This window comes from Rhinolophus ferrumequinum, chromosome 6 (genome assembly GCF_004115265.2).
Source record: "Rhinolophus ferrumequinum isolate MPI-CBG mRhiFer1 chromosome 6, mRhiFer1_v1.p, whole genome shotgun sequence".
In the NCBI taxonomy this organism is placed as follows: domain Eukaryota; kingdom Metazoa; phylum Chordata; class Mammalia; order Chiroptera; family Rhinolophidae; genus Rhinolophus; species Rhinolophus ferrumequinum.
In genome coordinates this window covers 50590579-50696123 of record NC_046289.1, presented here as the reverse complement: position 1 = coordinate 50696123, position 105545 = coordinate 50590579, and the positions used below count along the sequence as shown (strand labels likewise).

The following is a 105545-nucleotide window of genomic DNA, read 5'->3' as shown; positions in this document are numbered from 1 at the left end:
CATGGCCACTAGCTGTCTCGGGAAAACATGCCTTCATTCCCAAAGAGGCATAGTTTGTTCTAGGGCTGCCCCACTCACTGAAGAACAGGGCAACTTTCCCCTCACTGGCTTCAGTTTGTCATCCTCTCCGGTGGACCTGATGACTCAACACAAAAACCATCACTGAATAAGGGAGTTAGTTTATAAGTACTTATTACCATTCTCATGCACTGTACGTGCTAGTGGGAATATAAAATGGTACAGCTGCGCTGGAAAAGTTTGGCAATTTATCAACAAATGAAACATACATAGCACATGATTTTTTCTTCTTACTGAGAAGGTCTTTTTAATAGTAGGGATATTAACCTTTTGTTTTTGACATACTTGTAGCATTCACACTCCTGGGCATTTGTCCCAGAGAAATGACTTAAGTCCACAACAATCCAGGCCCAAAATGGAGTCACTTGTGCTAATGTCCATGACACCAAACCTAGACTCAATACCTGACCTAATTACAGTTTCAAACTTTTCCAGGAATGTAACCTTAATTGGTTACCCTGGAATTTTCTGGTCAGTACCAATGAGTAATCTCACATGAGGTAATCTGTGATGTGGGCCTTCTCAATCTTTCACAGGAAGTTGAGGCTATCTGCCTGATAATTTTCTTGTCCCACCTGTTTCTACCTCTGAAATTCTCCCATTTGTACAGTTTCTCAGAGCACCTCTCTGGATAGGATGCTGCCAGATTCCTGATTACTCAAAACCAATTAGTTCTTCAGATTTATTCGATTGATTTTTTTTTCTTTAACTCTTTTATGATATTACTTTTTTGAAGAATCCAGAGCAGTTATTTTGTAGAATGTCCTACAATGGGACTTGGCCTGATAGTTTGTTCATGAGATTCAGGTTGAACATTCTTGGTATTTTGGCAGATGATGTGTTCTTTTCAAGTACATCACATCAGAAGGCACAGGTCTCCATTTTAACATAACTCCATTATTAGATTATTTATTAGACAAAGAAAAACTCATTCACTTTAAGTATAACATTAGCTTTTGGTAATATAACCCTTCTTTATAAGTGTCCACAGAAGGTGGGAGCAGGTGGCTGAGTGGGAAAGACACTGGAATGAGATCTGAGCTTTAGTGACCATTTGGCCAATAATTAGTTGTGAGTCCCTAGATAAATTTCTTCTTTTTTTTTAATTAAAGTTTATTGGGAAGACAATTGTTAATAAAGTTACATAGATTTCAGGTGTACAATTCTGTCATACGTCATTTATATATCTCATTGTGTGTTCACTACCCAGAGTCAGATCTCTTTCCATCACCATATATTGGATTCCCTCTACCCTCATCTACCACCCCGCCCAATAAATTTCTTAAAATCTTCATATATTTAAAAAAAAAGGTGGGGGGAGGATTGCCCCAGAAGATTTCTAAAGATCCTTTGAATTCTAAAATTCTATGATTGTGAATCAAGTTGTAGTAAAGACAGAGCTAGATTTGGAATAAAGGCTGGATTTGGAATCAGGAGACCCAGATTTGAGCACCAGTTCAGTCACATACCAGCTGATATTCATATACCACCTGAATTAAAAACAAGCCATTTAATCACTCTAAGCCTCAGAGATTTCCCTCTCAGAGTCCAGAGGGATTAAGTGGGTTGTTGCATGTCAAAGTGCACTATCAACCACAAAGAATGACCTGAATGTCAGGTATTTCTTTATAATGTCCAGGTTTTTTTTCCTTTTGATCAAATTAGTCAATCTGAAAAAGCAACCGAAAGTGAGACAGACCTCATCAACCAGGAAAATTCCAGTATAGTTGATTTTGAGTCATACTCAGTTTATGGAATTTATAGTTTTATTCCATAAATGCTTATGCTTTGATGATTAATAATACTGGCTAAGGTACGAATAGGTACTTACTTGCACAGGCCAGTAGGATGTAAGATGGTCATTGTTCTTGGGATCCCAAATTTTCGGGAGGGCAAAACCAGTGTTTGAGTATTGTCACTTTTTAAAATTTCACCTGTTTTAATAGGTATGTAGTGATGTCTCATCGAAAATTGGGGTTTTTAATAACTGAAGTGAATCCATTTCTAACATCAGGATAAATTCCAAATGTATTAGGTATTTAAATATAAGAGATGAAATCATACAAGTTCTGGAAGAGAACATTGGTGAATTCCCAGTTCCTGGCAACCATTGATAATGATTTCTGTCACCATAATTTTGCTTTTTACAGTTTGTCATATAAATGGGATCATATAGTGTGAAGCCTTTTGTTTTTGGCTTATTTTAAGTAGGTTGAGACTGTTGAGATACATCCATATTCTTGCATATACTATTACTTTCTTCTGTTCAATACTGTTCTCTTTTGAGCAGTATTTCATTATATGGTTGTACCACAATTTATCGATTAACCAGTTGATGGGCATTTGAGTTGTTTTTAATATTATGAATAAAACTGCTATAAACATTAACATACAGGTATTTGTGTAGACATATGTTTTCATTTTTCCTCTAGGTAGATACCTAGAAGTGGTTAGTAATTATATATTTAACTTCTGGAGAAATTGCCCAGCTATTTTACAGATAGGCCATTGTGCATTCCCACCAGCAACATCTGAGGGTTTCAGTTGCTCTAAATCCTTATTAGCACTTAGTATGGTCAGTCTTTATACATTTTAACTGTTTTAGTAAATATATGTTATTTTTGTCATTTTAATTTGCGTTTCTGTAATGATTAATAACTTTGGATATGTTTTCATGTGCTTACTTGCCATCTGCATATGTGGTGAGGTGTCCAAATCGTTTGCTCATTTTAAAAATTGGATTGTGTTATTGAGTTTTAAGGTTTTTTTTAATAGTATGCATATAAGTCCTTTTTTACACACATGACTTTCAAATATTTTCTCTTGGTCTCTAGCTTGTACCATCATTTTGGTATTAGCAGTACTTTGAAAGAGCAGGGCTTTTAAACTTTGAGCAAGTCTAGTCTATCATTTTTTTCATGATTCATGCTTTTTGCATCTTATCTAAATGTTTGCCTAACCCAAGGTCACAAAGATTTCCTCTGATGTTTTCTTCTAAAAGTATTATAGTTTTAACTCTTAAGCCTCTGATCCATTTTGAGTTAATTTTTGTATATCGTATGGGGTAACAATAAAAAAATTCATTTTATTGCATGTGGATGTATAATTGTCTCATCACCATTTATTGAAAACACCATTCTGTCCCCCATTGAATTACTTTGGCAACATTAAGTCAATTGAACATGAAAATCAATTGAACATATATGTTTTGCTCTATTGTGTTCTGTTGTGCTATGTATCTGTCATTACAGGATTGCCATACTGTCTTGATTATTGTACCCTTATAATAAGTCTTGAAATTAGATCTGTGAGTTCCCAAATTTGTTCTCCTTTTTGAGAATTGTCTTGCTATTCAAGGTCCTTTACATTTCCATATAAATTTGAGAATCAGTTTTTCAATTTGTACAAAGTCTTCTGGGATTTTAGTTGGGATTAGATTGAATCTACAGATATATTAATTCAGAGAGAATTGGCAACTTAATATCAAGACTTCCCAATCATGTATGTCCCAATCATGGTATATCTCTCCATTTAGTTTGACATTCTTTGCTATCTCTCAGCAATCAATGGTTTATAGCTTTAACATACAAATTTTGTATATTTTGTTAAATATAGTCACAAGAATTTAATGTTTTTTGATGCTATTGTAAATTGTATGGTTTTCTTCATTTCATTTTTCAATTGTTATCAGTATACAAAATGTAATTGATTATGGTATATTGACGTTGGGTCCTGATACCTTTCTAAACGTACTTAAAATTATAAAAAGTTTTTTTGTAGATTCTGTTTTTTTCTTGATAGACGATAATCTTTTCTGATCCATATGTTTTTCATTTCTTTACCTTCCCTTATTTCAGCAATGTATGAGGATATATTGGGCCTGAGAGCAATGATAAATACAAGTGGTGAGAGCACATATGAGTATGCTTGCATTGTTCCAGATTTTAAGAAAGCATTTGGTCTTTCAACATAAGTATGAGATTAGCAAAAAAAAATAATAATAATAATAATAAAAGAGATTAGCTACACATTTTTTATAGATGTCCTTTATCAAGTTGAAGAATTTGATATTTCTAGTTTACTGTGAATTCTTGTGATTGATGTTGAATTTTGTTAAATAATGTTTCAGTATATTTTGAGATGATCATGTGGAGTTTATTTAATCTTTAATATGGTAAATTATATTGATTGATTTTGGAATGTTGAGCTAACTTTGCATTCTTGTTATAAACTCCAATTGAAAACTTAAATTTTTTTTGTATTCCATAAGTTATGTATTATCCTTTTGAATATAACGGAATTATACTAGTTAACCTTATGTTAGAGATTTTTTCATCTATGTTTATGGGGTATGAAGTTTTCTTTTCTTGTAATATCTTTATCTGCTTTTGGCATCAAGTTAGTGCTGGCCCCATAAAATTATTTGGGAAGGGTTTTTTTCTCTTCTGTTTTTTTTAAAGTGTATATAGAATGAATATCATTTTTTTTCTTACATGTTATACAGAGTTCTTCATTGAAGCACTCTAAATCTAAAATTTTCCTACTGGGAAGTTTAAGTACAAAATCAATTCTTCACTAGATATATGGCTCTTCAAGAAACTTTTAATACTGGGGCCGGCCCCGTGGCTCAGGCGGTTGGAGCTCCGTGGTCCTAACTCCAAAGGCTGCGGGTTCGATTCCCACATGGGCCAGTGGGCTCTCAACCACAACGTTGCCAGTTCAATTCCTCGACTCCCGCAAGGGATAGTGGACTGCGACCCCTGCAACTAGCAACGGCAACTGGACCTGGAGCTGAGCTGCGCCCTCCACAACTAAGATTGAAAGGACAACAACTTGACTTGGAAAAAAGGCCTGCAAGTACACACTGTTCCCCAGTAAAGTTCTGTTCCCCTTCCCCAATAAAATCTAAAAAAAAAGAAAAAAAGAAACTGTTCATACTAGTTCCTTCGTTGAGATATAATTTTATCTTAGTCTGTTCTGGCTGCTATAACAAAACAACATAGACTGACTGGCTTATAAACAACAGAATTTATTTCTCACGGTTCTGGAGGCTCAGAAGTCCAAGATCAAGGCACCAGCAGATTTGGTGTCTGGTGAGAGCAGAAGGGACAGGGAGCTCTCAGGAGCTTCTTTTCTAAGGGCACTAACCCATTCATGAGGGTTCTGCTCTCATAAGCTAATCACTAGGCCCCACCTCCAAATACCATCACATTCAGGGTTAGGTTTCAACATACGAATTTTAGGAGGACACAATCTATAGCAAATTTATATAACATTTAAAATGTGTGATTCAGTGAATTTTAGTAAATTTACAAAGTTGTGCAACCATCTTCATAATCCAGTTTTAGTACATTTCTGTTACACCAAAATGATCCCTTATGCCCATTTGTGATCAACCTTTGTTCCCACGTCCAGCCTTTGGCAATCACTAATGTACTTTATGTTTTTATAGCTTTATCTTTTTTGGACATTTCATATAAATGGAATTACATAATATGTGTTATGTATCTGGCTTCTTTGAGGGTCATTTATTTTGTAGCCTATATCAGTTGTCTGTTTCTTTATGTTGCTGACAGTGTTCCATTATATAGATACACCACATTGTGTTTATCTCTCCACTAGTTGATAGACATTTGGATTGTTACTTTTTGGCTATTATAAAAATGCTGCTATGAACATTTGTGTACAAGTCTGTGTGTGTGGACATGTGTTTTCATTTTCTTGGATAGATATCTAGGAGTGGAATTGCTGGGTTTCGTTGTAAATTTATGTTTAATTTTTAAGAAACTGCCAGCATTTTCCAAAGTAGCTACACCATGTACATACCCATCAACAATGTACCCTTTACATACCTATTAGCAATGTATGGGAGTTCCATTTCTCCACATCTTTTCCAACACTTGTTATTGTCTGTCTTTTTGATTATAGCCATACTAGTGGGTGTGAATTGTATCTTATGATTGTTTTAATTTCTTTAATGACTACTGCTGTTGAGCATCTTTCCATGTGCTTATTCCAGCCATTCTTTTGTAAAATAACTATTCAAATCTTTGCCCATTTATAATTGGGTTGTTTTGGGGTTTGTTATTACTACTTTTGTATTTCTGGAACTTCTGATTGGTACTTTCATATCCATCTACTCTTGTTTTATTTCTGTTTTATAATTTGTTTTATAATTTTTTAAAAAAATATTTTATTGGGGAAGGCGAACAGGACTTTATTGGGAAACAGTGTGTACTTCCAGGATTTTCTCCAAGTCAAGTTGTTGTCCTTTCAGTCTTAGTTGTGGAGGGCGCAGGTCAGCTCCAGGTCCAGTTGCTGTTGCTAGTTGCAGGGGGCGCAGCCCACCATCCCTTGCAGGACTCTAGGAATCGAACTGGCAACTTTCTGATTGGGAGCCCGTGCTCCAACCAACTGAGCCATCCGGGAGGCAGCTCAGCTCAAGGTGCCGTGTTCAATCTTAGTTGCAGGGGGCGGAGCCCACCATCTCTTGCGGGACTTGAGGAGTTAAACCGGCAACCTGAAGTTGAGAGCCCACTGGCCCATGTGGGAATAGAACCAGCAGCCTTTGGCATTAAGAGCTCAGAGCTCCAACCGCCTGAGCCACCGGTCCAGCCCCTATAATTTCTTGTTATTAAGAAAAATTTCTCGTTTATAAATGTTATTTCTTCATCTCTTTGAAGATCTTCAGCACAATTATATTTTCTTAGTTTTGTATTATAAAAAATGTCAAACATAGACAAAAGTTGAAAAAGAATGTAGTAAACATTCATGAATTCATCACACAGCCTAATATTCTCTCCCATTTCTTTTAAGACTGATGCTTTAAAAAACCTTGTCCTAGGTTACTCAAGACATACCTATCGAAATCCTTCCCACACCTAACACATTTCCTCGTATAGGTGGTACTGTTGGAGTACTCGTGCTTGTTTATGTCGTGCACCAACTGTCCCTTTATGACTAGTAGAAGAGTCATAAAGAGTCATGGATTCTAAAATCCATGGTCTTTGTCTTACCTAGCTTTTGGATTTCCGATGAACTATAGGTACCAGGCAGACAGGAGGAAATGGTATGCAGGAGATTTTCCCTATAGAAGAATCCTCCGGCAAAGCCCTGGTCTTGACTTAGTGAAAAAGTAGATGGCCCTAAACCTCCTAGAAGGTGTTTTTGTATGATGAGATTATGAGAGGGTTTATGATCAGACTCACACTTTGGCTACTATATCACCCTCCCTCTCATGTGTTTACTTTTAGTTGGGCTCACCTCCTGTCTTAAAACGTTACAGAAGGATCTCCCCGTGGTATAGTCTCCTTGGCTTCCTTCCCTTCATGGAACTCACCATGATAATTATTATAGGGATGTTGTTAAGAACGTTGTTTGCTGTTGCACATTATCCTTTTAGTGATAATATTTCTTTCAGGTGTCAATGTAAGGAAAATTTCTGCTGCTTCTGGCACATACTACCTTATTGTCAGTTGTGAATCTTGAAACTGGTTGCATTTCCCTATTGGCTTTAGTGGAAAGAAATCCAAAGCTAAATTTGTGGCTCAGGTCTAGAAATTGTTGAGGATTCTATGGTATGTATTTGTGTGTTGTAATTACCTCTGACCTTTTGCTATTCTCACTTATTTTCAATTTTTTTAAAGTCTTAATCCATTTAGGTTTCTACCCTAATATTATATGTGTTCATGTAAGCTGTCACAAACACTATTAAAGAATGACGTTGGAAGTGCTTGCACATGTAAGTAAATACAATAAAAGATGGTTCACTTAAAGTGGCTCTTGTGGCAAGGAATTGGTGAATATTTTACATTTTAAAACATGCTCATAGTTTCAGGCTTTTAGATTATATCTCTAAGCTCATTTTCTCATTGTTAAGACTTAGGTTTTTACTGCACAAACCAAAAGTGAAGCAGTAAAAAATAATCTTCCTCCAACAACAAAAATATTTTTAATGTGGAACTTCTTCTCTTTGTGTATTCTTTGCTTTAACACTTGATATTGACCATGGACAAGTATATTTAAACTTTCTCAGCTATAATGGTCTCATTTATAATGTGAATAAAGCCTACTTCATTTCATAATCAGTTCCAGGAAACAGTTCCTCTTAGATGAAAAGACACAGTTGATTGTTACTACTAACTAACTTGCTATGCGGTATTAGACAAGTTACTTGAACTCTCTGGAGTTTCCTCTAGTAGAAAATAGGATGGCTGAACTAGGTGATTCTTAAGACCCTATAGAACTCTTAATTGAGTTATTCAATAAATATTCATACAAAAATGAGTAAAGCAAAGGACTTATCTTTTAGAAGGTCACCGTAGAATAAGAGACAGAGAAAGGTAAATGGATGAATTAAATAAAATGTGATAAATGCTCAAATAGAGGTTATAACATAATTTTATTGATACATAGGAGGAAAACATGGACTCTGACTGCAAAGCCAGAGGAAGATTCAGAGGCCTATGACATTGTTTTTCTTTGTTCCTTGTTTTAAAGGAAAAGGCTTTAGTCTTTCACTATTAAGTATGATGTTAGCTGTAGGTTTTTTATAGATTCTGTTTTTAGACTGAGGAAGATTTGTTTGTTTTTTTCCATTCTTAGTCTACTGTGAGTTATCATGAGTGAATGTTGAATTTTTTTTCTCTTTTTTTTTTTATTTTATTTTTTATATTCACCATACATTTGATCCCCCTCACCCTCATCCCCCACCCCCCAACCCCCTTACCCTCTGGTAACCACCAAATTACGTTCCCCAGATTAATTTTCAAACCCGTGGCCATCCTGTGGTCACCAACTGCCCTCCAATCCCCTCACCCTCCCCCCCACCCCCCACCCCTCCCGCCCATCTAGCAACCCTCAGTTTTTCCTCTTTGTCTCCAAAACTGTTTCTGATTAGTTCATTCACTTATTCTTGAATTTTGTCAAATGATTTTTTTCTGAATCTATTGAGATAATCATATAGTTTTTCTTTTTTTAGTGTAATTATACGGTGAATTACATTGACTGCTTTTTATTATTAACTCGGTCATGTATTCCTGTGATAAAATACACCTGGTCACAATGTATTACCATTTTTATATATCACTGGATTTGATTTACTAAAATTTTGTTACGGATTGTTGTGTCTATGTTCATGAAGGATATTGGTTCATATTTTCTTTTAATTTCTTTGGTTTGGTTTTAGGGTAATGCTGGCCCCATAGAATGAATTGCGATGTATTCATTCTTCTATTTTCTACAAGAGTTTGTGTAGAATTGATATTATTTCTTCCTCAAATAGCTTATAGAATTCACCAGTGACGTCATCTGGACCTCAATCTTTCTTTAAAGTTTTCATTTACATTCCCACCAACAATGCACAAGGGTTCCCTTTACTCCACATCCTTGTCAGCACTTGCTATTTCTTGTCTTTTTGATAATAGCCATTCTAACAGGTGTGAGATGTTGTCTCGTTGTACTTTTTTAACTTGAATCTCCCTAATAACTGGTGACGTTGAACATCTTTTCATATGCCTGTTGTCCATCTGTATGTCTTTCTTGGAAAAATGTCTATTCAGATCTTCTGCCCATTTTTTAATTGGCTTGTTTGTGTTTTTGCTATTGAGTTGTAGGAGTTCTTTATATATTTTGGATATTAACTCCTTATGAGATACATGATTTGCAAATACTTTCTTTCATTCAATAGGTTGCCTTTTTATTTTGTTGATGTTTCCTTTGCTGTGCAGAAGCATTTTAGTTTGATATAGTCCCATTTGTTTATTTTTTGCTTTTGTTTCTTTTACTTTTGGTATCAGATTCAAAAAATCATCGCTCAGACCTATGTCAAGGAGCTTAATGCTTGTATTTTCTTCTAGGAGTTTTATAGTTTCAGAAATTATGTTCAAGGCTTAAATCCATTTTGAATTGATTTTTGTGTGGTGTAAGATAGTGGTCCACTTTCATTCTTTTGCATGTGCTGCCCAGTTTTCCCAACGCCACTTATTAGGGACTGTCCTTTCCCCATTGTATTATTTTTTTTTAGCTGACAACTTTTCCTTCCATTGCTGCTGTTTCCACCACGTAAACATTAAGTGTTGCCGCTGTTTGATTTTAATTTATGAAACTTGGAAGCCAGGAGGAAAAGCTGCCTCTCCTCAGAGATTGCAACCTCCTGAATTCTTCAGTCTCAGCTTTGGGTTTCAGGCTTTTCTTTCTGCTGCCACTGCTCTTAGCCCTTCTGGCCTTCTCCATGGTGTTTGCTCCTTTGCGTCTGTCAATAAAAGTCTTCTTAATATTATGAAACAGCTAATAATTTAGTGATAAAATACAAGACAAGCTATTAGGACTGGGGCCCACAAAGGTGAGCCATTTAGGAACACTTTTTTTAAAAAATTGAGGTATAATTGACATATACCATTATATTAGTTTTAGGAACACTTTTGTCCTCGGTATGTATACCAGTCCTAAGAACGCAAATGAGAGACTAAGCTGCACTTTTAGAAGCCTTGCTTGGCTGGAGGAATGAGGATCGGTAGATAGTACTAAGGATGGTGACTCAGCCCCGCCTTTGGTCTAAGGCCATCATTATCTATTGTCTGAGACAAAGGAGATGGATTGTGGTCTTCATATTATATGGTGGTGCAGCAAATCATATGCCTTCGTCCTTCACTGCTGACCACCTTGAACACCTAAAAAAAAAAAAAAAAAAAAAAAAAGCAACACAACTCTTTGTGGAGGAAGTTAACATCATAACACATCTTAGGTGATTTCTATAAATAAAATTTCAAGCACAATGTCTTGAAAACAGCTAAATATAGAGGCACACAAAGAGAGGAGGTGCCATGAGTTAGGACCAGCAAGAAAAATAAATAGCAGAAAAAGATACACGGAGACTCCAGAAATTGAACTTATCAGGCACAGACTTTGTAAAACAACTACGGTATGATTTGATTACAGTCAAAATCAAGCTTGAAAATTTTAGCAGGGAACTATACACTATATAAAAAAGTAACATAGCAGATGTAGGAAAAAGTGAAAATTACAAAAGTGAAAATATAATACCAAATTTTTAAAAAATGGTTTAGTGGATTAGTCACATTGAAGAGAGAATTAAGTACTGGAATGAATTTAAGAAGAAAGTATCCAGAATGAAGCAAGATGTAATTAAAATATATGTAATACAGTATAAAGGACAAGAGACATATCAGATACAGTGAGAGGATCTAACATGTTTAATCGAAGTACCAGAAGAAAAAGAGAAAGGATGGATCTGAGACCATATTTTGAAAAGATGATTTCTGATAATCCATTAATTCAAGAAACCCTACAAAACCCAAGCAGAATAAATAAAACAAATCCTCAACAGTACATATAATAATGAAATTTTAGGGGGCGCTGGATGGCCCAGTTGGTTAGAGCATGAGCTCTCAACAACAAAGTTGCCGGTTCAATTCCTCCATGGGATGGTGGGCAAACTGCCTGCAACCAAAGACTGAGAATGGCAACTGGACTTGGAGCTGAGCTGCTCCCTCCACAACTAGATTGAAGGACAACGACTTGGAACTGATGGGCCCTGGAGAAACACACTGTTCCCCAATATTCCCCAATAAAAATTTTTTTAAAAAATGAAACTTTAGTAAGTCAAGACAAAGAGAAAAATCTTAAAATAGCCAGAAAAAAGATAGATTAACTTTGAAGAAGCTATTGTTAAACTCACCACTGATGTCTCAAAGACAGAGCTTCAGAAGACAGTGAAATGCTATCTTCAAGGTGCTGTGAGCACCACGTTAGAAATACTTCAATAATGATGGCAAAATAAACACATTTTCAATAAAAATAAAAATTATTGTTAACAGATAAGAATTAAGGAATATTCTAGAAGTGTTCATCATGCAGAAGGAAGTAATCTTGCATGAAAGATCAGATGCAGAAAGTGATGGAGACCAGAGAAAATAATTATCAGGATAAACCTAAATCACATTGACTGTGAAAGTAGTGGGTGTGAAAAAAAATGTCTTGTAGCATTTAAATGATATAGAATTATAGTACACGACAATTATAATACGCGTGCACGTGTGGATGTGTGGTAGATTTTAATCCATTTGTAGATTCTTCCCCAGGAGGATAATAAAGGTAACAATATTAGATTTTGTTAATTAAGGATGACTGGGGTAATTCCTAAAGTAACCACTAAGAAAATAAAACAGTGTGACCACAATGAGATGCCACTTTACACCCACTAGGATGACTGTAATCAAAAAGGCAGATAATATGTGTTGGCAAGGACATGGAGAAATTGCAACCCTCATATATTGCTGATAGGAATGTAAAATTGTGCAGCCACTGTGGAAAACACCTTTGGTGGTTCCTCAAAAAGCTACTCAGAATTGCTGTATGAGCTAGCAATTCCACTGTTAGATATACTATATCCAAAATAATCGAAAACGGACTCAAACAGACACTTGTATATGAATGCTCGTAACAGCGTTATTCACAGTAGCCAAAAGATGGAAAGAATTTGAGTGTCCATCAAGAGATGAATGAATAAACAATTTTAGAATTTTAGGAATCTTCTTTGCTTCTGGGAATTTATTTCTTTCATAATTTCTCTTCCCTGTATCCTTTGTTCTCCTTTTCTGGAAATTCTATTAGACATTTTACCTCTAGGATTGGCCCTCTATAACTCCTACCTGTTCTCTCATATATATTTTTTTTCTTTTTGTCCTACATCCTGGAAGATATTCTTGCCTTTATCTTTCAATCTTTCGATTGAATTTTAATTTAAGAAATCATCATTTTAATTTCTAAGCAATCTTTGCTTTCTTCATAGCATCCTTTCCCTCTTACAAGGATGCAGTATCCTATTTAATTTCTGAGGATATTAGGGGTTTAAAATATTTTCCTCCTTCTGTTTGTCAAATTATCTTTATTCTCTATAGTCATTTTTTAAAAATGTTCATCTTGGTCTCCTTCATGTTACAGGTTTTCCTCAAATATCTGATATGTCTTAATTGTCAATAAATGTTTTTAAATGATATAGTATAAAACTAAATATGAAGTCTGTGTAAAAAGGTGATGCGTACTGCCAGGCAGGTATAGGCAGGTGAAACCTACAAGTATAAGTGTTCAAAGGTGAAGTATTCAGTGTGGGTTGTCACACCAGCTCCTCTAGTCTCCTCAACCAGTTCAATCGATTTCTTTTCACAACTCCCTGCGCTTGTTTTTAGCATAGGACTTCAAAGCCTAGATGCCATATATTCTTTACATGGTGAAGAGGGGCGAGCAGAGGTTTGACCATGCCACATATAGACTTAGAATTACAGAACCGCTTCCTTTTTCATTTCTCCATTTTTCTTTTTTCTTGGCCTCCCTTGTCTTTGGTCCGAGTCTCTTGGATTCTGCAGGGCATATCAACTTCCTCACTGGTGCAGCCCCTCTGGTCGTATTTTATGGGGTAGCTTTTGTTCACTCTGAAACAACAGTCACTAGTTCTATATCTGATTTCAATTTTCAGACTTTTGGTGTAATAACTCACTTGCTGATGACCTACTGCCATTTTCTTATTGTTTTGGGTTTGTAACTTTTTGATTATGTTATTGTTTGTTGGGGGGGACGTTGGGGATGAAACACATGTGGCTAAGTCTGTTATCTTCTACTGGAATATTTAGTTGAACAATTTTTTAAAGAATACTTTCTGTATGAAGATCCTCTTAAATGTACATCTTTGAGAAAAAAATGCTAGAACTTTAGATGTTCTAAAACATGAACTCAATGTTGAGATGTTTAAGTAATTTTGATTCAGTAGGTGGCACTCTTTCCTAGTTTAACTCAATCCTAAATTAGTGTTTGACTACTTCAGAGTAGAAAGATTGTTTATCCTTATACAAATAAATAAGGTTTCAGAGTTTGGTCACTACCAATTTTGACCAATTTATCTTTTCAGATCTTAAAAAATTTGAACAAATTTAAAAATAAAGCCACTAAGCTAAAATCTCGAAATAATCTTTCCAAATTTCTGAAACAGCTGTGTAATAGTGATTTATGCTCTATCAAAAGTTAAAAAATAATTAAAATATTACCAGAAGCCCTGAGTATGAAAAGCATTCAGTCAAGTTGTCAAATACATATATATATATATATGTATTTTTCCCCCTTTCTTCCGTCTCCCTCTTCCACTCCAGTTTAAGCCGTTGTTTCTTAGTCTAGCTGTGTATGGCCTATGCTGGTATTATGAGCCTTGCGCTCACCCTGGCTGAGGCAGTTGGTCACCAGCTCACAGCAGCTCTCAGTGGCATCACACGTAGCCCACAGCATCACACAGCAGCCCACGCCAACCTCCGGCTGCTCACGGCAGCCCAGCTCCAGGGAGAGCTGTTGTTCACAATCTTAACTGTAGAGGGCGCAGCTCACTGGCCTATGTGGGAATTGAACCGGCAACCTCGGCTTAGGAGCATAGTGCTCCAACCACCTGAGCCACCTATCCGGCACTCAAATATTTTTAAAATCTCCTTTTATTACATGGGCAGTTTCATTTCATTCTCTTCTTTCTTCATCTATATCCTCACTTCTAAATATTCCCCAAACATATCAATATTAGTTTATAATCTATACACTAAGTAAAATACAGTCTCTGTTTGCAACTGTGTAACTCAAAATCATAGTCAATATTCACGTTAAGCAATTAAATACTAATATAGTGTAGGGAAACATTTAATGTTTTCGAAAACTTTACATGACCTACAAGCAGGTACATGGAAACGTCTTTACTTCCCATTCTGAATTTGCAGATAATTTACCAGTATGTAAATCACACTTGAAATTTTAATAGTCACAGTGTTTCCATATAAATCTTATTAGGTCTGAAGCAAACCATGACATGTTAGAGCTCTAAGGGACTTTGAGGATTACATAGCCTAACTTTTTAATGATCAAAAACTTGTGAATTTTTTATTGCTAACCTTTTAGAAATTATGTATATTAAAAACGGCATTGAAAAAGCATTCCAAAAAGAGTTAAAACAACTTACTGTAAAAGTTCAGTGTTAAACCTATGACCAACTTTGACCAACTATGTAAAAATACTGGTAATTAACAGACTAAAGTATTTTTGAGAATAATTGTTAGTCTCTGGATCCCTCATTTGTGACATTAGGCTTTCATTAACATGGTGGTTTACTCTTTAATTTTTCTACAGTTTTATTTTAAAAATATACTTTCACAGACCAGATGGCCTCAAACATGCCCAGAATTTGGCCAGATAGCCAGAAGTATTTCAGGATACTTGAAGTTGCAAATGCTTGTCTACAAAATTCAAGGCATTCTTGTTAGTTTATAATTTGTTACCTCCATTTTTTGTAAACCGAGCCATAGAGATAATATTAGTGCTTGATGATTCAAATATATCTTGAAGGTTGCATTCCAAAGACAATCAGAGAAACATTAAAATTTATAAGTATTCATAAAAATTGTACAGCCTTTTGAGATTATTGTCTCACCAAATAGCTCCTCAATTTTTCAAAATCTATGATTCCATTGACTTCAAAACAGTTTAATAGTAGGAAATAAGTGCTGTGTCTAATGTCTCTTTACTCTTTCTATTTCTTTGTTTTTCTGTCTCTGTGTATGTGTTATAATAAAGATGATGACTTTTCAAACTAAATACAAAAGTCTATTTGCAATCTTGTAACCTGAAATCAAATTTTATATATATATAAATAATGAGGACCTGTACTGTCTCATTTAATCAGCGCTGTTGTGAAATCTATAACATTTTCCTTTCAGTTTCAAGTTCCCGTGATATCTTGATACATTAAATAAGAAAGTAAAATGTTGAGAATCATTCAGCGTTTTGACTAGTGTATCTCGTACATCCCAAAAATTTAATTCATCCCAAAGATTTTCATCTGAGGAAATAGTTTAGTAAATATTTTCAACAAGTTCCCATGATCTTCCTCTATCATTGCATTAAATCTCCAAACTGCTTCATTTTCTTCCAAAGAGCCCACAAAGCTGACCACATATTCAGTTACTCTCACTAGCAAATTTTATACAGTTGTGAAGTATGCAATGGATGGTGGGCAGACCAGTCTTTTCCTCTGACCTTGGTAATTTGGAGACATTTTCCTTTTTCCCATTTATTGCAGGTGACCCCTTAATTCCACTCAGTATTTGCATGTTTACAGCAAGCTCCTCAAATTCCTGCCTGCCAGCTAGCTGGGCACTGCTGACCCATGTTGCAGGCTAATTTGGTAAACATTTTACTGCAGTTTCAGGAAGGCAGAATTTGGTTTGAAATATATGTTGGATAACCCTGATCTTCCCACAGGTGAGTAAAATTAATTTTTGGAAGAGTTCAAGTGATTTGATTAAGATCAAGGATTTATGGTTTCTCAGTGGCAAAACTGAGAGTAGAACCCCAATATCCTTATTCAATCAGTTCAATAAATATTTATTGAGTGACATTTTTCTACTAAAGAGAGAAGGACATTATATAGTATTTTTTTGACGTTAGTTTTCTGAAAAAGACAGGTATGTATTTAAATAATTATAATACTTATAATAAAAGTATATACAAAGATTGAAGAGGGTATAAAAGTGGGAGTGATTATTAGCTCTATCGTGGGAGTGGGGGAGAGAGGTAAGGAAATGCTCCACGGAGGAGGGCTTTGAGGACTAGATAAGAGTTTGCTAAGCAGATAAAGCAGGGGTGAGGGATGAGGAGGAGAGGGGGAGGGTATTTTGAGACAGAAGGAATAGTAGGTGAAAAAGCAGAGAGATATTGGAACAGCACATTGTTTTCTGGAGAACTATAAGAAATTTGAGAAGTCTAAGTGCGGGGGCAGGGAACAGGGTGTGAAGGGGTGGTATGAAATAGCACTGCAGAATCTGAATTTTGAAGAGCTTTATTTGCCAAGCTAAGGACTTAGGTCTTTATGCTGATGGTGATGGAGAGTCCTTGAAGGATTTTAAGCAACTTAGTGTCCCAAGCAGTTTCTGCCATATTCTGATAGTGGTTTAAGGTTAAATCGGGAGTGGTATGGTGATAGTGGTGGGAGCTGCAGCATAGAAATCAAGAAATTATTGTATGTAATTCAGGTGAGAGAGATCTCCCACCCCAATAATCTACCATTATTCCCCTAAATACAACCTCATTTCACCTGTTTTCTCAGTCTCACGCCTTTTCTGCTCTGGGCTTCCCGCCTTTGATTTGTTGCCCATCTAATAACCGCCCTGCCGTCATGTTAGTGACTATTCTGATTTTTAAAATCTCTCTCTTCTAATTACTCTCCACCCCGCCATTTCAAAAACCTGTTATCTTAGCAGATGGCCTTACCTCACATTTCACAGAGAAATCAAGGTCATTCAATGAGCCAAGTCCTCAATGTTCCCCCTGAAGCTAACACACTTAATTCATTTGTACAATCACTTCCTCCTCCTCCTCACCTGTTTCAATGAAAGGACTCTCCTTTCTTCTATCCAAGGCTAGTTCTTCCATCTGAGCTTTGAATCCCATTTCCTGTGCCTCCATGGAGCATCCCTTTATTTTCATTATCTTTCATCTCTCTTTCTATGCTGACGTGTTTCCCTTCATTTCTATCCTTCTAGATATGTGTCCTATCTTTTTCCATTTACTACCAATTTCATGAAAAGTACTGGTCATTGTCTAACTACACTGCTCAGTCCTTTCTAAACCAGGGTTTCTCAACTTAATATTGGCATTTTGGACCAGATCAATCTTTGTTGTGAGGGGCTGTTCTGTGCATTGCAGGATGTTTAGCAGCATCCCTGACCTATATTCACTAGATGCTAGTAGCGTCTTTCCAAAATATCTGTGGACATTGTTAAATAACCCCTGTGGGTCAAAATCACCCCAGCTGAAATCCCGTTCTAAAATATAGGACAGTTGCTGAAGCTGCTCTTGTTTACAGATATCCTTATTGCCAAATTAATGGACAGTTCATATTGTCGATAACACACTTTGATACTGAAACTCTTTTTCTTACTTGGCCTATTTCCTACTTCTCTTGGTTTTTCTCCCTTTGCTCTGGCCTATCCATATACTTCTGGAACTTCTTTTCATTCTTCGACTCTTAAAATATCAGACTTCCCCAGATATCTGTCTCTTCTCACTTATACTCTGGGTGACTTCATTCAAAAATTTCGATTCAGCTATCACATAGAAGTTAGAGTCCAAATCTCTGTCTTCAGTCCAGACCTCTTTTTTGAGCTCCAGACCCATATATCCAATAGCTTACTGGAATCTTTACTTTGAGTAAATATTAGATACCTCAAACTCAACTTGCCCAATAAAGGAGTAGTTGTTTTCTTTCTCTGAACCTTTTTCCTCATGCTGACCCCAACCAAAAGTCCCAAACCCAAAAAGTTGGGTTTTGCAAGCCTGTGTTTCTTTATTAAATGGCACTACCACCCCATATATCCAATTAGTTATTAAGTCTTCTTATCTCTTGAATCTGTGCCTTTTCATTCTCATTTCCACCACCCTCCTCACTTTTACCTGCCATTCCAACTGGTCTTCACTCCTTTACTCTTGCTCCTCTCCAATCCACCCTCTATTTGGTTTATAAATGGGATCTCTAATAGTCAAATCTATTATTGCTCTGATTGATTTCCTTTAATGGCTCCCAGTATTTTAAGTATAAAATTGTTCTAATACCTTATCCTAGCAAACACAATCTTACTTAAGTTAGTCCATTTCTATCTACTTTTTTTTCTCGCAACTCTTGATAATTTCCCCAAGATACATTCAGTAGCTCCTAGTAGAGAATTTGCTTCATGCTGTTTCAGGTACAGGATTCTGTACCTTAGCATGTGCTGATCTTTCTGCCTCGAATGCCCTTTAGTTGTTTTATTTAACTATTTTTATTAATGTTGCAAAATTTAGTTTAAACATCACTGTAGTTTAAATATCCTGCTGGTTTGACTACTGTGTTCTACCTTTGTATTCTCAGAGCACTATTACACCATCCTATCCCTTCCACATGACAGTGTAAATAATAGATTTGCTTTCTGGGTCTCATAAAACACTGCAAGTAAGGCAGTGATTATTTATTTAGTACTCACAGTGCCCAGCACAATGTCTAGCACATTCTAAGTACTTGATAAATGTTTGTTAAACAGAATACTAAAGACCTAGACTAGTGCAGAGTATGGAGAGGAATGGGTTGATTTTTGATATTTGAGATATTTGAGAGGCACACATGGAAGGACTTATATAATAGATTGATTAGAGGTAGAGAGTGAGGAAGAGGGAGTAATCAAAGATGACCTTGGGGTTTCTAGTTAGATAACTTGGTCCTGTTGACTGAGGCAAGAAAGGCTGAGATGGATCTGGTGTAAATACAATATACCTCCATTTATTTATTTGTTTGTTTATTTATTTATTATTTTTGACATGATGTGTTAGAGATGCTTGTGGGAGATTAAAGTGGAAATGACATATATAACAAACAGCCATATGGGTTTAGATCAGTCTGTGCTGTCCAATAGATATATAATGTGAGCTACAAATGTAATTTCTAGTAGCCATTTTTTAAAAAGTGAAAGAAACAGGTAAAATTAATTTTAATAGTATATTTTATTTAACCCTGGGGTTTCTCAACTGTGCTATTAACATTTTGGGCCAGGTGATTCTTTGTTGTGGCGAGCTCTCCTGTGCATTGTAGGATGTTTAGCAGCATCCCTGGGCCTCTTGTTAGTAGATGCCAGTAGCTACCCCCCCCCCCCTAAGTTGTGAAAACCAAAATGTCTCCAGATATTGCTGAATGTCCTGGGGGGAGAGGCAAAATCATCCAGGCTTGGAACCACTGATTTAACCCAATATATCCAAAATATTATTTCAACACGTAATCAACATTAACAATTATTGAGATTTTTACAATGTTTATATTGTATCTTTAAAATTGAATATATATGGTTTTCACTTACAGCATTTCTCAATTTGTACCAGCTACATTTCACATGCTCAACAACTATATGTGGCTAGAACCTACTTTATTGAGGAGAACAGCTTTAGAAAAGCTGGCAAGAGCTTTAGAAAAAATGTTAGGTCTGGAAATATAGGAACAGTAGGTCTGGAAATGTACAACTCTGAGAAGTTAAGAGTCGATAACAGTTAAAACCATGGCAGTAGATGAGAAGTCCAGACAGAATTTTACATTTAGAGTGAGAAAAGAGGAGGATTGAGGAAAATTCCTAGTACAGTGCTCTTCTAGTTTCCGCACACAATCTGCTATCCTTTCTTCTTATTATTTTAAAATATTTTCTTCACTGAACAAAATTGAGAACATGAGTGAACAAAAAAGGTATTGAGAAAAAGTTTATGACAAAAGGAATTAATACTTATTAAACACTTAATTGGTAAATAATGTCTGAAGCATTATATAGAATGTATTTTATCTCACAAAAAAAACCCTTTGAGGTAAATATTATCTCAATTTATAGAGGAGGAAATTGAGAATTTTTTGTTTTACATATGCTTTTTCTAAATTGAGGTGTATTTGACTTTTTTTTTTTGTGGAAATAGATTTATAAAAGACTAATACATCAGACAGCTAATTGGTATCCCTGGGATTTGAAAGGAAGTCTGATTCCAAAGCCTACATCCTCCTAATGCACATAATGAAACTTTTGCTGTCCACTGATTTTCATGAAATAAGGAGGCGTGTATGATTGCACAGACAGTTCTCAGGATATCTATGACCACTTTTTATCTGATTCTGGAAGCAGATTCATCTTAACAGTTAGGTGCCATGATCTTTGTCATCAGCGAGTATGATTTGGGTATCATTTGTCATTAAACACTAAACCATGATGTTTTTGTTTAATTGTACCGTAAATATGGTCAATAATTCTGTAGTTAGTTGTAATTTTTAGTTACGAAAAAATTAGCTAAGACTTATGTAGTCAGTGTTTTGCTTAAATACCGAACGCACAATCACCAGGGAAAATAAAATACTGTTACAAGCTTCAGGACACCATTCAGCTTCACGAACAGACCGATAAAGCGAGTACAAAGGGGGAGGGCCGGGAAGGAAGGGGCGGGGCAGTGAGAAACAAGAATCTGAGCAAGCGCAGAAACAAACATGTTAATAGAGGCGTGAAGGCTACAGCGCTCTCACTTTCCGAATTGTCGTAAAGCCTCGGAGTGTCGTGCTTGCTTGGTAGAGGAGGGATTGGTAAGGCGGCGGCGGCGACGGTAGCGGCAGAACAGCAGTAGTGGCGGCGACGGTGGCGAGGTTTTCTGTCTGTGCAGCAAAGAAACGCCCGCAGCTTCGGGGAAGGAGTTCCTGTGGGACCAAGTTAGGCATCTGAACCCAAGCCGGGTGAGCTGGGCCGAACCAGGCGCTGCAGCTCGTACAGTTTTGGTGGCGGTGACAGACGCTGCTCTTTACTATAGGGGCCTATTAGGCCGAGATCTGAAGCGCAGATCATTGGCTCTCGACACATCCTTTTCCGCCCTTATATCTCCTGTCTGCCTTCCTGGGCCAGTGATTCCAGGACCCTGGGAAGAGAGGGTGGCTAATGATTAAGGTGAGGGGGCCAGGGGGGAGGGGATCGATTGGAGGCCGCGCGTGCGCGCAACGGGGGAGGGGCCGGCCTGGAGGGGAGAAAGAGGAAGGGCTGCGGCCGCGGAAGGCTGGGGTCGGCGACCGGCCGGTGATTGCTGGCTGCGTAATGACTTAGGGTCTGGGTCTCCGCAGAAGATCTAATTGTGTTTGAGCGAAGCATTCGTCTACAGACACACCCACACCCCACACAGTAAGGGAATGTGGGTAAGGGGATTTCTTTTTCGACTCTACCTAGAGTCTTAGGATGGGGGCTGAGGACCGAGGCGTGGGTGTGCGATTTGACAATGGAGTGATGAAGGTAACCCGCACCCGGGGTGTTGGAGGGCGCTAAGTCAGCCTTCACGGTTGGGGAATTGCCTTCTTATGTGATCAAGGGAACGTCCCCGGAACAGCAGAAATACAGACGCGTTAGATTTTCTATAGAGTTGGCTTGGTCATTAAAAAAAAAAGCTTGATATTCTTATTCTCCTTAGATAATTTATCAATCAGTGACAATGCTGTAGTGGAAATAGCTGTTCTATACGGCAGAAATAGAGGGTTTTCACAATAGTTGTTAAGTAGGTTATAATAGATCTTTACAGATACTTCTTAACGCAAGTCTAAGTTTTAACGTTTAAAAAATACCAGGAAGTATAGGGTATTCATTTAATTTGTTCATGTTTGTAGTGTGGAATGACTCCATTCATTGTATTGTATGCTTTCCTGTTTCTTGATTTATGTGCAGTATGAATTTAGGACTCTGGAGTGGTAAGATGCCAGCTAACAGACTTTATAGTTCTTACACCTATTGAACCTAACTTAATCCAAACTTTATTTCATTTGTTATTTTATGTTTAATTTTCTTGTTTTAGGGACATCTTCAACTAAAAAGAACAGACGGGAAAAGCTAAAGTTCCATTTCCTTTCCCACTTTTGTTGTGTCATTGCTTTCAAATGTTACAATGTAATTTAAATAATACACAGAAGTTCTATAATAATGGTTTTACTTAGCTTTATAAGGGTGAAGATCTGCATTTTGATAGTTTGTTACTCTATGTATTTCAGTAAAAATTTTCATGTCATAAATAAACCATGTTTCTCATTCTAAACAGTCCTTGGTTGTGAGACAAAACAGGATGAGAAAGAAGCCCTTTACTCTAAAAAGAATCTTAAAAAAAATTTTTTTTTAAAGCCTTGTATTATTTTACATTCGTCTGTCTCTCTTGTCATTTAACTTAGGACAAATGACATCTCTCTTGCTCATTTGTTTGCTGCCTAAGATACAGAGTAGTATTCTAAGAACTAGTGAGCGTGTTTATGAATCGGTCTGAACAATATTGTATGAAAAACTAGAAAGAGTCTCTCCTTGTTCATCAGGGGTGCTCTATCTTATATGTGTGGATTCTTCCGTCACTTTTTTCCTTTTGTTTGGTGTCTGTTGGTCACTTGCATGTTAGTTCTGTCACCGGAATTGGTTTTTGAAGAAGGATATAATCTCATTTTGGTGAAAAATACATTATACTTGACAAATTTTACTTCAGTACTTTATTTCTACAGATAATTGAAAAATAGCTATAGTGATGTTTTAAAATACAAGAATGGCAGTTTACGACATGTCTAAAACAAAGGTATAGTCAGCAGATATTCCTAAATAGTCATTTTTACTTTACAATGTGGAATAAAAATCTCACTGAATCAAATTAGATTTTTTTAGATGTTTCTTTTATTATCAAAGAAGAGTTTCTGTAACATGGTTTATTTAGAGCATAATTATATGTGTTTCTGTTTTGACTTTTATTCCAGTGGGCTAGGATTTCAAAGGAGGGGGATGACAATACTAAAAATGGTAGTAATTAAAGTATGTTATAACTTGACATTAATATTCTATTGGTGACATGTTATGAAAGAGTATAGGGCTAGAGACAGGACATCGGGATTTTAGATCTAGCTTTGCTTGCTAGTCATTAGATCTGTAACTATTGATAACCATCCTGGGCTTCAGATCTTTCTCAACTTTTAAATGAGAAGTGTCGGCTAGATAGCCAGTTGTCCCTAGGTCTTAAATTTAATGATTTGTATTTTTAGTTAGGTGTTTCTGGTGTTTATTGTTGTATTCATCGTGATCCAATCTCCAGAAAGAAATGCTATACTGAGAGTATAAATTCCTTCATGATACATACTGTACATTAGGAAAAGAAAACTATGGTGAAGCCATGTTTGTTGTTCCAGGTAATGGTTCTGTCCCATTGTAGATATTAGTCATGATTTAATAGCTCTTATATGATACTAAAAAATGAAACTTTATTTTACTCTTGATAATGCTCTTTAAATCATCCCGAATAACTTTTCTTTCAGAAACCTATGATCACTGTTCAGTAAAAGTCCAGAATTACATTTGAATGCCACGCACCTCTGTCCTTTCTTTCCTGTATCTCAGATTCTTGCAAATAGCTGGCCCAGGTTTCTGCAAGTACTCTAAACCATTACATGAGGAGTGAGCTACAAATGTTTAAAAACAAATATTACTGAGCTTACGTTTTTAATAGAGGTACTGCATTATCATTTAGTCATTTGGTAAGTATTTATTGAATGTCTCATGTTCTTGGCATTGTTCTTGGTCTTCGGTGAAGAAGGCACTCTGCACTTAGTGGAGTGAACACTAGCTGGGGGAAACGGATAATAAACAGAATAGTTTTAGGTAGTGGTTAGTGCCTTGAGAAAATAGGACTATGTAATGGAGAATGAATGGAAGTGGAGCTTTACTATGGATTGAGTGGTTAGAGAGGGCCTCTTTTTTAGAGGAAATATTTGATTTGCGATCAATGACTAGAAAGAATCAGCCATAGTGACAATCTGGAGGAAGAGTGCTGCAGACAAAGAGAACAGCAAATGCATTAAATTGGGTTTGATTCTGGAGAATCTACAAGTGAAAATTGTTTGGTTTGTCTGTTAAACCTTTTCATAATTGCTGATAGACAATGTAAAAAGAAAGGTGAACTGTATTTTACGTGTAGCAGTCAGATGTACTGTGTTGACCTTGTTTAAATCCTTACTCAAATCAATTGTAAAACGGCATTTTTGAAACACTTTGAGGGAAATTTAAATGTGGATGGGTGTTAGATGATATCAAGGAATTACTGTTAATTTTGTTAGGGATGATAATGGCATTATGTTTATGTAAGAAAACACCCATATTTTTAGAGATAGAGACTGAAGATTGAGGAAGAGGAATAAGACGTATTGTATTTGTTTAAAAATACTTCAGAGCCAGAAAGGGGTGAGGGAGATGAGTTAGATGCAGCAAGTGTGGCATAAGCTTGATAATTGTTGAGTTGGGGTGATAGGTATATCGCTATTAATAATATTGTTCTCTGCTTTTGTGAGGTTTGAAAATGTTCACATTTAGAAATGTGTTTAAAATAATTTATACCAGCATTTTTTCAACAAATATGAGTATTATATTTCAGATACTGTGTCAGGGCTTGAGTTATAACAAAGAGCAGGACCTTTAGGCCTGCCCCTGCCTCTGAGGCGCTGATGGTTTGATGGAGGAAGGAAGAGCCCCTCAGGGTGGACTGTGTTAACATGAAATCATAGGTTTTTGTGTTTTCCTGAGGGCATGCAGGATCAGCATATTGGTGTTTATGTGGTTTCTTAAAAAATATTTTTCCTTTTCTAGAAAAATTACAAAGTTTAAGAAATTCTACATGGAATTTCTTATGTGCCAGTCTGTGCCACTGTTCTAGTCATTTCCCTTATTCGGGATGTGCAATAGGGCATTGGAAGAAATCACTTGTTTTCACCATCTTTTAACACCACCGAAATAAATTTGCCTTTATTAAACTTTTTATTTTGAAGTAATTTCAAACATGCAGAAAAGTAGAAAATAGTACTGAGAACTTTTAAATACCCTTTACTCAGGTTTACCAGTGTTTAACATTTTATCATACTTTCTCATTCTTTCTTTTCTGACTCACTTCAGAGTAAATTGCATATATTGTGACCATTCATCTCTAAATTTTCACTGTATTCTCTTGTATTATCAGTACAGTTACTAAATTCGGGAAATTTAACATTGATGAAACTGTACCTTTATCTAATGTATAGCCCCTATTCCAGTTTTGCCAATTTGTGCCAATAATAGCGTTTGTTCCTTTATATCATTTTCCCCATAGGCTCCAGTCCAGGCTTGCAAATTGCATTTAGTTGTATCATGGTTGCCTTTAATCTGAAATAGTGCCTCAGCCTTTCTCTTTCATTACATTAACATTTTTGAAGTATATAGGCTATATATTTTATAGAATATTCCTCAATTTGGATTTGTCTAATGTTTCCTCGTAATTAGGTTCAGGTTATATATCATCAGCCAGGGATTTTATATCCTTCTCAGGGTATGATGTGGAAATACATGTCATCAGTCTGCCCCTCACTGGTGATGTTAATTTTTAATTACCTGGCCATGGTGGTGTCTGGTTTCTTCACAGTTATTATTTTTCCCCTTGCACCTAATGAGCAATCTGTGGAGATAACTTGAACATAGTACAGGTATTCTGCTTCCAATCAGATCTTCTGTATCCTTATTAAATTTCCCCCTGGATTTAACATTCATTGATCATTCTTGCCTGTACTGATCTTTACTTTGATGGTTGCAAAATGGTTATTTTTTAACTCCTCCATCTCCTTTAACTTATCAGTAGGCATACTATTGTCGGAAGAAGCATCCTTTTACCCATGTATTACCACTATGGATTTACATACTTCCTGTTTTACTCAATGGATTAATGGGTTCATTACTGCTTTTATTTATTTTTATGCTCCGATTGTCCCAGGTTTGTTCAGTGGAAGCCTCTTCACCCTGGCTCCTGTGTCTTTTTGACATACTGTCATATGTTTTTTGTTTGTTTGTTTAGTGTTTCCTTCAAGATGTTCTAAACTCATCTTGATACTTTCTGTCATAATCCTAGAATCAGCCGTTCTCCAAGGAGCCCTGGTTCCTTTTAGTGGGGAATACAACTTACTTTTGAGTTATCTATTTATATATAGCAGTAATCTCTTCTTTCCTGGATCAGAACATCCTCTGAGAAACTAAATTTAAATTAGATTTTGATAGTGGGTTTATATTTCTATGAAGATTTTTGTCTATGAAGTAACTACATAAGTTAGTAGTTTATTATGTTTACCATAAAGCAACTATTTTATTCTATTTTATTTTTCAAATACATGATTCTGATTTGATCTTAATTGTGATCGAATGAAATAGAAGGAAAAAATAAGATTATTTTACTTAGTGTTACTTTGTATGGGGTGTGTGTATGTGAGTGTGTGTGTGGTTTGTGTATGTGGAAGGGTTTTTAAAAAAAACACTTAAGGTTTAACTACTTAACTGTTTACACACTTAACTAAGTCATCAGACATTCTGGGCTGAAGGAAATTGTTGATTTTTAATGAAAATGTTTTATTGTAATGTAGAATAATATTTCTAAACGAGTGGAAACTTCCAGGCAGTTACTTTTACATCTTGATATATTTCATACCTATTCTCTCACCAGTTCATGAGTATTTCCTTTATTCATTTATCTTTTAAACCTACGGTATAAGTGTTTTTCCAGGCAATATTTTGAATGATTTTTATTTTTGACCCAATTAATATCTGTACATGGTTTAAAAAGTTAGTTCCAAAAGGCTTATACTGAAAAACAGCAGTCTCCTAGACAACCCCTCCTGATCTAGTTCTACTTCCTAAGCAGAAATACTTTCAGCTCTTAAAATTTTCTTTTCTGGTATTTACCTTCATATTTGTAAACAGTATGCTTATATGTCTACTTATCCACTTTTGATGTCCGTTTTTTGTTTTTAAAAAATTATTTAAGGTAAACTAATGCATACAAAGGGTACCAAATTCACAAGGTACAAAGAGTGTACAGGGAAAAATAAGTCGTCTTGCTGTTCCTGTCTTCCTGCTACTTATTTCTTTCCCCTGGTGATGTATCTCCTCTTAATATTTTATATGTATCTGCAGAGCACATGTTGTCAGTGGATTTTTGAAGGGGGTCTTCAAATGTTTCAGAAGGTCTGCTAGATTGAAATTATTTCATAGTAACAGTAAGTTCTTCTTTGCTACTTAACTATGTTAACATTTGTCTGATGGTACAAACAGTGATGGGTAAAACTTCTGGCCCTGCAGTGCATGTCAGGACAGTGGCAAAAGACTGTACTAATAGTCATTATATTCTTGATCTCCACACATTTACAGGAAAAAAGGTTTCATTTAAGAATATCCTTTATGAAGCAGTAAAATGTTAATTTTATTAATCTTGACCCTTGAGTACATGTCTTTTTAATATTTCATGTGACAAAATGGGAAGAATGTTATAAGTCCCTCCTGCTGCATACCAAAGTATGATGCTTGTTTTGAAAAATACTTGTGTGATTGACTTGAGAGCTGGACTAGCAAGCTAGTTGCTTTTTTTCGTGGAATACTGCTTTTACGTGAAAGAATGACAAAGTAGTTATTTAAGCTTGGGTATTTGTACATATTTTCTCAAAAATAGATGAAGTGAGCCTGTCACTTCAGGAAAAACAACTGACAGTTTATTGCCAAGATAAAATTCAGGCTTTCAAGGGAAAATTAGAATTTTGGGAAACATTATCTGCCACTATGAGCTTGGCAGCTTCTCAGGACCTTCCTGACAGTATTGATGGTGATATTAACAAATGTGAGGTTTTTTTTTTTTTTTTGCTATTGTATAATAAAATGTGTCAGTGTTTGGAAGATGTGCATAACTTGGTGGGCCAGCTTTTTTCAATTGAGCAATGCATGATATTACAAAATCATGCTGTGGGTGAAAGATCTACTTAAGTAGTTTTTTAATGAAACGGTATGAAAAGTTTTATTGATACGGTTTCAGTTTCCCCATTGCAACTAACCTTTACAAAATTACACTTACTAAGTTTTGACGTAGTATCAAGGAAGAATAATATCCACATTTACCTGAAAAGGTTATTAAAAATATTTGGCTTTTTTCCAACTACATACTCGTGTGGAACTGGATTTTCTTAATAGATTGAATACAGAAGCAGGTAGAAGAATCTAGTTTTCTTCTATTAAGCTAGGCATTAAAGACGTTTGTAAAAATGTATTACAGTGCCAGTCTTCTCAATTTTGGGGGAAAATATATTCATAAATGTTACTTACATTAGAATGTAATAGGTTTACTATTGCTATTTTTAAATAATACATTTTTAAGCACTTATCAACTTTATTTTCTCATACTGTATCAATAACTATGACCCAGGTACTAAAATCTATTTGGTTTCCTCAGTTATTTTGAAGAGCAGAAAGGGGTTTACAAGTCATAAAGTTTGAGAACTGCATTAGCTTTTTTGATCGTTTATGGAAAAGGAGTTCACACTTCTCTCTTCATCCTCTCTTCCAGTATAGTTGTATCACAATTTTAGATTTTCTTAAATAGCAATTCAGCTTGTATTTATTGAATGCCAGCTGTGTTCTAAGCTCTGGGGCACATAGTACTAATGAAAACAAAGACTTGGCTCTAATGGGAAAACAAGTAAATTTTACAGATGGTGATTATGGAACTAGCTGAACTGGAAAAAGACGATAACAGGGTGGGATTAGTTTTTAAATATAAGGTGGTCAGGAATGGTCTCATGGTTAAGGAAACATTTGAGCATAGACCTAAAGGAAGTGAAGGAGAGAGCCTTGTGGATATCTGGGGGACAAGCATTCTGGGCAGACTGAATAAAAAGCCCAGAAGTTGTGGCTGGAGTGGAGTGGATGGAAACAGTAGTCTCTGGGGACAAAGGTGACAAGGGCTTATGGCCTTCCGTTTAAGGAAATATTCTTGTATTAATTTTGATAACTTCTTAGTTAATTTTTCCTTTGTTCTCTTTTTGGAGTTGTCAATCAGATGATAGGATTTTGTTGCTATCTCTTACTAACTATTAGCTCCTTTTTTTGGTAGATTAAATACTTTTTTCCTTAATTATCAATTTAGTGGGGATTGCAAGGAAATTTGAGATAAAGATATGTGTATAAGTTACCATGTTTAAACACGATGTGAACTTTTGCTTTTGATCAATATAACAATTTTACCAGAAACAAGTTACATTATTGATAGGAACTGGGCCCTCTTCCCAACTTTTACTGATAAAATCATATTTAAATATGTGAGTAAATACATTTTTCATATATTTGGTGAAAAGGTTCACTTTGCAAAGCCTAAGTCTACTTTAACAGCTATGCTTTTTTAATACAAAGTGGTCTTATGTGAATTAAGTGATACAAGATTTTTATAGGACATCTACAGAATGTAATTTAGCTTCGTGGATTCGATTGTATTTTCCATGCAATCACATTTCTTTAAAGAACTACATACAATACTGGATAAAACTGGCCATTTTGTTTTCATAACCATCTTTCTGCCTGTCATTCCTCTGATAATGCCTTTATTCTTATTCTCCCCTTGAGGAAATCTTACTTTTAAGGACCAGCTCTTAAACTTCTGTGAGGTTTCTCCTCCAGAATCAGTAGCTCTTCTGTTTCCCCATAGTATTTAGTCCTTTTCTTATCTCATAGTTATTACATTTTATTAGAACTTGAGCGTTCTCCCACTGTGATGGCTAGGTTCTGAAAATCTCCCTCGTAAATAGAAGAAATTGTGGTTGAGTAATGTGATAATCTTATGTAAAAAATAAAATCATGGGAACTGAAGTTGTGAATGAACACGTGAATGCTCTATACATTTAGTTTTTAAAAAGAGAGATCAAAGCCAGCATCTTACATAACAATTAAGATCCAGATGTTTGTGTCAGACCTTAGGCAAGTCTCTAAACTTCCATAATCCTTAGTTCCCTGGAGATCCTCCTTTTTAGTGAAGACAAAACGAAATAAAAACATGGCACATAGTTCCTTACAGGCCCTGACTGATCTGGTCCTTGACCACCTCTGATCCCATTGTCTACCATCTTTCTCTCCCACTCCTTTCTTTCTGTTCTTTGCACATTAGACCTCTTCCTGCCACATGATCTTCCTGTTTCCTTTGCCAGGAAAGCTCTTCCTATAGAACTGTGTGGCTTGGCTGCCTGGTAGCTGGTTCCTTCTCGTGATTCAGGACTTGAGCTTCTTAGTAAGGAGGCTGTTGATAGTCAGTCTTTATCATTTGTTTAATTTCCTTAATAGCACATATTTCTCTCTAAAATGATTTTGATTGATTGTCTACTTGTGCTTTGTTTGTCCTCATGTGAATGTAATTTGCAGTAGAGCAAGACTTTCTGTATCCTGTTCATGGCTGATCCCAGTGCCTAGAACAGTGCCCAGCTTATTAATAGACTGCCAATAAATATTTATTGAATGAAAACAATGAGTAATAAATGTTAGCTAATGTAGTGATACTGTATTTTCTAAAATAATAAGCTACTGTGGAATTAATTTCTGTTACCTGAGTGACACTTCTAGATCCTGCTCTGACCCTAGATGCATGGGATGGACAAAGTTGGGATAACCTAACTTGTATTGAGCCTGTTTGCCATAGCTGAGTTGGTCTTTCTGAAAAAAAGGCCCTTCTTAGACTCTTGGGCTTACTCATTTTATTCCAGTGTGAATCGGTATTTGTCCTCGTAGATAGCAGTTCTGGATAGCAGTTCTAAGGCCTAGGCTTACTTTTCAGTCATCTTCTTTTACCTTGAGCAACCTTCAGTTTAAAAAATGTTTTCTTTTGTCTCATCATGTTTACTAACCTCAGTTGCCTCTTTTTCTGATTATGTAGAAGAACTCACTGATTATCTGGAAAAACTTACCTGAAACCAAAATTCTGAAGATTGCCCAAAAAATATACAAGTAAATGTGTGTAGGCTGCACTTAACATGTATCACATTAGGATTAGGGTTACTATATTGATCTAGAATAAGAAAGTTTGGGGGGCAGAATAGCGTCATAATTATCTTCTTATTACCTTGAGCAGTGACTGGTAACCAAAAAAAGGGTTTGTTGAATAAAGTGGCTACATTAGCATACAGGATAATAAACCCTTGGTTTTCCCAAACTAGTATCCTAGATTTGTTGTAACAGCTTGCTATTTCTGTTTCTTGCCACAAGGATTTTCACTTTGGTGTCTGAATACACAAATCCACGGAAGACGAAAATGTCAGTTAGTCAGAATAATCTTGGAAATCCCCTAAAGTTGCCCATAAAATATAAAACTACAGACATACCATCTCTCAAAATTCAGTATACTCTGTTTTTCCTTTAGTATTGGAACAAATCACATTTCATTGTTAAACACCAGATGAAGTAGTAGTCTGTGTTTATGGTCCATATTGTAGGGAAAAGAAATTGACGCTAAACATTAGAATCTGACAGCACAGCAAGATGCTCATATCCTGAGAGGCGTATGGGAAGCGAAACCAGGGAACAGTAACATAGTATAATTTTGTGTTCTTTCTGGGTTATTAATCATCGAACAGAATAGCAAGCAGAATCTTCATGATTTAATTATTTTTTTCTCGTCCTCATAGTTAAATTCGTATTATGGGTGTGCTCTCTATCCAGAGGTGTTCTCTCTGATCCAGTTTTCAGTATGCCTTTACCTTTGAATCATTAAAATGTCAGTAACTCTTCCCGGTTTTTCTCTTATGACTCTTGTTCCCATTCTTTAGAACCTACTCTTTAGCTCATGTTCTCCAGGTTACATATTTTGACCTAAATCACAGATAGACAGAGCAAAAACAACTTTTATCTAAAACTTGTTGGACTTCATTCAAGGAGAAATTGTTTCCTTGGGCAGTTTTGCTCACCACATTAGATCCTGCATTTTCAGGGCAGCTGCCATCTTTCCATACTAGTTTTCTGTTTTATTTTTATTTATTTTGTTTCTACAACCTTGCTTTGGGTCTTTAACAACTCAGGATTTTGGTCTGATCTTCAAGAAGCTTACTCAAGTAAGAGACTAGCTTGAGATAAGTGTCCCTAGACAATTGAAGGCCTGTTTTTTAAAAAACAAAAAATTCAGAGGGCGAAGTTTGTGGACTTTTTGCCCAGATGATTTCTAAATGCTAGTTGACTCTTCAACAGTAAATAAAAGCCTTCATGTGCTTACATTGTTTTGCTTCAAATTCATAACAACCCTTTGAGGTACTAAATATTTCCATTTTTCAGTTGAAGAAATTTAGGCACAGAATGGTTATTACTTGCTAAAGACTCATAGCAGTGATGGGGTTGAAGGGATTTAAGTTAGTACGTTCTTTTTTTTTTTTTTTTTTTTTAAATCTCAGATCTCTCATGGGAGTTTTAAAAACTTTTTTATTGGGGAATATTGGGGAACAGTGCGTCCCTCCACGGCCTATCAGCTCCAAATCAAGTCGTTGTTCCTCAGTCTATTTGTGGAGGGCGCAGCTCAGCTCCAAGTCCCGTTGCTGCTCTCAATCTTAGTTGCAGGGGGCGCAGCCCACCATCCCATGCAGGAATCAAACTGGCAACCCTGTTGTTCAGAGCTCGCACTCTAACCAGCTGAGCCATCCAGCCGCCCCCGTCAGTAGGTTTTGAGTTACTTGACAAAGGAATTCCGAAATTTAGGGGCTTAACCACTCTATTGCCTTTAAGGAAAATGGTAAGGTGTATTTTTATCTCCAAGTAGGCATGGCCTTTGTCAAAACAGAGGGAAGGATGGTAATGTTTTATTTGAATGGTGTGACTGGGGGGGACATAATTTCTATGTGCTTTTTCTGTGTGTCCTAGATTTTCTGTTTGGAACGTATTTTAAAAATCAATTTAATTGTGGTATAATCTATATACAATGTAAGCCACACATTTTACTGTACAGTATGAGTTTTGGCAAATCTATATATCCATGTAACCAGCACCCCAATCAGGACATAAAACATTCCATTCCATCACCCTAGAAAGTTCTTTCTTTCTCTTTTGCTACCAGTTACCCCATCTCCTGCCCCAGGCAACCACTGATCCGATTTTTAACATTATGGGTTAGGTTTTTTTGTTCTAGACTTCATATAAATAGGATTATATAGTATGAATTACTCTTTTGTGTCTAGGTTGTTTTGCTCTTCAAATGTTTTCCCTATTGCATTTTATTTTTTATTTTTAAGTATAGTTGACATACAGTATTACGTTAGTTTCAGGTGTACACATAGTATTTGATACGAGTATATTCTGGATTCAAGTAGTGTGTGAGTGTGTGTGTGTGTGTGTGTGTGTGTGTGTGTGTGTCTAGACGGGGGTGCCAAAAACATGTATACACATTTTAAGAAAGAAAAAACTATTAAAATTGTAATACTCAATATATACTGATAACAAAAGATGAATACAAGTCACGCTTGATTTCTGCAATTACAAGAGGTGCTCAAAGTGGTTACTATCTGCGTCCAGACGCTTCTGATTATGACGAACTACTGTTTGAGCAACGCTGACCAAAGTGTCCACTTGTATGCAGTTTTTTGGCACCCCCGGTACATGTGAATTGTATATGTGTATATGTAATTTTCTTTGTATTTAACTCACTAGCTTGTCTTTTTGTTTTCTTAGTGGTATTTCTGAAGAGTAGAAGGTTTTCATTTTGATGAAATCCAGTTTACAATTTTTAAAAAATGGTTAGGTTTTTTTTGTGTGTGTTCTACAAAATCTTTGCACATGGTATGAGCACATAAATTTTCTGCTGTTTCTTTTAGAAGTTTAATAATAATTTTAGCTTTTAGGTTTAAGTTTGTGATCCTTTTTGAGTTAATTTTTGTGTCTGGTGTGAGGTAGGGGTTGAGATTTTTTTCCACATGGCTCACCAGTTGTACTAAAACACCATTCGTTGAAAAGATTGTTCCTTCCCTATTATCTTGGCAGTCTTGTTGAAAATCATTTGATGATATGTATGTGTCTATTTCTGGACTCTCCAGTCTATTTTTATGCCAATAGCACCTTGTTTTGATATGGTTGTGTTTTAATCTATCATCTTGCTGTTTGTTTTTTATTTGTCTCATCTGTTCTGTTTCTTTTTTTTCCTTTTCCCTTTAGGCTTGAGGGGTTTTTTTGTTTGTTTGTTTGTTTTCTTTTTTTCTTTTTTTGGACATTACATTTTATTTCCACTGTTGGCTTACTAGCTATTCTTGTTTTACTTTTTTATCTTCTGTGGTTGTTCTAGGGTTTACACTATGCATCTTGAACTTTCCAGAGTCTGCCTTCAAGGAATACAGACTATTTTATGTATAAGAAACTTATAACAATATACTTCTGTTTATTTCCCTCCTGTGCTTTGTGTTATTGTTATACATCTTACTTTTCATGTTACTAGTTTTGGCGGTGCGGGGTGGATTTCTTTGTTCACGTTTTGGGGTTATATCTAGAGAATAATCCTTGTGAGGGTGAGTATTGCTGTGAGGGAAGATGCTAGAACTCACTTTACTCCATTCTGCTGTTATAAAAGCGACCAGATGGTGGTGATTTATGAAAAAAGTCTTTAAATTTTGATAAATTCAAACCAGAAAACTTTGATATTTCAGTGTGAAAAAAGATGGCTGTATCATACACTGTTTTTATAGTGTTAGATCAAAATTACAACTTGCAGCATTTGTGAGTAAATTTCTCTGAATATTATCCCATTATTGACTTCAGCAAATTGTTTAGTGAAAAACATTTAAAGAAATTCTTCCCATATGTCTTTTGTTTTTTTTTTAATTTATTGGAGTGACAATTGTTAGTGAAATTACATTTAGTGATTTCACTAAATCACTAGTGAGATTTCAGGTGTACAATTCTGTAATACATCATCTATAAATCCCATTGTGTGTTCACCACCCAGAGTCAGTTCTCCTTCCATCACCATATATTTGACCATATGTCTTTATTAGTATGTAAGGTAAACTTAGTGATAGTACTTTATATTTATTAAAGTTTTTATTTTTAAATGATTTTGCTAATAATTCTAAGCTTTCGTCTTCAGGTCCTGAGTTTGTTATTCAGTTTACATGTCATCCCCTTTTCAGCTTTGTGTCATTTGAGAATATAGTGAGCATTCCATCACGCCTTCATGTGAAATCATGCCTAAAAACAGATTTTGGAATGCATGTTGTAGGCTCATTTTTAAGCATGTACCTCATTTTATATTGCTGATTATTCATTTCTAGAAATGTTTTGGGATTGATCTTTATTCTGTTTTAACTTTGAAGTATATTATAGCTTACAGTTCTTCTCTCCCACTGAAGGGTAATGAAGTTGAGACTATATTGCCTGATGAGAGAGGTAGGGAGCTTAGCGTCAAGGTTAAAGAGGAACATAGGACTTTAGTTCTTGTAATGCAGATTCCTCCCTCCATTATTAAATTGCATTGAATTCTGGGGGAAATTTTATAATTTTGTGAAACTTTGTCTAGTCTTTCATATACTGAAAAGTATCCCATGAAGTCATCTTATTTCCCCTTTCTGTTCCTAATAATAATTCTAGACAAATAGTTGTTTGAAGTGGAATGGCATCTTTGAACGTTATATGTTGCCTATCACGAGATCATATGTTGTCTTTCAGAAACTGATTTTATACATTTGCAGGTTCACTTCATCATTACATGTGTAGTTCATTCAAAGAATCTCTGCCATGGAAAATAGGGTAATTAAGTCTCATTTCTTCCCATTTTACTTTTTCCTTTTATTCTTTCTGAAAAACCTTCCCTGGTATACCCTCCCCTTCAGAATTGAATTAAGTTCTACCCTAATTTGTTTCAATGCATACCTCTATCATAACACTTACTTGTATTTTAATTACCTACTGATGTGTCTCCCTGACTGCTAGACTGTAACTTATTAAGGATAGGCCTATATCTTATTCATCTTTGTATTTACAATATTTGGGACAATCTAACATATTTAAGATATTCAGGAAATGTTGATTGCATGGTATATTCGCTTGCTAGGGCTGCCATAACAAAATACCACAGACTGGGTGGCTTAAGCAACAGTAATCTGTTTTCTCATAGTTCTGGAGATTAGTCCAAGAACAAGGTGTGGGCAGGTAGTCCAAGAACAAGGTGTGGGCAGGTTCTCCTGAGGCCTCTCTCCTTGGTTTGCATATGGCCACCTTCCTACTGTGTCCTCACATGGTCTTTTCTCTGCATCTCTGTGTGTGTCCAGATCACCTCCTCTTACAAAGGAAGGACACCAGTCAGGTTGGATCAGTACCACTCATACGACCTCATTGAACCTTAATTACCTCATATATAGTCACACTCAGTGGTACTGAGGGTTAGGATTTCAATAGAAGAATTTTGAAGGGGACAAGTTTGGTCCAAAACATGTGGACACTTTGATTTGGTATATGTTCCAGCTAATATGATTTCTTATGGTCCAACACTAAACCAGGGTTGTCAAAGTTGGGACCAAAGATTTCCTAGCTTGTATAAGAACAAGTGGCTTAATTCTAGTATTTTGTTTTAATTCCCATGTAGGTAATTGTAGTATTTAATGATTAAGACCCTGTAGCCTTTAGTTCTTTGAAGTACTACCTAGCTGTTCTCATTTAATAATAGGTTTTCCTTTCTTTACACTGTGTCACAAAAAAATTGATAAAACACACACACACATATACCTATACACTTGGGTACGTGTATGTATGCTTTATGTACATATTGGCTATTAATGATGATTGATGAACATTTTAATGCAAGAAACAGTGTTTACTTGCCAAACTCCCAGTGGTAATTTGGAAAGGTGACACCATTCAGTAATTTCTCTATAGACATTCCATGAATTATACATAATTTCCTGAGGTATACAGATAAAAGCCGTGCTCTCTCAGTGAAGTGACCAGATGGTTTCAGGCGCCGTTTTTCCCCATGGTAGTCCTAGCTTTAGATTCCTACTCCCCCCCACCCCTTCCACCCCACCCCAGTAATCCAGTGTAAGATTTTGCAGATATTATTGGCAGTAGCAAAGGGATGCTGAGGTTGGAGAGCAGAGTGAGATCCATGTCACTCATTTGTCTCCTCCTTTTTCTAGGGATTGGAGGAAATTTGCAAGTACTACCTTAGTGCCCCCTTCCCTTAAAAAAAGAAATAATACAGCTTTTATTTTACAGTAGTTTTTACATTTAGGGAAAAGTGGCAAAGATGGTACACAGAATTTCCATATACCCCTCCCTCAGTTTCCCCTGTTAACATTTACCTATTGTACATCTGTTATAACTAAGAAACTAGCGCTGGTACATTACTATTAGCTAAACTCTAGATGTTATTTGAATGTAGTCTCCTCTGGGCTCAGAGTTCCTCAGTCGTTCTTTGTTTTTCATGGTCCTAACACTTTTGAGGAGTACTCATCAGGTATTTTGTATGTCTCTCAATTTGGGTTCGCTTGGTGGTTTTCTCAGTGGTGTGACTGCGGTTGTGGGTTTCGGGGAAGAATACCCCAGAGATGAAGTGCCCTTGTTAGCAACATGACTTGTGATTGATGATACTACCCTTGGTCACCTGGTCAAAGTAGTGTAACTGGCCAGGTTTCTCCACTGTAACTGGAACGTTCCTCTCCTTTTCCCCTTAGTCTGTTCTTTGGAAACAAGTCACTAAAAGGGGGACCAAGTCCCACCTCTTGGAGGGATGTATCTACATACATCCTTCGGAATTCTTCTGTAAAGAATATTTATCTCGCTCCCACTTACTTATTCATTCAATCATTTATCTATATCAGTATGGACTGATGGATATTTATTTTGAGGTAGAATCCAATACTTTGTTATTTATTTTGCTGCTACAATTGTCTAGCTTTGGCCATTGGGAGCTCTTTCAGGTTTGCTCCAGTGTCCCTTTGACATGTCCCTATCCTTTTGCTTTTTATGTTCTTTACTTTCTAGCACTACACAATGTTCCAGGCTGATCTTGTATTTTCCTTGCATACCACAGCCCTAGCTAGAATCAGCCATTTCTCTAAGGAGCCCTGTTCCTTTTTATTGAAGAATGGTATTAAAAATCAGAGTCTGAGTGCTGGGTCCTAGTGCCCTTTTTACTTGACTCATCAATTCCGATGTAAAATGCCTGGAAAGTCTGAACCTGAATATTTGGATGAGTGGTAAAGGGTTTTAGCATCACATATTTGTATTATAATACTTGGTAATATCTATGTGTATATACATTGTTTTCCACGATGGAGTCATGAAAAGCAGCTTTTTAAAAGCACTTCTCAGTGTTTGAAAAGAGAAAAGTTAAGTTAGAAAGCTAGAAAATGTATGCTTGTTTTAGGGGCCAGCAAATAGGGAAAAGTCATTAGATTCTTCTATTTTACTCTGAACCTGAGAAAAAATGAACTCTTTGGATGCAAAAATAAAAGGTGTCATCAGGTAACCTACAAACAGGTGTATTTGAGAACTTCTGCTAACAGGAATTGCAGACTTCCTGGAGCCTATGCTTACCATCATCGTCATCTTCATCGTCATCTTCATCGTCATCGTCTTCGCTATCATTGATAACATTAGTAGTATTTTGCCATCACTGCTTTATTCCCTTCTTAACTCTGGTTGCCATAATGCTAGTTCTCTCTCTCTCTCTCTCTCTGTTTTAATCATAGAAGTCAGTTACAAACGGGCAAGTAGAGAAAGGGTGAGGGAGGTTGGAGCCTCTTTCCAATTGCTTTGGCTGGAATTTGGTTCCAAGTAATGGAAATTGGAACTTTTAAATGTATTTTTGCCTTTAAACTTTGTTAAACATTTTAGAAAATAATAGATGGACCTGTATCTAGGAAAGAGTTTATTGCTAAATTCTCTTGTAAAACCTGATTTGAAATGGCAGCTGCAGCGCTAAGAAAAGATTTTCGTCTCGTCCTTGTCACAGCAGTTGGAGGAGGAGCCAGTGATGTTAACAAGGTTTGCTGAACTTCCTGATTTCTTTTAAAAATTCTATAGCTCAGCCTTTATTCTCCTACCTTTATTTAGCCTTAGGTTTGAGGATTGGCACCCACTAGAGACCAAAGTTTTTAAATAGCAAACCTGAACTTTTTTTTTCATTTCATTATTTTGCTTTATGAAGTTCTCAGAACAGGTAAGATAGAAGTCATCTGTTTTCCTCCTTATCATTTTGAAGAAGCTCTTTGCGTATTTGAATGTAGGAATGTAGTTTTATATTTTGCAAGTATATTGTATAGTATTTTAAATTTTTATTCTTTTATCATTTTTATGAATTTAAATGCAGTTTTTTTTATACTATTGAAATTTTCATCTTGTTTTGTACATTTTCAATAAAAACTGAGATGATACTTGTTAGTCACCATTGGCATCTTGTCATTTAATCCTGGTAAGCAACTAACTATTATTAATAAGTATAAATATGCCTAAAGCATGATATATACGTGTTCTCTTTCTTTTTTTCTAAACTGAGAATTGTCTGTCTGGATGGCTCAGAATTATGATTCTGAACACCAGCTTTTATTCTGTGCTGTAGTATATTACTGTCCTGAGCATCTGCTCATATAAGTAATGTTACTGAATCTACACAATCTGCTGACTTTTTAGTTTTTGGGACAAATGCCTTAGTTCTTCTGTCTTTTAATTGTCATTAAGTGCTATCTGTTATGCCTGGAATCTAGACAACAAGGCTTATTAGAATTATGTAAAAATAAATAGTCTCTGAGTGTTGAAGTGCATTGAACTGACAATTATTTTGACCCTTGAGAGAACCATTTTCCCTTAGGCTGTGTTCCCAATAGTTGAAGTTGCTAGAAATCTGACTTCCATGATAACATGGAGTAGTTATTACTGCCTTATAGAAAGAAAAGGGGAGTTATTTGAGCTAGGGAATTATAAGTAACTGAATGATGAAAGATGCCACATTTTAACATAAATATTTGCTTTTGTGATAGTATAAGGTTTAAGGCCAAGTGTGATACCAGCAAAAAACAACATTTGTTCCAAAATGGCTTAATTCTGTAGTTTGTGGTTCTAGCTCACTTGTTGAAGGCTTCAGGGCATATTTTGGCCCAACTCTGATCAATTCTGGAGATGCAGCCCTGATTTAGTAAATCAGCCCCTCCACCCTCCCACTCCCTTCCTTCCATGCTGAGAAAGTAGGTACAAGAGAATATGAAGTTATGTTAATCAATTTAACAGCTGATTATAGTGGCTTTTGGTTGGGCAGCATAAAGTTTCCAGTTAAGTTCTTTTTTGAGTAAAGGGATACCTTTTTTTTTTTTTTTTTTTTTAAAGATTTTATTGGGGAAGGGGAACAGGACTTTATTGGGGAACAGTGTGTACTTCCAGGACTTTTTTCCAAGTCAAGTTGTTGTCCTTTCAGTCTTACTTGTGGAGGGCGCAGCTCAGCTCCAGGTCCAGTTGCCGTTGCTAGTTGCAGGGAGCGCAGCCCACCATCCCTTGTTGGGAGTTGAACCAGCAACCTTGTGGTTGAGAGGACACGCTCCAACCAACTGAGCCATCCGGGAGCTCAGGGGCAGCTCAGCTCAAGGTGCCAAGTTCAATCTTAGTTGCAGGGGGCGCTGCCCACCATCCCTTGTGGGACTCGAGGAATTGAACTGGCAACCTTGTGGTTGAGAGCCACTGGCCCATGTGGGAATCCAACCGGCAGCTTTCGGAGTTAGGAGCACGGAGCTCCAACCGCCTGAGCCACTCGGCCGGCCCCCAAAGCGATGCTTTTTATCGAATATATTTTTCAGTACAGGATGGCATATTTGATAAGAGGTGGATCCTGGTATAAATTAAAAAGTTAAAGATTGGGTAAAGGGAAGGAAGATGTTGGAGTTTGTTGTTGATAGCCTCTATTTTCTCTGAAGTTAAAAGGTGGCGTTAGTCATTTTCTTAAAATGAAAATATGTAAAAGGAGTAGAGAGGGCTTGAGGAAATAAATATTTGGGTCTTTTACTATGAGGAAGGAGCAAATAGGTATAAGAAGGAATTGCCAGGTAGTTATTATTGGGCTAATTGAAGTAAAAAAAAAATATTTTAATCAAAAATATTTGGCAATGGTCAAGATGATTTAAAGAACATAGCAGCAGCCTAAAAACAAAGGCAGGAGAATGGCATCCAGGGCTTGGACTTCTCAGATTTTCTCCTCTCTCAGACTTTGTTACTGTTTCCTAGGGGTTTGTTTTGTTTTGTTTTGTTTTTTGCTGCCTTACTTTACAGTACTTTCCCCCCATACTTTTAGCTATTTGTTCTCTATATTCAGAATTCCATTTTGATGGAAGTAGATAATTTATTGACTTTAGTGATTTTATTTTTCTCCAAGTCGGTAATGCTAAAATCTAATTTTCAGACCTGATGCTATTATAGGCGTATTTCCATCTTATTGTCTTACTATTATTTCAAAATCTAAAAATCCAAAAATGAATCCCTGCATTCTCTTTCCAATTAACTTTATTTCCATCAATGAATTATGTTTCTTTCCAGATACCCAATCAGAAGGCCTCAGAATTGTCCTTGGCTTTTTTCTGTTTTCATATCTTATTTCTTTGTCTGAAATGACTCTCTTGTTCATCTCTCCTGCCTTGTACTTCGCTCTACCCTTCCCCGTCTAGAACCACCCTTTGCCTCCCGTAACTCCAAACTTTCTCCCTGGTCTCTCTGACTGTCCCTCTAGTCTATTCCTGTCGACAGCTGCTCAGTTAAATGTTCCTTAACTGTGTTAAGCAGAAACATCTAACTCCTCACTTCTTTATGATTTGACTCAAGCTTATTTTCTCCCATGAAGAAAACAAAAAACAAAACAAAAAAGACACCCAACATAAGACTCCCATTTCTTGTCATGTCTCAGCATTGTTTAAAATGAAGGGTTTTCTTTGCCTACCATCACCTTGTGCATCCTTCATGGCTTAACATGGATGTCACCTTGTCTATAAAGCATTTACCAGAAACACCAATTGCTTCCTTCTTTGTGTTCCTATAGAGTGCTTTTATATCCTTATTTATAGCATTCTATATTTTGGTTATTTACATTTTTTCTGTCATACTAAGTTATAAGCTTGTTGAAGAATAGGACTCTATGATCTTACTTATATCTCTGCACATAGATTCAGCATACAAAGTAGTTATTTTTAAATTATTTGAGTAACTGGGCATATATCAATCAATAATTTTCATCTTGACTTTGTTAGTCCACCATAATTTGTTTCAGATAGTTCCTGCTTCTCACAAAGAGGCAGGCACTCACTGCTTCCTTGAGGTGGTTCTCTTCAAAGAGTCTTATGTAAGCCACAGTAATTCTTATTTTTGTATTTTTGATTTTGATTTCTCCTTCTTTAGGATCATTCAACATATGTCACTGCTTATTCATAAGAAAAAGACCCAAGTTATTTAAAATTATTGACAAAAATTAGTTCAAATGTTCTATGTGCTCCTGTAAGGGTTTAAGATCTTACTTAGCAGTATGGTTTAATTCTACATTTAGGTCGTGCACCTTCTTAAATTTTGATAAGATATTAGGCATGTTAAAGCACATATCTTTCCATTTTTAAAAATATTAATCGTCTTTAAGTTGGCTTTTGTCACTTTGAAAAAGAACTCTGAATTCATCAAGTTCTAATCTCCAAGGAAACCTGGAGGCTGCTTGAAGCTCAGTGTTGGAAACCAGGTGTTTAAATAACAGTAATCTCTAAAAGTAGTTTGTAAATTTGAAGCTTTGAAAGTAGGCAGATTGATTACTTGAAGTAGTATCAAGAGTGAAAGATTGTTTTCCTTTTACATTATTTTTTGACTTCGTACTGGCACTTTTCAGTTAACCCAACAATAATAATTGCTATATTTTTAATGATGAAAGATTTTGTGAAATGGTTTGATGGTAAGTGATTACTTTCCAAGCATTAAAATTTTTTCATAAAGGTAAGTTCGGAAACAACATGCCTAGATCCGTACACTAGTGTCAACAACTAAAAAGCATAATCAACTTCAAATTTGACAACTCCATGGAAATTTGCCAACAGTCATATGGCATATTTCAGTTTCTGCCCTATTCTGTCATTATGCTGTCCAGGATTGGTCGTCATTTCTGGTCACTAAGGAGGAATTTTATGCCTAGTTAAGATTCCCATAAAAATCATAGGCATATATATGATTTTTATAGCAATCTATTTTTAACAGTTATGTCCTACTCCAGTGGAAAAATAAAACATATTCTGTTATAATTATTACTTTTTTTTATTAGCTTAAAACAATTATTGTTTTTCATGGTTCTGTGGATTTAGTGGGCTCAGCTGGGATCACTCATGCAGTTACAGTCAGATGTTGTCTGGAACTTAGTCTGAAGGTTCAATATCAATTCGGTTAGATACTCAAGAAGGCTGGAACATTGAGGTATTGGTCAGACATCTCTCTTTCTCCAAGTGGGTAATTTGAGCTTCTTCACAGATTAGAGGTCTCAGTTGGACTTCTTAGGGTGGCTGTCTACCCTTAGAGTGAGCATTCTAAGTGAACGAACTTTCCAAAGACAGCATTCCATTAGACCAAATCAGAAGCTGCAAGACTTCTTCAGACCAAAATTCATCAGTCTCTTCTTAAGTGTTCCCCTGATTGTTCTAAGTTTTTAAATTAGATTATTGACCTTCTTCTCAAAGCTGTTTTATTTTTATTCCTTTAAAAAAATCTTTGTACTTTGATTTCAAAAGTGGCAAATGATTATTTTATAAAAAATTCAGACTATACAAAAATTTGTAACACAAAAGGTGAAAGCTCCTAACCCAGTGCTGTAAATCTCCACCCTATAATTTCAATCCCAAACTATGTGTGTATTTTCACCATGTGTACATAAATGTAGTTTACAAAAAAGATCACATTAGAACAGCCTTATTTGCAACCTGCTTTGAAAAAGTTATTTACTTTCTGTGTCAGTTTATATGGAACCTACCTCATTTAAATAGGTTGCTTAGCAGTTTATTTTATGGATATACCCTAATTTTATCTTATTTGTAAAAATTAAAGCTTCATAAAAAAAGGAAAAAACACCTGAGTTCAAATTTTCTTTTTCACTTCTACCCTCCTCGGTTGTTTATATAACTGTTCAGTTATTATTTTTAATTAAATGTTGAAAGATCCAGTGAACAAAATGAGAAACTAAATGCCAACAATATGAATTTGAATGAATTTTTAGGTTTATGTATTCAGAGTATTTGAAAAAATACAATATTTGTAAAGGCCTAACATGTCCATGGTGATGGTATTTATGTTTTATATTTTAAAAAATTATGACTTCCAATTTATAACAGAGCCAGTTAGAAGTCTTTGCTCCTCCAGAAATGAGGTGTCTCGACTTATGAGGATTGTCTTTTATATCCTTTTGTACAGTTGTCATTTTTTTGCATGTAGGTCTTTTTTGGTTGATTCTCTTAGCTTTTCTTGATAGAATATATTTTTTGTAATAGATAATTAGCAATATCTTTATATCTCATATGTCATGTTGCAATATAAATTCCAGAGTCCAGGTTCCATACCAGAAGTGTTACACATTTGTGCAGTGTGCCCTATGATTTGTAAAACTGCCTTTCTAACCTGTTTAAACTGACTCCCTGGCACTTTTCAGGCTTGCCAGGATAGACACACCCTTCATTTTGCTACTGGCCCTGATATAACACAATCATGGCTAACGCAGTACACACTATAATATATTGAACTCCACCCAGTTTGTACTGATAGGAGATGTTAGGTGTGTTTTTCTCTGATGACTAATACTTAGGGATTCTAGACTACTTTAAACAAGACAAACAAGAAATTAATTATGTTCATTGAGTAATAAAAACCTGTTATTTGAGAGATATTTAATTTACCTTCTTAAAGTAGAATGTCTAGTATTAGAAATTACAGAGCTGAAATATCCGGCTCCCAAAACTTTAATCTTCCACAGTAGAGTCTGTAGAGTTATTTGCTTTTATAGATTTTGTGCCAAAGAAACTTAGTCCTTTATTTTTGTACTTTAAGGTTCTATCGAAACAGTTGATTTCCTTTATTTCTAGGTATAAGGGAGGTCTTAAACATTATATATTGTGTGTATGCAGCTGCTCCTCTAGAAAAGACATTAATTAATGATAATAGTCATTATGCCATGTACTCTGCTGGGTACTCTCATTTAATCCTTAAAGCAATTTTACAAGGTAGATACTGTTATTATCCCAATTTTATAGATAAGACAGTCCTAGAGAGTTTAAGTAATCTGCCCAAAATTATACAGCTAGCTAGTCAGGGACAGTCAAGACTTGAACCCAGGTCTTTTTAGTACACAAGTGAATGACACTTATTTTTGCTTGACTATTTTTACTCCTTTTTTGTCAGTGATCCCACTTAAATGTGGAAAATCACCTTCCCTGTTTATCAGTCAGTATCCTTTGACTGTTTCATTTTCCTTATTTTCCCATATTTCTCAGATTTGATAAAGGGTTTTTGGTTCATTTTCTCTAGTTTCCTAGGATATTTTGAAAATATAAGATTTCTTAGTCTTGAAGCCTTCCTCTCAGTAATTTGGTCAATCAGCTAGTTTTTACCGTAAGTCATTTCAGGTCAAGTTTGTACTCGGGGGCACAAAACTCTTCATGCACATACTAATTAAGCCTTAGCTGAGGATAGTGAACCCATGTGAAAGTCTGAATATACGAGTAAATAGGATGCTCTCTATGCTTTTCAGTTCCCCTTTAGCTCTCGGAGGAGATAGTGATCATAGGCGGACCTCTTACAAGGCAGCTTACAGAGTCTGACAGTTTTAAAATCTATTGTATGTACCTTTGTTTCTTTTAATATTATGAGCGATACTATCCAAAGCAACATGGAAAGGTGGATGTCTCTGAATCTCCTCACATGAGTATCCTATGTCCACTTCCTCTCTCGTCATTGTCCCTTTGGGTATCTGTTTAGTTTAAGGAATAGAGTGCACATCTTTGGATTTAGATCTCTTGATCCCTTCAGTCTTTGTATAAATCATTCTTAATTCAATGATTTTTAAATGGCAACCATAAGATTGACTGTGTGACTCTAGTAAATAATAGGACACTCCCCGTTATATCATCGTAGCGTCATCCAGTGAGACTCCCTGCCCTTCCTCCTCTCTAAACAGAGGTAGAGAGATTTTGCTTCGTTTCTAAAAAAAGTAAGGAGAAATTTTGAAGTTGTTTATCATAAAACTATGAATAGATCTACAGTGTTCTGAGGGATTACAAATGACAGGAAATCTTTGAAAGTGAAGAGAAGTACAATGCTAAGTTTCTCCTGTTTTACAATTGAAAAAATTTGCTAATGTTTTGGGGTCACATTAAATTTCCCATTAATTTTTGCATGCTTGACATAATAATAATTATTTTCACATAGGTCCTGTGTGTGTGTCTCTTTCAATTTGATACAAGGTATTAATCTTTTCACCCCTGTTGTGAGCGGCATTATTTTGTTTCATAATATTTTCTAACTAGCTACTTACTGTTTGTTTAAAGGAAAGTCATCGATTTTTGAGTATGATTGAGGTAAACATATATATAACTGCCCTGTCTTACTCTTTCCAGTGGTTTTCCTGTCATTCTCATCTGTTGATGTCATCTGCAAATAATGACCAAAAAAATATTTATATCCATTCTCTGTTTGAATGACTTGACTAGCTTTTCCAGAACAATATTATATGGTGATGACATGTTTTGGTCTTGATTTTAAGAGAATGCCTATAGTGTTGCAACTTTAACCATCAGTTTTCTTGTTTGTTTTTTTCTAAGTTGTGCAGACCAAACAAAACATGTCCGAGCAGAATCCAGCTACTTCTCTGGTTTGAAGATTTATTTTTTAACCCTGGACCTTGATTCCTTCCGAGACATAAATAGTCTTCATAGATTTTTTTTGGAGATTCAAGCATTTTCCTATTTAATACTTTCTATGAATCTAGAAGTACCATGTAGATCAGCTTACCAATTTTATAGAGGAGAAAATCTCTTGGTTCCCAACTGTTCTCTTTTTGATCGTTTTTACTCTTTTAAGGGCCTGTTGGATACCCAAATATAAGAGTCCTCTGTGGTTCTAGAGCTCCTAGAACTGAAGATTGGGCTATGGTAAATGTTCAAGAAGCCTTAGACATTGTTACATAATTTTGTTGTTATTGTCATTTTCATTCTTCAGATTCTCCTCCTGTCGTAGGCATTGGCATCACCATATTCTTAGTTACCCAGGCCGGAAAGACAGCAGTTATTTTCTACTTTTATCCGTTTATTCTTTTACCGATTAATGCAATTTAAAAATTATTCATTGAGTACCTACTATGTTCCAATGAACTGTTTTAGTGGCTAGAGACCAAGCAGTGAATAAGGCAGACAGCTTTCTTGGAACTTGCGTTCTAGTGAGGGGACTTGTGCAATACATAGTCAATAGGCTAACAAGATCATTTCAGTTAGGGAATTTAAGTACTTTCAAAAATCAAGATGTGATGTTGAATGATGGGGAAAGGTTGATTCTTTAAATGGAGTCTGTGTTATTTCAGGTCCTGAGAAACAGATACCACAGCAGGATTTAATGTGCAAAGATTTTTTTTGGGGGGGAGGGCTTGTAAAAAATATATATATATAACATGAAATTTACTATTTTAACCATTTTTAAGTATACAATTTGGCATTAAATACATTCACATTGTTATGCAACCATCACCACCTTCCGTGTCCCAAACTTTTTCATTTTCCCCAACTGAAACTCTATATCCATTTAACACTAACTCCCATTTCCCTACACCCCTAGCCCTTGGCCGCCACCATTCTTCTTTCTGTCTGTGAATTTGACTCCTCTGGGCACATCATATAAGTGGAATCATACAGTATTTGTCCTTTTGTGACAGGCTTATTTTACTGTGTCATCAAGCTTCATTCATATTGTAGCGTGTGTCAGAATTTCCTTTTTTTTTTCTTTTAAGACTTTGTTTTAGAGCAGTTTTAGGTTTACAACAAAATTGAGAGGGAGGTACAGAGATTGCTCGTATTTTCCTTGCCCCCACACATCATAGGCTTCCCATCATCAACATCAACCACCAGAATGGTACGTTTTTTTACCAGTGATGAACCTAACTTGACCCGTCATAATCACTTGAAGGTCCATAGTTTGCCTTGGGTTCACTCTTGGTGTTGTCTATTCTGGGTGTGTGGACAAATGTATAATGGCACATTTCCATCACAATAGCAGAGTATTTTCACTCCCCTGAAGTTCCTCTCTGCTCTGCTTATTCATCGTCCTCCCACCCCCTGCCCTGCAACCACTGATCTTTTTATTGTCTCCAAAGTTTTGCCTTTTCCAGAATGTCACGTAGTTGGAATCATGTAGTGTTTTTGATTGGCTTCTTCACTTAATAAATATGCATTTAAGGTTCCTCCAGGTCTTTTCATGGCTCGATAGCTCCTTTCTTTTTAGCACTGAACAATATGCCATTGTCTGGGTATACGAGGGTATTTATCTGTTCACCTCCTGAAGGACATCTTCGTTGCTTCCAAGTTTTGCCAATTAAGAATAAAGCTGCTATAAACATCTGTGTGCAAGGTTTTGTAGGGATTCCTTTCGTTTTAAGGCTGAATAATTTTTCATTACATGTATCCCATGAACATGTTTGTACAAATATCTGTTTGAGTCCCCGCTTTCTTTTAGGTATATACCAAGAAATAGAACTGCTGAATCATACAGTAACTCTGTGTTAATTTTTTGAGGAATTGTCATTCCGTTTTCCACAGCTCCTGCACCATTTTACATTCCTACCAGCAGTGCACGAAGGTTCCAGTTTCTCTACATCCTTACCTACGCTTGTTATTTTGGGGGGTTTTTTTGATAATAGCCATCCTAATGGCTGTGAAATGGCATCTTGTTGTATTTTCGACTTAACTTTCCCTAATGATTAGTGAAGTCATTGAGGTGTCTTTTCATGTGCTTTTTGGCTATTTTTACATCTACTTTGGAGAAATGACTATTCAGGTCCTTTGCCCATTTTTAATCAGGTGGTTGTTGTGGTTGTTACGAGTTCTAGGAGTTCTTTATATATTCTGGGTATCAGGTATATGATTTGGAAATATTTTCTCCTACTCTGTGTGTTGCCGTTTCACTCTTGGTACGGGCGTACCTCATTTTATTGCCCTACACTTTATTGCACTTTGCAGATACTGCTTTTTTTTTACAAATTGAAGTTAAGACCCTCCACCAGCAAAAAGATTACAACTTGCTGAAGGCGCAGATGATAGTTAGCATTTTTTAGTAATGAAATATTTTTTTAATTAAGGTATGTACATTCTTTTTTAGACACAATGCTATTACACACTTTAACAGAATACAATATAGTGTAAACATAACTTTTATATGCGCTGGGAAACCAGAAAGTGAGTGTGACTTGCTTTATTGCTGTACTCTATTGCAGGGGTGTAGACCAAACCTGCGGTATCTTTGAGGTCCGCCTGTATTATTCCTCAGTGCACAGTGTGCAAGGATTTTATTAGGGGGGAATGCCCAGGCGAGAAAATGAGGAAGGAGCTGGAGAAGACTCAGAGTCGTCATACTGTTCATGCAAGTCTGACTCCGAGTGAAAGAGAAGAAAGGAGGGTTGGGTAAAGTCCAAGGAAGTTTCAAGCAAGGCCATCAGGGAGTCCTAGACCCAAAGCCATTGGAGTCCTGTTTCTCCAAGGACAGGCCTGACTTAGTATACTTGCCACACTCAGTCACTGGCCAGGAACAGCCTATGGGAAATGTGACTTCAGGCACATGTCATGGTGGATGTCAGAGCACAGCAGCTGGGGCTCTTGATCGATTGAGCTCTCCATAGCTGGAAGCCTGCAAGCCACACTCTCACAGCTGCCACTGAGCAGTCAGAGAAGACCTCCAAAGAGTTGACATTTAAGCCAAGACCTGCATGGTGAGCAGAAGCTAGTTAGCCTTTAAAAAATCTTTGGAAAAAGCATGCTAGGCCTGGGGAACACAAAGTGCAAAGGCTCATGTTCAGGGACAAAAAGAAGGCAGTTTGGCTGCAATCTAGTGAATAAATTGGTGAGGTATAAGAGAGTAAGAGGGGCATGAGATCATAAAGGTTCTTGTAAGCTATGGTAAAGAGTTTGGATTTTATTTTTGAGACATTTGGAAAGCACTGGAAAATTTTTTAGGGTTGTACTCTGATTTATATTTTTTTAGGATATACCCAGGTTACTGCATAGAAATGAATTGTTGGTTAAAATAGGAAACTTAATTAGGAGCAGTTTGCAATAGCACAGGTAAAAGATTATGATCATTTGGACTAGGATGGTGGTAGCACTGGATTAATTCCTACACAAAGCTTAACAAAATTCTAGCAATTTTGTCATTCATTAATTCTGGATTTTGTGTTTTTCCTGTTCTAATCACTAATCCCTTACTATCTATTGTATTTCCTCATATGGCAGTAACCTCTTAACTGATTTTTTTTCTGCCTACAGTTTTGGCCCACTTCAAACTATTTTTCACACAATAGTACTAGATGATCCAACTAAAGTGCCACTATAATGCTGTAACTTTCCTGGTGTAAGAATTTTTCAAGGTGTGCCCACTGTCTTATATTTTAGAATGGTTTGCCTCTTCTACTTCATCTATCCCCCCGCCCCCACACACACTCTTATCTCCCGTTCTGACTCTTACTTATCCTTCAAATTGTGGATTCCTTCCTGAAGCCTTCTCCAGTCACCATCTTTGGTTAAGTGTCTTGCACTATCTTCCCTTTGGCGCCTTATATTCTGTATTTGTCACTCTCCTCAATCTGTGAATTCTTTGAGGGTTAAGACTGTGGTGATTCTGCTTTTAGAATGTTAGTAAGCTGATCCAGTGTCTCCTGATACACGCCATAGATCTGCTGGAACTATCGGTTCAACAACAGCAGTTTTCAGTATTCTTTGATTTTTATCCTGGAAGTCCCTTGTACGTGGTCCTGTTTTCTTCTGTGCCCTGATAACATTATATTTGTACTTGCCTCTTTTAGAATTTTTAGTGAGTTATCTGTAATTATTTATTTCGTCAATTCCCTGGGTCAACAAGAATTCAAATGCGTCTTTTGATAATAGTTAATAGGCTATCTCCTGAACTTTATTGTTTCTTCAGGGTAGGTTGCGGTAACCATTGGTCTTTTTTTTTTCTTTTTTCAGTTACAGTTGACATACAATATTATGTTAGTTTCAGGTGTACAACATAGTGATTAGACATTTGTAAGACTTACAAAGTGATCAACTCGATAAATCCAGTACTCATCTGACACCATACATAGTTATTACAGTATTACTAACTATATTCCCTATGCTATACTCTACCTCCCCATGACATTTATTTAGTAAGTACCAATTTGTGTCTCTTTATTTTTTTTTTAAACTTTTACTTATTTTAAGTGTTTTTTCTGGGACCCATCAGCTCCAAGTCAAGTAGTTGTTTCAATCTAGTTGTGGAGGGCACAGCTCACAGTGACCCATGTGGGGATCGAACCGGCAACCTTGTTGTTAGAGCACTGCGCTGTAACCAACTGAGTTAACCTAGTTCTAACTAAGTTAACCGGCCACTCCCAATTTGTGCCTTTTAATTCCCTCTCCCCTTCACTCATCCCTCCAACCTGCCCCTATCTGCAACCGTCAAAGTACTCTCTGTATCTATGAGCTTCTTTCCGTTTTGTTTGTTCATTTATCCTGTTCCCTAAATTCCACATATAAGTGAAATCATGACGTTTGTTTTTCTTTGTCTGACTTACTCCACGTAGCATAATACCCTCTAGGTCCATCCATGTTGTTGCAGATGGCAAGATTTCATCCTTTTTTTATGGCTGAGACCATTGGTCTTTTTTCATGTTTTTATATCTAGTCTCCTAAAACAAGTTGAGCTTAAGTCTTGGCAGTTTCACAGTAGTTGTTCTGAATAAAACTTCCTTCTTTCAATCAGATATCAGTCTACAAGTTAATTACTATTTGCTAATATGTTTATCAAGTTCTCTTCCCTTCTTTTTATTTGAGTGTGTGCTTCTAGTATACCTGTAAGAGCAAAAATCTCTTTTTAAGAAATTTAGTTTATTTGGGGTACTTAGCTAATGTACTGACGAGCCCAGAATGATGCCTATTGGGGAAGATATCTTTCTTGCTATTGAAATTTTGACTGTTCAGAATATGTAACAAAGCATAGTGTCCATACTGTCTAGCTATAAGCAGTGGTGGTTATAAAGCCTTGAGGTAGTAGGAGAGTATCCTCTCAGGCACTTGATTATTCTGGCACTAGTACATAGTAAAATAAATACAGGTAAAAGAGAATTAAAAATTAAAATATGCCTTAAGTATTATCCCTGTAGTACAAATGTTAATTCTTTTCCACTTATAATTATATGAAAAAAAGATAAACTGAACATATTTCTGGCTCATTTTCTGATAATCTCGAACTTTTATAGAAAACTACAAAACTGTTTTTTTGATTTCTTTTAAAATCTTGTTTCTTTAGAGTTCTATAAAATTAATCATCAGATTTTATGTATTAAGTATTTATATTTATCGTTGGTAGTGAAGATTCATACCAATAATGATGACTTCCTAAACCAGTTTAGAACTAGTTCTTCAAAGTTGTTTCAGTTATCTTAATGGGTTTTTACTCCCCTTATGCTCACATATACTTAATTTATAATTTAATTTGCCAAATCCTAACCCTAATTTTCAGTGTTGAAAGTTAGCATGTTTAGCTATTTTAGTGCTTTTTTTATGTAAGGTTTACTACTAGAGGTTATCCTAACCTAATATCAGGGGTAATTAATTGGTATGCTCCCATTATAACATAGCAATATAATGATTGAATGAATCCAGTGCAAAGAGGGACTAGTATTATGGTTTCAGTATTAAAACAACGTATAATAGCAAAGCAGTCATAGTGTGGATAAGGAGATAGATATATCTAATATATAACTTGCCTCCTTTGTCTATTAGATCAGCCAATAATTTTTATGGGAGTAAAAGACTATATTATGATTTTATCAAATAGCATATAGTTCAGAACATTCTTTATTGGTCCTTTGTATTAATTTTGCTGCCTTTTTTTAGTTAAAAAATATAGTATTGGTTATTTTTTTCTTTTCATGAACTTACTCCTCTTTTTCTCAGTTCAAAATAGAACGTGAGTTTGTACTCCCTTGGTGGGAACATCTCAAGTAATACAGGTTGTTAATTTCGCATTGAATGACTGTATGACACAACTCAGAGAACAGTTACTGGTGTAGACACACACAACACACACCATACCATACGCTACCTCTCTTCTTTACTCCCTCCCCACCCCTCCACTTGGAAGAAAAAAAAAATCACCAAAACCAGAGCAGAGTTAACCATAAAGAGTTCATTGTTTTGGCTTTGGGGCATAAACTGATGGAAAAGAAATTGAATTTAGTAAATTATGCTATGAATCACTTCTTTGTAAATTCACTTATGGATTCCTGTTCTCAGAATTTATCTGTCCTTTTGGCAAGTTTTCATTGCCTCTCAACATCTTCATTACCAAGACCCAGAGGGTGATTTTATAATTGAGGATGAGGAGTCTAAAACAATTTTTTTTCTTCACCATATAAAGACTATTTTCTCAGAGATCTAACTCAGCACAACTCCTGGGAGACGTGGACTTCTGGAAATACCCCAGATCTTTCCAAATGACTCTTGATGCTGTCAAAAGAGGGATCCATAGTTGCCTGATGTTCAGAAAACTGTGTACTTGCCCTCTTTACTTTTTGGGAACAGCATTATTGAGATATAATTCATGTACCGTACATTTCTCCCTTTTTAAGAGTATGTCAATGGTTTTTAGAATAATATTTACAGAGTTGAAGAACCATCACCACAATCAATTTTAAAACATTTTTAGTTTGCCAGAAGTAAACCCTATACTTTTTGACCATCACACCTCATTCTTCCTGCTATCCCCAATCCTAGGCATTCAGTAATCTACTTCTGTCTCTATTTAGTTGCCTGTTTTGGAGATTTCTTAAGAAAGTTTTGTGACTGGTTTCTTTTACTTAGCTTAGTGTTTTTGAAGTTCGTATCATATTGTAGCATGAATCAGTACTTCGTTTCTTTTGATTACTGATAACCCATTGTATGGATTTACTTAGTCATCAGTTGATGGACATCTGTGTTGTTTACACATTTTGGCTATTATAACTAAGGGTGCTATGAATATTTGTGTCTAAGCTTTTGTGTGGTTGTATGTTTTCATTTCTCTTGGGTGTACGTGTAGGAATAGAATTGCTGAATCATATGATAACTCTGTTTAATCTTTTGAGGAACTGCCAGACTGCTTTCCAAAGTGGCTGCACCATTTTACATTCAATGTCTGAGGTTCCTTGTCAACACTTGTTATTATCTGTATTTTTTATATAGCCATCCTAGTTGTCCCCCCTTGAATATTAAATCACGTTCTTGTGCCTTACCGTTGTAACTGTTTTGTTTTTTATTTTTAAATTAAAGTTTATTGGGGTGATAATTATTAGTAAAGTTACATAGATTTCAGGTGTACACTTCTATACTACATCATCTATAAATCCCATTGTGTGTTCACCACCCAGAGTCAGTTCTCTTTCCATCACCATATATCGGATCCCCTTTACCCTCATCTACACGCCCCCGCCCCCCTTACTTGTGTTTTCTTGCACTAATTATGGTGATCCATGTCTGACTGACTGCCCCTTGTAATTTGCTGATTGCTGTGCCCATATGTTCACCCATGTGTACGTTCCTCCTTTACTACTGATCCTGCTGAACTCCAGACAGGGCTTGATGACAGATGTTGGATACAGCACCGCCTGCCCTTGTGAATAATAGTAATAGAAGTTAGAGGTTTGATAGCTTTGTATAGAAATAGGCTGTTTCATTTTTTTAATTACTGTCATCTGTTCTGATAGTAGTTCTATACTAAAATAAAGTGGGAGACCTGTGAGGTTATATATTCCTATAACTATCATTTGTGGAGAAGCAAAAAGCTTTCTACTAAATATTTATCTCCCCCCCCCCCCCCCCCCCGCTTTTTAGGAAGTGGTATAAAAGTGTATGTTAAGTACAGAACTAATCTGTGATGTTAGAAGTTAGGATAGTGGTTACAACTTCTGGTGGGTGAAGTGACTAGAAGGGATTTCTGTGGTGTTGGTTATGTTAAGTTTCTTGATCTTGGAGCCAGTTACATAGATGTGTTAACTTTGTGAGAATTCATCATTCTATAAGTGTAGAATATGTGTGTCTGTATTATACTTGAATAAAAACATAAGGTAAAAATGTTAACGTTTAATCACATTTTGCACTAGTAAAGCTCTTCATTTGTTGCATTAACTATGTTTCTAATGAATATGTTCGATTTTTGAGTCAGGATATTTATTTTACATTATCCCCATTCTTGTATGTACCCTGCATTGATGTAGATATTTTAATTTCAAGTCGCCTTGTTTAGCAGCTCATAATTTCAGAGACTAAATGATTTAGATACACTTAGCTTAGCTGTAAGAAGTTTGATTTTATATACTGCTGTGCTGCTTTGACTGAATAACCTTCAGCAGCTCACAGTGTTGGCTTGAGTTTTCCTGTATGTATCTAAAACTTTCTGAAATGCAGTTGTGCCTGCTGTATCGGGGAATTCAGATTCTCATTAGAGAATAGAGTATCATGAAGGAAGAATCACAGGAAAGAGAAGCTGTATTCATACTGGTATTGAATATTCATACTGGTAAAGAACCATGGGAAAGAAAGTATTCATAGTGGTTCATTATTTATAGTAATCCATCCAACATAGTGACCATCTAGATATACAGAAATATTTAATATAATTACCACTTTAAAATGTGATATCAAGAGAAAAACATTGTGACTCATCACAATGGATTCGATTGAGTACTAATCCTTTTATCTATTTTTACTATAATAGGTTTTAAAGAAATTATTGATTTTGACCAAATGTGTGATGTTGCTAAAGGTGGGAAGATAAACAGTAAGATCTTGTGACTCATCAGGATTAGAATATTAGAAATTATAGGATTAGAAATTATTATTAGGATTAGAAATTATTGAGTCAGGATTGTGACTCATCAGGATTAGATTGAGTACTAATCCTTTTATATATTTTTACTATAATAGGTTTTGAAGAAATTATTGATTTTGACCAAATGTGTAATGTTGCTAAAGGTGGGAAGATAAACAGTAAGATCAGTTTTTGGTTAGCAGGAGTTTTCAAGTAGGCTTCTGTACTTCTAAAAATAGAGGTAACAGAAAAATGTTTTATAAGAATAATAAAATGACTCATGACAGCCATTATATATCCTGATGAGAAAAGCACAGCTCTGCCCTGTTACAGGGATGTTCTCAGTGCAATTGGAGAACTCTTCAATTAAATAGTATAATAAAACACATTAACAATCTTTTTAATATCTGATTGTGTCTTCTAGGCCTTCCTTAAAGTTTCCCATGTCTCAATGGACTCCTGAACATAACGAGCTCTATACTTTAAAAGTGGATATGAAGAGTGAGATTCCTTCTGATGCGCCAAAGACACAGGAGAGTCTGAAAGGGATCCTCTTGCATCCAGAGCCCATTGGGGCAGCCAAAAGCTTTCCTGCAGGAGTTGAGATGATTAATAGTAAAGTGGGGAATGAATTCTCTCATTTATGTGATGATTCTCAAAAACAAGAGAAGGACATGAATGGTAACCAACAAGAGCAAGAAAAAAGTGTTGTAAGGAAAAAACGCAAAAGCCAGCAGGCTGGCCCTTCGTATATGCAAAATTGTGTTAAAGAAAACCAGGGAATATTAGGATTGAGGCAACACCTAGAAACACCAAGCGATGAAGATAATGATTCCTCTTTTAGCGATTGTCTTTCCTCCCCTTCATCTAGTCTGCATTTTGGAGATTCTGACACTGTGACTTCAGATGAGGATAAAGGAGTCTCTGTGAGACATTCCCAGGCAGTTGTGAGTGCTAAAAGTAGAACTCATAGTTCACGGTCTCAAAAGTGGCCTCCGACAGAGACAGACTCCGTTTCAGGATTGTTAATGAAAAGACCCTGTTTTCATAGCAGTTCATTAAGGAGACTTCCATGCAGAAAGAGATTTGTAAAAAATAATTCCTCACAGAGGACACAGAAACAAAAAGAGAGGATATTAATGCAGAGGAAAAAACGAGAAGTGTTAGCCCGAAGAAAATATGCATTACTCCCCAGTTCTAGTAGTTCCAGTGAGAATGACCTCAGCAGTGAATCCTCTTCCAGCTCATCCACTGAAGGAGAAGATTTATTTGTTTCTACCAGTGAAAACCACCAAAACAATCCAGCTGTTCCCTCAGGTAAAAATGTTTCTTAAGTTGAGTAAAACATGGAAGCTATTGCATTGTGTTTGTGCCTATTTTCTTCTCCATTTTAGTGATTGCAATGTATTTAAAAGGAATATGCGGCTCTATGAACTTTCATTTTTAAGCTATATAAATTAATTACAACTATAGTATTAAACCATGACTCCAATTCTAAAATACAGATTTTTAAATATTTAAAAATTTTAAATAGCAAATTTCAAAAATTTATATTTTTTGACAAAATTAAAGCCATTTCATATATAAATTAGATTATATTTTATGAGTTGTTGATTTATGGTACAGTTTCTTTTTTCCTATAGTGCTTCTTTAGTATGTTTAACTTTTATGAATACTTTTTCAGATAGCTGTGTAAGGGATTTCTTTCACATTCAACCACAGTGAGCAATTCCGGTCAATGAAAAAGACTACTTAGTTTTATCTTTCCTTTAGATACTTTATTCTTATTGTTTACTATTACCTTGTCATATTTTTTATAATTGAACAACGATTTCAAGTATTTGAGAGGTAACTTTTATTCTAAGACTAGTACACATATTTACGGTCCTGACAGGGCTCAGTAGAGCATAAGATTTAATCAGTTGAAATTGATAGAGGATTAGCTGGATTGTGCTTTCCCCTTCGCCCAATAATATTTAACTGGAGTAAGTTTATGTACAGACAGTCTCTGAAGTATAAGTATGTTCCATATATACCATTTTTACAGTGTGTTGTGTAGTAATTTAAAAGAAGTTGAAGTGAGCATTGAGGAGTAAAGTCTGAACTGAGGGAGAAGATTGATTTCTTGTGAAAGTACAAGGAATTGGGAGATAGGGAGAACTTTTCAAAGGGCTGAGATGATGGTTTTTAATACTGACACAAAGCTCTTCCAGTCCGCCAGATGCCCTGCCGGTTAAAGCTAGAGCCTGCTAGTCTACTGTGCAGATACACCATTTCTCCCTCTTTTTTTTCTCCTATATGCGTTCCTTCCTTTTCTAAGACTCTCTTTCCTCTTCCACTTCTATTTTTCTATCCCGGCCAGAACCCTGAAACCAGTAACTTTGTTCCTAATATTAGTCTTAGCCATGTTTAGTTCATTTTTTTTTTAACCTACCCAAATATTTGTTATAAAAAGAGTTCCTAGAGAAAACAGTACACTTGGGAGAAAGTTACTGCAACCATTCCCTGAGGTCTTACGCAAGAGGGAGGTGAGAATAGGAATTGTCCTGCTTAATCGTCACATTTCACACTTTTCTCAGTTGGTTAGAATGTGAAGAGTTTAGGGAGAGGGAGGAGCAGAGTCCCATTTCTGCTTGAAATTAGTGAGGCAGGATGGTTGGTGATGTGAAGCCACAGTTCCTAGGAGCTGATGTTTGTAGGAGGCATGAGAAAGGAAGTGGAGGTCAGAATCGCTGTCTTTCTCTAGGAAGAAGAGAGTTCGTATGTTATCAAGTATTCAAGATAAATGCAAACTCTGTAATTTATTTTTAAATCTTATTTAATACTTATTGTAGCATATGGTGTTTTACTATTATTCTTGGAAGAATTGCATTATTTCAACTACATTATTTTCAGACATTATCCTTAGATGTTTGTCTCTGGAAGTATAAATCCACAAGTTGAAACCAAGTACTCCTGATGTTTTCTGGTTTCTAGACCAGTGTTTTGTTTTAAACTAGTTTTTTTTTTCTTTTAATAATGATTTAATAACATTCACATGGTGTGGAATTTTAAAAGTACCAAGCGATATAAAATAAAAGATTAAAGTTTATCTATCCTTCTTAGGGCTCAGTCTTATTACCCAGAAGTAACGTTAGCAGTTTCTTATCTCCTTCAGAAAATTGAAAGCATATGTAAGGGGAAATAAATAATGTGGGTTTTTAAAATGTCGGTGTGTATAGTTATCTCATTTTTTAAACTAGTTACATAGTATTCCCTTTGTTTGGATGTTCCATAATTTATTTAACCAGCTTTTGTTGCTGAATATTTGCTGCACTGAACAGCCTTGTACACACATTTTTGTAATTTCTAAAAGTATATCAGAAGGTGTATGCATTTTAAAATTTGCTAGCTATTACCAGAATGCCTTCCAAGGAGTTTGTATCCAGTTCATTTATCACCCAGTAGTGGATGATGTCATGATGATAATAAAAATACCTGGCATTTGTTGGGTATTTACTCTGTGTTCGTGATGTTCTGAGTGTTGTGTATGTTTTCTCATTTAATCCTCCCAACACACTTATCAGGTGGATTTTGTTATTACCCTCATATTACAGGTGAAACATTTGGAAAACCACTTTAGGGTGATTCATATTCAGAAAACTTAGACAAAAATATTGGTGGGACTTAGCTCTGTTATTAAGAAATCTCAGCTTTTAAAAAATTGACGTCTTTAGATTCTTAAGAGATGGTGTTTTCTTGTAGATATAATTTTAATGTTGGCCTTCTGACTCCAAGCCCAGTATGTTTTAGTGTGTGTTAGGAATTAGGAGAGGGTTGGAATATCAAATTTTAATTAGATTTATCTACTAAACTTTAATAATATGATTTGTATGTAGGGATATTATTTTGGAGATACTGAGACAACTTTTTCATACACTATTCATCAACATTTATTGGCTATTGCTTTAGTGAAGCGATAGAATGTTTTACATGTTAAGTATTTTGTCACATCTTCAAACTCTTGAAGGCATAACAGTTGTAGATAATTAACTTTTTACCAAATCACCTAAGAATGAGTTATTTAAGTCAGTACTTTACATTGTATAACAAATTCCTTTGTTGTAATCAGTAGATTTCTGGGAATTCCCTATTTGCCTTTTGCTTCATCTTTATTAATTATGTTTTAAATTTATTAGGACCCTCTATTCAAGCCTAGAAAGCCAAAATGATAGGTGACTTGGTTTGTTAGACATTGAATTATTCTCAGTTGCCAGTTAGATTAAGAACTTATACATCCTGTTTTGTTCCTGATAGTATTTGCCAAGAACTTCTGATATTTTTATATAAACTAATAGAAGCTAAGTTTGAGACTAGATGTTGATTTTAGTGATATATTTCTGTGATCTATTTAGGGAGCCTTATCTGAACTGCTGCTTAAAATTTTATTTTATAGTGCTGAAGCCTTGGGTTTTCCATTTTATTGTGGATATGATAAGCTCCTTATTTAGTAACTTTTTACTTAGTTAAGTATTTACAGAGTCTATCTCCTTCAGATTTGAAGGAAATGTGAATACCATACATGCCCCCAAACAAGAGAGATATTTAGATATGTCAATCCCATTTTCCTACTGAGGAGGGGGAAAAAAAAGTTTTGGCTACCTTGAAATATATACTGTCAGGGCTATAGTTAAAATAGTCAGATGTCTTATAACTAAATTACTAATTAGTTGTATATATAAAATTGAATAAATGTTAATTTAGAAGTATTGCCTGTCAGTACCCACATTTTCTGTTAATAGTTATACCCACAGTTAGGCTTCTTAGACATCAGTGACTCAGTAATTGCTAGAATCATTTTTTGTCATCAAACACAGTTTTGAAGAGCATAATACCCTTATCTGCTTTGTGAGAGATACAGCACTTGCTGACTCCATGAGTGATTGCTGTCACTAGAAATTTTATCCCAAACTAGAGATACCATTTTACCTCATATAAGGACTGGGAAATCTCTGCTTCCCATTTTTTTAAAAGCCCCAAAGCTGTCTATTTTTATTTAGAACTTTAAAAAAAATTTCCAACAACTGTATACTCATATTTTCCAAGTACACTCCATACTATATTGACTTAAATGTTTTTAAAGTTTGCTTAATAATAATCAACACTTGGAATTGTAAAATCCTAATACTAGGAATTATATCTAAATCTGTGAATGTCCTACTTTTCCAAAAATAACATTGGAGTGATTTTGTTGTTAATATTTTTGTATGGAAATTTTCACACACGAAAATGGAAGTAAACAGTGAACTTCCACATAATTCATAATCCAGCTTTAGTTAATTTCACATTCTTACTTCATTTCTCACTTCTCACTTTTTTTTTTTTTTTGGATAATTTCAAAACAACTTCTGTACCTCATACAATTTAATTTGTTTTATGTACTGCGTATTTCCTGCAAATTGATAGTTAGATCTAAAAAGCTTGGTTCAGGTTCAGTTCAGCAACACTTCCTTGGTGGTGCTGTGTACTCTATTGCATCACATGTTAAAATTGATTAGAGGTTCAGATGATCCACTGAAAAGTCCCCGTGAATATATCATGTAATATTTGTAGCAGCTTTGATGATCTTTCTAGATCCATTATTTCATTATGGGTTGCAAAATGTTGTCTTTCTAATTGTTTTCATTCTGCTTACATTTACTAATTGATGTTCTTCTGTAAGGAAGAATTCTTCCTTCATTACCTGATTGGTTACTCTGAAATGCAGTCCACACAAGAAAGGCAAGATAAATGCTTGATCCTTTACCTTAGTTTGCCACTTTTCAGAATGTATTGGTACTCTAGCAATATCCAAAGAGATTTTTAATTTTCAAGTATTATGAACTCACGGGTTTTAGCATAGTTAATGTGCTGCAATCTTTTTATTACTGTTAGTGCTCAAATAGTTTCATCTTTGGCCAGTGGGAGTACCTTTGAGTTGGGTCTGTGTCCTTTTGATACCACCCCAGTAGTCTTTGATAACTTCCTCACTGTGATACAACAAGATGGTCCAGATTCATCCTTTATGTTTCCTGCCCCAAACCTGAAAATGACCATTTCCTTAAGTATTTGTGATTTCCTTTTATTGAGAAACGATATTTAGAGGCTATACACTGGGAGTTAAGGTGTTCATTGCTCTACTGGGTTATCGTTTTCTGGCTTTTTTTAATGGACAGAGTTAGGCATGTAGAGATTTTAGAAAGAGAAATCATTAATTTATATGAATATTTCCATTAAAAGTTTAGACTTAGGATTTTTATGTAAGATTGTATTTTATATTTGGATCTCTTTACTCTTACATTGAAAATCTTGATTATTAACAATATTAATTACTTTTTTTGTTTTATCCTATACATACTATAAATATTTACATATAAGGAAACATTTATAAATGAAAATATTTACAGTTATTACTAACAGTAATTCTAATAAATGTAAGATTTTTTGTGTGTGGTTTGTTTTTGCCCTTGGCCAATTTTCTGTGTGATTATGCCACCTATTTAATATGCATTTGGGTTCATTTGTTTTGTTTTGTTTTTTTAAGGGATTTTTAAAAAATTTTGCCTTTTAATTTTGTAAAACATTTACCCAGTTCCACAATCAAAACTTTTAAATGAGGTATGTTCAGTGAGGTCTAGTTTTCTACCTCTACCCTCTCTTCCTATTTTTCTGCACCATAGATAACCATTTTCATTTATTTTGGTTTGTTATTCCATTTTTTTCTCTTCAAAAATACAAGCAAATTATCTATCTATCTATCTATCTATCTATCTATCTATCTATCTATCTACTCTTATCCTCCCCCTTACTCAAAACGTCTCATTTCAGTTAATATATATAATAACTAATGTATAGAAATATAGAAGAATAAAAGTGTGAATAAGAGATATAAAGGATATATATACTTTCATTACTCTATTCATTCCTTTTCAACTGTTTATCTATTAATTGAACAGTTTGCTGACTTTTGCTATTTCAAATAGCACTCCAGTGAATAGCTTTTTGTATATGTCATTTAATATTTTTGCCATTGTGTCTTTGGGGTAGAATTCTAATGGGATTGTTGAATCAAAGATAAATGCATATGTAATTTTTCTCTATGGGGATCATAACCATTTTGGATGCCCACCAGCAGTGTATGAGAGCCTATTTTCCCAGAGTCCTTCCAACAGAATTTGTTGTCAAATTTTAGTTTTTTTGGTTCATCCGATAGGTAAGAAGTAATATGTCTGTCTATATATATATATATTTTTTTCTGGAAATCGTATCGCCATTTATTACTATTTTTTTTTAATTTGTTTTTTTAATTAGTTTCAGGTATACAAAGCAATGTAATAGACATTTAAACCCCTCATAAAGTGATAACCCACCCCCAAGCTACTAACCCTCTGACATCTTATATAGCTGTTACAGTACCATCGACTGTCTTCCCTATGTTGTACTCCACATCTTGTGACTATATATACCTAAATATTTAGTTATGGTTGACATTCAATTTTATTCTACTTCAGCTCTTCAGGTGTATAGCGCATTGGTCAGGCATCCTTAACCCCACCTCCCATCTTAAAGAAGTCCCTTTAAAATTCCTTGTAATACTGGTTTGGTGATGATAAACTCTTTCAGCTTTTTCTTGTCTGGAAAGCTCCTTATCTGTTCTTCAATTCTAAATGACAGCCTTGCTGGGTAGAGCAATCTTGGATGTATGTCATGTCAGTATATTTTTAATTTTTTTTTTTAAATGAGTAACATTGCATATCTTTTCATATGTTTACAGGTTATTTGCATTTCTTTTCTTGTGATCAATGTGTTCATACCTTTTGCATGTTTTTTTTTTTTTAATCAAGATGTTGGTCTTTGTTTTCCATCCATTTTAAGAAGCTTTTTATATATTAGAGATAACAAATCCTATATAATAACATATTTCCCCCAAATATGTCATTAGTCTTTTAATTATGCTATACCTTTTTACCACTCCCAACATTTTTTTGATTAATTATATTTATTTTCCTTTATCTTTACTGTTTCTGGGTTTTAAAACGTAATTAGGAAAGTTTTTCCCAGTCTTGTTTTTAAATTAAAATTAAAGGGGTGGCAATTGTTAGTAAAGTTATATGGGTTTCAGATGTACAATTCTGTAATACATCACCCAGAGTCTCCTTCCATCACCGTATGTTTGATCCCTTTTGCACTCATTTACCACATCCCTCCCCTCTTGCCCTCTGGTAACCACTAAACTATGGTCTGTGTCTATGAGTTTTTATTTATTTTTTGTCTTGTTCCTTTGTTGTTTTCAGTTTTCTATGCCACATGTCAGTGAGGTCATATGGTTCTCAACTTTTTCTGTCTGATTTATTTCACTTAGCATAATAATCTCAAGATCCACCCATGTTGTTGCAAATGGCATTATTTCATCTTTTCTTATGGCAGAGTAGTATTCCATTGTGTATATATACCAAGGCAGTATGGAGGTTCCTCAAAAAGTTAAGACTAGAATTACCATATGACCCAGCAATCCCTCTCCTGAGTACCTGAAAAATCTGAGAGCATTTATCTGTAAAGATGTATGTGCTCCAATGTTCATTTGCCACTCTTAATTTAACCCATTTTCCCCCCACCCCTTTTTTTGTCTACTTCTTTTTTTACTTTTAAAGCACAGATCTTTTGATGTTTATCTTCATGCACAGTAGGAAGAATGGATCCATTTTTTTTTCATGTGGCTGTCTAATTGTTCAAAAACAAATAATTGAAAAAATTTTTTTTTCCTATTGACTTGATGATACCTTTCCTCATATGTTAAACTGCCACAGGCTTTTGGAACTATTTATGGAGTTGTCATTCTGTTCCATTGGTCTGTCTATTCATGCACTAGAAACACACTTTTAATGATAGACTCTTATATTTTCCTGGTTATTCTTGCCTGTTTATTCTTCCAAGTGAATTTATAATCAACTTGTTTATCTGAGGATGGTGGTAGAGGGGATACACATGATGGTATTTTTATTGGGGTTGTTATTGTAGGCTAAATTAGGGTGAACTCACATATTTCGGATTTTGGGTATTCCTATTCCAGAGTGTAGCATGTCTCTTCATTTGTTGAAGCCTAGTTTAGTACCCTGCAGGAAATGCTTTATATATATATTTTTAAACAGGTTTATTGGTGTATAATTTACATACCGCAAAATTCATCCATTTTAAGTGCACAATTCAATGATTTTAGTAAATTTAGAGTTGTGCAACCATCACCATAATACCGTTTTAGAACATTTCCATTAATCCCAAAAGATCCTTGCTGTTTGTTTGCAGTTAATCCTTGTCCTGTCTTCAGTCCTACACAACCTCTTAGCTGTTGCTGTCTCCACAGACTTATTTTTCTGTACATTTCATACAAAAGGAATTATACAGGATGTGTTTTTTCTGTCTTACTTAGCATACGATTTTGTTTGTTTAATGTTTTTACTGAGGAACAGTGTGTTTCTCCAGGGCCCATCAGCTCCAAGTCGTTGTCCTTCAGTCTAGTTGTAGAGGGCGCAGCTCAGCTCCAAGTCCAGTCGCTGTTTGCAGTCTTTAGTTGCAGGGGGGCGCAGCCCACCGTCCCATGCAGGAATTGAACCGGCAACCTTGTTGTTGAGAGCTCGCGCTCTAACCAACTGAGCCATCTGGCCGCCCCCAGCATAAGGTTTTTGAGGTTCGTCCATGTTATAGCAGGTATCAGTAATTAATTTTTATTATTTTATTATTTAGGTGTGTTTTTTTTTATAGTGTCTCATTGTATGGGTGTACCCCATTTTGTTTACCCATTTGTCATTTGATGGACGTTGAATTGTTTCCAGTATTTGGCTATTGTGAAGAATACTGCTATGAACATTTCAGTACAAATCATTGTGTATATGTTTTCATTTCTGTTGGATACTCAACAGAAGAGTCCCAAAGAAGTCAAAGCTGCTACAACTTCAGTAACTTTGTGACCACAAAAGACAGGAGCAGTAGCAAGAACAACTGGTAACAGAAAGATGCTTTTGACAGTAACTAGCACCAACATGTTGAGTAGCTAAGGCACTGTGATACAGTTTCTGTGAAGAGTATGAGCTTTGGAATTGGAATTAGGTTTGAATTCCAAGTGTTGCTTACTGTTTGCGTGACAAGTCATTTATGCTTTGTAAGTTTAAGTTTCTTGATGGAGGTAGACATGCAGAATATTGTGGCAACAAGTATGGGCTCACAAATTGGAAGCTATTATTATTATTAGCATCATGCCAGCCTTCAGCACAGAGAGACTAAGGTAATCAGTGATTACAGTGACTGACATTGCTTATGGCTAGCTGCTGCCAAGAGAATCGGTGATCTCTTATCAGGAAATAGAAACGAAGTTGGGTTCATGAAGAGCACTGTCAGAGTAGCCATTGTTTTTGTTACTATTGTTACACTACCCACAGTTTTTCCAGGCTGTTATATACTACTTTTCTCATGCTGTTTTAAAAGGTACAAACAACATAAGTAAACTTAAAGAAAACAGTTAAAAGAAAATCAACCACAGTCTTATAAACTCTGTCTTAGCTGTACTCATTTCTTAACCTTTAATATTTCTAAATGTAAGACTAACATGAAAATAAAATCAGCCCAATAAGAAGTGACCTATTCTATTCTCCTGATATGTTTAAAGCTGTGTTAAGGTTAACTTCCTACTTTTGGAATGTTTCCTTTAAATTTTGTTTTAAATTGTCATTCTACAGAAAACACTACATTGTGCATACCAAAATCTTGTCTATTGTGATACTTAGTTATGTCATTTTTATGTATTATGTTCAAGTTATGCTTGTAAATATCCGTTTTTAGAAAAATGATTGTTTAAGCAATAGAATGAGTGCCTAAGTGAGTTATTTATATAACCTTTAGTTACACAATCTCTCTGTTAATAAAAAATTCTATAAAGTGAATTTTAATGCATTAGCAAAGCTAGCTTTGTATCATTTATCATGGGAACTTTAAAAATGTTCCATTTATATTTGACTTTGCTTAACTGTGTAAAAGGTGTTTAATAATGTTAGGTTACTTTTTATAGGCTTTTAAAGAAATTTAATGTACACATACACAGAGAGAAATCACTAATAAAGTTGATAGATAGATGTAGCTTTTCTCCGTTGTAGAATGGTAATGTCGAATGGTGAGTTAAAATAAGGAAGTTAAAAAAAACAAACAACTATGGTGTCATATATATATATGTATATATATACACATAAATATATATATGTATATATATATTGCTTTTAGTTTTAAATATATGAATCTAGAATTATTTTAAATAGACACTTGAGTGCTGCTATTTTACTTTCTCTGCTTATAAGATATATTCATGCTGTTAAAAATATATTTTACCTCAAAATGTCTGTGTGTAATCTTTAGAGCTTAGAAACTACCCAAAAATTTGCACATCTCATAATTTTTAAATCTTAATTTTTTTCTATTGAAATAGTGATTTGCAAATATTCCAAAATATAAATATGATTTTATACAGTATTCAAAAAATAACTTTCTCCAAATCAGATTATCTTTCATTGCCTCTGTGATTTACCAGTACCTGCTTTGTTCTCCTGCGGAGTATCAGAGAAAATATTGTAGATCTTTGTCATGAGCTTGTACGTCCTCCAGATACTGGCCAGCTTTTGAAGTAGTGCAGATGTTTGATGATGTAGAGATGTATTGGAGATGAAATTCCAGGTTGCCAAGGAATAACGCCTTGGGTGAAGGAATGTAGACTGCATAAATTCCAGTGACAAGAAAGTTGAACCGTTTGTTGTCATTGTGATAAGCAAGAGTTCAGTGAGTTGGTAAAAATGAATATAAAATATTAATGGTATGTCTATATAGTAGTAGAAAAGGTGATGGAAAAAGGGAGCTCATTTATAAGAGCAGCAAAGAGAGTCATCTATGAATAATCTTAATAGGAGTATATTTGGCCTCTATGAATAGAATTATGTAGCTTTACAGAGTTAGTTATAATCAAACCAAACCCACAGTTTTTCTAGAGATTGATAAGACATTGGTAAATAACAAGATACATTCTTGGATGAGGAAAAAACAATATATATATTGTTTCAGGGCTTCATCAATGTTGCTTAATGCTTGCCAGTTCAAATCACAGGATTCTTTTCTTTCTGCTTGATTTTATAATCCTGAAGAAGAATTAGGAAAACCTGAATCTACTAAGTATCAACATAGAATAATTCTAGTCTTTTCAACAAATAATGTTGGGACAACAGTAGATCCACATGCAAGAAAGATGAATTTAGACTTTTCATGTCATGTCAGACACAAAAGTTAACAAAATGTATCATAGGCCTAAATATAAGAGGTAAGCTATACAACTTCTAGAAGAAACATAGGAGAAATTCTCAGTGACCTTCCATTAGGCAGAGATTTCTTAAATATGTCACAAAAAGAAATTGCTCATTTGGACTTCATCAAAATTAAAGAGTTTATGCTTCAAGAACACCATTTATGAAATGGAAAGACCTGCTACTGACTGGGAGAAAATATTTACAAATAATATATCTAACAAAAGACTTGTATTCCAAATATGTAAAGAACTCTTACAACTTAACAATAAAACCAAAGTTCAAGTTAAACATAGGCCTAAGATCTGAATAGACATTCCATCAAAGTGGCTAATAGGCACTTGAAAAAATGCTCAACATCATTAGTTGTTATAGAAATGAAAAATGAAAACCACAGTGAGGTACCACTATATATACACTAGAACAGCTATAATAAGGAAGCGACAATAACAATTGTAAGGATGTGGAGGAACTGGAGGCCTCTGTTTCCTGGTGGGAATGTGAAATGGTGCAGCCACTTAGGAAAACAATTCGGCATTTCTTTAAAAAGTTAAACATAAATTTACAATAGTATCTAGAAATTACATTCCTCGATATTTACCCAAGAGAAATGAAAGTACATGTATGCACAAGAACTTATGGACAAATGTTTGTAGCAGCTTTATTTGTAAAATAGCCAAAAGTGAGAAAAATCCAGATATCCCTTAACAGAAGAATGGGTAAACTAATTGTGGATGATAGGGTAGTACTCAGCAATTAAAAAAAGAACTATTGATATACACATCATACAACACGAGTAAATCTCAAAAATACATTGAGTGAAAGAAGCCAGGCAAAAGTTTATGTAATAGGGGGTGGCCAGTTAGCTCAGTTGGTTAGAGCATTGTTCTGGGAACGCCAAGGTTGCCAGTTCGATCCCCACATGGGCCACTGTGAGCTGCGCCCTCCTTAAAAAAAAAAAAAAAAGAAGAAGAAGTATATGTAAAGTATGCCTCCATTTCTATAGAACTCTTTAAAATACAAACAAATCCATAACAAAGCAGGTCAGTTGTAGGGATGCAGGAAAGCTAGATTGACTGACACTGGGCACATGGGATCTTTTTAAGGTTGTAAAGATTCTAAAACTGGATTGAGGTGATGATAGTTATGCTCTATAAATTTACTAAGATCAGTGAAATGTACACTTAAAATGGGTGAAATTTTTAGCTGTCAATATTACGGGAAAATCTTATTACAGACATGACTTGTATTTTACAAGTTTACAGTTTGTTGGTTGGCCTTTACGTTGATAGGTGATAGTAATGAGGAGAGGAATGTTTTTAAAAAAGAACACATTCAGCCCCAGATTTATGAAAAACAAAGCAAGAGAAGAAATGTAGCATAACTTTTTTTTTGTTCTTAATCATTTTTAAGTATACCGTACAGTAGTGTTAAATATATTGATATTGTTGTGGGAAAAGAAATCTCCAGAACTTTTTCATCTTGCAATCTGAAACTCTATACCCATTAAACAACTCCTTCTCCCCCATTCCCCAGCCCCGGTAGCCAGCATTCTACTTTCTTCCCTAGGAATTTAACCACTTTAGATACCACACATAAGTGGAATTATACAATATTTTGCTTTGTGACTGGGTTGTTGCACTTAGCATGTGTTCAGGTTCTTTCATGTTGCAGCATGTGATAGTATTTTCTTCCTTTTTAAGGCTGAATAATATTCCATTATATGTATATACGACATTTTGTTTATTTATCCATTGATGGACATTTGGGTTGCTTTCACCCATTGGCTATGAACATGGGTGTGCAAATATCTTTGAGACAAATGTGAAATTTAAAGTGTGAAAGTTATACCTCAGGAAAGCGATTTTAAAAATAGAATTATCTTGACACAAAAATCTATATCAAAGAGGATGAACAGATGGCTTCAACATGTACCCTAAAACATATAAGAATATTTAAAGGATGTATCAGAATTTAATGGGGGAAAAGAAAGGATTTTTCAGTAAATTGTTTGATAATATTATAGATAATTAGCCAGGGAAGGACAGGCCAGATTCTATTTATACTCTTATCTAATACCAAAAATGAAAATTAGTCCTAGATGAAATAATTAAGGAAACACATCACACCAAATATAATATGTATCCATCCTCCAAATAAAGAAGCACTTTCCAAACTTAGAATAATTTAGAATAGAACGTATACAAAAAAAAATAGATTTCACACTATAAAACCAAAAAGCTAATGTGTGTTTCTTAAAAGAATACCATATCATGTAAAAATACAGCCATTGAGAAAACATGCAGCAAATGTAGTATCTTTATTTTGGATATTGTAGAATGTGAATATCTCATACAGGATTTTCAATCAGTACCTTTAGATACTACAGTGTTAATTTCTCTGTATAAGATCATACAAACTCATGGAAACCACTAAAAGTTTGTTAAGAACAAACAAAAATCATGAAAAGGGAAATAAACATATGAAGACATGCAGATTAAGAAAGGAAGTACGGTTTTCACTCTGGGTTTAGCTGTTTTTATAAAACCTTTCGTTTTGACTGATACAGTTTTTACTTTTGGAATGAATTTTTTACTCTTCAAAGTCAAAATTAGAATTTTTGTATATCAATTAGCTGACAGTCAGATGCCCTTTAAATATTTTTTCTTTTTGTTTCCAGGAAATATCGATGAAGATGTTGTGGTAATAGAAGCTTCCTCCACTCCCCAGGTCACTGCAAATGAAGAAATTAATGTTACCTCAACTGACAGTGAAGTGGAGATTGTAACAGTTGGAGAAAGCTATCGGTAAGATTTTAATTCCTAGTTTGTATATTTTTTTAGTTTTAAATATAAATATTTAAACATATGTTTGCTGTCGATATTTGTATCATTCTTTTCCTTTTTTTTCTTTCTTTTTTTGGAGACCTGGTTTGAGTATGCATATACCAGATTAGTGGTTTTCAAACCAGGCTGTGTTAGACTTACCTGAGGGGTTGTAAAATAAAGATAACTAGTTGCCTGGATTGTATCCCAGACGAGCTGAACCAGAATCTTAGTGGTCAGTATTTCCTGAAGCTCCCCAAGTGTACAGTGAGAATTAAGAGTCATTGCTCTAGAAAAACAGTAATTTTACATAGTGTTTTACAAAATCAAGTTTGTTTTATGATTCAGATTTCATAAACTTCTTTGAAATTTAGATGTGGATAGTTCATAAATATTGGGGATGATACTTAAAAGTGGAGAAAATATTAAGGAATATTGATGTTGAAGTATTCCTTTTTATTAATCTACTTGTTTCAAGATATTATTGATAACCAGTGAAGTTTGTGCTATTCTCTTAGGGCAATCTGTATAAAATATATTTTTTGAAGTTTTTTGTCCTTCATTCAGTAATTTCATATAAGCTCTGTACTAATAAATGAATGAAAAATCCTCATTTGTTTTAATAAATAACTAGATATAACATTGCCCTTTTGAGAATCACTTTGACCAGAGAGAGAGAAAAACCGTAACACTATATTATACTGTATTCATCTTTTGCTTTAGATGATTACAAATATTGGTCAGAGAAGCAGTGAAGTGTTCCTCTGTTCCATTTGATACACCAAAGAAATCTATGGATGAATCTTAATTTTTATACTGGAATGAATTTAGAAATGCATTTGTTCATTGTATTTTAATTTATGTTACTGATTTAAAAAAAAAAGACAATCTTATTTTGGAAGCATGTTACAAATATACTTAGAACATGCTTTTCCACTAGCCACTTTTTCATTGGAGTGCTACTTGTAGTAGCATGGAAGAGAGCACTCAGTAATATATCCCTGTTTGTTTTAAGTTCAAAATGATTTTCCCAGGCTCTGAGGAAAATTGATACTCCAACACAGTATGTGCCACAGTTACCTAGTGACTGTGCATAGTGCTTAGTATGACACTGAGTCCATTTTTATGAGCTACAAGAATTGCTAAAATTAAGGACCTGTTTTTCCTTATGGAACTGGGAAGCTTTCTTGTCATGGAGACTCCTAATGTTCAAACAAATGCATTTACCATAGTAATGGATAATGATCTTGAAAAAGGCACACAGGGCCCATGACTCATATTTATTTTCCGTATTATTATTTAGGATATTAACTTTGTCACTGTTTAGCTGGCTCTTGGCCCTTTCTCTTTAAGAGAGAGTGCGTCTGTGTTTCAGATTCTTTTGTGTAAGGATTTGACAGTTGTCACTTGTCATTTATAGGGACGACTGAGGCCTCTGTGAAACTGTTCCTCATGCATAAAGTTTTTTGCTGGTGCTCCACTCAGTATAATATTTGAGTTAGGGCATCTTATGAAGCTTTCACAAAAGTACCGCAAAGTGGACCTGGAACTTTCTGCAGCTTTTAACAGCTTTCTAGAAATTATAATAAGACTACTCAGTCTCATCAGACACTTGGTTTGTCAAGAATTAGAAATGGTGATCTCTGTCCTCATTCAAAATCATTTCATCCTGAAACAGTTGTTTACTATCATGCCTCAGTCTATTCAGTTCTTCTTGGAATGTGCTGTCCTTTCTTTACTGTGTCTCAAGAATTAATCTTTACATTCCTGTTACTTCAGTGTTTCAGAATTTGAACTTCTGTTAAACTCTTAGGTTCTACAATTGCTGATACCATTTTCAGCCCCGTTTGAACTTTGGAGTTCATTTCTGAGTGGTGCAGCTGGCACACCTGACGACTGCATATTAATAAATTTGGCTCACCTTTTCCATATATGCTGACATTAAGCTTGTAAGCAGTTTTACATTCAGTTTGGGCAGGAGATAAAACCAACTTCATAAGACCCACCTTTCGAAAACATTATTTTCTTGGAGCCTTCGGACTGCATGTTCTACATATTATCTCTCTGTACGCTCTTTCATATCATCACAGTGAATCCTTAAAAAAAATAATAAAATGTACTAATTTTTCCTGTAAGAAATTTAGTGCAATACAATGCCACGAACACAATTAAGATAATAAAAGTGTTAGATTTTGAGAGTTTGTGTTTACATACCTTAAAAGCATAAAGCAACTCAAACAAGTGATGTTTCTTAAGGCTGCCAAACTGCAGGTGGTCCTCGATGGGGTTATATCCCTATAAACCCATCGTAAGTTGAAAATATCATAAGTTGAAAATGCATTTAAATAATACTGTATACCAATTTTACCTCAATTAAAAAAAAATCAAGAAAAGAAAAAAAGGAAATGCATTTAGTACACCTAACCTAGTGAACATCACAGCTTAGCCTGGCCTACCTTAAACGTGCTCAGAACACTTACATTAGCCCACACTTGGGCAAAATCATCTAACGCAATGAACACTGTAGAGTACCGGTTACTTACCCTCGTGGTCGCGTGGCTGACGGGGAGTTGCAGGTCACTGCCCCTGCCCGGCATCGTGAGGGAGTATCACCCCACACATTGTTCGCCTGGGAAAAGATCAAAATTCGAAACACAGTTTCTACTGAATATGCTTTCAACCATTGTGAAGCCAAAAAATCCTAAGTTTTGAACCATTAAGGCAGGGACCGTCTATACTAAACTAGCTGCATCTATCCTTGCCTCTTCTGAGCTCAGGAAACCTTTCTGATGCCTTGAATCTCGGTTAGATCAGTAACAGAAACTTAGCTTGGTGTAGGACTGCCAACGCCATGTTTTGCGAATTCAGTCTGGACTAAACACGTAAGATCATGTGGACGTTATTAAATGTTAGGGTGTTGATGTTTTTGTTACTTTGCCTATGGTGAATAATTTTAGGTGTTAGCATAGAAATGTAAATAATTGATTATAACCCAGGTGAATATTCAAACTAACCATTGAAAAGAGAGCAGCATTCTTGAAACAGAATCCTCTATTGTGCAACAATGATTGGTTTAAAATGATAACATGTCACTTCTCATATTCTTAGGTCAGTTGGTTGGTGAACATTTGCTGAACATTTCATTCAGAAAATGTTTATTGAGTGCCAGACATTGTGTTAGTCATAATTTTTAATTATTATTTCTCTGGAGAAGTCTTGCATGAAGCACTTCACAACTTACTTTGTAAAAAAAGACTTACTATTTATTTCTTGGGCAACTAAAAATTTTGTTTGTTTTTTTATATTTGCTAATTTAATATTGATATCATTTAAGGTCTCGTTCAACCCTTGGACACTCCAGATCTCATTGGAGCCAAAGTTCAAGTTCTCATACAAGTCGGGCACAGGAGCCACGGAACCGCAGTAGAATTTCTACTGTTATACAGCCCTTGAGGCAGAATGCAGCAGAAGTTGTGGACCTTACCGTTGATGAAGATGGTAAGGTAGAGTAGTAGCAATAGTGTAGAATTATGAAGACAATTTGATAAAATGAAATATCTTACTATGCTAGAAACTCCTACTGCTTAAGGGTAATATATTACTTAACTACAAGGAAGTTGTCAGATTTTTCTAATCTTATCAATTGATACAATATTGTGCTTAAATTCTTTCTGATTATTGTTTCATTGGTTGGTAGTTATTTTCTTAGAAAAAATATTTTTATAAGTGATAGTTTGATCTATCCTCAGACTTACCTATTACTTTCATTTGTAATATTATTGTCATACTTTAGTTTTGCTAAGAAAAACAGAAATGACACTTTTTAAATGTAGACAACAGAAAAGCAATATAACCGAATTTAAGTGGTTAATACTGGTTATTTAAAATGTTGAATTTACTTTTAAAAAGTTATTCTTTAACGTATATTAGGGTACCTTTTGTGCCGCTTAGTTTTAGTGTTTTGTTTTGGCTTACCCAAGTAACTGAGGAAACAAAGCTAGAGTTGGAAAACAGAAGTTAAAGAAAATGGTAGCATGTATGAATATATGAATTTTCCCACATATTGAGAATTATCTTCAGGTATTACTAGTTACATCTTAGAAGGAAATGGTCAGTCAGAATTTCCTTAAAGGAAAGATGGGCATCCATGTATGACTTTGTTAGCTTTGGGAGTTAGCTATAAATTGGAGAAAAGATACATTGGGTAGGTAGAAAGAGTTTGAGGCTTTGGGCAATCAGCTCTTAGAAGGGCTGTTTGCAGTTTGGATGATCATAACTTTTAGAGTACCAGTACTTGGGGATTAAGATGTTTATGAAGAATTAATTTATTCCCATTGTCTGCATTTCATTCCACAATGTCTTGGTTTTTATTTTGAAACTTTATGAGACAGTAGTTAATATAACAGATTAATTAAAGAATACCTGAAGTTAGTTAAATGCAAGATGAGTGTTTCGGAAACTTTTTGCGTGTTTCTCTGTGTGACACCTGCTAGCAAGTAAGTAGGAGAGGTTACAGAGTAGCCTTTTAACCCATCAGAATTAGGTCAACCAGAATACTAGGTTAAAAATATTCCAGTGATCAGTAGATTTTCCTTTCTCCCCACTAGTTTCTTTGAACGAAAAATTTCTACCTTATTAAAAATAAACCCAACACCTAAGTATATCCGTTAGACCCCAGTGGCTCTTAACTGGCGGTCATTTTGTGCCCTTGGAGACATTTGGCAATATCTATAGACATTTTTGGTTTTCACAGTTGGGAGAGAGTGCTACTAACAACCAGTGGGTAGCAGCCAGGGATGCTGATAAACATCCTACAATGCACGGGACAGCCCGCTCCATACCCCACTCCTACCCCCAGCAAGGAATTATCCAGTCAGAAATGTCACTACTGCCAAGGTTGAGAAACTGAGATAAACCATTTACAAATAAACTGAGATGCCAACCTCCTCTTTTTATGTATAAACAAATATATTTGTTTAAGCATCCAAAGTACAGTGTCCCATATAGTCCATCAGGTACTATTTGTGTTTCAGGAATCAGCCTACTGCACTGCATTGTGTAGATTAGTTTGTTCTTTATTCTGTATCACATTAAGGGAGTCCCTTTTTTTCAGATCTAATTGTTGTGAATATGCTTTGGATAGATTTATTCCCATTCTTAATTTTTAAACAACCATTTTACAATCATAGTCTACAGTACAATTTATTCATAAGTTAAAGTCTGCCTGAAATTTCTTTTACATTGTACTACAACAATTTTTAATTTTTATTAGAAAGCACTGCTGAATATTAATATTTGCAAAAAAATTTTTTGGAAAACACACCGGAAGCCTTGTAGAAAGGAGATTAAAACATAGTAAATATCATAGATAATGTTTATTAAGTGATTACTACATGTAAAGCATCATACAAAGTGCTTTATATGTGTGATCTCATTCATCCTAACACCAGTTCTACGAAGAAAATTCTGTACTTTCCTAGTTCTACAGATGAGGAAATGGAACGTGGTTAAGTAAGTTATCCAGGATTGTAGTGTCAGTGGTAAAATAAAAAATTACTTGCCAGGCATCTGATTCTAGAATCCATACTGTACCAGATAAAGTACAGTTCGTAAAACTGCTCTGATAGCGTGTATGAACCTAGCAGAGACACTTTTACTTTCCTTTTTTTCTTCTTTGTGATAGAGCAGAAAACTGATATAGTCATTATCCAAAAAACTGTTAATTACCTGAATTATTGGCATATGCATATATAGGTGTTGGATTTTTTAAAATGCAATAATCATATGTTGGTAATATGTCATTTTAATGTTGTAGTTTAGCTTTATGAAAGCTTTTTTTTACTATGTATTGTACTTACTAGAGAGTTTATATTTTTAAAGTTTGCTTTAATAATTGTCCTAAAAATGTAAGCTTGAAATAAAATATAACCCATTGCCTAATTTGTTTTGAAATGCTAAATAAACGTTTTGTATTTTATAGAACCTACTGTAGTACCAACCACTTCTGCGAGAATGGAATCACAAACCACAAGCGCTTCCATTAACAATTCAAATCCATCTACCTCTGAGCAGGTCTCTGATACTGCTTCAGCTGTCACTAGTAGCCAACCCTCCACAGTGTCAGAGACTTCAGCTACTTTCACAAGCAATAGTATGACTGGTACTTCTCTAGGAGGTATGTAAAAGGCGGGGGGAGGGACTCTTTTGCCTTACATTTATTAGAAAAAGTATTATTGTTTTTAAGATCTTAGCTGTATTAGCAAGAGCATATTCTTAAAAATAAACATCGTATGCGAGATAAGTAGTCTCAATTAGAATTAGACTGTGATTTCATATTTGGGTTTGGGTGCCATATGTTGTCAAAGTATCATAGCTCAACTGAAAGAGATTGGGTAGAATTAAATGGCTGACACCAAAAATGTAAGTAAGAAAAGAAAAACATAAGTAAATTGCACTTCATTAAAATTTAAAACTTTCGTATGTCAAAGGGCATTATCAAGAAAGTGAAAAGATGACTTACAGAATGGGAAAAAATATTTGAAAATCATATATTTGATAAGGGCATAGTATCCAGTATCCATGTATAAAGAACTTGCACAACTCAAAAACAAAAAGAAAAACAACCTGTTTAAACATGTGTGAAGGATTTGCATAGATATTTTTCCAAAGAAGATTTACAGATGACAAGAAGCACATGAAAACATCGTCAACAGTGGGGAAATTGAAATCAAAACCACAATGAAATAATCACTTTACAGCCAGCAGGATGTCTACTATTTAAAAGCAAACAAACAAAACAAAAAAATAACCAGAACAATAAATCAGAAAATAACCAGTGTTGACAAGAATGTGGAGAAATTGGAACACTTGTGAATAATCTTGTGGGAATGGAAAACGGTACAGCTGTTGTGGAAAACACTTTGGCGGTTCCTCAAAAAGTTAAAACATGCTGACCATTGTCACCCCAATAAATTTTAATTAAAAAAAAATGTTAAAACAATTACCATACGACGGATTATTCCACTCCTATGTAAAAGAACTGAAAACGAAGATGGGAGTTTTAAAAAATTTGATGATGTCCATTTCCCAGTGTTTTCATTGTTTGTTCTTTTGCTGTCATATCTAAGAGGCCATTGCCAAGGTCACACAGATTTACTCCTATGTTTTAAGAGTTTTATAGTTTTAGCTCTTCTCAGATTATTTTGGTTTTAGTTAGTAATGATATCTAGTTCTTTCTCCTATCATTTAATTATCTCCTATCATTACCATTTAATCTTTAAAAACTTTTCTTGATGTTGCTCTTATTCTTCATATCAGAAATGAAGAAATCGGGAATGTTAAATACTTTCGAGGTCAATAATAATCTTTGAGGCAAAGATTTGAACTCTTCTCATTCACTCCTCTATCCTGGTAGCTTTATGTTCCCTTTCTTATTCTTATCTAGCTTTCATGTGACACAGTCCCAACTGTATTTCGAGATAGTCTCAAGTCTTTTATTGATTGATTGATTCATTCATTCATTCATTCACTCAAGGCCCTTGTTCACTCAGAATTCACATACTCTGACTATATTGATGACCACCTTTGGGTAGACTTGCTCATGTTGTATTTCTCTAGACTAGGAGAACCTTCTTGCAGGCCAGATTGTTCCTCTGTATAAACCTGTTTGAAGCACATACAGATATTTAGGCTACATTAGGGGCATTCAGTTCTGCTGGCTTCATTTCCTTCCAAGACTATAAAACATCCATCACCTATTTTCTTCACATCTTGTCCTTACTTTGTATATTCTTGCATATTTCCAACCTTGAGTAACTCAAGCCATCTAGTTTTGCTCTTATGCAGGTTTCTAAATGAGGCTGACAAAAATCATACTAGAACCAAGCAGATTGGTACCTCGTGAATTTATGGTATCTAATCTTGGGCTTTTGCTAATAAGTTGCCATAGTGTGATGTATCTCTATCAGTTCTGTTTTCTTCCCCTCAGTGGCTATTCCAAAATACTCTCATTCTCCTCAACACTTTTATTCCTCCAGGGGGAAATAAATAAAAAATAAATGGAGGTTCTTAAGCATGAATCCCCATAAATTCCAGCCCCTCCATAAAAACTTTTGTGTATCTATACCTGTCTTTCTCTCCTAACTCCTTAACTCCTTCCTATTCCTTCCAGTCCCTTTATCGAGGCTCTACCTCGTATCCCTTCCTGTGTCCTGACCATGCTTTAATAATGATCTTCCCTGTATCTTCAGCATCTTTGTTGCTTCCATTCACTTTGTACCTACATGCACAAGTACATTTGTGTTAAGTCTGTGTACACTGAAGTGGATCTTCTTCACCTTAAATTCCTTCTTTTAACTTGCTTCTGATGCCTTTCAAAACAACGTGATATTAAAAAATCTGGCAATAATTTTCTTCTCTATTTTCTCTCAGGACTCTATTCTCAGTTTTTCTCACTGGCCCATCTTATAACTGCAGTTGTTTCCGCCTACCACCAATATACTGATTACTTCCCATTTTGTGTTTCCAGAGTCCCGTCGTCTTTTAAACTTTCACATCCAACTGTCTATTGGACATCTCTGGACCATTCTGCATTCGCCTCAAAGTCAGCATGCCCCAGTCAGCCCATCATCTGTCTGACTTCTCCATGTGTTCCTTGCTTTATGCATACATGGTATCTGATACATTCATTTATTCAACAAATACTTATTGATTACAAACTGTTTACTAGACACTGGGAACAAAACTCAATTTTCTGCCCTCATAGAGCTAGCCTTCTAATGGATAATAGCAGCTAACATCTGTTACGCTCATAACATTGGTCAATGATGCATCTATATTAACTCTGCTTTTTGCGGTAACCTGTGAGATAGATTCTATTTCTCTTCTCATTTTACAGATGAAGTAACTTGTGCAAGGTTATGTGATAGTGAAGCAAGAATTCAAACTGAGGAAGTCTGGCTTGGAGCCTATACTCTTCCTTTATGCCAGGATTTCTCAACCATGGCACTTGTCTTTGGGCTGGACAAGATTTTATGTGTGGGACTGTTCTGTGCATTGTATAATATTCAGCAGTACTCTTGGCCTCTACCCACTAAATACCAGTAGCACCACCTCCCTCCAGTTGTGATAATCAGAAATGTCCCCAGGTGTTGCCAGATGTTTCTTGGCGGGGCAACATTGCTCTATACTATACTTGAATTCAGTGCTTCTGTTACAGTACTGGTAGATCTATACTCACATTGTCTCCATACTTGATGACGAGCTCTCTGAGGACCACAGATCAGGTCTTTCTTTTCTTAGACTTAGCTGCATGTATGTGTGAATGCCTCTTTTCCCTTATGAGGTTAACTTAAATTTAGCAAGTGCTTATTGAGCCACCTACATTGTGCAGACATGTTTCTAGTTGCTGGGGATAAAACAACAAAGGCAGACAACGTAAGTTATTTTAAAGGCCAGGACCTTCATTTTCACCATTGTGCTTTCCAGCCTTTCATAGATCCTTACCATGCCATTATCACGTGTAAGACTTGCCAAATGAATGAATAAATGCATTAGTACGTTCTCAGTAATACTAGAATTACAATGAAGGTACTTCAACCGGTTTGGTGTCACTGGTTGTGGAGTTAATTTCGCTAGTGCAGGTTTGTGATTGTCTCATTTTCAGTGGATACTCTATGGGCTAATTTTAATAAAAAGTAAGTTATATTTACGTAATCAGATATCTTTGTCTTTCACGTCTAATTTATGGCAGTTTTCTTTGGTCAGTAACTTTTTTCCCCCCACATATAATATAGGTCATTTATTTCCCTTCTAGCCCTGGGCTCAGTACATAGATGGCTTCTCTTCACCCTTTAGGTTGACAGTTTTCTCCATGTTGTTGCTGATGATACGATAAAGCTCAGCATAGAAGGCCCTCAGGTCGAACACCATGGCCCTCAGCTCCCCGTAGGCTGCCTCATCGCGCTCATGCACTAGGGCCCGGTAATCCATTACATGGGTCTCCTTAGAGGCCTTGGCCACAGCATCCCCGCGTTCTGAGAAGTACTTGGAAATTGTTGTCTGGAAGGCTTCTACTTTGATCTTGACTGCATTACCCTCTCCCGCGCCTTCTCCTGGATTGCCACCCCGAAGTCATTTCCGTCCTCAATCTTGGGGATCAGGTGCTAGATCCATGTGATCACCAGAATGCATTTTTCTTTGAGAGTCCAGACTTCTGGCTTAATCAGGGAAGGTAGGGCCAGGACCTTCTCATTCCCAGGAAGAAAGCCGCATTTAGGGACTTCTTTCTTCTCCTGCTTATCTGTTTCCATCTCATCATCCTTGGGTGGGGGGTCTGGAATAGGGATGTCCAGTGGGGCCCGGAGAGAGGTCAGGTCAGCCACATTGAGGGAGTCCTCTTGCAAGAGCTGACTCAGGTATATGATTTTCTGTGGCAAGAATCTGTAGAGGAATTCTTCAGCCTCCTGGTAAAGATTTTGCCAGAAGACATCCACCTGTTTGCGGGCTTCCCCGCTCGGGCGTACCCCACGAGACTTGGCCATGCTGCTCCAGTTGCTAGATCTTCAGTCTCCCGGTTTGCCGCCTCTTTGGTCAGTAACTCTTGAACAAGAGGAGATTCAGTTGTCTTTACTTTGGGTTGCTACTCTGCACAACAGAGAGTTTCTGAACTTTAGGAAAATAGACGATTAATTTCATTGGAAGCCAAAACTATACCCTAAGAAGTAGAGCTACAAGGTCAGTCTTCTTTTGGAGGCCATACTGACAATGATCTGATTCTGTAAATGTTTCTTCAGGCTTAAATATATTATTGTCATTGTGTTCCCTTTTCTCTCGCTCTGATTTTTGTATTTAAAATATTTGAAGACAAAGAAGGCACATATTCTTTCTGAACAGATAAGTGTCATTTGTCACTGCAGTTCTAGCAGTCCATAGACCTCTCACTCTGGTTATAAACTCTTCTCCTGAATCTTAGAGTTACACATAATCCGTAAATAACTGGACTTATGGAATTAAAGTATCAGAGTTGGAAGGAACTAGGAAGGTCATTTAGTCCATCCACTGAATGGATTTAGTGTCCCAAAGGTTTTCAATCTTTTTTTCTGACGTAACACAATAAATGACATTCACTTGTACAATACTTCGACATGGAGGCTGAGATAAAACCCTGCAAATGTTGCAGGAAGAAAATCTACTGTAATAATGCACTATTGCTACAAAAATTACAGCATACAGAAAATAGTTATGTGATGTTTCATCGGCCGTTGATCATGGTCAGTTCCTGATATGCTAGTTGTAACTGTTTGGGTTGTTCAAGAAATTTAGAATGCAAATGAATGAAAGTGACATGATTATAGAACTGACTTTGAATCTGCTGTAATTTGTTTTCAAAGTAAACGATCTATCTACTTTCATTGTTTTTTGCTACAAATTACTTGTAATATTTAACCTCTTACCTGAGGCTAACAAGGTAGTACTAATTCCAGAAGGCAATTGGAGATTAGTAAAATTTGTTGTTTTTTTTCCCATCCAAGTTCACCAATTCCTCCTGAATTCTAGTTCCCACCTTAAGAACCTTTATGAAAGGGTTGGGGAAGTTAGTCCAAATAGGCCAGACTGGGAGTTTGGGGGGAAAAAAACCCAACGTACAGATACTATGTAACAGGGTTTAGATCACAGACCTGGCCCAGAAAGGAATGGGCACAGGCAGGGTAGGACACGTATGGCAGGGCAGATCCAGGAGAATTATAGGGAAGTTTGCAGCAATCAAACCTGTCCACCAGAGCCCAAAGCACCCCAACCCAGATTCATTTATGTGAGCCCGTAAATTCACTTTATTGTTTTAACCGTTTTGGTTAGGTTTTTGTAATATTTGTTAGTAACCAGAAGATTCCTAATTGGTACATCAGCCCAGAAGAGATTAGCTAGGTACGAAGGGCCACATGGGAGCCAGGGTGTCCCCGGTACTGGTTACTCCAGAAATAAGTCTGGAACGGTGGTACTCCAGAATCCTCAGGATTCTAAGGAGATGCTTCAGGGTCACGTGGGGGGTGGGGGAAGGAAAGACAGGACTCTGGGCTCTCCACTCTTCTAATTTATAGTTTTTAAGTAAAAATTTTCATCTCCACAGTGTTTTATATAGTTTTCACATAATATGTAGTTTAAGGAAAGGGTGCTGTTTTTTAGTTGAGTTTGAAACACTGGGCTAGACCTTCTGGGGCCACCTTTGCAGCTCTTGTGGCATGGAAGAACATACCTTCAGTGTAACTCTGGGCGTGTGGCAGAGAGCATAATCGGGACTCTGATGTTTCTTACCTAGAGGATTATCATGTTTTCTAACAACAGCCCTGCCATGCCATTACTGCTCCATTTAGTAGGTAAGAAAGAGGTTAAATAACCTCTCTCCTCAGGTCACGTTGCTCAGGATTAAATAGGCTCAGGACTAGAACTCAGGCCCATCTGATTCCATCCTTTTTTCCTCCCTATTCAACAATAAATCACTAGATTATTATAAGACACCTATAATTTTCCATATATTAGAGTCTTATTATTTCTTACATTCTTTCTATCAGGTCTAAGTTTAGAGGCCGGAGAAAGGGAAAAGATGTTGGAGGTTAGTGAGACTTAGCCAGATATGCTCTGAGTTGGGTGGTTATGTGTTAAGGTAAAATTTTAAGAAATACATAGTCTGCATTATGTAGTGGTATTAGGGGTTCGTGGAGCTCAGGAGAAGAATCTTTGTTGCGTATAATGGAAGGACTCACGTATTTTAGAATTTTTAAAATGCAATTTAAAAGTAATTATTTGTCATGATCTAGGAGATGATGATCTGTTGTCATATTTAAACATCAGTAAATCTGAGCCTCCTGAAGAATTTAGGTTTTCAGGAAAATTCCAATGAGGACACTACCTGAAATTATGTATGTTAAGGAGGTGGCATCATCACATTATTATTTACAGAGATTGGAATTTGCTAAACATTTCTAATTCTTTAGTTACTTATTTTTACATAGTACCTATTTTTTACACAATAGTATTTGATCGTTCTATGCTTTTTTTTTTTTTTTTTTTTTTTTTTTTTTTTTGGTTACAAGATGACTCGAGGAGAACTGCATCTAGTGCTGTAACAGAAACTGGTCCTCCTGCAATGCCAAGGTTACCTTCCTGCTGCCCCCAGCACTCGCCGTGTGGAGGGTCGTCACAGAATCACCATGCATTAGGACATCCACACACAAGTTGCTTTCAGCAGCATGGCCACCATTTTCAACACCATCACCACCACCACCACCCTCCCCACCCGGCTGTCCCAGTCTCTCCCTCCTATAGTGATCCTACCTGCCCTGTGGAAAGACCTGCACAAGTACAGGCACCTTGTGGAACAAATAGTAGTTCTGGTGCCAGCTACCATGACCAGGTATGTGGCATTGGATGAGTATTTCTTTCTTAAAAATTTTAAATGGTGGGTTTTTTCAGGAGGAAAAAGAAACCCTAATGATAAATTTATATACTAAATAAGTCATTATTCTGTTGCCCGTGTAAAAATGGCCCAATTTAATGGTCTGTGAGTTTTTTTCTTTTAAAATTAAGTCTCTAGGGGTTTTTTTGATGGCCTAAATTATTGCAGTTAGTTGAGGGGGTCAGGGATGTGGAAAATCAGAAGTGATAAAGTTTTTTTATTTGGGAATGTTTTTTGGTGTTTTTAGTTAAATACAGGTGAATCTGATCTTTGGGATTTTATTTCAAAGTGTTGAAACTGCAGTGTAAACCTAATTCATGAGAAATTGGGAAATTCTCCCAGTTTTTCCCCTGTACCTCCTACTCTGAAGCTCCATATAATCTCCACTCGTCTCTAGAAGTAAACAGCCTTCTCAGATGCAAACCTGTGACATAGTTTCTCAGGAGCACATGAGGTTTTTAGTTTGTGGAGAATTGAAATACCGGCAAAAAATTATAATTCAGTAAATTGATATTATTAGTGAGTGCTCAGAATGTCAAATATTAAGTTAGTATTGATCACGTGGAGTAAATGCAGGTGTTATATGCTACTTTAACTTTTGCTGTGTCATATCTGTGTATAATTGTAATATAAACCTGGGTGGTGCATACTTCAAAAAAACAGTATTTTTGACATTTTGAGCACTCACTGATAATATCAATAATTTCAAGGTAAAACTGTAACTGACCTACTTATGTGCTATAAAAACAGTCAAAAAGAAAATTCAGACCAACTGCTTTTTTGTATCCCTTGACCTTTCCTAAAGTACTTCATCTTTAAATTCTGGTGTCTCTTTCTTCTGGATCTGACAAATTAAAAAATAATTAAGAAATAATTAAGGTGTTCCCTAAAAAAAAAAAAACCTAGCTGCATTTATCAAAAGGAAAGTTGAAAGGGTTTAATGGGAAATACGATTAAAGAGATTGTAGATGATGTTTTCGTTCTGATAATAGTTTTGAGTATTATCATATCAAGTTTGAGTAAACTTCTAGACCAGTTTACTTCTTGGGAATGAGGAAGCAAAAGGAAAACTTCAGTGTACTGAGTGAAAGGTCCTGCTTAAAAGCAAAATTTCCTTTTGTTAGAAATTTGGGCTGAAAGGGGGAAGGTTATAATTATAGTAGGAAAATGGTGAAGAAGTGGATCTACCCACTTTTCCCATGTTTATTCAAGAACTGCCAAAAGGTGGTGAGCCTTTTGCTCACAGCATGTTGTTGTTTAAGTAATAAAATAATACAGCTGGTTTGCGAGATCAGTTGTGTGAAACTTTTTTTTTTTTTTTGGTCCAACTGAACTGACTTAATTATTGGTAGAATCTCTTTTACAGTTCTGTTCCATGTAAAATAAATGGTAACCTATTTACCTGTCTCTAAGTAGAGGTATTTGGATTGACACAAAACTTGAGGAAAATCAGCAGGATCAGGCATTCATCAGGTGACAGTGGGTGTGAAGGAGAATAAGAGAGTGAGATCTTGAAGATATGAACAGTTTGAAACTCATATAGACATCTGGAGGACTCTGACATTGGCCACATACCCATGAGGTGGTCCCCAGCTGAGAGCTATGTGGGCACAGCAGGAAGTGATAGTTCTTCCTACTCCTTTGGGTGTAGCTTTCTCTTTTGAGAGAGTAGTTTAGTGTTTGTTATGCATTACTTATAATCTATGTAAAGTAATATTTGCCATTTCTCTACCCATCTTGCTTACCCTTCCTTTTCCATCTAGAATAAGAGTTGAATGAACTGTTGGAATTGTTGAGAGAGTGTTTTCTTTGTTGATTTTTCCCCTTTTTATTTATTTTTAACTTTACCCTTGGTTCCTCGTAGGAGGACCTTCTCCCTACTTTACTCACTCTCTTGGAGTGTTCTTAATCACTGACTGGAGAAGAAGATAGGAAATTTGGTCACATTCATAGTATGTTGATACTCCAGTCCATTTGCCAAATTTTAGCCTAAGTAGAAAAATAGGGAAAGGATTTGAACGATAAATATAAACTATAAGCTCCCTATATTATTTTTAAATCTTCCTTACCTAAATTGAGGGACATATATTGTATTTGCCAACTCAAAAGAAAGAGGGCAGACATTTACTTAATTAATTGTAGACACGTAATATAGAAGAAGGAGCTCTTCCTTTTCGCCTTTCCATAGCTTCTCCTATATCACCATCTGCCTTCCATTTTAACATCCGGAGTTCCTCTGTTTCTATTGTCCCCTGAGCCTGGAGCCCATTGAAAGTACAAAGACCACTGTGGTTCCTCACTGGACTGCTGGGTGACCTGGGCCTCTAATAAATATAACCCTAACTTTCTTCATCTCCAGCCCCTCAGCTTCCAGTATTGAACTGTTCCTGTGTATAGTTCCACATATAACATCAAATCTTTATTTTCTTTAATCACATATTTTTAAAATTATAGCTTTACTAAATACTAAGCAAAAGCTTGTATTTAAGTTACTTGAGAATTTAAGAAGCAATTCTGTTTCTGTAATCTGCTCTAGAGTAGAAGATAAAGTGTTTTACTTAGAACTTTTCAAAATGCTTTTGGGGGAAAAAAACACCACCTAATTACTGATGAGTAGAGATGGAATCTAGACTCTGTTTTCCAGCTTAGTAAAAGAGCCTTCCCTAAAGTATTTCTAATAAAAGGAATCTTATGCCCTTTATTATCTTGGATAATGTTTGCACTGTCAGAGTTTCAGTTGACTACTTGCTATATACAGTTTAGAAACGGGACAGACAAGTTTTTACCTAGAAGCTTAATGTTTTCAGTGATGTGATTATGTTTTCCAAAGGAGTCCTAAATTACTAATCAGAATGTTGGGTAAAGGAGAATATGGAAGTATGATTTAAAAGTTTCTTTCTTTCTAAGATCTAAATAATGAAAGAGAAATAGAGCTTAAAATAATTAACTTTTGTTCATCTTGTGGCATGATCTTATCCTTGATTTTTAAAGATTGTTTATAGATTTTAAGTACATAATCATTACAATTTTTATAATCCAAGATACATGTATTATTTTCTTGGTGTTCAGTAGATAGGTCTTCACACTAAAAGTTTTAATCATTTTCAAAATTTCAATTCAAAGATTCTAGTTTTCAAGATTGCATTAGGAGTACTTTTCTAATATAACGTGAAACAATGTTTTGACCAAACTTTACAAAGATAAAATACAGTTCCTCTTTATACAGCAGGCATTGCCAGTAGACCTGAGCAACAATGGTATCAGAAGTCATGGAAGTGGTGGTTTTCACGGAGCATCTGCATTTGACCCCTGCTGCCCTGTTTCCTCCTCCCGAGCTGCAATCTTTGGCCATCAGGCTTCTGCTGCTGCCCCGAGTCAGCCATTGTCACTAGATGGTTATGGATCAAGCATGGTTGCGCAGCCCCAGCCCCAGCCCCCTGCACAGGCCTCCCTCTCGTCATGTCGACATTATATGCCACCGCCTTGTAAGTATAAATTTAACAGGCAACGACCTTAGAGGCATAGAAATGAAGCATTTACATTCCTACATGAAATAACCTTTCAATAATATTAATTCGTAAATTTTTAATATTTCCTTGTCCTATGAGTGGGGTGTATTTTTCCCATTTCATCTGCCCTTCACCCCACATCCCCAAAACCGTCTTCTAAGTTAAAAAGGTCAGATGTTCTTTAAAAGGGTTAGGAAAATAAGAAGTGTCATATTTTGTTTATTTTACATTTTAACATTTATGTTTTAATCTCTGTGAAATTGAAATACATTTAATGGCACTTTAGGGTCCTATAAAGCGAAGTTTTAATGAATTTAGATTTATCCTTTAGGAGTAATGGGAAATTTGAAAGTTTAGTAGTTGTTTCTAGGCATAGGAAAGTAAATTTGACTAAGAATTCTGAAGCTTAACTGAGGCATTAGAGAGAATTCCTTGACAGAAACCTTCACCAATTGCAAAAAGGTTTTCATATTCATTTGATGCAGGCAGTTAAAATGGAATCAGACATGCCTTCTCTAAAGAAATGGAAATGAGAAACACCTTTAGGCTATGTAACATATATTTACTACTTTGTTAAATCATAGGCTAACAATCAAATGGAAACTTAATTAATACTTTGATTTTAAAAAACACTGAAAATTCATGCCAGGTGTAAACCACGCTTTTGTTCTGATTACATGCAAGGGATAATTTTCAGTTATATATCTCCTTAGATTTCTTTTTTCACTCCTATCGTTTTTAAGTCTGGGTCTTGCAAAGCAGAATTTGTACAGTGAAACTTGGTGATGTATCATTTACATTTACAGTCATGCAACTTAAAATTTAAAGTGTAAGTTTGAAAACAGGTTTTGAAACAGTTATTTTTTTGCAGAGCATTGCCCAAATGGGCAGATTCTGTATGAAAACTGCTATGATATTATACAGGCTGATTTGCGATACGTATTGATAATCATCTTCAATTGATCATCTTTTATTAGGAACTCAAAATGTATGGTTTTCTGTCTCCTCTTTAAAAATAATATACTGAGGCAATTTGTGAACTCATTCCTTTTTCATGTCCTAATAAAGAAATAAATGTTCTAGACTTAAAATTGTTTTACGTTTATCATAAAAGTAGCTTGTGCACAGCCTAAGAAGTTCAAACTTCAGAGTGATACAGAACAGGAAGTTAAAAGCCCTTCTCCCTCACATCCCACTAATCTTAATACCTCAGAGGTAGCAACTGTTTATAGTGTATTATAAAGCCTTTCTGAAATTTTATTTGTATGTATGTCTCTCCTTTTAAAAAAATGGGATCGTATTAAGCATATTATTTGCCTCTCGCTTTTTGATTTTTTAATTTAACAGTGTATCTTAGATTTTTTTCATAAAAATCTTTAATACCTTTATCATATTCCATTGTATGTTAAATCAGACCTCTTTTGATGGACATTTAAATTGTAGTTTTTGAGTCTATCAGTAGGATAACTTGTAGGAGTGAGATTGTTGGGTCAAAGTGACATGTTGAACTTTTAGCAAGCAATATCAAGAACTTTTTTTTTTTTAATGGCAAGAACACAAAATAGAAAAGAAAGGGGAATGGTCTATGGGAATAAATGTCACCTTTCTGCAGTGATTAGCAATCTGTTTTGTTTAGATCAACAGTGAATTATGATGGCTTCTTTTCTCACTACACACAGAAAGATGGTAACTCTGAGGTGATGGATGTGTTAAATAATCTGATTGTTATAATTATTTCACAAAATATACATGTCAAATCATTATATTGTACACTTTAAATATATACAATTGTATTTGTTAATTATGCCTCCATAAAGCTGAAAAATAAAACAAAATGATTGCTGTAGAGTTAAATAAATTCATTCTGAAACAAAACTTAAAAATTTTGTAATATTTGTGAATATTATTTTTTGCATAATGATTGGAGAAATAGAAACTTTGATTGGAGAAACTTTGATGTGAAACTGGAAAAAGTGCTCTGAATTTGAGGAAGGATAGTTAACAATGGTAAAACATAGTGACTTCTCTTTTTATATGACCAAGAATTACTGAACTTTGTGACTTCTTGGAGTAAAGCCTTGGTTTGAAAACGTAACTTTTACGGAAAAGATTGGTTTAAAATTTTGATTCACAACTTCTATTGAGCTTAGTGAAAATTTCCTTTAAATATATGCTAGCAAGTTTTCCTTTGAAAATATAGCTGAATGAGTGTTCATTGTTAACCTAACTTTCACCCCTACTGAATGAATCAAAAAAATTAAAAATTGAAGAAATTCTTCTGCAGTGAAACTAGAGAATGGCTCCCTACCAGACTACCAAGAAAGTCTTCCAGCTAAAATGAAATTCGGACTGAAATCCAAGCAGGAGACAAACATATTTTTAGACCTCAAACAGATGTACACCTTTTAGAGTAAGAGAGATGTGTATTCTTCAGAGGGACCTTTCAACAGTCATTTTGAAACACAAAGATTTAGAATGAAGAAATGGGAAAAACCATCTTTATTAAGGGCTTGATTTCTATGACAAATTTCTAACAAAAATGTCTTCTTAATTTTCTTAATGTAGCACAGGAAAAATGGCATGGGGTGGGAAAAGAGAAGAGCAGTAACCAAAGAATATCTTTGCAGTCTTGCCCAGAAGAACTCAGAAGTTTCTTTCCTCTCTGTAGTGCTCTAACCAGTAAATCATACAGGAAAACAAGATTTATGCGTTTACAAATGTATAATTTATACATTTGATTACACAAGCAAAAAACTTGTATATGGCAAAAAAATAAAATTAACAAAAGGCAACACTTCCAAGTTTGGAAGTGTTTATACCTTATGAGAAAGCTTCCATATATACAAAGAATACTTAGAAATCAACAAGAAAAGGGTGAGCAATAGGCCACGAATATGAATAGATAATTCTGGGAAGAAATATAAGTGGTTAATAAATACAAGATTTTTATCAGATTAGCATTTAAAATTTAGTGGTAGGGCAGGGATAATCAGGCACTTGCATGTACTGTTAATGGAAATATTAATTATGGTAACCTTTTGGGAGGGCTATTTTGTCAACTGGTATCTGAGTTTATTTTCTCAGACTCAGAAGTGCTTATAGGAATTCATGCTACAAAAAGTGTCTGTGAGGAATATGTGTGGATGTGTCTTTGTGTGCATTTGCACACTTGTGTATATGCGTGTGTGAAAGAGTGAGCACAAGGGGGGATCATACAGATGTTTATTGCAGTCTTTGAGTTGCTTCCAATTTTTATTAGTGGTGGTTTCTTCAGTGTACGTTTTGATACATTCCTACAAATACACTCCTGTGAGGCTGTGAATGAGGTAAAGGTGTATGTATCGACATGAGGAGACATATCTAATGTTCAAAGAAGGCAGGATGCAGAGCAGCATTGAGCAGACTCATGCATTGATAAATTATTCATAAAAATTAAATATGTGCTAATATATTTGTAAGATCCAATAGGAATATATAATAGCAATGTATGCTCAACTGCATGGTGCCTGTGTTTTTCTTACAGATGCTTCTTTGACAAGACCACTTCATCATCAAGCTTCTGCCTGCCCCCACTCTCATGGAAACCCTCCTCCTCAGACCCAGCCTCCACCTCAAGTGGATTATGTCATTCCTCATCCTGTACATGCTTTCCATTCTCAGTTATCTTCTCATGCAACATCTCACCCGGTGGCGGCCCCGCCCCCGACTCATTTAGCCAGTACAGCTGCACCAATCCCTCAGCATCTTCCTCCCTCACACCAGCCAATTTCACACCATATTCCAGCCACAGCACCTCCGGCACAGAGACTGCATCCTCATGAAGTGATGCAGAGGATGGAAGTTCAAAGGAGGAGGATGATGCAGCATCCAACGTATGTTTTATGTTTGTAAAAAGATAATCACTTTATTTTTCTTCTATTTCCACTGGTCTTAAAAACTATAAAATCTTTAGAAGCGATGTAACTATACTAAATCCTCATGTCACTAGGAAATTAATTCTTTACTAACCAGAACCTTCCTCCTATCCTGAGTTGTAGTTGTTGACAAAACAAGTTCATATCAGGTCATTGAGTGAAATCCAACCATTTTTATAATAGGACCCAGGGTCATTTTTTGCATACCAGTCCCTTGTTTGTCTGTTATTTCTGTATTCCATAGTAAAGATAAATGTTAGAATTATAGATCCTGGGGAACACGACGTAAAGTTATCATAGATACAGTTTGATTTGTTATCAACCAGAGGGGAAAAGAGTATTTATTAGTAGAACTTTCAACAACTGACATTGAGAAAATAGTCCTCTTAACTTAGTTTATTTCTAAATTTAAATATGAAAATATTGTATGCCTCAAGCATGAAAAGACTACAGTTAAACTTTTTGTTTTCTTTTGAAAATTCAGGATCTGATTTTCTAATTGAGGGCAGCAAATTCTGTTTGTCTAATTCTGTAAACATACTTTCTCATTTTTGTAAATAAAATTTTATAGGAAAACAGCTACATTTGTTCATTTATGTATTATCTATAGCTTTTTTCATATTACAAAGACTAAGTTGAGTAGTTGCAACAAGACTATGTGGCCTATAGAGCCAACTATTTACTACATGGCCCTTACAGAATAGGTTTGCAAAACTCTTGATCTAATTAATGAACTAGCACTTGTGTAACTTTTTCCTTTAGTTATTTATTTTAAGGTTATATCCAGAATTTCTGGCTGTTGTTGCCATTCTAATATAGTAACCATTTATATAGAAAGTTGCCAATTTAACATTTTGTATCTTCCAGTATCTGGAAAATTGTTCTAATCAAGATTAAACATGCAGAATCTGCAAATGTGTTAGAAACTAATAGAAAATAAGAAATAGAGTATAAAAATTACTCCCTGGAACTTTTTTTTTTTAAGTGTTTGTTTAGAACTTTATGACCATTTACATTTGTAAATTTGACTGACTTTAGATAAGAAAGAGAAAATATAATAAACTGGGATGCAGAATAAACAGCAAATGGAGCTAATATCACTTTCTCAGATGTGTTAACTCATGATGTTAATATGTCCTTACATGTGTTTGAAAAAGGGAACAAGGTGAAAATTTGTTCTCTTAAAAGTTTTACCCATTAAAATGAATGAATGGTATTATAAAAGTGAGCAAAATAGCTTCCATTTTCATGCCTTGCATGTCTATATAAAATAACTTCTTTGTTCCTGCAGCATTTGCAAGGGTAATTCTTTTTTAAATTTTTATTTTGTTCAATTTCTGTCCTACTTAAAATGTCTACTATAAAGAAGGTATACAAGATGTTAAAATTGCCTTTTTGCTTGGATGACATTTGAATTGTAATAAATAGTATTGTAATAAGTGGGCAGTGAGATTTTTGGGGTTTGGGTTTCTTGATTTATTATGAATCATTAGTGTTATGTTACATTTTTATAATTTGTTGTTACAGAATTAATTTTATGAGTAATCTATAGATGTTTATAATAGTAATACTAGATTATTTTCTACATTAAGAAATAACCAATTATTCAATTATTTCCAGTGGTCTTTTTGTGTTCTGTGTTTCCAGGCGGGCACATGAACGCCCCCCACCCCATCCACATAGGATGCACCCAAACTATGGTCACGGGCATCATATTCATGTGCCTCAGACTATGTCCTCACATCCTCGACAGGCTCCAGAGAGATCTGCCTGGTCAGTATCTTGTTTATTTTAAAGTTCTGCTCAGCAGCTTGTGATAACACTGCTGGAAGAGAAGCCCTGGTAGTGAGTGGAATGCCATACAAAAGGATGATGTGGAGAAACAATTCCAGCTTAGCTTTGAGACACTGTCCCTGGGTGAGTTAAAGAGACCTGGAGAGGAAAGAGTAGGAGCTCGAGTTCTGGGGAAGGGAACCATGTCAAACAGGAGTAGAGCTTTTTGTGTTGTTTTTCTGCCATAGGACGGGTGTCTCCCATTAAAGTGAACTCTCTGAGTGGATCCCACTTTTCACAACTTCTTTATCCACCTTGGTACTCAAATTTGCTGTACCACCCTTAATGCTGCTCTGCTATTGACAAGGAAATCCAGCCTACATCCTCCTAGGCTTGTGGTCATTTCCTAGAGAAATGGAAGCAGATTTGCATTAATTTTCTTTCTGAATCCATTGTCTGTAGGCAGTCAATTGAGATCTTGATCCATATTGACTTTTGAGGCAAAATATGAAATGGGAATAAATAAAGATTTGGCTTTTCACAAATTTCACTCTTTCTAAAATTTTGTGTACCCTTGCTTTATGAGGTATGAAGTGTTTGCTCTTCTAATCATTCTTGATGCCAAGAACCCAGAGACACTCTCCAACAAACGAAGTCCTTGGAGCATCTATAACATTCATATAAACCTAAAAAGTAAACTGTTTTGTATGCTCCTCAAGTAGAATAAGACTTAGATTGAAAGGAACCTCAGGGGCCATTTATTATTCAGTTGACCTTTGAACAACATGGCGTGGACCCGCATAGTTTCAGTCTGTGTTGTTCAAGGTCAGCTGTATTTCATTCCTTTGTAAGATGGGAAACTGAGTACAAATTGCATTGCTCCTCATGATTGCAAAATTGAATTTTGGGGTTTTAATTTCTGAAGTGAATTTGAAGCTATTAGTTGAACCTTTTGGGCTAAATTGCCTTTTTCTCAGCTATGTATGTTAAGAAACTTTAGATTACTTTAAAAATGTAAAAATACTTCCTCACTTAACGTTGATCACAAAGACAATGTAAAGATGGCTAAAAATTAAACTGTTCTCCAAACTGATGGTTGCCACGTGGGGAGGGTTTGGAAATCTGGGTGGAAAAGGTGAAGAGATTAAGAGGAGCAAATTGATAGTTACAAAATAGTCATGGGGATATAAAGTACAGCATTGGAAACATAGTCAGTAATACTATAATAACTATGTATAGTGCCAGGTGGGAACTAGACGAATTGTGGGGATCACTTCTTAAATTATGTGTCTAACCACTGTGCTCTATATACATCTGAAACTAATGTAAAATAATATTGAGTGTCAATTGTAATTGAAAAAAAATCACGTTAAATTATTCTCTTTCTTTATCAGGGAACTGGGAATTGAAGCTGGCGTGACTGCAGCTACTTACACACCTGGAGCCTTGCATCCTCACTTGGCCCATTACCATGCACCACCTCGACTTCATCACTTACAATTAGGAGCACTTCCTTTAATGGTAAAATAGAAAATTTGAAAAATTCTAACATATTCTCCTTTTAAAAGTGTTCTTCCTTTTCTAAATTAAATGTTTTATTGGAAATATTTTTAATGTGTTGTTATAGGTGTTTTAATAGAATTGAAAAATATTTGATAGAAAATGTGCTATTAAAAGGTAACTAGATATATTAAAATCTGTATTTGTATTTGCATTGTAAAATGTACTCTTCTTAATATAAAAATGACAAAAAAATTTTCTTTTATACCAAGATGACAGTCTTGATCCACTGTCACTAAGACATGTGCTTTATTTTTTCATAATGGTAATGGGTCTGTTCTGATGCATTCATACTTTATTCTCTGATCTGCAGATGGACTATACTAACTATACAGGATTAAGATGTGCAAACCAGTAGTTACAAAACAGTCACGGGGATGTAAAGTGCAGCATAGGGAGTATAGTCAATAATATGGTAATAACGGTGTATAATGCTAAGTGGATACTAGACTAATCAGGGGGATCAATTCTTAAGTTATATAAATGTCTAACCATATGCTGTATTTCTGAAACTAATGTAAAATAATATTGAATGTCAACTGTAATTAAAAAAAAAATAGTTAAACTGTGCTCTATTTCTGATTTGAACAGATTCAGATTGTTGGTACCAATTTGAGTTCTAAAGAATAAGTTCAGCAAAATCCTTTGCTTTTCATAATACATACCAGTTATAAAAGTGGTACAGAGAAGAGAGTAGTTTTGTCTTGTTGGGGTAGAGACACTGCAGGGAAGGTTTCTGAGACACTTTATTATACATGCGACTTCTCAGCAGTCTTTGGAATTGAGAAGGGTGCTCGTACCAGTGGTTACAGCGTGTAAAGAGTTGCCAGATAGCCTAAGCACAAGCAATTCCAAGTAAATCGGAATGTCTGGATCTCAGCGGTGAGGTTAACTCAGCAATATGAAATCAAGTCCTGTCAAGAAACTGGGACACATGAGCCATTGGAAAGGGAAGTCTTGATCATATTTATGTTTTAGAGTGATTTAATCAGTTTGTAGTTAGAAACACCACTTCCTCAGTTGTCTGAAAAATCAATTTTAGGATGGAAGGAAACTCATTAGGATATTATAGTATAAGAGATCAAGTTGATAAATCCCTGAACAAAGGCAATGGCAGTTGGCACATGTTTGAGTAACATTTAGGATGACTTCCGGATTTCTGTCTTGAGTTATTAAGTGTATGGTCGTGGCATTCACTACATTGGAGAATATTAATTAGATGAGGATTTAGGGAAGGGGTTAGGTAAGTTAGGTTTTGGACATACTGGATCTGAGATAATTGTGTGCGTTAAGGTGGAATGCCCAATAATAGGAAGTGAAGTTTATGGCCTGGACCTCCAAACCATGAACTGATACCTGAGTTAGGGACGCTGTGATCTGTTGATATATAATATATGTGTTTCACATATCTTCCATAACATAGGAATCTATGGAAGAGGATTCGATTTCCAGGAAAAAAGTGTAGACTGACAAGAGATTGGAAAAGAAAACCTTGGAGAATGACAATACTGTACTTCAAAGGATTTTGAGAACTGGCTAGAGAAGTTGAGGGAGAAACAAAGTAAAATAATGTCGATAATATGAACAGTAGGATCTCACCCCCCCAAAAAAAAATAAAGCAAAAATGTTGAATGCATTTGACATTGAAGGATTATTAGTGGCTTTCGTCAGAGTGATTTCAGTAATGGGGAAGGATGGAGATGGCGCGCTTTGCATCCTACAGTAAGGAAGATGAAAGTGTGAGGACGATGAATATCAGCTACTTGCTTTATAAGCAGGGCTGTGGAGGGAAGGTAGGAAATGGGTTGGCAGTTATTCCAGGATTAAGGAGGTAACTTAGGTTTGGAGAAACTTGAAGGTATTTTTAGGTTTAAGACAGAACAACATTAGACAGAAGAATTTGTTTAAAGATGTAGAAGAGAGGGATGGATGACCCAGGGTGGGGAAACAGGAGATGGGAGCCCGTGATAGAGATGAATTTTGAATAGGAGGAAGAGGAGGCTCATTCATAAAACCTAGAGAAAGGAGACGAGGGAGGGTTTACAGGATAAGTGCAGGTTTAAATAATTTGAGGCGTAGGCGTTCCTTTCTGATTTTTCATTTTCCTTGGAGATGTGTAGGAGGTTGGGTTATCTGCTGACAGCTGGGTAGTACTGATCTTGATTATAAGGAAAGTTGCAGATATTTAAAAATAATAGGTTATTTGAAGGTTAAAAGTTATTGCTTATTTTAAATTCTTTTTCACATATGAGTTGTCTTTTCAAGCTATAAAACTTGCTAGAAGTATGTTATGACTCAGTGGCAGCTGATTAAAACATAGTTTCAGAGAATCATTTATAAAGATGGAAGAATGGTGCTCTGTCCCAGCATCTCCCTTTCCTAATACAGTTGACCCTTGTTATTCATGGTAGTTACGTTCTATGAGGTTGCTGCAAACACTGAATAAATGAATACTGAATTCCTAGGGTAAATACAGGGTTAGGTTACAGCAAGCCTCTGGTCACAACACCCCATCAATCCATAACCTTGTTTTAATGCGTGTTTCTGTTTAAAGACAGCTTATTTGATAGATATTGTTGACTCATTAACATTGACCTCACAGCCAACAGCACTGTAATTCATGCCTGAACGAAGCGTATCTACATGTATTTTCTCCATAAATACATCACAGCCTTCTTGCACTTAAGGACAATAGCCAGCATTTAAGTATTATGCACGGGTGCCATTTTAAACAATAAAATCACCAATTGAAAAGCACAAAATGTGAACAACATGGCACTAAATAGACCACAGAAGACATCTGTTAATGGGATAAGAGCTGAAACAGAAGGCAGAGCCTTGTTCTACCTCAGCTAGGGCACACATGTCAGGCATCTCAAATTTTTTGCCGCTTTGTGCATGTCCACAAATGACCATGAGAGCGCAAGTATTGATTTTGGAGTTACAAATAAATTTTATCAAGTAGACAAATTCACAAATAAGAGATCTGTGAATAATGAGGATTGGCTATACCTAACAAAAAATAACAAAACACTGTTAAATCTTTCACTAGCAGAACCAAACAAAAAAAGGAATAGGGTACTTTGGCTAGGAGGGAGTTACAGGAAAAGAAGTAAAACTTATCTTGAAGTCAAGTTTTGTCGGAAACTTTTGTGCATTTCTGTTTCTTAATACGTTTAGTAAAGCTCTCTGAAATTGACCAGGTCTTAGGAAAGTTTTATTCTTTATACAGTTAGGCTACTAACAATCTGAAATTTGGGTATTTTCTGCTTAGGATTTTTTATGCAAAATAAATCAAGTATATGAACCCTATTATCTCATGGAACAGCTATTTCTTCTTTTTTATCCGATTATATTTTAAGTTATAATATAAGAGATTATATTTGAAGAGGAACCTAACCTAACCTGATCAGAATGCTTAGTTGGAGTTATGTAGACTAATAGAGGTTGAATTTTGTGAGCAGGTGAATGGAGAGAATTGAGTGTTTTAATTATTCAGTGTTAACAGTAGAATTCGGGTCTATGCTAAATTGATTTAACATGTCTCTTCTGTTAAAATAGGTTCCTGACATGGCAGGCTATCCTCACATCCGTTATATTTCATCAGGATTGGATGGAACATCATTCAGAGGTCCTTTCAGGGGCAATTTTGAGGTATGTAGCGAAATTCATGAAGATATTTACCACAGTATCTTTAGTGCAGAAAGAATATGTGTATTATTAATTCACAATTGTACAGCGGCTGGGAATCAGAAGGCTTAGTAAAATGTCTGAATTTTTGATACTGCTTCTGGGGGCTATTATAGAAAGCAATATAAACAATAAGCAATATCAACAATAGACATAGAAAGGCTTATATAATCTTAGTGTCAAAAGTTTCCCAAGGATTAAAGGAGTAAATGAAACTAATCTCATATAAAGAAATGTAGAAATTTATTAAATCAATATAAATATCAGATAACCATACCATTAAGTGTGTGTGGGGGGAATGCAGGGGGGACCTTAATGCTTTTGACTAAGCTTAATTTTGAGAGAAGCATTGCTGGAGAAATATAAACCTAAGTAATTTAGTTTATAGCTAAATATCTTTGAATTTTCAAGAAGAACAAATCAATATGATTTAAAGTTCTGTTTCTTCATGTCAGTTTGGAAGTTGGAGTCAGTGGGACTTAGAACTACTGTGTGATTTGTTTCCGTATTTTATTATAGTGATTTCATTCTTTACAGGCATACATACTTACTGACTTATATAGTACCGTGTGCTAGTATGTTGCCCTAATCTGTAAGGATAACTTTGCCATACCACTTCTAATTGGCTGAGAAAAGAATTATTAACAAGCATTTGCCTTACCATATATGGCTTTTTTGAACACTGTATTTACATTGCAGGTTTATAAATATGGAACTTTATTGCTTTTACAATATTGACAGTGCTGTTCAAGGAATAATCATCCTGGCATTTAATACTAGTTATTCTTCACCTTCAGGAACTGATTCATTTGGAAGAAAGATTAGGAAATGTCAATCGTGGAGCATCCCAGGGAACAATTGAAAGATGTACATATCCACATAAATACAAAAAAGTAAGAATTTATTCTGTGAAACATATACATTATTATTAAAATGCATAAAATTTAATAAGGATCTTCTTTTAGTTTGTACAGTCGAGCAACTGCATTATTTATTATTAAAACAATATATACATATGGTTAAAAAAATTCAAAGTAAAAATAGATACTCTGACATTTCTTACCCTGCTGACCCAACCCCAGTCTTCCTTCCCAGAAGGATTTCTTAGGTAATCTTCCAGATATTTTTATGCATTGGTAATAATGTACATATGTATATATTTTTTCTTCCACTTGCAAAAATAACACAAAGGAGATGAGATACACACAGTTTGGCACATTTTCTTTTCATTCTATATCAGCACCCACAGATCACCTGTGGTTTTTTTTTTTCATAGCTTATATAGAATTCAATCATATGGCACTACCGTAATGTAACTAGCCACTTATTTTGATGGACATGTGGTTGATCTACATTTCTTATATTCTACTCCCAATTCCTTATATAGTATTATACCTAGAAGTTATGGAGTAGACATGTTAAATAAGTTTCTTTAAACAAACAACAATGTACTTGCTATACAGAGAATAATAAGGTGTGAAAATTATTGTTCTTTGTTTTTTCTCATGTGTTTCCTAAAAGTATTAATAAGGTATTACCACTAAATAAAAGTCCTTTCAACCTTCCGAGCCAGATACTATAATTTGCTTTAATTAATTTGGATACTATTTGAAACATTCGTTAGTAAAAGTTTATCTATGCTCGTGATAGGACAGAAATATAGTTTATATCGTGTATCATCCTAATTGTGAATTAAAAATAATAGATTTCAAACTGATGAATTTCTGTTGCATTCAATTTTGCTTTTGATGCTGATTATTTAAGGGTCTTAAAAACACTTATTTGATGATAGTCACTTAATTCATCCATTAATTCATGATAGTTGTACCTGGGAAATATGTTGTGGGTAAATGTGTGGCTTTGTTTTATTTTGTTTTTCAAATAAATACAGACTTTACTCAGTTGTTCAATAATGTCATCTCTACTAATAAGGTAACAACTGATTGGTTCTCACAGAGGAAACTGCACTGCAAACAAGATGGGGAAGAAGGGACTGAGGAAGACACAGAGGAAAAATGTACTATCTGTTTGTCTATTTTAGAGGAAGGTGAAGATGTGAGGTAACTAGATATTAATTATGTAAAATCTATTGGCAAAACTGTACAAGAGATTTTATTTAAAAGTAGACTAGAAATGGAATAGATTACTCCTGGCATACTCCGTTACCAATCTCTGACATAGAATTCCCTTCTTATAGTGAGTGAAAGAACAAAAAGTTTCTGTATTACCAACAGAGGGGTGGGGGTGGGAAATGGATTGCCTATTTTAGGGCCACACCAAGAGTTAGCCAGGGAAGTTTTGCGGTCAAAATTGTCTTCTATAAATCTTGCAGAAAGGAAAATTTGAGAGGCCTTTGAGGCCAAGACAGTTACATTAATGTGTTCTCCAAAGCTTAAAATAGGTGGATCCAGATTGGCTCCATATAGTTTGTCTTCCAGCATCTTTTATAAATTAATGTTGTCCTAAAATTTCTTATCAACTTATAGGACTACTCTCTTCCTGCAACGTTGATTTAGAAAATGTTACATTAATGCAATATTGATCTTAAGCATTTTCTTATTATAATCTCTTAAGTAATTGATTTGTTTCTGTTTTTTCCTAATGTAACATAACCCCATATGAAACATGTCCTGTAACATATATAACAGAACCGTATGGTAATTTTGTTGCCCTAATTTGTAAGGATAGCTTCATCATATTTCTTCAATTGTCTGAGCAAGAAAAAAATGTCTACCGTAACAAGAAACAATTGTCTACCGTACCATATATAATGTTTCTTGAACACTATATTTCCAGTGAGGTTTTATAAATATGGAAGATAATTTTTTTTTATATTATTGACAATACTGTTCAAGAAGTAATTGAAACACCTCTTTTTAGCTATTTTTACAAAATATTAGGAAGTCTGAAATGTATGACAACTCTTTAACAGTGGATGGAGTTTGAATTGGACGTTTAAAGCAATTACTTCTATTTCACTGTTATACTTAGATTTAATGTTACCCTGGATTGCCTAGAAGCTTTCTTTATTTCTCAATTTCTAATTGATAATGTAATGTACTAAAGTCAACATCTCCTTTAACCTACTTTTAAAAAGTAGCATAGTATTAAGTAGATACTTAATACTTTCACTCCATGAAAACAGTGTTGTAAACAATATAACAATATTATAACAATATTATTAACCTTTAATCAATCATGTACTTCAATTTAATGTATAAAGATCCTCTAGATGGACAATAAAATTGCATATTAAGACATTCCTTAATTAATACAACATGGCTGCTATTTACAATGAGTTTCGTGTTTTTGAGAATTAAATGATATATTTTTTAAAGCGCTTTACTAATGTAATGATGTGATATTAAAAAATTATTTGCAATAGTACATAACAGGGAACATACTTCCAATTCCAGTACACTGGCAGCTCATGTATAGAAACAAAACTAGACTTAATTTCCAGTGTAATGTTGTTCTTAAAATTCTTGCAATTTTATATAGTTTGGTTCCATAGCTGTGACAGTTAATTGTCTTGGTCATTTATACATTGTATTGTGCAGTGTCGATATAATATAGGTGTAATGCTTATTAGAGAGGTGTGTGTTCTGTTTTTTGGTTTTTGGGTTTTTTTACAGAAGAGAAAGATATCTAGTAACTTTAAAGCACTACTGAACTATAGCATGTATCATGTTTAAACATAAATTCTATATGCAGTTGTCATAAAATTAATTTTGCTTTTTGTTTTGTTTGCCTCTAATAGACGCCTTCCTTGTATGCACCTTTTCCACCAAGTGTGTGTTGACCAGTGGCTGATCACCAATAAGAAGTGCCCCATATGCAGAGTGGACATTGAGGCCCAGCTGCCAAGTGAAAGTTGACACCATGTTTCAGAACTCTTGCCCTCCCTCTCATTCCCATCCTCCCGGTACTGCAGTCAACCAAAGATGGCATGACTTACCTGCGCAGATTTGGAAGCCTTGAACTTAGAGTGCTGGCTCTGCTATATGGTACAACTAATGCTAGACCTACAGTTTATGTATACAGTTGATTTTGATGTATTTATAAAAGCTTTTTTTTTTCTAGATTTGACATTTTTCCTGTATCATTTTACTGTATTTTTGCATGGTTCCTTGTATTGCATTTCTTTGCACATATTATGGGCTTGTGACCCTAAACTTGCAGGCAAGATTAGCTGCTTTAGTAAGTAGGATTTTGTGGTCTTTTGTTTTTTACATAGTACCAGGTCTTAAGAATTATGAATTTTTTTTATCCATTACTAACCTTTAATTTAATCAATCATGTACTTTAGTTTGATGTATAAAGATCCTCTAGAAAATGATAATATTGTGTATTAAGACATTCCTTAATTAGGACAAAAATGGCTGCTGTATATTTACAATATGGAGTTCTGAGTTAAACATCATCCTTAATACTGGGAACAGAATACAAACCATATTCAATCAGATGCAGGTGGTATTCACATCACCAGTGATCAATAGAATTTCCTTGGTGTATCTTTTTCCTTTCAGCACAATACAGATAGAGTTGATATTGATACCATACATTTAGACTGCTGTTCTGATTGTATTTACCTTATTCCTACATCGTTTAGAACTTTATTGCCCTGATTTAATTTTTGCTGCTGTGAAACAGCTCTGATGAACACTAAATATTAATTTCAATTAGCTGGATTGTACATACTTGCAGATTTAACAAAATTTTGGGGAAATTGAAGAAGACATGTAGAATTTTGTTCAGTCTTCTAAGCACGTATAGTAAAGATATCTGCTTTACATTGATTTTGTAAACACATTCAGTCAGGATTTAGCATTGCAGTCATTGGCAGGTATCTAAGCATTCATACTAAAGGTCCCAGGATCACTTTTAAGGGATTTTTATTAGTTTAAAGATAAATAAAGTTAGCTGAATCTACATGTCTCTTGTTTTATTTCTCTTTAAACTTGAAAACAGTAAATCTGCAGATACTGTGAGGCACAAATTATACTGTCAACCTACTGTTGCTCTGGTTTTAGATTCCCACTTCATACCAAGAGTCGATCACTGATTTAAATTTTTTAATTGCTATAGTTAAGATTTACTGCATAATATAGAATATAAAGTTAAGTTAACATACTAACATTTTCTCCTTTGGAGAAAGTTTTAATCCACTTCAGGATGCATATTATCAAGATACTTTCATATACAGGATAGCCAAATTTTATTTGTTTAAATATGCTTAATATGTCCCAGATTGCAAAGGCATCAGTCAGTAACATCACTGTCTGTATGTGGAAGACATGTTCCCATGGATCATATGTGAAGATGTCAGTAAGCTTGCATTAAGCCACCTGCTTTGTAAGTGGATTGATTGATTAATAAATAACTTATATTTCTATTGTCTTTTGTGTTTCATAATTAGTTTTTATAAAACAATTTACATTAAACAGCTTGGAATTCCAAAATAGTGGTCTCACTGAAGTTTGACATTTGCATAATTTGGTGTTTGTATTCATTCAGTTATGGCTACTTGCCCTTTTTTGTATTAGTAAATGTTACAGTGTAGTATTAGTCAATATCAAACATGCTTCAAGTAGTGTGTGGAGAGACGGAGGATGGACTGTGGTTCAGAAATTTGGATATAAAATAACGTTTTAAAAAAGAACACTTGATTAAGCTGCAGTTGTAGAAGGGTGGAGGGCAGGATGGGGGCAAGAGAGGGAGAGTGTGATCCATGTCTGCTATCTTACTGGGGAAAAGAGCACATAGCCTATCTTCCGGTAGCCTGTGATGGACATAGGACTTTGCCACTGGAAAACCCGGGGCCTGTGCAGGGGATTGAAGAAGTATAAGATGGGGAGAATTCTATGTGATGGAGTCCTCTGGATGTTCCCTAAACACAAGAAGTAC

At 35.3% G+C, this 105545-nt stretch overlaps 1 protein-coding gene and 1 pseudogene across 9 annotated transcripts; one reads left to right on the top strand and one right to left on the bottom strand.

Annotated features, from left to right (window-relative positions):
- The first annotated feature begins 21225 nt into the window (after nucleotides 1-21225).
- On the top strand, nucleotides 21226-105100 carry RNF111 (ring finger protein 111). 9 transcript variants are annotated; one of them, XM_033108708.1, is made up of 14 exons: nucleotides 21226-21400; nucleotides 56989-57881; nucleotides 71595-71721; nucleotides 75074-75237; nucleotides 77720-77914; nucleotides 84831-85150; nucleotides 88419-88677; nucleotides 92225-92573; nucleotides 94263-94388; nucleotides 95783-95909; nucleotides 99510-99602; nucleotides 100436-100531; nucleotides 101595-101698; nucleotides 103399-105100. In XM_033108708.1, the coding sequence occupies exons 2-14, from the start codon at nucleotides 57008-57010 to the stop codon at nucleotides 103514-103516; spliced, it is 2952 nt and encodes a 983-aa protein (XP_032964599.1). In that variant the 5' UTR covers nucleotides 21226-21400; nucleotides 56989-57007; the 3' UTR covers nucleotides 103517-105100. The 9 variants fall into 9 exon arrangements, with proteins under 9 accessions (XP_032964599.1, XP_032964597.1, XP_032964592.1 ...); XM_033108706.1 differs by having other exon boundaries at nucleotides 101571-101698; XM_033108701.1 differs by having other exon boundaries at nucleotides 94236-94388; nucleotides 101571-101698.
- On the bottom strand, nucleotides 81553-82292 carry LOC117023663 (proteasome activator complex subunit 2-like; annotated as a pseudogene).
- Nucleotides 105101-105545: the final 445 nt, after the last annotated feature.

What these genes read in the sequence shown, in the direction of transcription:
- RNF111 (XM_033108701.1), top strand. Translation starts at nt 57,008, where the DNA reads ATGTCTCAATGGACTCCTGAACATAACGAGCTCTATACTTTAAAAGTG. An exon ending in GACTGGTACTTCTCTAGGAG is followed by an intron (nt 77,915 to 84,830) that starts GTATGTAAAAGG and finishes TTTGGTTACAAG; the next exon opens with ATGACTCGAGGAGAACTGCA. An exon ending in GAGGAAGGTGAAGATGTGAG is followed by an intron (nt 101,699 to 103,398) that starts GTAACTAGATAT and finishes TGCCTCTAATAG; the next exon opens with ACGCCTTCCTTGTATGCACC.